Genomic DNA, 144,179 nt, shown 5'->3' with positions numbered 1-144,179 from the left:
CAATGGCTACAATATGTTTTGACTCCGCCCCATTGTTCCTATCACCTTTGATTCTAGCAATTTGATAATTTGTCTTTGAGAAGTAGATTAGAAGGTAGATATTATATGATCTTGTAAATCTAGAGATAATCGACACTTTGTATCACTTTATTGTTATTTCGAAGAACACGCTGACTTTTCTTAGAACAACATGAGATTCTTACCTGCAGGGTGTGGTTCCATGGTGTAATGTTTAGCACTCTGGACTTTGATTCCAGTAGTCAAACCCCAGTGGGGTATGACTATTAAGATAGACATTTTTTTAATGGTAAATGTTAAGATTAAAATTGCACCTGAATGATCCATCCATTTTGTTCTGCTTATCCCATTTAGAGTCACAGTTGGGTTGATACCTGTCATGGGTCCTGAATTATGTTTACAGCTATAATTTGGAAGAAAACTAGCCTTCTGGGGGGCAATTAGATCAAAACAGATTCCTATGTGTGTGGGTCCATGGTATAATGGTTAGCACACTGACCTGAGTTTAAATCGCAGTGGGACCTTTATTTCCTTCAGACAGATGTTTCATGTGGAAACTGAAACACATCTTGATCAAAAATAAGAACTGAAAGCAAGCTCTTTTGTGAAGCATTGGCAATCATGATGGTTCCAAGGAAACCTGGAACCGGGAGAAGATAAGTGAAAAACATGCCATTCCTTAAGTGTGTTATCAACACACTGTTTTGAGCCTTTGTTTTAGACTTCTCATAGTCTTGACCCCAGCTCTTCACAATGAATCTTGTAATACAAGATATATTTTATACTTTATATTGATCGTAATGAAAGGAACACATTTTTTCCCTGGAATTAGATCAGAAGATTGCACCAGGTTGTGACTCCATAATTAACACTCTGAACTTTGAATCCAGCAATCTTTGGCACATTCAAAGCCAAAATAGTTCGTTAGTTGTGCCTTTATTACATGTGATAACTGTACAATTACATCATATTGCAGGCCAAGACAAATTATCACACATTTAATATGTCCTGAACAGTTTAGCAAGTTTCTGTATTTGTTTATAGACGTATTTATAGACTTGGCTTTGCTCATTAGATCCCAGTTAGGACATCTAAAAGGTGATAAAAGCACGGATAGTTCACAGGCATGTACTGTAATAATGTGCAGAGCAAGCAATAACCACCTTTCAGTTTACAGTGGAGCATAGAAAATGGTTTTATGGTCACCATTATTGTTTCTGGTTTGAGCTGGAACCTTTTAAATATGCTTTATTTCAATTCCAAATGTGTGAGGCATGGTGGAGCACAGGGAGTGACACTTTAAACCTGATTAAAGCAGTACTGGTAAGTTACCTATTGGGCAAAGTGCACCTCAGCTCACATGAAGCTGAAACAGTAGATTATTTGGAGGGGAGGGGAGTGAACACACTATGATCTTAAAAATGCTATGAATGTAATATTTGTCTTTTAAAACATAATAATATTTGTGCAAAAATGAATGCTAATTTGTCTGATAGTTGCTGAAATATTTTATTATGGAAGAAAGTGGCTGTTCAAGCATTAGACCTGTTAGTGATATGCATACAGGTCTAAACTTAAGCATCTCTAAAGCCAAAGTGTTGTGCATAAATGCCAAGCCAGAGGCACCCATGACAGTGTACGGTGATCCCCTTGACAGCCTTGTCAAAAAGACATCACTGCAAGTCTTGGGAAGGAAAGGGGACAGGGAACATTTGCAACACTCCAGTCCATCTGAAAGTCAGAGCAATACTGTCTGAAAACAAATGCCAGACTCCATAAGAGTAGAGTCAAAACTTTTCTCCTTTACGGATTGGAATGCTGGCAGGGAGTAACAAACAAGATCAGAGTTTTTATAATCAGTGAAAATGATGCAACATCTTTTTGCTAGAAAAAAGAAATTCTCAAATAAAAAACTCTAGAAAAACATCACTACAATAACATCAAAAAGCCAGAATGGACAGGTACCACATAACAAAGATCACTCACAAACAAAGTGGCATTAAACTGTGATGACCAAGGTGAAGGACGAGAGTCCAGGAAAGCCCCAGACAGGCTGCCAGTGCCTCTCAACAGATGATGAGGACTAACTAGCATGTACCGTAAGGTGCTCCAGGTCGACAGTTTGACCTGAACAGCAGGCCAGACATCTCTAAATTGTTCAAAATTGTCGAAATTCAAAATTATCATTGCTTGGACATAGTTTCTCTCAGGTCCTGAAGTGCTGTTCAGCAATTGATCCCGACCTCAAAGTAGTCAAGAAAATGCATGGACAAATACTGTTTTCAACATTTTCTATCTCATAACTTCTGAGGAAATATGAAAGTTCTGGACTTTCCTTTAGTATAAAAACTTTCACTATTGTATTTAATTTATAATTAATAAATTATTATCATTATAGAAATGTGGGAGAATGGGAAGCTCTTGGGGAAGCATTTTAAAAAAGGCTATTTTTGGTATTGCACTTATTGTTTCATAGTTCCAAGATGCTGAAATCCCCATTAAACTGCCTGTATCCACTGGAAATTAAATTGTCGAATTATTTATTTGGAGCTAGTTTTTATAAAGGGCAGTGTTTATGATGCAGCCAGGCCAGCAAGACAGCTACTTATTCCCACTTAATCCACTGTGGATTTTTTTTTAATGTTTTTGGCAGTCTGGCTGAAGTGACCATGAATATTTCACAGCTGTATTACTGATACGTGGATGAAGAGAAGATTTCATTTCAATTCAGCATCCTGTGCATTGAGTAATAGTTGGAAATATTTTTATGTTTCCATGTCAGTGATAGCCATGGTCAGAGGCATTATGGTTTGTTTGTCTTGTTTTTCCTTCAGATCTGGCAAAAACATTCATTTGGGTTCAACATGATTAGATTTTAGTGGTCAGGGTTGCTGTGACCCACACAACACATTTTGGGCCGTAACTACATAATGTATGTTATTTTCAGCAAAAGATTTACGTTATATGGGTAACTTATATCAACAATGTCAGCTTCAATTTGTTAAAGCTGTTATACAATATTTTTTCATCCAGCCATCTGCCTGACCACCTCTATTGAGTTCTAAAGTTTGTGATCTGAAAGTCTGAGCCCACAGTTCAGTAATATAAAGTGGTAAAGTATTCACTATATCTATAGGTTTAGGAAGAAAGGGAGCTAAAATATAACTTTAGTTGTTTTTACTTGTCAGTAGTGTTAAAACCTCCCAACAACTGGTTCTCACTATATATGGTATTAGTACTGCTGCAACCCAGTAAACGTGTGCAGGGATATTGGATTGGATTGTTTTGGATATGCCTGCTTCTTGCAACATAAAGTGTTGCAAGAGGCAGGAATTGTGCTCAGTCATAAAGAATTCTGCACTGTTCTTCCGTGTGTACTTTCATTAGTATGTCCTGTACTGAGGCCATCTGAACAAACCACACATTCCTTGAACAGTACAGAATGATAAAAGCTGATTATTGTAAGAGTGATGATGAAAGTTCAGTCTTGGCTTTGGAGAACATTGGTTGGGAAAGGGAATTAAATACAAACGCAGCACTTGAGGCTGCTCTTTTAAAGTCAAATGGAAAAAATCAGCATTCCAACTTTCCCCCACAAACACACATGCTGATGTTTAGCAACTATAATGTTTACCACCTTATTGTGCTAGCTTGTTTACGCTGTATAAAGTGCACTAAGCAGAGGACTCCAGCTAAGGGGGATGGACAATGGGATTTTTTAAGCTGATGGTGGCAATAAATAAATCATCACGAGATGGATTTATCCTCTGTGGGCCATCAGTGCCTATATAAAAATAATGGAAATGCATCCAACAATAATTCTGTAATTCTCAGTAGGCAACAATTAACCTGAACCAAGGTGGTAAACCCACTGACTAACCAACAGTGCCTCATGGAGAGACTCACCAATAACATCCTTCCTATTTTTCTGCTGTTTTCAAAAACAAGATATGACTTTTTTTTAAACAAGTTATATGATACCAACAGTTTTCTCTGTTTGCATACTTCCCATACAGATTGCTGCTTACCTGGGACCTCTTTCACAAAGCAGGTTCAACAGATTCTGATTTGATTGACCCCCCCGAGATGAACAAGAATGGGTTTTTAGCTCAAGGATTCATCATGGCAACAAGTAAATAAAGAGTCAGAATAAGAATACTTTATTAATCACTAAGGAAATTATGTGGTCAGTTTCTCCAAGAGAGTAAGCACAGTAACTGACTAAATTAAATAATATAAAATGTGAAAATATTGCAAAGTTGCAAAATATAACAAAAAAGTTAATATTTACAAATAGCTCAATTATAAATATCCCAGTATAAAACCCAAATTAAATATATATGGTTGAAATTGATGTGCCCCCTTTTTTTAAACCTTTATTTCTCTGTAGACAATGTGCAAATATTAACGGTGTGCAACTGCTGCACTGTGTACTGTGCATTAGTTGTACAGAGAGTAGATTTTCTGTGTCATCTCTCAGAAAATCATTTGGGTAATCTCAGTCTCTCACTGAACGTGCTCCTGTGACTGGCCAGCACATGATGGGAGTATATGGGAGGCCTACTCCACCTTAAGAGAGTCCAGCTCCATCCTCACGTCATTACTGGCCTTGCAGATCAGTTTATTGAGTTTGTTGGCATCTGTGACCCTCAGCCTGCTGCCCCAGCATGCAACAGCACAGAGGATGGCGCTGGCCACAGAATCATAAAAAATCCTGAACATTTACCAACAGATGTTAAAAGATGTCAGCCACCTCAGAAAATAGAGACGACTCTGGCCCTTCCCGACTCCGGTGTTTTTCACACAGTCCAGTTTGTTGTCAGTGTGTACTTTAGGGTATTTATAGTCCTCCACAATGTCCACATCAACCCCTGGATTGATACAAGGGTCAGCGGTTTCCTAGTCCTCCGAAAGTCATTTCCTTGGTCTTTGTCACATTGAGCTGCAGATGATTCTGCTCACACCATGTGACAAAGGAGTCAACCACAGCCTGGTACTCATTACCCTCACTGATGCATCCAGAGTCATCAGAAAACTTCTGAAGATGGCAGGTCTCTGTGAAGTGGCTGAAGTCTGTGGTATAGAGGGTGAAGAGGAAAGGGGAGAGGACAGTCCCTTGTGGTGCCCCTGTGTTTCTGATCACCTTGTCAGACACAATGTTAAAGACACACGTATTGTGGTCTTCCTGTCAGGTAATCAACAATCCAAGACACGAGAGAGGCATCAACCTGCATCGCTGTCAGCTTATCACCCAGGAGGGTCGGCCTGATGGTACTGAATGAAAAGTCAAACATGACCCTCATTGTGCTCACCAGTTTATCCAGATGGGCGTAACTATGGTGATTTGAAGATTCAAACTTGACAATTTTAGATTTCAACATGTGGATCAGCAGAGTTACACCATAAAATGTTGTTAAGAGTACATTCAGACTTTTTGAACTGAAGTGAAAATTATTCTAGTGGTTGTCATCTCTGATAGATGACAGACTTCACTGTGTACTGTAGCACTGCACATGGTTGATATGACAATAAAGCCGCTAGACTTGACTGAATCTAAATATCTGATTATATTTAAAAAGGATTTTATATGTGCAAAGCCATTATGTTCTTTGCACATATAGTGTGTTCTTTGACGTCGACTGCATGAACGGGGAAATTCAGTCAGTCAGCTGGATCAGGTGCAGCAGGAGGGGAGAAACAGTTTTTGTGGATGTTAGGTTCTCAGTCTGTTACCCTGGTAACTGTTTTATGTTAGCTCTTTTAATGGAACATAAATTCCAGATTTTTCTCAGTCTTAATAAGCTCCTGCTTTTGAGAACACAGCCCTGGACTTATTCTGCATCCAGACATTTGTAGAAAAAATGATTAGACAAATTATTTCCATTGTATCACAAGTGAAATGTTCTAAACTTGCTAATGTTGTTGTTAATGTAATCCTAAGCACTACAGTAATCTAGTTGTGAGTGTGATCAAATGTAAGGATTTCAGTTACACTTTTTTAAACCAACTAAAATGTCAGTCTGTGGTAAAAAAACAACAACAGCCCATTTAGTTTTCATGCAGAGATCACCTTCATCCTTGCTAGCCTGTTAAACTGAAGGTTCTTTTTTTTTTTTTAGATGTACACTGACATCTAGTGGTTACAATGCAACAATACAACAATCCTGACAGCATGCAATAGACCCTGAAAGTTCTGCTCCGATGTTACATTAGAATGTTGCTAATGCAGTGGTGCATTTGCAATTTAAAATGTTATATAACTGCATAATGACACAAATAACACCTACAGTAACAAACTGGACTGTATCAACAACATATTGTAGTATAAAAATTGTATACAGTCTGCTAAATAGAGTTTTACTTGCAAACAGCTTTTCTACTCTGTACTTAAAAGCATTTCAAACTACAAGCCATATTCACTCATTCACACACGTTCCCTTAGCACTTAGTTACATACCTTCAGTCACTTTTTACCACCCACTCTAACCAACGAACCTGGGCCAATTTGGGGTTTAGTATCTTGCCCAAGAATAGTTTGATGTGCTGGCTGATTCAAACCACCAACCAGTTAACAACCCACTCTACCTCCTGAGTCACAGCTGCCAACAAATTTCAGCTTATTTACACGACAATCAATAAATTTTCCAATTACTTTTATTTTTTTATTTAACTTTACAAGACCAAACTGAAAAATCTTTGCACACATTGACACATCTGTGTGTGATTTACTCCCACATCCTCCACAGTACTACAAAAATATAAAATATTCAACTAAAATGTTATGATAGAAACCAAAAAACACTGACAGACTTTTGCTCGGAACAAACCAAAGTTACAGTTGACAAAATTTAAAACTTAAGAATCATACATATCGCTCAGCGGTACGTTTGGTGAGCCTTTTTAAACAAAGAGCACATACAGTCACAGATAACTAAAATGATGAGATTATGTTTAAACATAATGAGTATTCTTAGCTTTGGAACTTAAAATGGACTTTTTACCTGATCTAATGTTCTGAAATAGCCTAAATATCCTGTTAAATGAAAATGTGGCTTGAAAAATGGCAACTTGCCAAAATAACACCTATTAAACACTGACTTACAAAAGTTCTCTCTTCTTTCCATCGACATGTTTTACATCTGACAACAAAACAAAAATTAATCATTTGTCTCATGTGAGTGGATGATGTTGACAAAAAAAGAGATTTTATCTCTTCTGTGGGCTGAAATTGTACTTGAGCAAACCCTGCTTCACACCGGGATGTAATTGAAGTTAGCCCACCCTGAGAGGTGGAGCTACAAGGACAACGCCGTCACCTCTCACAAACAGCATGGGGATGTTTCTCTTGGTAGACTGAAACGAAACAAAGATTCACACTTAAAATATTTCACTACTTAAAATATTGTATACACATAGCTTCCAATAAATGTGTTTAACAACAAAGACTAAATATATTTTACTTAAAAATTAAAACATGCATTTGCTTTAATTAAATTTTTGTTGTTAAGATGATCCCTGTGATTTTCTCAGTAATGTTAACCCTTGTTAAAACAGAGCAGCGTTTTTTTGAGGCCATGATATAACAAATAGTCAGTGAAATATTATCCATTAAGTACTGTCTGTTATCTGAATGACACATTAACAGTTTTAAAAGATGAAACAGGTTCAACTCAGATCAATGCCACAATAGACCACCAGCACCTTAAACTAAAAGGGCAACGGGACTGGAAAGAAAATGATGTGGCACCTTGTAGAGTTCTTCATAAGTCTCCTCATCGATCTCTACTGTCGTCACAGTCTCCTCCACATCACCAAGGATCATGTTCAAGTGCTGATCGTAAGCCTGGGACAAACAAGAACAAATAAGAGTGCAAAGTAAAAGAGGACAAAAACACTCCAAAAGAAATTGAAGTGCTTGTTTTTAAAAAGTCTTCCGAGCAGCCAGGGTCACACCTGCAGCACTCAAACAACAAAAAAACAGCAACAACAACAAAACCCAGCACAAGACTCACATGAAGTCGGCCTCTGAGCTCGCGGTCATTCCTCATCTTGACGTAGATTCGCTCATCTAGACTGAGCCTGATCAGATCAAGTGGCTCCTCAACTGTGTTTGTAGTTGGTTGCTGCAGCACACAGAAAAAAATGACACATGTATTAGGACTGGGCGATATATCGATATATTTTTATACAAGATAAGAGATGTGACAATATCCTTTATATCGATATAGTCTATGTTACGTTATAATTATACTTGTGGAACCGCAAGTTTGCCTCTCTTTCATCCACTTTTGTCTCTATGCTGTATTACTCTGCCTCGCCTCTCTCCTTCACTGAACACAACTCCCCCTCCCCCATCGCTTCACCTGCAGGTAACGACAAGATGGACACGGCAGCTATCAAAGAGGAGCTGGTCGGTAAAAAGAAAACATTTGGAGATTACTATTTTAGTGCGGCAGTGTTACTCTCGTTAAAATGACATTAACGCCATAACTGTATTAACGCGGCAAATCTCCATTAACGAGTTACCGCAGGTCTCCCCGTGCGTGGGGCGTGTTGAGGCCGTGCAGCTAGCACTACTAGTATTTTCACCATTTCCAACAGCACCATAAAGTGCAAAATGAAGAGTGTGTGAGAAACTGTGTGCTGTATCCCAGACCGCGAAGTCTCCCAGCCTCCTGCCCCGAAACAAACTACCTTACAAAACTCGTATACCGTATTTTTCGGACTATAACCTATAAAGAAATCGACAGCGCGCCTTATGTATGAATTCTGGTTGTGCTTATTGACCGCAAACTGCTTTTATGTGGTACACGGCGCTCAGCAATCTGCCAAAAATGCTTTAGTACGACTTTGGTAAGCTACGAAGCCGCACTGCTTGATGGATTGTTGGAACATTACGGCTACCGTAGTCTGGAGCCTCGCGGAGTAACGCATACTGTGCTTCAACGTAAAATTACCGTATTGTGTGCATATAAGGACCACAAATGGCACCTGTAAGAGACATGGTTACGAAGCGGATTTCAAACTGAAGGTTGTCAGTCACGCAGTAGAAGTTGGGAACAGAGCAGCTGCGAAATCTGTCTGTCTTTGTTATTATGCTAAGCGTCTTTTAATTTACATTTTGACTGCACAATTGTGAGCGTTTTGTTATCCACAAAAACAACATTGTTTTATTTTATTTATGGAGAATTATAATTTAATAAATGCTGATAATTTATTTCTGAGTAATTTTTTCATGTACATCTACGCTGTATGTTAATAAAGATGTGAGATCTGGGACACAGCGTGACTAAGAACTCTTTTTGTTCTTTCTTTATGGCTTAAAAAAAAATATCGAGATATATATCGTATATCGCCATCCAGCTAAAGAATATCGAGATATGAGTTTTAGGCCATATCGCCCAACCCTAACATGTATGCTTGACATATCAACAGGATATTAACATTCAACTGCCTTAGAACATTTTCTGTGGGATCATCCCTGATTTGCTTAAAAATGTTACGGTCTAAAGTTTGGACATTTAATGATTGCTGTGTAATTTTAGCTACATGTATTTAAAACTTTAACTACATGTAAGTTACTTTTTTTTTTTTTAATGTTCTGTCCATCCACTTTTTTTTCTTCCGGACTTCAAAATCGGAGGCAATACTTGTACATGAATATCCAAAAATAAAACAATGTATAAAAATAAAAGCTGGAAACTTGCACTAGTCTTCCCTACCATATCTGTAATTTGGCCCAGGTCATCAAACATCAAAAAATGCCTGAGCACTGGCTAAATAGATATGAAAAAATGTAGTCCTATATTGGAGCACACACTAATAAAAAACAAACCAAAAAAATAAACTATATAACATTCGGAAACTGTCGCACTTCATAATAATGTAAAATGAAACGTGAAATATTTTCTAATATGGTCGAGCAGCAGGCACAGCTGAGATGCAATGACCTATTGCTTGTTCTGCCCACTCGCTTTCTTTGCAAACTCCTTATGCCCGAACCAAAAATAATGAATTTACTTTAATACAGATTAAAAACACAACAAATACCCCCATGTACAAGTCTCTTCTCAAGTTAGCATTTTCTGTGACAAGAATAATCGAGTGATTATCATTTCTAAATGACATAGACCAGAATTAAATGCAGACCTTTCGAGCAGTTTTGGTGTAAACACCCAAAATATTTAAGGCAAAGTGAAGAAACGTCGTGTTCCATGAGTTAACTGAGTTTTCAGTGAGTTGTTTAATGTTTAGCCCAAATAGCTGTGAACTGCAACCCAGACGCTACAGACCTAACTAACCCAACTTTAGACTAAAAACAGATAAAGAAAATTAAACGTGGACATACATTAGCGGTAATCCTGCGCTAACACGCTCTGCTCTGCCTAAAGAACAGTGGTGCAAATCCTACTGGCGGTAGCATTTACACGCTAGACATGCTAAATCAGCTAGCTTTTGACAGGCCCTTCCGCGCTTTTACCACATCAGTTATGAACAAAGTTACACAATAAGCTCGTTACATCAAGTACACGGGTAAACCTGTCTCCTCTTCACCCATGGGATAATTACATGCACGCTGTTAAAAGAACAACAGCAGAATTGAAGGCAGTTACACCAACCTGCTCAACTTCGTCCGCCATGATGTTTGAGTCTGCGTCGAATGACCGAACCAGTGCGGAGGTTGCCAGGTCTGCAAAAAACCGCGTTTTCACATAACACAAAGCACGCCTCCTGGATGAGACTATAAACATAACGATGGAAGAGGGATAGGGTTACATTACTTAATTATTTATGTTGTTACAGCTATAGGCAAGGTGGGGGTGAGATTACATCAGGGATCTGCTTGTTTTCAGTGGCGATGGACAGGTTTACAGTGGAGGTCAGGCAGGAAACCCTATTAACTACGATCTTTGCAGATAACTGTGATCTGTAGTGAGAGTAGGAAGCAGGAAGAGAGCCTGGAGAGGTGGAAGTATGCTCTTGAGATAAGTGGAAGGAAAGTTAGAATATGTAAATATGTAAATGAGAGGGCAAAGCTGCAAGGAGTTGCAAGGAGCAGAGATAGTAAAGGTAGATGAGTTTGCATACCTGGGGTTGACCAAGGAAAACATTGGATCAAGAGGTGAAGAATATAGTGCAAGCCAGGTTGAGCAGCATTTGTGACAGAAAGATATCAAGCAAGAGTGAAAGGGAAGTCTACAAGATGGTCGTGAGATTTGTTGCGATTGATGGTTTGGAGCTGGTGACAGAGCTGAAGATGGGAATGGATGGACAGGATTAGAAATGAGTATGTCAGAGGCTGAGGTGATGCAGTTTGGAAAGTTGGAGAGGTAAGACTGAGACGGTCTGGACATGTGATGAAGAGGGATAGTGGAAATGAAGTCAGTATGGAGCTGCCAGGAAGGAGATAAAGAGGGAGAACGCAGAGAAGCTTCATGGATGCAGTGGAGGATATGCAGAGGGTTGATGCGAAAGGGTAGGATGGTAGAGATAGGGAGAGATGAAGGCAGATGATCTGCTGTAGCAACCTCTAAAGTGAGTAAATAAAAGAAGGAGAAGAAGCAATATTTATTGTCTAACTTATTTTAAAATCCATGGTACACATTCAAAAATTAAATATTTTTTATTGTCATTGTCCTTGTAATTATAACTGTAAATTTGATTTATCCAAATAAATACAAATAAGCACTCATACGTGCAGGAGAGTGAAGTGCAAACCTGGCAACCCGAATGAGGACGCTAGCAGTTCCTCTGTCCTTTATATTGCCCGTCTGCTTTTCCAGACTTTTCCATCCCCCGCATCTCCGTACAGTGCAACGGCAGATCAGAGGTAGGTTATTAAACATAAACTATATATATATATTTGCATCATTTTTTTCCGTTTCTAATGGCTCATGTCTTTACGAAATTTCAACCTCACTGATGCGGCGTATTCTGTCTTGTTTTTCTGTTTTAGTAAATGCAACGCAACAAAAGTTTAAATGGTAAATGGACTGGTTCTTATATAGCGCTTTTCCACTCTTCTGAGCACTCAAAGCGCTTTACACAACTTGTGCATTCACCCATTCACACAACTGACATTCACACTCCGATGAATGCATCGGAGAGCAATTTCGGGTTAGTATCTTGCCCAAGGATATTTGGCATGCAGACTAGGGGAAGCCGGGAATCGAACCACCAACCTTCCGATCAGTAGATGACCTGCTCTACCACCTGAGCTACAGCCACAGCCACCCGACCTGTGTCAGACCTTCGCATTAACAGGTCAATGTGAGTTCATATTAAAACAAGCATCCAATACTTTAATATTACAGCTATAAGGCAAACAGTACAGGTTAAACCCACAATACCGTTGTTGTTGTTGTTGTTCTTCTTCTTCTTAAAGGAAACTATGCCCTATAACTCTGAATTTATCCAATTTATTAACTGACTTTAAAACCGCAAGTATCGCAGTTGAATTCAGAGAACTAAAGCTGCATTTACTGCATTAATTCAAGCAAGAAGGCATTCATTTCCGGACATTATTCATTTTTATAACTTTATTCCGTTATTGTCACACTGGGCAGGTGCCACGTGTAGAATGGGCAGCTGTCCCACTTTTTATCCAACTGCGCAGTGAGACCATTATTATTACTGTTGTTGTCATCGTCGTCATTGTTATTCTCTGTCCCACATGTTGAGATAATCTCCCAAATTTTGCTGTAGTTTGCAAAGGTCAGAAGTGCAGAACAGACACTTTTCTAATGCAAATGAAGAAAGTAAGGCTGAGATCATGACTGAAGTTTAGGCGAACAATGCTGCCTATGCTATACCCAACAAGGAAAGCTGTATATAGATATTGTTATATTCCCTCTGTGTGGCTCCAAAAGAAGTGTTCTATGTATATCTCTGACTGTAACCCCAGTAAAATACAGTAAAATCAAATGTATTTATATTTGCAACATATCCTTCACAAATTCCAGTGTCTTTGTTCCACATTAAGTTTGTTTGGATTTGGTCACACTTGCCACATGTGATTACAATTAACAGCATTTTACTTATACAGAAAATCTTTTTGTTTTACAAATAGTTAACTTTATTCACTCTTTCTCTTGTCTTGTTTTTCTTCTCTGGCTTTCCTCTTTTTTTTTCCTTTCTGTAAATCTGTGTGTGTGATTGACTGCGTGTGCACCTCCTCTCCCAGTTCAGTCCAGTGTTCCATACTGGGTTTGTGTGCAGGCTGAGGAGGCAGATCAAAGCAGTGCTGTTACCCATTCCACCCTCAGCTTCAGCGCGGCTGTGTGGTGGAAGAAGTCCCTGCTACAGATAAGCCAAACAACCTGTGTGGCCCAGTGCTAGGACCACTGACTGCACACAGTTTCATATTTGTAAATTTGTTAAAGTTTTGTGAGAAAGCAGGCAATATGTCTGTGCTTGTGTGGGTGAGGGTTTTTTTGCATGCTTGTTTTTTTGATCTGTCATGTCAAAACCAGATAAGGGTGTGTTTGCCATTAAACAGTTGGCAGCTGGTGGCCTAGAAACTGAAACTGGTGCCTAAACTCACAGTTGTTTTGTTTTGCTCACTTTCTGCTCGTCAAGGTCCTCTGTGTGTGTTACCTGCCAAAAGATGGCGCTAAACGATAGGAAGACAGAAGCTGACGTCATCAGTCGTTGAAGGTCAACAGATAAGCTGTGGGAAACTGTCACTGCAAATCAGTCCTGTTAACAGCTATAATAAACACGACAGTCAAAAAGGGTGATTTTAAGACATTTTCTCAGGTGAAACACTACAATAAGCTGCACCTGCTTTTACTGCATTGAAGTTTTTACTGATTTCAGTGGAGCACAGCTGAAATTAGCATAAAAAGTCAAAAGATTATGCAAGTGTCCTAAACTGTGTAATGATTTATCAGGTGTTTCAACTTTGTACAGATTTTTTGTTTGTAAATAGAAAGAAAATGATTTTTGTATTACATTTCAAATAATAAGAAGCACAGATCAAATGTTTTATACGCTTTGAACAATGTTTACTGTTCGGCTTTAAGCAAGGAAAATACAGAGTTGTTGTCTGAATGTGATACACACTGAATTAAAGTTATCATTTTTTCCACTTTAACATATTGTCATAAGTGTTTGTACTGTGAAGATTAACAGTGTTACAAGGTCATCTGCTGTAGACCTACTTTACTATATGTAGTCCAAAGAGTCTGCGTCTCAAGAGTGTTCCAGCAGACACAGAACCAGGGTCCAGTTTCGCAAAGCTATTTTTACCCAGTCTTAATTTTGTTATTGCACAAGTGTAGCTTACTCAAAGGTACATGATTTTAAGGCTAAACGAAATTAGTCATCTTCACGCCAGTTGAACTGAGCTGTATTTCCATGTAAACAACCAGTGTCACCTAGCCACCAGCTTTTCATGTTCCCATCAGTGACCGCTTCATCAAATGACTAAACATGCAACATATGATTGAGCCTCATTCTATACGGATCAGTTAAGCCCTGTCTACACTTAAGTCCATAAAACGGTGCTGAGTCTACAGTAGTAAGTGCTCTAATTGGTAGTTGCTTCAATCAAAGTTAAGACGTTTCATGGGAGTCCTGTCTGTCATCGCTTGCAGTTACCGGATCTTACTGACTTTCTATTAGCTATCAAAAAAAATCACATTTTACATTTAAGCCAGAAGATTTGTATTGTAGGCTGATTATTTCATATTCATGCTTTTCCTGTTGTGTAACAATGGCATTGTGTGTGTGTGTGTGTGTGTGTGTGTGTGTGTGTGTGTGTGTGTGTGTGTGTGTGGACAGTGAGAGTTCCTCTACTGGCCTGAAATGAGGTCAGTGATATCATATGTATTGTAGATTGATACAAAGGATGATATAATACCAAAATCGAAAGCAACAACCTGCAGCTGTTATAAAAAGGTCTGCATAGATCACACAGCATAAACACAAATACAACAAAAGGCTAAAAGCTCATAGTTGAAATAATTGTTTATAAAACACCTGTAATTTATTTTATGGTGGAGCTTAATTATAACTGAAATCAGTGAAAAACGAATCCTTTCATTTATAAGATGCCTCTCAAATCTGATTTGGATCGTCCATCTCCATCTTACCCTGTTCTTAGCATCCTCCTCTTACCGACCCTCTGTATGTCACTACATCTGTGGAATAAGCTCCAGCGCCCACCCCACCTCCACCCCAATAAGAAAAGAAAAAACTGAATTGGATAAGCGGTTAAGAAAATAGATGAATGGATAAAAGGTTGGCTGTATGAATAAGGCCTATTTTCTTCTCAAAATAAAGTGAATGCAGTGTCATTCGTAGCCACAGCAGGCCAGTGTTGGATCACAAAAATACTCTTTCTATTCAGTCTGAGCTTCCAATATAATATGTGAAAATAAAGTTGAGGAGAATAAAATCAGGAAAGACAGTGTCATATATGACATTGACCATTTTTTTTATATTGCATATGTGCATAACAAAGGGATTTTGTTTTTTTTAAATTGGCCTAAGGAAGTAAAATCAGCCTTAAGTCACTTATATGTTATAAATGCGTACTAATGGGCCAGTGAAAATTTTAAAAGTAATGATAAAGAGTGAAATGCAGCTCATTTGAGTGTTTAAACACTTAGAGTACGTGAGCCAGGGGAAAGCAGCACTATAGTTTAATTATCCTGGTTTATTCTTGATAAAACTCCAAGCTCTGGGCAGGCTAGTCAGTTGTCCATACCAGTTAGTTATTATGCATTTTTGGCTATAATATCTTTGTATTTTTCATTATTACATTTGTAAGTTCTGATTTCAATTCAGGTTAGTTTCATCTGATTTGTAGTGTTTTTTTTTCTCCTGTCAGTTTTGTAATGTTTGGCTTTTGTTTGTATTTGTTTTCAGTAATTTTATGATGCTCAAATGGTCATACAAGCGTTACAATAAACCAAAGCTTGTCTGTAGTGACAAATTTGACCTATTTTTCATGTCTCCTTGTTTTTGAAAGGGCGCCAAATAATTTTTGGGTTTTTTTTCTTTATAACAAACTCCACAAGAACTATGAAAACACACATCTAAATATCTGTCTAATTTTGTACATGGGAGCATTGTTGCTGCAGAGTGTTTGTTTTCTGATCGTGTAACATGTTTTGCACTGATTGTTTGAATAGAAAAGGAGACAAAGGCAGGGAGCTGGTATGAACCAAATGCAGCTGTCCAGTTTCATCATCCTGCAGTCATGTGCACACACACACACACACACACACACACACACACACACACACACACACACACACACACACACACACACACACACACACACACACACAGACAAAAAGCCTTAAACACTCACAGCAGATTCACACCTTGTCACCACCACTGCTCACTTCATTGTTTCATGAAGATTACTCACATTGACGCATTTACATGAACAACACCTCCATCTGGATGAGGACGTGCAGCTAAAGAAATATGACACCGGCTCTACTGCTTGCTGAGACTCGTATCTGTGTGTGTGGCTATATTCATATAGACTGTGATATTCTGACACTGACCCAATTAAGACAAATGTCAGCCGTGAAAACAACATTTTATGATTACTAAAGGATGGAGTAAGGCCTTTCTCCAATTATTTGGAGTAATTCTGATTAAAGTGCTGCCTGAATTTGTATCACGCAGTCAAATTTGCATCAGATTTAACATTTGATGTTTTTTAACATTGCGGGTTAATGAATCAAACATATGAATATGACAGGAGGTTAAAGGAATTTTTTTTTTTACATTAGACCTTATCTGACAAAAATGACTGATGGGAAATTATTACACATTCTGTGTCCTTTATTAAAGGACATCCAGTAACTTTGCAGCTGCACTAAACAACTTCTCATTCTTGCAACTCTAAGGTGGAAAAATGTTAATATGTCAATGAAAGGCACACATTGCACTGATGTCAAGCCTTCCAAAAAAGAAAGACGAAATAAGAAAACATGCCATTGTTTACTTTTTTATTCGCAAAGAGCTCATTACATGTGATTCTGTATGTTCTGTGTGTGTGACCACCACCATCACTTCATTTTGCTCAGGCTCGCTAAATCTAAAGCATTACAGTACACTTTGTTTTTGTGTATTTGGAGTGTAGTTGAATTTAGCTCAGATAATGCCACAACAACTGTGTTTAGCGGTTAGAAAAGTGTGCTTGTGTCTGAAAGAACTCCAATTTAAGACTAAAGATGTGCTCACAATCACCCATAACGTTTCCAAGCTTGTTTGAGCTCCAAGTCCAGTTTGTTGTCTGGTGTGATCCCTGTGTTCTTTGCCCAGTTCCAGTTAAGAGAACCACACTACTTAAAGAGGTGGCCCTGTATGCTTGTAGTGATACCAAATGACTCATCAGTTGTGCAATTAACATTTATAAAAGGACAACATGTCAGTGTTTCCCTATTTAAGCCACCAAAAACCATCAAATCATGAACTCTGTTGTGCTCTGCTGAAAGAGTGTAATAGCAAGCACAAGAGAGAGAAGTTGAGATCCTGAGCCAAACGGAAGCTCTTAGCTTTCTCAAGGTGCAGGGCATGCGCAGCCAGTGGGGAGTAGGGAAGGTGTACAGTCTTGCTTGTACAAGGTAGCCAATACCCTTGAAGTCCTGCTTCAAAGCTTTGACATCAACATTTTGGCAGTTGGTGTAAAGGCAAAGTGTCTGAGAATCTCAGGGCACTTGCATGATTTTTTGGTAGCATGATGTCAATCACAAAGTAGTCCCAGCCTTTACATAATTTACATAACTAACTTCAATATGTGTTCAATAACACCTGAAACCAACAACTGGGACTTTAAACACATCAGGAAAATTTAAGTGACTTGCAGGCACATTTTTCTATAGACTTCTTTATAACTGTATTTCTTTTTGCAACAAAAAGCCATACTGGCTGTTAGAAAGATTGCAGCTTGAAGGCACTTCCATGTTGGCATCACATTTCAGGCCCAACGACTAAAGTTTATGTAAGTCTGGACTCCACCAGTGGAGTTGCCCAGTGATGAACAGCTGATTTTTATTTTAGAACTTCCTGCGACCTCCGACCTCCGTGTTTGTTGATTACTGCCAAATTTACTTCACATCCTGATATCCTGGATGACGTTACATACCAGCTCATCTTTGCTCTAATTTAGAGCCAAGCCTTATGGTGGAAGGTTTGAGTCCAGACAAATGACATAATAAACATGGTGCTTAAAACATGGTGGTTTCAAACTACAGCATCCTATCAACAGGCTGCTCTCAATCTAAAAATAAGCACCAGCCAGGGCGATGTACACCAACATTTGTCCCTTGACTGGTGTTATTGTTTTGGTCATTCTGTCACAGTCTGTCGTCGTGCGTCATCTTCTTTTGGAAACCTCCAAATGTGACTGTGGCCTGGCCAAACATGAAGTCACTGTTTCACCATCTAAACATAAATGATTTCAGTTATATTTCTGCTGTATTTCAAGGTTCAAGTGATTATATAATCCTAAACAAATGAATCTCCCTGGAATATTGGGCATATGGCTTGGTAAAATCTCTTTAGGTGTTTTTCAGAGTGATCAAAGCAGTTTAGAAGTTATTTTTGTAAGTGGTTTTACAACAATTAGAATAAAAGGAGTGATGTTATTCACTGCTGTTGGCATCTTTTGCGATATTTTTCTGACTTTGAGGAAAATTAATTAAAAGGACTTTTGTTTTCCATCTTGGGGAACAGCTCAGTCAGCACGGCACCGACTTTTAAACAAAAATATTAATACTTTGCCAACTGGGAGAAGATTCCCTATATAATGTTTAGTTCATCTATTAATTGATTCCTCCCTTTATGAGTTCTTCTGTACTAACCTTGAGCCAAATGCTGAGTGGCCTAAAAGAGTAATTAGTTATTTATTACTGATTACTATAGCAATAGTTACTCTTTTGAACAGGAGCCATTGTATTATTCAGCAGCCATTTCATTATTTGAAGCTTCTGGCCTGTACGTGTCAAAGTGATTTGTCATTTAAAAAACTCTGTATTATTATTTGCATCTTTATTCTTTTAGCCACTACAGAAGAAATCTGCCCATTTTATGTTTATTTGATCTTTGATACTTTCAGAGGACTTGTAGAGCAAAACTGAACGAGTGCACCAGCTATTGGCTGGTCACTATATTCCGGTGCTTTATTAAATAATGTCTGTCCTTTAAAAAAAATACATTTATATTGCATGCAAGTATCTAAAAATACACTGTGTCAAGAAAAGGAAAGACCAAGAGATGAAAGTCGAAAAATGGAAGGAAGGAAGGGTATAGTAGAAGAATAATGAAATACTAAATATGAGTGATGAAAGTGCCTACCTGTTAGGTCAGCCTGACCCTAGAATAGCCCTGCAGTCATTAAAATGTCATTCAGAGCTTCACATTACAGCTGTGACTGACAGGCTGATTTATATAAACTTAATTATGGATGAAGACAAAGCCAATGGGGGAGACTGAAACACATGGATTTACTCGTGCACATGTATGCACTGGTGAAAAGAAATGCAAACACAGGCACACACACATGCACACACATTCAGCTTTGTCAGAGCAGTTTATCTTTTCTGTAGCTATTTCTAAGGGATCTATTTTAAACACAGGCTGAGAAGGAGCTGAGGACGGCAGGGCCTGCTGAGGACATTAACATCTAGTCTTCATTATTCATTCCATAATAGAAAAAAACCAGCAATGAATAACACTGCCTCTTGATGAGGGGCATCCTATCAGCAGCAGCAAATCATGCAGAAACAGTGTGAAAAGTAATTCAGGATGCTGTACATTTCCATGAATTTTTATTTAAACTAAATGTACTGCATATATTAACACATAAAGGAGGTTACTGCTTCCACGCTTTTGTGAAATGAGCCACATTAGAACATGGCTTACGGTAAATCCTGTGAACACTGTTGATATGTTCTTTATAAAAATGGCCAAAATACAATAAAATCAAGGTAAAGGTACAGCTGTGGTTCAGTTTAAGTTTCTTGGATTCTGGATTGATTGTTTTAGTCAACAAATTTTGATGTTAAATGTAGATAATTTTAGATTTATTATAAAATGGACTTCTGCGTATGAATGCTGCAATCATTCTCATTTAGCATTTACATATAGACAAGATAGGCAAAGGCTATAAATGTATCCAAAAGCATTAGAAATTTTGCAGAAACACTCTTAATTACTTGATCAGAAAAACAAACCAACTAGCTTGTGTTGCTTTCAAAGAAGAAGTGTCAGGACTTCTGGCATTTGTTTATTCCAAGAAGTTAAATTTAAATCTCAATTAGACTTTTCACCTGGATAAAAAAAAAGGATAATAAATAAATAATAAATGTGTGGCAAAGCAGAAGACACTGAAGACAGTGCCCTTTCAGCACATCAGACACTTTACAAGTGATAAAAGGAAATCTGAAAAACCGGAAATTTGATATTTTATTATATCTAAAAATTTGATCCAACCTAAAATGTGAAACTGAAACAGCTTGTTTCATATTTATCCTTTAGAAAAATTAATCATATCTTTAAAAAATACCCCCAACCCCACAGTCTTTAGTAGTCTTTATGACGGCATTCATCAAGTTTCAACAAAATTTGCATAACTGGTGACATTGTGGTGACTTTTAATAATTTTGGGGAGTAACATTGGCAGCAGAGATGCTGACAGGTTAACCAGCACAGCACAAGCTGTTCCTTACTTGTGCATAGCCAGTGGATAAAGGCCGGGCTAGGGCTGGGCTATATCATACCGTTCCCGGTAACGGGCAACGATAGGAAAATGAAATATCGCGATAGAATATGGGTAAAACGCGCATGCGCAGTGCCTATGTTTACATACGCACATGGCGGCGACGCAGAATGAGAAGGGCGAAAGTGGATCGTTGAATGAAACAGATGAACCAGAATTGGTTTGTAAAAATGCTGCAACTTGAGTGGTGTGGAACTGGTTTAGCTTTCGTCCATCAGATACACAACAAAGCACTATTTTTGGTAGAGCATGCTAGCGGGCCGTCGTTATTACCGTGTTGTTTGGAAAATACGGCACACTTAAAATCAATCCTTTGATTTTTCTGAAAATCGACAGTGCCCCTTATAATCCCGTGTGCTTTATGTATAAATTCTGGTTGTGTTTACTGACCTCGAAATGATTTTATGTCGTACACGGTGCTCGGAAATCTTTCAAATGTTTTAGTACGACTTTGCTAAGCTACGAACCCGCACAGCTTGATGGATTGTCGGAGCATTACGGCTATCGTAGGCAGGAGCCTCGCGGAGTGATACGTACTGTACTTCAACATAATATCACCGTATTGTGTGTGTATAACCTCTTTTTAAGTTTTGTGGATATTATACATGGTTATGCTGAGGACATGTCGGTCAATTAGCACTGGAAATGCCTTTTGGTTAAACTGTCAGCAAGGAATTTGCACTGTTACATTTTTATATAACTTTAATGCACATAAAAAACAGCTGCTTGTTTAAGTGAAAATACATTGATGGGGTTTTTTGCACTAATAAAGTTGTGGAGTTGTAAAGAATTTTGTCTAGTGTCAATTATATTGTCAGTTATATCATTATCGCAAATTTTCAAATGTATATCGTGATAAATATTTTTGGTCATATCGCCCTGCTCTAGGCCAGGCTACAGAAAAATGTCTGTCATGCAGAATGAAACAAGAAAAACACTGAATGAAAATGTGAGACATTGTATTAATATGTGGGATAGGAAATTAAAATGCAGTCCAGTCACATATTAACCTGGAAAGCACGATTAAAAAAACCCTCTATATTGACTTTGCATCTTCTTCTCAGACCAACTTTTTAGCAGAGGACACTGAGACCTCTCCGGAGTACTTCTTACATTGCACAGTGCTAACACAGAGTTCTTATCTTTATTACTTATTTAAGTCCTTGACATGACACAGTGATTTAACTAACACAGATTGTGTGCTTCTTCCACACAGGGGAGAGCTGTTTCACAGGCTCCAAATATAAAAGAAAAAAGAAATCCACCTGTGCATTTTTTAAATGTTTGTGCTACCTGTTGTTGTACCAACATTATTTGCTGATTTACAGTCAATCGTATTTTCTGCGCATGCAAATGTTAAACTTCACAACATGTATAAAGATATAATTATTACTTCTGCCACAGATACTGGGATGGATCCTGCGATCAGATCTTGAACCTGACTATAATCCAGCTACTTTCCAGGTACCTCTCCAGGCAAGATGCATAAAAGTAACATCTGTCTAAGTAAAATATAGTAAGTAAGTAAGATGTATATGTAAATATAGCCCAGATGTAGTCATGTTTGTTGTGAATGCTTTCCTTTTTTTCTTGTTGGTTTCAGGTTTTCTTGTACAGTTTCCTGCACTAGAATACATTCTAGTTTCTTTGGTGAAACTCTATGGAACGCCAGGACTGCCATAATGAATTAATTAAATACACCATTAAATAATTAATTAAATGTGTCAATAATTAATTAAAATTGGAATTAATTAATTAAATAAATAGTTATGACACATGTAATTAATTAATTATTGACACATTTAATTAATTATTTATGTATTTCACATTTTAATTAATTATTGACACATTTAATTAATTATTGACACATTTAATTAATTATTTAATGATATATTTATTTATTTCATTTTGGCAGTCCTGGCGCCTGGCTCTCGTCATGAAATAATTTTATCTGTCAGCCTCACCCATCAAACTCAGGGGGCGGGGTTAACGCTGCCCATGCAGCTTCTCTAACATTTGATTGGTTGCCGTGCAAAGTAAGTCAAAACAGGTCGATCCTAGATAATCGATTGCTTGTGTAGACGTGGGGCAGCCAGTTATCCCAGAATGCAGATCAAATCACAGGCCGTTTTTCTGTCACCAGCTACACTTTTAACAGTGTTTTAGCCGCGAATGTCGCGCCGTATGTCTGGTCAGGTTGTCAACATAGAACATGTTTGCAAAAGTGCTCAGATGTTTTCAGAGATTTCACTAGCTCTGCTAACAGTTAGCATGCAGAGCGCACCGAGGGGGTACATTAACCGGTTTGTTTACATATTCCACTCTCCGTGTTCCACATGTTGCATTCGCAGATTCTCATTTTCACCGAACATCGTCTCTTTCCGCCTGGTCTTGTGTCTCTGTGCTTCTGTAACATAAAGAACGAGCTGACATTTTTCTCACGAAACCAGCGATCAGCTCAGCAGACCCTCAGTTTACCTGCATGCATCCTCCTCCTCATCTGTCAGCTGTTTAACACCTGCTGCTAGTTCAAGAAACACGCCTACGTTACCTGGTGATAGTCACAGTTTAACTGCACAAGATAAGTAAATATAGTATTTTCCCCGAGCGCAGAGCTGCTGGAGCTTGTTTCCTTACAGAGCACTTTATAGGCGAACAGCTTCATCAGCGGCTGATGTCCAATCACCAGCACACAGCTTTCAAACCTCAGCTGAGTTTTAGCTCTCAGTGGTTAAACGCTGGACTTCATTCACTCAGGTTCTGTCTGTCGGGTCACGTTTACTTCGCTGTTTTATTTACAACTGAGCAAATCGGTTTGGCTGAGGTTAAAGTTACGTTTCATAACTGCATAGTTTCACAGACGTTTAATGGTTCACTGGCACATGTGTTAGACTGAACTATCATCTAAATATCATCTGTTTTTTAATAGTTATTCAACTGTATTCTAAGCACCAGCTGTCTGTTAGAATGTGATTTTTTTTTCTCTCTCTGTTGGCAGAGGTATAAAAATGCGCAGGAAAATCTGACGTGCAGGGCGAACTTCACCGACGATATTTAGGGAGGAATAAACACACATCAAACATAAATGAACCATTTGCCTGTCTCCATAATTGAGAGCATTTTCTCTTCTTATGTCAACACTCTCTCTCTCTCTCTCTCTCTCTCTTTTTTTTTTTTTTTTTTTTTTTTTTTTTTTGCTTTTTCGGTCATGTTATGTTTACCTGTCAAAGGCTTGTTACAAACTATGAAACACATTGTGCAGACTTCTGGATGTTAGAAGAAAACGAATACTGCTCATGAATGAGACTAAAGGCAGGAAGGTGTCCTTTAAAACTAAACATGTTAATAGGACCTCCCTGTTTATATCATAGTTTATGATATAGCACGTGTATTTCAGTAATAGCCTGCTGAGGCCACTATACGTGCTGGCCTCATATCAAATGTGAAGGCAGACTGAGTCTATGTTTGACGTTTGTTTATATCTAATCTTCCTTTTCAAACATTTAAACAGCAGCGAGTCTGCAGCTGAGGGAATACAAATTCAAATTGTCGGAACAGGTTTGCTCGTTTCTTGGATTCATTTGGTGATTTATTAAATGTATAACTGTGTGGTGGGGCGTGGTCTGCGGTGCCGTGCAGGGAGGGCGGACGCACCTGCACGGCATCCTTAATCACGCCCGCCTAGTTAAAAACACGGGGACTGAGGGGTTTGGGGGTGTTGTGGTGTGGTGAGATGTAAATAAAGATGACTCTGAACGTTGCTCCGTGGTCCCGCCGTGTCTTATTCACGCCACATTGGTGCCGAAACCCAGGAGGCAGCACGGCGGGTCCATATCGGAGCCAGGGAATGGAGGAGCTGGCCCAGAGGGTGGCCGAAATGGCGGCCGCCCAGCGGGAGCAGGCGGCGGAGGTGCGTCGCCAGCAGGAAGAGCTGCAGGACCAGTCCGAGCGGCACCTGGAAAGGATTGGGGAGCTGGCGGCGCTGCTCTGGGCCTGGGCGCCACCCCCACAGGTGTGTCCCGAGGACAGTGAAGCGGTGGAGGAGCCGCGTGAGGCACCTCAGCAGCCGGAGGTGGCAGACGAGGCGCGCGGGGATCTGCGCCTGCCGGAGGAGGGGGAACAGCCAGGTGAAGGGCTGCTCCTGCCGGGAGTGGTGGATGAGCCGCTCCAACCGGAGGCGGCAGACGAGGTGCGCGAGGGTCTGCGCCGGTTGGAGAAAGAGGAGCTGCACGAGGGGCTGCTCGAGCCGGGAGTGGCGGCGGAGGGAGCAGTAGTGACGGAGGAGTCGCGCTATGGGCTGCTCCAGCAGGGAGCGACAGCGGTGACGGAGGGGCCGCGCAAGGAGCTGGAGGTCCCAGTGCCAGGGGAGCTTGCTTGAGTGGAACTGGCGAGCGAGGCGGGCGCCACGCTTGAGATCGCCGTGCTCGCCAGACCGGCCTCACCACCACCAGAGGCCTGTACACGCCACACCTCTGCCCAGCCACCTGTGAGCTGGGGCTCACGCTTGTGCCGGCCGCGCCGGGTGCACCTGTCACGTGTCCGACTTCCGAACCAGCTTTGCCTGCGCCGCTGGATTCGCGGGCGGCCGCCTGAACTCGCACCTCCCCGTCGCTTGGCCGGGGCCTGGGGGTGCCAGCTGTCCGGGCTGATTCCCTCTCCCACTGGCGGTGGGGGAGTAGGTTCGGCCGGATGGCTCCCCGGCCTCAATCGGGCGATGGGGGTATGTGGTGGGGCGTGGTCTGCGGTGCCGTGGTCTGCGGTGCCGTGCAGGGAGGGCGGACGCACCTGCACGGCATCCTTAATCACGCTCGCCTAGTTAAAAACACGGGGACTGAGGGGTTTGGGGGTGTTGTGGTGTGGTGAGATGTAAATAAAGATGACTCTGAACGTTGTTCCGTGGTCCCGCCGTGTCTTATTCACGCCACAAACTGTTATTCTAATCTGCTGCTGAGTCTCTTACACTTTTCTTTATGCTGTATATTTTCACGTCTCTGGAATAGTTGGCAGTTAGATAGTCAGCTGGGAAACTTTGTGTTAACTCATGGAGCTGAGGATATCGTGGACATGCTGACCTCGCTGCGTGGTGTACAGAGCGAGGTCAGCATGATTAATATTCACAATAAAAATATTAGCCGAACATCATGAAGTCTGTATGTGTTTCATAGTGTCGAACAACCTTTGTACAGTTAAAGCCAGCAGTTACTACATGACGGAAACACCAACGTTATCTCTTTTATGTGTTTATACACAGGTCACGCTGATTACTGAACAAAAACCCAAAGATCAGATGTTAAACAGATTTATTTGCTCTCTCTCCTCCTTAAACATGTTTTTAATGTTAGTTATAATTCAGAATTGGCGACTGAAACACGTAGGACACATAAGAACATCAGGAAATAAAACACCGATAAATATAACCTCAGTAAAAGAAGTCAGCGGGGGTTACTACAGCTGTGTACCGGGGCCTGCGCTTTGTCGGTGGGATTGCTTGCGAGGCGAGCGGGTCTATCCCACGCTTTGCCGTGAGACTGGGACGACATCTCCGAAATCATCGAAACACTTTTGCAAAGAGGCTGTATCTTGACAAACCGACCAGACACATGAAGATTAAACCACTACATTCTCGGCTAAAAAAATATTAAAACGGTATTTGGTAACACACAAACAGGGTTTTTCAAAGCTCAGTTCTGTTAGCTTCCACATGCCGGTTGTGTGCTAGAAACAATGGCCACCAGGCCAAAGCAATGGTTTTGACTCGATCAGCGTTAACCCCGCCCCCTGAGTTTGATGGGTGAGGCTGACAGATAAAATTATTTCATGATGAGAGCCAGGCGTCAGGACTGCCAAAATGAAATAAATAAATATATCATTAAATAATTAATTAAATGTGTCAATAATTAATTAAATGTGTCAATAATTAATTAAAATGTGAAATACATAAATAATTAATTAAATATGTCAATAATTAATTAATTAAATGTGTCAATAATTAATTAAAACGTGAAATACATAAATAATTAATTAAATGTGTCAATAATTAATTAATTACATATATCATAACTATTTATTTAATTAATTAATTCCAATTTTAATTAATTATTGCCACATTTAATTAATTATTTAATGGTGTATTTAATTAATTCATTATGGCAGTCCTGGCGTTCCATAAAACTCTACGTGTCCAGTTGCTTTCCATGACACTAACTCATTATGGAGAAGGGAATTACAGCAATCTGGGCTGCGACCCACTGCCGGCTATTTGGAGCAGCGTGAATTAGAACAGGCAGAAACGATAGCTATCTAGCATGAGGGAAGGCTGCTCTCATCTCCTATATGCTACTAAGGACGAATAAAAGGAAATCAAAGTAAAGCTGAGAAGATGGGAAAGGAAAATGGTGCATGTGTCAGAGAAAGGCTATGTCAGGCAGCTTATATTAAAGGCCTTTCGCCAGAGGGATATTATTTACATTTGAGAGAAAAACGAAAAATTGCTCTATGAACAATACCTTGAAATCACCTTTTGTAAGTATTTCTGCATGTACTGATGTGATAAAATATTAGCATAAAAACAAATAAAGGAACCTTTCTTTCTGTTTAAGGTTAGAGGTTTTCATTATTTTTTATTTATTTATTTATTTATTGTGTCCCGTTTGGATCTTTAGCCATCAGAATTGTTGTCTTAAGGCCAAGAAAGGTTTTCATTATTAACATGTAAGTTTTTTTAAGTGGTAGAAGACTGGACACACACACATGTGTATCCAGTGGACTACTGTGAGAGAGAAAGTGATCTGGATCTACAGCAAGGTTTAATGGTTTCTTTCTTCGCCCATCCTTTACTCCTTCTGGGAATGAAAACAAATCATTAGTTTTCACTTCTACAAATGTTGAGGAGTTACATATATATATATATATATATATATATATATATATATATATATATATATATATATACATATATATATATATATATATATATATATATACACACACACATACAATGAAAAAAAGGGATTGGCCAGCTCTTGGATTTATGTAAGCATCTTGTGTGTATTTAACACAATTGCCTCTTGGTTTAAAGTTAAGTGTAACTATATAGTGTAGAAACTGCATAATTTGCAGAGTGGGTAGATTAAATTGTTCATATAATGTTCGAGTGAAGTAAGTCAATAATATAGCAATGTTAAATCTTGCGACACTGCACGGGATTTCCGTCTTGCACGCTTTGGATCGTGGTTTGAGGAAGGCATCCATCTCAGTCAAGTCGAACAGCCACCTCTGCTTTTTTTGGTAAACCGAAAGAAGTAAATTGGGTGGTTGTTACATTAAAAAAGTCTACCTTGTAATTTGAACACAAAATTTTCATGTTTCTATCTTGAACGTAATTAAATCATGTAGGATCTGTACAAAATTCAACAACTTAATTTGTTCTTGTTGAGATGACCTGCTACAATCTAGTAAGAGTGGTTAGTTGCTGGACTCATGAAATTAACAAGATCACATGAGATTTCAAATTCAAATTCAAATTTTATTTGTCACGTACACAGTCATACACAGTACGATATGTAGTGAAATGCTTGGACAACTGCTCGTGACCTAAAGAGAACAAAAAAGGAAAAGGCTATGAATAAGATAGGAAATAAATATGAAAAATTAAAAAGGGTAAATTTAACTAGGAAGGAATAAAATATAAATTAAGGTTAAAAATGAAATAACTGTACAACACAAATTAGAATGAAGGGTAAATTTAACTGGGAAGAATAAGATAAAGATAAATATATAAATTAAAGTTGAAAATAAAATAACTGTACAACAAAATACACAATACACAATATAGAACTATATAAGAATGTATGAAGAAATCTAAATATAAATAAATATATACACAATAACAGCAGCTGTACAAGTATTAACCGGAAATGAAGAATATAGTGACCAGTGTTGTGCAAAACCAAAGTCCAGAAAGTCCAGTGTGTGTGTAAGAACTGTATGTGTGGGTCAGTACTGTGTGGTGGTGTGATTGAGAGACCGTATCGCCTGCGGGAAGAAGCTCCTCCTCAGTCTCTCTGTGTTGGTCTTCAGGGAGCGGAATCGCTTTCCTGACCTCAGCAGAGAGAACAGTCTGTTGTTGGGATGGCTGAGGTCCTTCACGATCTTCCTGGCCTTGGTCCAGCACCGCCTGCTGTAGATTGAGTGCAGGTCAGGGAGCTCGGAGCGGATGGTGCGCTCAGCTGACCGGACAACCCTCTGTAGAGCTCGTCTGTCCTGCATGGTGCTGTTCCCGAACCAGGTTAAGATGTTTCCCGCCAGGATGCTCTCTATGGTGCACGAGTAAAAGTTCCTGAGCACCTTGGAGGGCAGTTGGAAGTTTCTCAAGCGTCTGAGGTGGTAGAGACGCTGTCGGGCCTTTTTCACCACGGTGTTGATGTGACAGGACCATGACAGGTCCTGCGTGATGTGAACTCCGAGGTATTTGAAGCTGTCCACTCTCTCCACTGGGCACTCGTTGATGACGGGGGTCTGGTAGTTCCTCTCCTGCTTAGTGCTGAAGTCCACTATCAGCTCCTTTGTCTTACTGACGTTTAGAAGGAGGTTGTTCCTCTGGCACCAGTTCTCCAGATTCCTAATCTCCTTCAGGTAGGCCGTCTCGTTGTTATCAGAGATCAGGCCCACCACGACGGTGTCGTCAGCAAACTTGATGATGGTGGTGGAGCTGGTAGTGGCCACGCAGTCATATGTGTACAAAGAGTACAGCAGGGGGCTCAGAACACACCCCAGGGGGGCTCCAGTGCTGAGAGTGGTGGAGGCTGAGACATGTCCGCCCATCCTTACTGCCTGTGGTCTGCCAGTTAGGAAGTTGGAGATCCACTGACACATAGATGAGCTGAGTCCCAGATGCTCCAGCTTGGTGGTGAGTGTGGAGGGAATTATGGTGTTAAATGCAGAGCTGTAGTCTATGAAGAGCATTTTAACATAATTCCCCCTTCTAGTGTCCAAGTGAGTGAGTGATGTGTGGAGGAGATGAGAGATGGCATCATCTGTGGAACGATTTGGACGGTAAGCGAACTGTAGTGGGTCCAGTGTGTCTGGTAGTGAAGAAATGATGAAGTCTCTGACCAGGCGTTCAAAGCACTTCATCACTACTGAGGTGAGGGCTACAGGGCGATAGTCATTGAGAGAAGCAGGGTGGGGTTTCTTCGGGACAGGAACAATGATGGACTCTTTGAAGCATGTGGGGATCACCGACTGAGATAAAGAGATGTTGAATATCTCAGTGAACACAGGAGCTAGCTGGTATGCGCAGTCTCTTAGGATACGACCTGGGATGCCGTCTGGTCCTGCTGCTTTCCTGGTGTTCACTCTCTTGAAGGCTCTCCTTACTTCATGCTCGGAGATGACGAGCACGTTTCCGGTGCTGGCAGTATCTTCCTGTCTGCAGCCGTTAGCGCCGCTAACACTAGCATTGTTGGAGACCTTAGCTGCAGCCTCGAAGCGAGCATAGAAAGTGTTCAGCTCGTCTGCCAGAGTCACGGCCGCGTTCGTCATACCGGTTGTTGGTGCTTTATAGTCCGTTATTGTCCTTAGTCCCCGCCACAGGCTCCTAGAGTCACTCTGTTGGAGTTGTGACTCTAGTTTCCTCCCGTAGCGCTGCTTCGCCTCTTTCACCGCCCTCCGCACGTTATATGACGCGGCTTTGTACGGGTCCATGTCCCCCGTCATGAGTCCCGTGTTGTAGGCAGCGGTGCGGGATCTCAGAGCGTCGCGGATGGTTTTATCCACCCACGGCTTCTGGTTGGGAAACGTTGTGATAGTCTTTGTCTCCACGGTATCATCCGCTAGTTTCCCGATGAATCCCACAACCGCTTCCGTAAACACGTTGACGTCATTGTCGGAGCTGTTTCTGAACATGCCCCAGTCTGCGTCATCGAGTGCGTCCTGTAACCGATTGATCCGTCCAGCGCGCGACCTTCCTCTGAACCGGAACTTCCTGTTTCAGCCTTTGTTTGTATTTTGGCATGAGGAAGATGGCGGCGTGATCAGATTTGCCAAACGGGGGGCGGGATTGTGCCTTGTAGCCGTCCTTGACCGTAGTGTAGCAGTGGTCCAGTGTCCTTTCACCCCTGGTGGGGCAGGTGATGTGTTGATAAAAGTTCGGCGCTGCGCGTTTGAGGTTGGCGCTATTAAAGTCCCCCGCAGTCCCGAATGTCTCTCTGGAACTTTATCCTGGCCCTGAGGTCGTCAAGCTTGTTCTCCAGTGACTGGACGTTGGCGAGCAGGATGCTAGGCAGAGGTGTGCGGTGTGCACGAGCTCTCAGCCTGTTCCTGACGCCGGCTCGCTTCCCTCTAGGCCGCCGCCGATTTCAAACTGCAGGAAAATCACTAGAACGTCTTGATGCATTCTCAGTCATCCAGGAAAGTAAATCTCCAAAAGTTGATTCTGTTCATCTGGGCGTAGAATTTTGTGGGATGAGTGACGAAATGTTTCTCCCACAAAACGCTACGTCCGGATGAACAGAATCAACTTTTGGAGAAAATCACTAGAGTTATAAGAGGCAGACAACTACACACACACAACGTGTATGCTATTGCTTTTTATTGTGGTTTAACCTGTCAAGGACAAAAACGTACAGAAAATTCTGCATCAAGACTTGAAATCATAGCTTTCGTACTTTTGTCATCCCTGGATTGGTGACATAGTGGTTAGTGCTGTTGCCTCACAGTAGGACGGTCCTGGGTTCAAATCCACAATGATTTCTCTCTGGGTATTCTGGTGTCCTCCCACAGTTAAAAGTCATGCAGTTACTAGAGTTAGCTTAGGTTGATTGGTGATTCTAAATTCACCATAAATGTTAATGCAAATGGTTGTTTGTCTCTATGTGATTAACTGGTGAGCTGTCCAGTGTGTACCATGCCTCGTAACCTAGCCCCCTGCAACCAGGATAAAGATAGGAGGATGTTAGTTGTTGTAGACCCATTCAACTTTCATGTTAACCAGACTCTAGACTTTGTTGAACATTATGTAATATGAAGTCAACATGTAGTATTTAAGTGATCAAGTAGTACTGTGGTAAAGGTTATTGAATAGTGTTGAAATAAAATGACAAAATTGTGAAGGATTAAAGTATTCCAAGAGCTCAACTTAGCTATATATCTACACATATATACATACAGTATATACATACATATACACACACACACACACACACACATATATATATATTAGGGGTGCAACGATACACAAAATTCACGGTTCGGTTCGGTTCGATACTTTGGTGTCACGGTTCGATATTTTTTCGATACAAAAAAATGTTCATGCATTTTTAATTTGTCATTTATTAAAATTATAAATATATATTTTAACTCAAAAGTACAGTTTTTAAATTTAACCCTAACCCTTGTGCGTGTTTTTTATTTTGACAGCGAATGCGCACCTGCGGACCACTTATGTGCAGCCCTGGTTATTTAGCTCATCATATTGCAGCCACAGAAATTCTTTTGTCCATGAAACCATAAAGCTGCACTTTCTTTTTGCCTTATAGTCTGATTTGTCATAACTTCTCCGTTTTGTGGTAAGCTTTTCTTTGGCTGTCACTTCTTCACCCTGACCTGTCTTATTTGGCTCAGCAGAACTGAAATGCTTTTACACACGCACTCACATAAGCTCAGCGATTCTCTGCGCGATCAACCTCTCACATGTTTAAGCTGCGGGAGATTTCACTTGTCATGTTTGCATAGTAAGCTAACGATTGATAAGACGATGTCAGAGGAATTGGTGCACAAATTATCATCACTCACAGATCAGTGCTGTCGCTCTCCATACACAGTTCGCACGATTGCAAAGTGAAAGCAAAAAAACAAGCGCAAATTCAAACGCGACTTCAATATGTCACATATTGACAGTGGCTCACCGATGCCAATGACATAATTACCCAGCTACATTTCTGAAAGAATGCAAAAGCATTGACATATATTTTTCGTACAATAGCCCGACGGGCAGGGAAGAGATAGATTTTGGTAGCCCGACTGAAAAAATCGCTAGCTCCGGGACGTCGGGCTAGCGATATTGCAAGCCCTGTATCTGATTGAGGAATCACTCATCTTTGGAAAAGAGAGTTTATTACAGAGAAATGTCTCTTTCCAAAATAAAAGCTATACTATCCGCTTCTTCTGGGCTATATTCTCAGCAGCATAAGGAGAATCATGTGCTAACAGCTGTCTAAATGACTCGGCTAAAGTTAGTAGCATGCTTGTTGTTTTTGTCTTTGCACTAGGATGATGTCGGCGTAAATGTGCAGTCATATTCGTTGTGTTCCCACTAGTGCTTTCAGGTTAATCTCGTTGAAATGACCTTAATGCCACAACACGACAAATCTCCGTTAACGAGCTACCGCCGATCGCTCCGTGCATGGGGCTAGACGGCCAACACGTTAACGAGCTAACTGCGCTAACACACTAGTTCACACCAATGTAATTGAGCATTGCATGGCACATCCAACTTACTGTTTTACTTTAGTCCATGACTCGCTTACCTTCAGGGTCATATGTCACATGAAAACCAAAATAATTCCAAACGCCAGATCTGAATGAGGTTCAATTTGCTTGTTGCAAGCAGAGCTTAACTTCTGTCTCGCTAGCTTGCCCTGCGCTCTTCCTTCTGACTATGCTGTCTGTGTTGAGCGCTCAGTGGATCTGCGCTGGACAGTGCAGCCTAGGCGGAGTAGTCGAACACAGATTCACTGAGCGCTCAACACAGACAGCATCGTCAGAAGGAAAATTGATAAAATAAATTACAAATGTTGTATTGTTCGATACATATGCGTACCGAACCGAAAGCACTGTATCGAACGGTTCAATATCGATACGAATATCGTTGCACCCCTAATATATATATATATATATATCTACACATATATACATACATATACACACACACACACATATATATATACATATACATATATATACATATATATACATATATATATGTGTGTGTGTGTGTGTGTGTGTGTGTGTGTGTATATATTTAAATTTGGGTCTACACAAGTCACTTTCCATCACGTTATAGCAGTAAGTTAATTATGTTTGTTAGTAAGTCACTAGCTCCTCCTCCTCCAACAATGTCAACACCAAGCACTAAGAGGAGTGCACCAAAACACCACAAATAAGTAAGTCAGAGGGTGAAAATTATTTTATTCCACCGGACACACACACACACACACACACACACACACACACACATATAGAAAGGAGGGTCAGAAACAATGAGGAGATTGTCCGTAATAACAAATGGTTCATTAATTCATAAATCAGAGTGTCAGCCTTGGTGGACCAACTCCTCACAGCAGAGAGCAGGAGCTGTGTGTTATTAGCCAGGAGGATGGCACAATGAAAACTAATGGGCACAAGCGCTATGTCTCCTTGGAGCACTGACTCTGCTAACACATTCATTCATCACCGAGCTTCAACCAGACAAACAATGGAGAAATAATAGAGAAAAACCTTATTTATAAATCACTTACATCTTTAGATACATAGATATTTATCTTTGTATATTTCCTGAACAGCATATGTTAATTTCTCTGTAGCTTATTGAATCAAATAATTTGGACGAGCTGCCCATTAATACCAAGTATTTAATAGTAAAAAACACATATTTCTTTTAATAATAGGAACCTTACTGATACAAAAAATAAAGCAGAGCTCTGACCCTTAATCAGTTATAATCAGTTGTATTGGCTTGATTATGGGTCTCCTCAGGATTGTGTGTACAGACTGTTCTTGATTAACATCTCCTTCACCCTTCAGATTTTAATCTTTAGTGCATTAATCTGAGTAAACTCAAGTAATTTTCAGCAATGCTGCTCCAGCTTTAACCTCAGCAGTGGTGTATTTAGACAAAATAACTAAAAACCTTTTATTCCTCAAGAAAAGTAACAAATAAAAACAAATTACAAATCACTGGTACACTGAGATGTAGGGACAATCTCTACTTCTACTATAGTGAAGTTATTGTGTTTGGCCAAGGGTTTTTGTGTGGGATGATTTACACATAAAGTCAAGACACACATAGAGTCAACTTCTCAAAATCCATCGGATGATCATGATTCCCATGATGCCTAGAAGATAAACTTTTTCAACCTTCTCTTTAGAGGAGAGGGCTTGAAAAAAGCGAGTGAGATGGAAGGACTTAACTGTTAGTTCTGAAGTTATGTAACTGTAATTAGATTTCAGCAGTTGCATTGTTTCATTAGTTACTAAGGGTAAATAACAATATTAATGCATGAAAACAGTTTCCAGTGCAACTGTGCTCACGTGCATAACACAAAGTGAGAAAGTAGGGCTGGATCATTTCACCTTGAACCATCCCTTAGTCATGTTGCTATAGTCTCCAACTGCTGTGGACCTTCCCATGATGCACTGAATAATTTTCCTCCACTCTTTCCTCCTTTCACTAAACTTTGCAGAAGTGCTTGCTCACTGAAAATCATCTGATAGTTTTCCTACTCTCGCTGTCTTTGTGAGGTCTTTACCTTACAATATACAGCACCTTGAGACGACTGTTGTTGTGAACTGGTGATATATAAGCAATATGGAATTGCACAGTGTTTGTTTGTATTTGATTTTCATCTGACAGCATCGATATATCAAATTACTCATGACAGCAGCAATATCTATGAAGTCATCTGTGTATAAACTGACACATCATTTATCTCACAGCCTGTTAGCTAGTGCACACTTTTTTTGCAAACAAACAACGCAGACAAACACTGATCCAGAGTACGCATTCATCAATTTCTTTCACAGGTCCCTAATTACAACTGAGACGGTGACTGCTAAGCACCAAAGAAGCTGCACATGACTGTGCTAGATGCACGTGATGAATATATTAAAAACACGTTTGACAGCAGCAGCAATAGTTTTTTGTGCACTGGAGTCTGGTGAGAGACAGTGAGAGGATCATTTATAATGCAGCTTGTTATTTGGCATGCATGTAATCTTCATATATCATGTATAATGGAAGTTAGTGTAGACATCCTCCTTTATGTATTTGCCCTTTGCCTGTCCTGCCAAAAAAAATTCTCATTACATTTTAAGCAGAACAGACCTGTGTAAAGAAGAAGAGCTGGCACTCTTTTATGCTTTTTACTCATTTCTGTCTATTGAAAATTTGCCAAGAATGTGCAACGATAGGGGCTATTAAATAGGTGTAGCAACACTGAAATATTATTCAAGCTTTTTGGACAATTACAACTGAGTGCTGTTATCCAAAAACCTTTCATTTTTATGCCTTGAGTAAAGAAAATTGAGCTGAGGATGGCATTATCTGCTCCATCACAATATTAGCTCAATCATCTAATGGGTTTGGATACAAATGCACTGCTGCACTTTGAGGAAGTCTGCTAAACTGTAATGAATAGAGCAGTGAATTTACACCATGCAGCAATACATGTTATTGAATATTTTCCACATTTAAAGACTCCCTTAATTGATTGATTATTGCAAAGGAGGGATTAAACAAGAAAGAGGAGCTCAAATAATATTTTTTTCTTTATTAATCTTCATAATACAAATGCATACTCACTGTATTGTTATCACAGAGGTGACAGAAAGAGCGTTTGAGTGATGACAAAAGAGGAAATCGAAGAGAAAATGGATGACTCTACTGTTGTAAACTTGCAAAAGCAGCACAATTTTCATTAAGTGTGTTCATAGATTCACAGTTTCCACAGTGTGAATAATAATGAGTTCACGTCCAACACCACTAAAAGGTTTCCTCTCATCTAAAATATCTGAAGTTTCACCAGAGAAATTAACACAAATGACTATGGTGACTTTTTGACCTTCCCTCCTCTTTAGCCTCCTGACCCAGAAGTCATTTTGAAGTTTCTTTTCCAAGGCTTCAATGGCTTTTGGAGATTTCAAAAGTATCTTTCCTTATGTGGATTTGTAGACAATGCTTTTCTACCTTCTCTGTAATTTTGCAGAATAAATAATTATAATAATAACCAGACTTCCCTTTTTTGCCTCCAGAACTCATTCTTCAAGGTGTAGATTTAAAAACTCAGATTTTTATTTTCATTCATACTGAGATGATAGCATGTTGCTGCGGATTTGCTGACTCCACATCCATAATGCAAACCTCCCATTCCACCACATCCCAAAGATGTTCTATTGGATTGAGATCTGATGACTGTGAGGGTCATTTAAGTACAGTGAATTAATTGTCATGTTCAAGAAACGAGTCTGAGATGATTTTGAGCTTTGTGACAGGGTGCATTATACTGCTGGAAGAAACAATAAGCAAATGGGCACACTCTGACCAAAGTGGATGGGCATGGTCAGGAACAATACTCAGATGTCTTTAAATGATGCTCAGCTGGCACTAGAGGACCCAAAGTGTGCCAGGAAAATGTTCCCTTCACCATTTCACCACCAGCAGCTTGAACTGTTGATACAAGACAGGATGGTTTCATGCTTTCATTCTGATTCTACCGTCCAAATGTTGCAGCAGAAATGTAGACGCATCAGACCATGTAACATCCTTTCCAGTCTTCTCTTATCCAGTTTCGGTGACCCTCTGTGAATTACAGACTCAGTTTCCTGTTCTTAGCTGAAAGGAGTAGCAGCCAGCGTGGTCTTCTGTTGCTGTACTCATGTGCAAGGTTTAGTGTGTTTAACAGGTCAAAGATGTTCTTCTCTACTTTGTTGTATAGTGTTACTTGAGTTTGGCTCCTAATTAGCTCAACGAGTCTGGCTGTTCTCTGACCTCTGGCATCAACATATACTTTTTCTTTTTTTCAGCCAACTCTATGCAAACCCTAGAAATTGTTGTGCAGCGAAATCTTAGAAAATTAACAATTTCTGAAATACTCAGCCCATCCATCCACCCTGTTTAAAGTGGTTAAAGAGTTCTCAATTTGTCCTCATACAGTGGTTATGAAGAGGAGCATGGGATATACATTAGATTTGTTCCAGGCTGTACTGTTAGGGCATTTTAAAATCGGAAGTGGCCAACAAAGGAACTGAAGATATTACTCTTAATGTGTTGGTTTCTTTTTCAAAAGTTCTCAGTGAAAACTGACACATTTGACTTCAATTTTTAACCTTTTGCCTCCTCAGAGAGTTGCTTTGCCTCCCTCTTGACTCAAATAAATGTGAAGTAGCAGATAATTAAGTACATATTGGACTATTTACAAATGTTGTCTCTCAATAAATACACACCTTATAATCAGGCTTTCACTGATTCTGTTCTGAGATATTTTTTTTCTTAAAATTCTTTGTAAATATATCTGTGACATTTAACACTCCACAAATATGCATCCTACTTTTAAAAAATATTTATTGCCCGACTGATATCGGATCTTTGAGGCTGACGCTGATATTTACAATTGACAGTTTAAAATGTCAGGTAATGATAAATTGCCACTTACTGATACGTTTTGCTGTGCTTCATGCACAGGAATGAGAAGAGAAATGGACAGAGGAGGAAAGAGGACAGAAATAAGTGGAATGAGTGCTAGAAATGTAGCGCTGTGCTACAACAGGGAAGTTTTATAGCTGCATCACAAATCAGCTACATCGCTGAAGTCCACTGGAGAGCAAGCTATGCAAAAATAATGGCCAGTGTATAAAGAGAAGAAAAAGCACTGATTGCTTAGTGTGGCACAAAAAATGAGTTATGCAGCAGTTTATTGTTGCATGTTGATAAGAAAAATGTTTAATAAGACTTTAATAAGTCTAAAAGAAGAAAATGATGGGGAGAGGAAAAATGGAAGGAAGAGAAAGAGAGGGTTGGGAACCTAAAACAAAATTGTTAACACACTATTCGAGTAGTTTAAATGTGACTGAAGAATTTAATGACAGTTGTATGAGTGGGTCACGCAAATCGCTGGTTATATTGTCTCTTCAATCATCAGTGGTGTGATTATATTAGAGATGACAATGGCGAGATGATAAACCACTTTAATCTGTTTTACTTAGCCTTTAGCAGGGAATAAGAACAAGCTGCAGGGTTTTAGATTTACATGCACACAGACACACACACACACGCACTTCAAAGAGGAGCTGTGCATAGGTGCGTTGGTGTATTGTCAAGGCAGAAGATTGAAGTTGACTGATCCTATTAGGTTTTACTGTTGATGCACACACGCTTCAACAGACATCTGAAAAAGCTGCATACACATGCACACAGAGACGCGCACATACAACTGAGCAGCACATTAACAAATTGTCTTGCACACACTCAGACAACACACACCATTCGCAATGTGACTCAGCTGTGTCATATTCACAGTTGAGAGGGAACAGAGCGAGGAGTGCAGAACTAAAGAACGCCTGTCAGGTTTATTTCTGTCTCCGGCTGGCTCTTGCCTGTGTTACCAACGGAGCTTCATGCTCTGATCTGCTGCTGCCCCACTTCCTGGTCCCCTTGTCTACTCTTGAGTACAATGGCAAAAATAAAAACATAAACAACCTTCAAGTGTTGCAGCATGCATATCGTCCTTCACAGGAACTGTGCACAAATTCAAAACCTGCAACAACAGTGAACACCAACTATTTGTCCTGCTTCGACTGAGAACTGGCGCTGCATATCATTATGGCTAATGATTATTTTAGGACTCCTTGCAAGATGGGAGAAGCACTTTGAACAAATAAACCAACTATCTGTGCTGCTTAGAATACTTTTATTACTTTTATGGATCAAGTCAGAAAGCTGGTTCGAACAAGTAAATTAAAACTTACGCACAAAAATATTAGGTTTACTAACGCACTGTTAGAAAATAATATAAAAACTGATTAACATGTTGATTTATTTTGCCTTAACCCTTTCAAGACCAGCGTATTTTATTTGATACAGGTGTTTTGTGAGTTTTTGAGACTTCTACATCATCAGCGTGACTTTTTTTACCCTCAAAAAATGATATAAATTGCATGACACATGACTAAATAATAAAAAAGGCTTATGTAGCAAATGTGATACAAATTAAAACTCATATATATATGCAGATTAAAATGTGATGTGATTAATATATTTATTTAAAGATTTCTGGCAGTTATTTCATGCTTGAGGTTTTAAAGGGTTAAAGAGACCTGGTTACATGTAAAAGTAGAATAGGAGGCAGTTCCCAGCTTGGATTTTGGAGGCTTAAAACATTCCTTATTGATAAACCATATAGTAAGTTTTAGAAAGTATTTAGTGCTCAGTGTTAGAAGTACTTGGTTGTTCGAGGCAAAATAAAAATGAGTGGCTTCAGGGATTTTTTTGTTTGTTTTCTTGTTCGTTTGTTTTTTGTTGAGCTTCCAGTGAGCACTGTTGGGGCCATAACTCCATTTCACCAGATTACTTCACAGATTTCCGATGGAGAAATGAGAAGTATGATCAGAAGAGTTGTCCAAGAGCTAAGACCCACTTGTGGAGAGCTACAAAAAGACCTGGTAACAATTGACAATTGAACTACTATGACCTGTATGCACACTCACCATTAAAGACTCCATTGCTGAAGAGTTAAGTTATAGATCACCACCCCATTCATTTAAATAAGGGGCTTCAAAATAACTTCACAGTTAACCTCGTGGAGGCATTTCCAGGACGGCAGGTTATACAAGGTTATTATAACATCAAAACTAAACAGAACTAAAACTGTGTGTTTAAAACACATAGTTAAAATTAAAGTAGAATTTGACTCAAAAAAACAAAATAAAAATGTAATATTTTTTGTTTGTACAAATCGATGTTTGTTGCAAAGTCAAAAACGAACTAAAGACCAAATAAGACACAAATCCTCTAAATTATTATTATTATTTTTTATTTTTTTGCCATCTACTTCTGAAAATATTAAAGAGTCCAAAGGATAAATTGGAGAAACAAGTGACAGAAATCCTTGCCCTGTATGGAAATGAGCCTCCACAAACTAAAATTAACATCTTCATCCTCTAATCTGTTATCAAACTGTTCTCCCACTAGGAGCTCAGTCTGAGTGGAGTTTTTTTTCTCCTCCTCTTACCTCATGTTATGTATTTTCGTTGTTTTTTTTCCTATCAGCCTACCTTTCTGACATGTCTCCCCAATGTGATGTTTGTGTAAAGTTGGTCAGAAGATTCCTTTGTAAGTGCGCATGCGCCATTAGCGTGCTGCCTGCTGTAACCCGAATTTCCTTCGGGATTAATAAAGTATTCTGATTCTGATTCTGAATTATCACCGTCTTCCCTACCTTAAGTGAGCCAATCAGCCACCAACCAATGTGCTTTTAATTTCAGTGCTCTTTTGTCAGTCTGTCTCTCATTCTTCCATCCTGCCTCCTCCCCCATTTCCACCTCACTCTGGTCACTCAGAGCCCATCCAATTCTCCATCTCCATCTTCATCACCACCGGGGATTCTTTTCTGCAACGATGAGTCATTGGAGACTAATTGCCAAATAGATCAATGAATTTTTGTATCACAATAAAGCGTGTTCAGTTCTTCCAAATAATCTCTCCTTTTTGAAATGCTTGGGCACCATCATTATTTAATAAAAAAATAATAATAAAAAAAAACAGAAGACAAGCATGAATTTAACTCTGAAAGCAAGGGTTTGCTGGAATGTGGCAGTACAGTGATTTTCCAATCACTCATTACAAAAGGCAAATGGTGTGTGTGAGTTGTTTGCTGTTACACAGAAAAACCGTTAGAGTGTGACAGTTGCCAGTCTGAAAGGGAAACAGAGCCAGGGACAGTTGCACTTTTCACCAGAGTTGGCTCAGAACACATTGTTCATCACCAAGTCTGTGCAATGATGTCATCCCCACAATGGGCAGCCAGAAAAACGTTCTTTACACTCTTCTCACACTGACTCCAATCTGTCTTTCTGCTGTGAGACTTGGACAGGATATCCGTTTGTGTGTGTGTGTGTGTGTGTGTGTGTGTGTGTGTGTGTGTGTGTGTGTGTGTGTGTGTGTGTGTTGACCTGTAAAATCTGTATGTATTTAAGGGTTTTTCTACTTTCTCTACTGCTTTTGAATCTTGGACAATGTGGATCGCGTCAGAAAGTCTGGTCATTTTGTCCTCAAGGTTTTCAAATGAGCTTTGTTATTAGGATCATGGTTAAAGTTAAAAATGTGACTGTGGTGGATTACGTGTTAGGGACTGTATTATATCACAGAGGGACCCTACAAGTATAGAAGTGTGAGTGTGTCACAGTCTGTGCAGTCATTGTGTGTGTGTGTGTGTGTGTGTGTGTGTGTGTGTGTGTGTGTGTGTGTGTGTGTGTGTGTGTGTGTGTGTGTGTCACTTTGCCAGGATTGGCACTCAAATTGGCCAGAGGAATCAACTAGTAATGAGATCTCACTTTTGGCATTCCTTTCTGCTGCAATGTCGTCAGCAGACACAAAAAAGACACCCAGTTAGAAAAAATATGACCATTGCACCAAAAGCAAAGTTCGTGTGGGCCAAAAAAAATATTGTGTGTATCTGTGTGTGTCTCTGTTTGTGTATAATAATGGTCTTTTCTTGATATTAAAGATAAAGCATCAAGTGAGTTAAACTTCGGGAACACTGGAACATATTGTTAATAATCTGTTTCAGCTGCTTGGTATTACTGAAATTAACTAGAGGTGCACTAGAGGGAACATCTCTTTCACAGAAGGCATATTTTTTCCACCACATCTTTTATGTATTTATTTATTTACTTAAAAAATTGGTGGCATGAGAGGACACCAGGAAGCTACATTGTCAACTCACTCAGGATGGCACATCAGTATGTACCATTTCCACATGGTTTCTTGTGTCTCAAGAGCAGGGAGGACATTCCAGTTACTCTGGGAGAGCTGGACAGGGTGGTAGAGGGTCCTTAACCCATTAACAGGACTCTTATCTGCTCCTTTGTGCAAGGATGAGTGGGATGAGCACTCCCAGAGCACCACAAAATGACCTCCAGCAAGCTACTTGTGTGAATGTCTCTGATCAAACAATCAGAAAGTGACCAGCAGTGATTTGCATTTACTATAGAATACCAGAATTGGCAGGTCCATCACTGGTGCCCTCTGCTTTACACAGATCAGAGCAGGTTTGCTCTAAGCACATGTGAAAGATGTGAAAGTGTCTGGAGAAGTTGTAGAGATATCGAGATTTTGCTGCTCTTCTGTTCAGCTTCACCAGTTTAAATGGTGGGTCTGGGGAGGCATATTGATAGAGGGATCCACAGATCTCTACAGACTTGGCAATGACACCCTGACTCATATTAGTGATTGGTATAAATCCTTGGACCTAATGTCAGGCTCTACAGGGTAGTGCAGTGGGTCCTAGGTTCCTCCTGGACCACCACAATGCCCAGTCTCATGTGACCAGAGTATGCAGGCAGTTCCTAGAGGATGAAGGAATAAATACCATTGACTGGCCCTCACTTGACGTATCCACTAGAACACCTCTAGAAAATTATTTTGCGATCCATCCAGTGCTGTTGTGCAGGAGTTCAGGGTTGCCCTGGTCTGGATCTGGGAATCCCCAAGAAAACCATCCATTGTCTTATTAGGAGCATGCCCCAATGTTGTCAGACATGCATACAAGCATGTGGGTGTCATCCAAACTACTGAGTACCATTGTGAGTCGCTATAATAACATTTTGCCAAATTGGACTAGCCTGCCACATCATTAAACATATTAAATGTAAATCAAATATTATAAAAATGTTATTCTAAATTAAATACAATGTAAAACATCAGAAAATAGTTCACACAACAAAACTGAGAGATGGTATTTCTTCATAAAATAATGAGGGGAATGGCTACAAAAGATGACCTCAGTTTATTGAGGTTATCTTATTGTTTTTGTAATAAAACAATTAACATGTGTCCTGCAGTTATAGTTGAAGCTGAAGAATTTCACAATTGAGTTAAGAAGTCTAGAATACATCTGGCAGATGTTGAATGAAACAAAACACAGTACTCTGAAACAGCAGCTGCTTAGTATGTGCTTTATTATCTGAGACGACACGGTGCTGAGAGTAAGTTTCAACAAAACTAGTTGAAAGTCATTAAGTTGGCATTAGTAATAATTTGGATCTCATTTCCAACAGTGAAAGCAATGAAATGACATCCTGAAATGCAGTGTGACTGCAGGTTGTTGAGCGCTTTTATGTTACTGCTGCTGACTGTAACCAGTGAACCAGCTGAAGGGTCTCCAGGGCTTTTTATTTTTTATTTTTTTTTCAGACTGTTAATGACTTAAAAAGCAGAATTACTATTTATGCTTTGGTTTGGTTTGGCCAGCCATTTGGCTGGTTAGATGAAGAAAAAAAGCACAACATCACACTTAAAGCACTCCAGTTATCACTGATAAACTGCTTATATGAATTAATATGATGAAATGATATCACAAGGAAAGGCTGTGCACTGAGAGATTGCTGAGAGATCACAAACGTATGTGCCTTTCAACATGGAGACTTTGAATGTGCCTCTTAAAACCTCTCTCTTTGTAACTCTTTTAACCTTTTCAGAACATTTTGCCAAATAATTCAGTTCACTTAGTATCTAAAGACTTTAATTTATGCAAATTCCAAAGAGTTACACCTTTAATGTTTGTGTTGCTTTTTTCCATGCATTCCACAGCTTGTTATTCACTCCTGTAAAATGATAGCTTATCACAATGTGTATGAACAGGGAGGCCTGACAATGTGAGATAAGGGGAGATATGGGTCAAAATACAAAACTTTTAGGACCAAAACCTTTGCTATGTTTTATAATCAAAAACAGCTCAGTCAAAATGTTTAAATCAAATGTGAACCTCTTCAGTAAAGAAGTTCCAGACAAATCTCTCTCTCTCTCTCTCTCTCTCTCTCTATATATATATATATATATATATATATATTAGGGGTGCAATGATACACAAAATTCACGGTTCGGTTCGGTTCGATACTTTGGTGTCACGGTTCGATATTTTTTCGATACAAAAAAATGTTCATGCATTTTTAATTTGTCATTTATTAAAATTATAAATATATATTTTAACTCAAAAGTACAGTTTTTAAATTTAACCCTAACCCTTGTGCGTGTTTTTTATTTTGACAGCGAATGCGCACCTGCGGACCACTTATGTGCACCCCTGGTTATTTAGCTTGTCATATTGCAGCCACAGAAATTATTTTGTCCATGAAACCATAAAGCTGCACTTTCTTTTTGCCTTATAGTCTGATTTGTCATAACTTCTCCGTTTTGTGGTAAGCTTTTCTTTGGCTGTCACTTCTTCACCCTGACCTGTCTTATTTGGCTCAGCAGAACTAAAATATATATCTGTCTGTGAAGGTTCTCAATCATCCAGGTCATCGTAGTGAAATATAAATCCTGCTGCTTTTACACACGCACTCACATAAGCTCAGCGATTCTCTGCGCAATCAACCTCTCACATGTTTAAGCTTGCTGCGCGAGATTTCACTTGTCATGTTTGCATAGTAAGCTAACGATTAATAAGACGATGTCAGAGGAATTGGTGCACAAATTATCATCACTCACAGATCAGTGCTGTCGCTCTCTATACACAGTTCGCACGATTGCAAAGTGAAAGCAAAAAACAAGCGCAAATTCAAACCCAATTTCAATATGTCACATATTGACAGTGGCTCACAGATGCCAATGACATAATTACCCAGCTACATTTCTGAAAGAATGCAAAAGCATTGACATATATTTTTCCTTCCTACAATAGCCCGACGGACAGGGCAGAGATAGATTTTGGTAGCCCGACTGAAAAAAATCGTTAGCTCCAGGACGTCGGGCTAGCGATATTGCAAGCCCTGTATCTGATTGAGGAATCACTCATCTTTGGAAAAGAGAGTTTATTACAGAGAAATGTCTCTTTCCAAAATAAAAGCTATACTATCCGCTTCTTCTGGGCTATATTCTCAGCAGCATAAGGAGAATCATGTGCTAACAGCTGTCTAAATGACTCGGCTAAAGTTAGTAGCATGCTTGTTGTTTTGGTCTTTACACTAGGATGATGTCGGCGTAAATGTGCAGTCATATTCGTTGTGTTCCCACTAGTGCTTTCAGGTTAATCTCGTTGAAATGACCTTAACGCCACAACACGGCAAATCTCCGTTAACGAGCTACCGCCGATCGCCCCGTGTGTGGGGCTAGACGGCCAACACGTTAACGAGCTAACTGCGCTAACACACTAGCTCCCACCCATGTAATTGAGCATTGCATGGCACATCCAACATACTGTTTTACTTTAGTCCATGACTCGCTTACCTTCAGGGTCATACGTCACATGAAAACCAAAATAATTCCAAACGCCAGATCTGAATGAGGGTGGGGAGGTCCATGTGTCTTGCTAGCTTGCCCTGCGCTCTTCCTTCTGACTATGCTGTCTGTGTTGAGCGCTCAGTGGATCTGCGCTCGACAGTGCAGCCTAGGCGGAGTAGTCGAACGCAGATTCACTGAGCGCTCAACACAGACAGCATCGTCGGAAGGAAAGTTGATAAAATAAATTACAAATGTTGTATTGTTCGATACATATGCGTACCGAACCGAAAGCACTGTATCGAACGGTTCAATATCGATACGAATATCGTTGCACCCCTAATGTATATATATATATATATATATATATATATATATATATATATATATATATATATATGGAGACGGAGCAATACTGGAAGAGCATATGGGAGAAGGACGCAACCCATAACGGCAATGCTCAGTGGCTAGTGGATCTGAGGGCAGACCACAGCGACCTCCCTGAACAGGGTCCAGTAACCATCACAGTGGCAGATATCCAAGAAAGGGTCTCCAGTATGAAGAGTTGGACAGCACCATGGTTCACGCCTACTGGCTGAAGAAGCTGACTGCACTCCACGAGCGTCTGGCAGCACAAATGAACCAGCTGCTAGTTAACGAGAGACACCCGGAATGGCTAACTGAAGGCCGGACGGTCCTGATCCCCAAGGACCCCAAGAAGGGACCGGTCCCCTCCAACTACCGACCAATAACCTGCCTTAGTACTACATGGAAGCTCCTGTCAGGCATCATATCGGCTAAGATGAACAGGCACATGGGTCAATACATGAGCGGGACACAGAAAGGAATTGGCAAGAATACCAGAGGCGCAAAACACCAGCTACTGGTAGACAGAACAGTCAGCCGAGACTGCAAGACCAGACTGACCAACCTGTGCACTGCCTGGATTGATTACAAGAAGGCCTATGACTCAATGCCCCACAGCTGGATACTGGAATGCCTAGAATTGTACAAGATCAATGGGACCCTAAGAGCCTTCATCAGGAACTCAATGGGGATGTGGCGTACAACACTAGAGGCCAACTCCAAGCCCATAGCACAAGTCACCATCAAGTGCGGGATCTACCAAGGAGATGCTCTGTCCCCACTGCTGTTCTGCATAGGCCTGAACCCCCTCAGTGAGATCATTAACAAAACTGGCTACGGATACCGACTACGAACGGAGCAGTTGTCAGCCACCTCCTGTACATGGATGACATCAAGCTGTATGCCAAGAGTGAACGAGACATCGATTCACTGATCCACACTACCAGGCTATACAGCAATGACATTGGAATGTCGTTCGGACTGGAGAAGTGTAGTTGGATGGTAACAAAGAGAGGGAAGGTAGTCAGAACTGAGGGGATTGAACTACCAGAAGGCAACATTGCAGACATAGAGGACAGTTACAAGTACCTGGGGATCCCGCAGGCGAATGGGAACCATGAAGAGGCCACTAGAAAAGCTGCAACCACCAAGTACCTGCAGAGGGTCAGGCAAGTCCTGAGGAGTCAGCTGAATGGTAAGAACAAGATCCGGGCCATCAACACGTACGCCCTGCCCGTGATCAGGTACCCTGCTGGGGTAATAGGCTGGCCAAAGGAGGAGATAGAAGCCACTGACATAAAGACAAGAAAGCTCCTTACCATGCATGGAGGGTTTCACCCCAAGTCCAGCACCCTGAGGCTATACGCTAAGCGGAAGGAAGGGGGCCGGGGACTGGTGAGTGTCAGCACCACAGTCCAGGATGAGACAACGAACATCCAAGAATACATTGGGAAGATGGCCCCAACTGACCGAGTGCTCAGTGAATACCTCAGGCAGCAGAAACCCAAGAAAGAGGAGGTAGACGAGGAACCATCATGGAAGGACAGGGCCCTGCACGGTATGTACCACCGGCAGATAGAGGAGGTGGCTGATATCCAGAAATCCTACCAGTGGCTGGACAAAGCTGGACTGAGAGACAGCACAGAGGCACTAATCATGGCAGCACAAGAACAAGCTCTGAGTACAAGATCCATAGAGGCTGGGGTCTATCACACCAGGCAAGACCCCAGGTGCAGGCTGTGTAAAGATGCCCCAGAGACAATCCAGCACATAACAGCAGGGTGCAAGATGCTAGCAGGCAAGGCATACATGGAACGCCATAACCAAGTGGCCGGCATAGTGTACAGGAACATCTGTGCCGAGTATAACCTGGAAGTCCCGAGGTCAAAATGGGAGATGCCCCCAAGGGTGGTGGAGAATGACCGAGCTAAGATCCTGTGGGACTTCCAGATACAGACGGACAAAATGGTGGTGGCTAACCAACCGGACATAGTGGTGGTAGACAAACAGAAGAAGACGGCCGTAGTGATCGATGTAGCGGTTCCGAATGACAGCAATATCAGGAAGAAGGAACACGAGAAGCTGGAGAAATACCAAGGGCTCAGAGAAGAGCTCGAGAGGATGTGGAGGGTGAAGGTAACGGTGGTCCCCGTGGTAATCGGAGCACTAGGTGCGGTGACTCCCAAGCTAGGCGAGTGGCTCCAGCAGATCCCGGGAATAACATCGGAGATCTCTGTCCAGAAGAGCGCAGTCCTGGGAACAGCTAAGATACTGCGCAGGACCCTCAAGCTCCCAGGCCTCTGGTAGAGGACCCGAGCTTGAAGGATAAACCGCCCGCAGGGGCGTGCTGGGTGTTTATTATATATATATATATATATATATATATATATATTTACACACACATATATATATATATATATAAAGTGTGCTCATCCACTGAACCTGTTCTGAGTCTCACATTCAGAAACACAAAAAGTTTTTCCCACAGTGATCAACAAAGTACATCACATTATAATTCTGTGACTCATGGTTCACAAACAGCATAAAAATCTTTTCCTCTGATTAAGTCATGTATAAATATGTGACTCATTACACCCAGCTCTCAAACCTTTTTCATTGCTTTCTAGTGCCAGGCACGTCTATTTCTGTGCAAGCCTGCCGTGTACAACATACGGTGGGAGTGTGCACAGGAAGCAGCTGTTAGAATGAGGATGAGAACCTTAAATGCCTGCACGCACGCACGCACGCACGCACGCACACACACACACACACACACACACACACACACACACAGAAACAAACATGCACACCAGTAACCGGAGCTGGTGACAGCTTGGCCCCTCATTTGGCTATTTTAGTCGACAGACACTCAGAAGCTTTGTTTGGCTGTGTATCAGATACAGAAATATTTTTGCAGGACTGAATTAATTTTGATTTTCATAAACACATTATGAACATCATATGCAAAATTTTTATTCTTTATTTGGTTTATCAATTAAATTGAAGAGTCAATTTACTTGTTCATTTTTTTTTAAAGAAAATTTATTTTGAAGTCATGTAAATTTTAAAGCAAAGTAACAGAAGTTCATGCATAAATATTTCTTTTAGGGCCCTCAGTAGATTACAGGCACATATATCAAAGCAGAAAGAATTACTGTTAGATAGATAGAAAAGAAATATTTTCTACTACAACTTTTAATTTCTATTTTGCACATAATTCTCAGTTTTACATTTTCCTTTACAATGCACTTCAATAGTTACTGTTTATTTGCGGCATGTGCACGATAGTTAAGGATCTGCATTTCTATTACTACTGTTTTGAATGTACCAAATATTTAAAAATGATATACTTAGTTTTATTTATTGTAGATTCTGCAATTTCTCTACTTATTATGACTGTGTGACACCTGTTTCCTTAACTAGGACCGACAAAATCATTCTTATTACATGTATACATATAAAAATACAAATACATAAATAATAAATTAATTAATAAAAAAAATGTTGCTGGACGCTTAAAGTCATTCTGGTGCATCATATGGAATTTAACACATACTCAACAACAGGCATTAGATAAATAAATTGAAAAAGTGAAAGACTGCAAGCTTGCACTTGTGCAAATCATTTCAATGATTTTTTTAATCATAAAAGGTATCTGATATTGTACAACAGATCAATGGGACAGCAGTGCAGAGGCTTCAGAACTTGTCTTTGAATGCTCTAATTTTAAAGATTTCTTCAACTTCTACATTGCAAACAATGATGGTGGATAGACTTTTTTTTTCAAAATGATAAACAAATATGATTTAAAACAGCATTTACACTGCTTCTTGGGTGTAACTGTCCATTTAAAGTGACAAATCACATTAGAACCCCTCTTCCTTTGTACTCCAAACCCAAACAGTGAAAAGTGCAACAGCAAAGCACAGACTCTTGCATGCACGATGCCTTCTTTCTGCATGTGGCTGCTGAGTATTACACCGGCTGGTTGTTGAATTTATGTGCAAGGAATTTAATTCCACAAGTGGCAATGCATTCCTGCACCTGTAAAATGAAATTATTTGCTCAGATTTTTCTTTTTTCTTGTGACACTCTTGACATAAGTGTATTTCCATATGTCTACATTAATTCTATGCTGTGTAAATACAATATAGGTATTGCGTTGCTAATAAACGTAAAAACTCAACTTTTGGTGAATTTACATTTTCTTGGGAAACACTAACTTTGCCAGGTACAATCAGACACAGATTTTGGACAATTCCCTCACTTACTGAAATTGTTTACAGTAGTATGCACATTTAAGGCACTTCAAATTTCTATCATGTAACATTTAAATCTGAACTCAGGACACCCAGCAAGATTACTCCAATAAACTATCCTGAGCAACAGGGACAGCTGTGAGAACAAGGAGTCCTGTTGATGATGTGGCTTTGGAAGAGTCTTGGTCTGAACATCACGGTGCCACTCTGGGATTACATGAACAGACAGAAAACACTGAATCAGATTTAACAGCCACAGACCTTAATTAAAATGTAAGCAAGTATACAGAAGATAAAATGGACTGAAGTGTCTTCTCTTTTTAATTTACAAATAGATATGTTTAAACTTTTCACAGAATCCTCACTTCAGTGTCCAAATTGCTTGTGCCTTATTAGAATCATAACACATCCACTCACATATTCACAGACTCAGAGACTGAAATAGTTACCCACACATGCACAGACACGCAGGCGATCACGCCTATTGCTTCGTATGTACGTGAGCCACCACAAGTGATCTAAGCACATGTTGTCATCTAATAAATTTAGGTAGCATTTGAATGAAAACATGCCTATATATAAACAATAAACTCAGGCACATATATGTGGGGTCACCTATGTATTACTGGCTGACTCAGACCAAAGGCCTGTTTGTGTTGTGCAAGTATGTGTGTGTGATGACAGAAACCATAGAGACACTAAAAAAGAAGTGGACACCTGTTCTCTGGATAGCACTGGGAGAAATTCCACTCCACAGTCACAGCGCATGTTTGTGTGTGTGTGTGTGTTAGAAACAAGTATGGTGACACCGTACTTTTCCTGTCTCACGTGGACTAGATGCCCATCACTTCGTTTATGACCCTTCCCTTTTTAAAGGCCAGTATGGAGCCAGAGGGGCTTCAGCAGGGGATTAAAGTCAAAGTCCTTGCACTCTTCACACCAGCAGCTCACCCACTGACCAACTTATCTGGAAGGGTGTGGATATTTCCGTAAAGATCCATCGTGGCTATAAAGGCTGAGGAACACTGATGATCATTTGGAAAGATTCACTTTACAAGTTTGAAGTCTTTAAGATTTGAGCTGAAACCTTAGGAAGCTGAATCCATTAAGATTCACTTCAGCCTTTTTTAAGCGTTAAGTTAACTCGCTAGAATTTTCACGTGACGAAATTTTTTTTCAAGACTTTTTGGCATCTTAAGCCAATTGACCAAAACTGAAGCTAGAAATAACGACATCACCTGCAAGAGTAGATTATTATACGGGCAATAAAAGTGAATACGTTGGAAATTCACCATGAGTAGCAGTGGGATCGCTACAGTTTCATCCCGGGATCCACAGGCTTTCAAACGGACTGTAAAGAAGATAAAATGTGCTGCTATGGTGGCCAATTTGGCTAAAAGTTGGCAGGGATGGGCTAAAGAACATGCTGGCAAGCAAGAAGCCATGCCAAGTGGCTGGATGCCTTCATCTGTGGAGGAGGAAGATAAAAAAGAACGCAACCATGTTGTTAAACTTACAGTTACCCCACGTGTAATCTTAGCAGATCCCAGTGACAATAGTGAGAATAAGATCAGAACCTGCTCTGTAAACAAGACCGTTCAGCCAAAACGCAGCGAGTGCAGCAGCAGCGATGTAGTTAATGCCATTCGTGGCAAGATGGAGTCAGGTCCTGAGGAGACCAAGCCATTCATGGGCAACGAATCACCAACACGGCGGCGGCAGATGAGGGCACTACAAAGTGGAGAAGGAGGCGGGAGGATACAGAACAGGAAACTAAAGCTCCAGGAGAAGAAGTTGGGGTCAAGAAGCAGCAGCGTGGACACAGATGACAGCGGGTTGGGAGAGGAAAATGGGCTCAGCGACAACAATGAATCTAAAACCGAAAATGGCGAGCTCCAGTCTAAAAAGCAGACCAACAGGCCAAAGGTAGAGTGGCTAATAACAAAGATCTTTAACGATACGTTTAAACAATATCAATATAGTTTTAAAAAAACTGTTAGAAATGTATTCAGGTTTAAAGGTAGATCAATCAACATTTTGATCACATTGACAAATCCATAGAGATTTATCCAAAATTTTAGGTTTTTCTTTAACCCTTAAAACATTCTTCTTCTTACTATTTTGGTTTTATAAAGTGTTGTTTCATCTTTCAATCATTTTAAAAAATATATTTATAGCATGGTTTACGGGAGGAGGAATAAGTGCAAAATAAGTGCAAAATACTAAAATAAAAGAAAAGTAATTGTTGGACTAGCATGACGTGAAACACATTAACATGAATGATAACATAAGTCAGAGACAATTGGATATTTACATAATATCTAACCACAACATCTTTATAAGAGGTTTCTTCAAAATATCTTTAGATACACTTGCATTAGATTTAACTGTCACGTTTCCCTGTACCCAACATTGATATTGTTATTTAAAAAATTTCAAATAATAAGTCAAATAAAAGAGAAGAAAAGCTATTCAGGGATACTTTTTCTTAGTTATTATTATAAAGTGTAGAAAGACACGTGAAAGCACACTGATAGCAGAAAAGCTCCACAACTCTTTATTTTAGAGGTTATTTGTAACTGTCACTGAATGTTTTGGTAATGACAGCCTTACAAAAGAGGCGGAGTATTTTGCAGAGTTTTTGACAAGTCGGCTTTTTACAACTATATTAAATGTCCCCCAGTCAAAGACACAAAGGAGAATAAATTCCCCTAAAATAGAACAAGTCACACAGTGTGAATAAACAAGATTAAGCAGAAGTGCCTTTGATGTCACCTGAAGAAATCCAACTCCCTCATGGACACCAAACATCATAACAGTTACATAACTGCAATACTGAAATCTCTCCCATAAAAGGCAAAGGCTTTTTTAGTGGCCCTCTAGACATGTTAAAGGGGTTGCCAGAGAGCAAGTCCAGATCATAAAACACATGCTGGAATGCAGTGCAGTGGAATATATGTAAATAAATATAGTTACACCCTGACCTTCAGGTGGAACAGTCAGCGAGAGGAAAACAGGGTGAAGGGAGAGAGGTCAATGAAGGACATGAATTCGAGGTAATATGAGACACTGAGAGAGACAGTGCAATTATAATCAAAATATGAAGAAAAATGGTTTCTGAAATTATTTTTGTTTTATTGCTGTGTATTTTTGCTTTGTGTTGTTCAAAAATCCTGTTAAAGCATCAAAGGTGTGCATTATCAAGTTAAACGAGACTTAAGGAATACAGAGAAAAAAGTGATGGGCATACCAAAAAGGTAACACTGCTATTCATAAATCTTTTATCTGCTAGTAAAAAGGCAAAAGAGAAGCTAAAAGAATGTAGAACTGTTGAAAATGGCTGTGTGTGCCGACAGCAAACAACACCTATCAAATTAAACCAGTTTACATGACCCATGATTTATCTGCAAACATATATTAGCATAAAAAGTAACAATAGTAGTAGCACTTTAGTAATAAATGCTAACTAACTTCAGCATATCAGGCGTTAAATGAAAATGAAGTAACCTATCAAAGAAACTAAATTCAGAAAATATTATATGCATGCGTTATTGAATTTCACCGACGCTGCAATTTAAAAGCTAATGGTTAAATATTTCCCTCTAAAATAAACGCGAGTTAAAGTATGCCATTTGCAGTTAATGAAAAAAAAATTGTAAATAAGTGTTTACCACTGCTCAAATCCATGCCAACACTGTTTTATTAGCATAGAGTAAAAACAAATGTTACAAATTCAGATCAGTTCAATTCACAACACGTTAAAGTCTAAGGTGAGACATTAATAGAAAGAAAAATAAGGAATAGCAGCATTATCATCTTGAAAGTTCACAGAGTTTTGTGGAAGGTCCCTCCGTGACACATCTCAAGATTTCATAGATCAAATACCAAAGAGATCTGATGACACTCTTCCGAAGCTCTGGAAAGCTAAGACACATACCAGGGGAATCGGGGTGGAGTGGGGAACTGTGGGGGTGGAAAAAGTTTTTCTGAAAAAAATATACTAAAGAAAGATTAGGACACCCTCTCCTTTGGTTTATATAAGGTTCTCATTTCCAAGTACTCATTTATTTACATCCATGCTTCTTTTTTTGCACATGTGCAGTCTCACTGTATTTATCGACAGACTAGGGATCAATTTCACCAACTAAAACATAGTTTTTAAAAGGACTAAGGGTTAATAACTCTACAGATTCCTATAGTGATGAAATACACTGCAGGTTTTTCTTTTGCTTTAAGCTCACCCAGCGCTAAATGAACAATACACAAATGTTTTGACGACCTATGTACTCCTCTTTAATAAATTTCAAAAGACATGTGTTGCTTTGCGCTTTTGTTTCCTTGAAAAGGTTTCAATGGATTTTTCAGTTTTGATTTTAACCTTTCTACAGATTAAAATTGCCACCACGGGTGACATCAGAAGTCGCTGGCAACAGTGGTCCGAACAGCACATTGAAGGCCAGAAGCTCAATCCCTTCAGTGAGGAATTTGACTATGAGTATGCTATGGCCCAGCGCCTCCACAAGGGTGACTCTGGCTATGGACGACCCAAAGAAGGCTCCAAGACAGCAGAGAGGGGAGACAGGGCCCAGAAACACATCTACAGGGAGATGGAGGAGATGGTCTGGATTATAAGAGACATGGGCTTCAAGGATAAAGAGGGTAGAACAATCATAACTTTTGGCCGTCTCTTTGACCGCTACGTGAAAATCTCGGACAAAGTGGTGGGCATTCTGCTTCGCTGCCGCAAACACAAGATGCTGGACTTTGAGGGGGAGATGGTGTGGAAGGGGCAGGATGATGATGTCATTATTACGCTAAAGGATTGAAAAAATATTATGCGTATGCAAACGTACCTATAAATCTCATACATCAGAGCTCCAGTAGAAACAACTACTCATTCTGAGCATGCAATGTCATGTACGTAAGGAAAATGTATCTTTATAATGTTTAAAAATTAAACATGCATACATATCTAATGTTTCATACACACACACACAGACACACACGCTAGAGTCATTAGTTCTTCTCATATACCTGACAGATTATGGGGTGAAGGGAAGCTATCTTTAGCTTGCAAACCATGCTCAACTTGCTAACTATGCTACATGCTAGAAGCCTTAAGAATCCATCGCAATGTCAGTCATGGTAGAAGGCTTTACTGAGTCTCCAACTAAACAAACAAGGACTTTGAGTTAATTTCATCTAATAATTCATGACAGAATTGACAAGGGAAGTTTATGTTCGTTTAGCTAATTTTGCTAAAAACATGCAAGCAGTGGTAGCAACTTACTAGTCTTGTTTATTGTTTGTTTGTTTTCTTAAATAGTTAAAAAGTACTTTAATGAGACCAATGTCTGCGTTTCCTTAGTTTGTTTTTATTTGTTTTGTTTTTCGTCTTCTTTGGAATGACAGTTTAAGACTAAATAGTTAAATTAAGCTAAGATAACATTTATTTTTATGTAGGAATATGTGACATCTTTAGAAATAGAAATAATGGATATAAATGTACCTTAAACCTCAGTTTTCAACTAAAGTACTTAAAAGCACACTACACCAGTCTTTCTTACAGGACTACAACCATGTTTACTCTGGACCATGCTCACTTTTAAAGATTTAATCTCCAGTAAAATGTTTGGTCAAAATGGCTTTCTTATTTGGTTGACATACACAACAAAAATTAATTGCAAAATAATGTAATTATATTTAGAAAAGGGAAAATGACAATAAAAAGAAGCTTACATGCAGTAATGTGAATAATGTGAATGAGTTTGAAAAACTTCTGCATGTTAAGTTTGTGTAAGGCGAGATTTTTTTGAAATAAATCATTTTAGAGCAAACATTTAAATGTTAAAATGGGATCATCTCATATTAAAATTAAATGAAAGAGGTGCTTTAAATGTCAAATGTTTGCTTCTTTCAAAGTGAAAGCGTGGATGTTCTTTATATATGTATTACAAAAACTGTAAGCATTTGTATAATGTGTACAGTTTTTTAGTTAGTTTTTAGTTAATTAGTTTATTTTCAGTATTGTTGTGGTCAGAGTGGTGACACATGCTATGTGGAAGCAAACAAAGAATAAAAATTAAATGCTGCTTTTGTTTTTCTATATATATACTCAAACTGTGTTGCATACTAAGCTTATTTCAGTTTGTTTACTGACTGTGGTGTTGCATTAGGTCACTCTAGCTGACAAGGCTAGTATGTCATTGTTGAGTTGTGTGTTGTATGTTTCTGACAAAAACCTTTTTGCTTGCGTGAAAACAACAGTCTGCAGAGCATAAGCTTTAAGATAAAAGATATATGTTTTACATCAAACTAAAATAATATTTAAAAAATAAATAAACCCAGGCAAACTGGTTAACTGCACTTGAACATCAAATGCAATATCCTACATGATCACCTTAACCCAAGGAGAGAAATTAAATGTTGCATTTAAAGTGGTTATGTTGCGCACAACGGCGCTTTTACAGGGAGTGCAGAATTATTAGGCAAGTTGTATTTTTGAGGAATAATTTTATCATTGAACAACAACCATGTTCTCAATGAACCCAAAAAACTCATTAATATCAAAGCTGAATGTTTTTGGAAGTAGTTTTTAGTTTGTTTTTAGTTTTAGCTATTTTAGGGGGATATCTGTGTGTGCAGGTGACTATTACTGTGCATAATTATTAGGCAACTTAACAAAAAACAAATATATACCCATTTCAATTATTTATTTTTACCAGTGAAACCAATATAACATCTTCACATTCACAAATATACATTTCTGACATTCAAAAACAAAACAAGAACAAATCAGCGACCAATATAGCCACCTTTCTTTGCAAGGACACTCAAAAGCCTGCCATCCATGGATTCTGTCAGTGTTTTGATCTGTTCACCATCAACATTGCGTGCAGCAGCAACCACAGCCTCCCAGACACTGTTCAGAGAGGTGTACTGTTTTCCCTCCTTGTAAATCTCACATTTGATGATGGACCACAGGTTCTCAATGGGGTTCAGATCAGGTGAACAAGGTGGCCATGTCATTAGTTTTTCTTCTTTTATACCCTTTCTTGCCAGCCACGCTGTGGAGTACTTGGACGCGTGTGATGGAGCATTGTCCTGCATGAAAATCATGTTTTTCTTGAAGGATGCATGTACCACTGCTTGAATGGTAAATGGCCTGTATTTATATAGCACTTTACTACTCCCTAAGGACCCCAAAGCGCTTTACATATCCAGTCATCCACCCATTCACACACACATTCACACAGTGGTGATGGCAAGTTACATTGTAGCCACAGCCACCCTGGGGCGCACTGACAGAGGCGAGGCTGCCGGACACTGGCGCCACCGGGCCCTCTGACCACCACCAGTAGGCTACGGGTGAAGTGTCTTGCCCAAGGACACAACGACCGAGACTGTCCGAGCCGGGGCTCGAACCAGCAACCTTCCGATTACAAGGCGAACTCCCAACTCTTGAGCCACAATCGCCCTAGAAGAAGGTGTCTTCCAGAAACTGGCAGTAGGACTGGGAGTTGAGCTTGACTCCATCCTCAACCCAAAAAGGCCCCACAAGCTCATCTTTGATGATACCAGCCCAAACCAGTACTCCACCTCCACCTTGCTGGCGTCTGAGTCGGACTGGAGCTCTCTGCCCTTTACCAATCCAGCCACGGGCCCATCCATCTGGCCCATCAAGACTCACTCTCATTTCATCAGTCCATAAAACCTTAGAAAAACCAGTCTTGAGATATTTCTTGGCCCAGTCTTGACGTTTCAGCTTGTGTGTCTTGTTCAGTGGTGGTCGTCTTTCAGCCTTTCTTACCTTGGCCATGTCTCTGAGTATTGCACACCTTGTGCTTTTGGGCACTCCAGTGATGTTGCAGCTCTGAAATATGGCCAAACTGGTGGCAAGTGGCATCTTGGCAGCTGCACGCTTGACTTTTCTCAGTTCATGGGCAGTTATTTTGCGCCTTGGTTTTTCCACACACTTCTTGCGACCCTGTTGACTATTTTGAATGAAACGCTTGATTGTTCGATGATCACGCTTCAGAAGCTTTGCAATTTTGAGACTGCTGCATCCCTCTGCAAGATATCTCACTATTTTTGACTTTTCTGAGCCTGTCAAGTCCTTCTTTTGACCCATTTTGCCAAAGGAAAGGACGTTGCCTAATAATTATGCACACCTGATATAGGGTGTTGATGTCATTAGACCACACCCCTTCTCATTACAGCGATGCACATCACCTAATATGCTTAATTGGTAGTAGGCTTTCGAGCCTATACAGCTTGGAGTAAGACAACATGCATGGAGAGAAGGAAGTGGACAAAATACTCATTTGCCTAATAATTCTGCACTCCCTGTATATGTGCATTTACCTTCTATAATTTCATCAGGAACTGAACAATTATTTAACATTTAGAAGTTATTTATACAAAATTTTGTTCTTGTAAGTAAGAACTTGAATGTCTACGTGTTGAAGAGTTATCTAAGGTATCTAAATGAACTTTTATTACCACTTAGTCAGACATACACATTGCATGCACAATCACCTGTCAAAACTGATAATAACTTATCAAAAAGGTTCCTTACTTTCTCTTGGGAAACATTTTGGGGTTTTGCAATACAAAACAGACACATTCTCTTGCATCGGACTTTCAGAGTGAAATAAAATGACACACGCTTTTTGGTACCGAACCAAACAGGCTAGTCACCACAGCAGCCTTAATACTGAATACAAGCTGGAGGCCAGATGATATTTTCTTTTTAGGATGTTTTTGATATATAGAAAGTTGTATGGCATCAAATGCTACAGATATAGTTATACTATAGACTACCACTGTTACACAGGAAAATAAATTAATAAAACATGACAATACTTGGCAGGCTTATAACCTTGTGTCAGTATTGACATTTATAACATGTGTGAGTTTATAACTGCTACAAAAGTTACAAAAGTTCCTTTTGTAGAAGTTCATGGCAAAGCCCACACTTGCTGATTTTGTAGTGAGACAATTTTAAGCCCCTCTGGACTTTGGTTTTGAAGTGCTCACTTTATAATTGTTTTTTCATAGCCTTGTCTTGATTGAAAAATACTTATCCAGTCTTTAAGTCTAACATCATTAGCTGTGTCTGGGCCCAAACTCCGCTGCAGGTCCATAAGCCAAACGATCACAGCGGCATCACTGAGAGTTAAGTGTCTAAATTCTTTCATCTGTAATAAAATGATCAGTGTGGCTGCTCTACCAGGTGTAACAATTAAGTTAAACATCCAGGCATCCATGAAAACGGAATTTATTAAACTGAACGCAGTTAGAAGTTAGCAAGGAGTTAGCTCGCTAGTTTCCATCTAAATATAATATAGCCTGTCCTGACAGAGAGGTTTCTGAAACAAATTAAGACGTACAGCTCTGCTATCACTTCCGACATAAATGAAGACAGGAAAGTAAATAGCAGTGGCGTTTGTAGGGTTACTTTAGTTTGGCTAGCTGATATATAATGATGTGCTACGTGATCGCTAGTGACACAGCTATGTTAGCATAATATAAACAGTGAAGGTGGAGGATGAACGCTAATTTCTTTCCACTCAATAAAAGTTGCTGTGAGGATTCTCGATGGTCAGGGAGAAATGTAATCGCATGGCACGATGCTGTAAACGGACCGAACTTAAGTCAGGAGAACAACTGAGATAATTCATCCACAATCCGAGGTTATTCATTAATATACTGCTGCATGAGCTGGGCTGTAGTTGCGTCGTAAGGTTTTAAAAACCGAGCTTTAAAATAAATAGCGGTAATAAAAACCGAGAGAGGGCGACAGTGATCACTGACTGTTTTTAGGGGCTTTTTGAGAATAAACAGAACCAGATACATTCAGAACCAGAGAGACATTCGGGACTGCAATCTCCTCTGCTTCACCGAGACATGGCTGAACCCAGCGGTGCCGGACCACGCCATTCAGCCGGCCGAGTTCTTCTCGGTTCACCGCATGGACAGGACACGGGACTCGGGGAAGTCAAGGGGAGGCGGCGTGTGTTTAATGGTGAACAACAACTGGTGCAACAGTGCGAACGTTGTTCCTCTCACACGCTCCTGCACACCAAATCTGGAACTACTGTCCATCATGTGTCGTCCTTTTTATCTACCTCGGGAATTTACATCGGTCATTGTAAGTGCCGTTTATATTCCACCACAAGCGGACACGGTCACCGCCTTATGCGAGCTGCATGAGGCACTCACACAGCACCAGACACAACACCGGGACGCTGCGCTTATTGTGACGGGGGACTTTAATAGCGCCAACCTCAAACGCGCAGCGCCGAACTTTTATCAACACATCACCTGCCACACCAGGGGTGAAAGGACACTGGACCACTGCTACACTACGGTCAAGGACGGCTACAAGGCACAATCCCGCCCCCCGTTTGGCAAATCTGATCACGCCGCCATCTTCCTCATGCCAAAATACAAACAAAGGCTGAAACAGGAAGTTCCGGTTCAGAGGAAGGTCGCGCGCTGGACGGATCAATCGGTGGCCGCGTTACAGGACGCACTCGATGACGCAGACTGGGGCATGTTCAGAAACAGCTCCGACGATGACGTCAACGTGTTTACGGAAGCGGTTGTGGGATTCATCGGGAAACTAGCGGATGATACCGTGGAGACAAAGACTATCACAACGTTTCCCAACCAGAAGCCGTGGGTGGATAAAACCATCCGCGACGCTCTGAGATCCCGCACCGCTGCCTACAACACGGGACTCATGACGGGGGACATGGACCCGTACAAAGCCGCGTCATATAATGTGCGGAGGGCGGTGAAAGAGGCGAAGCAGCGCTACGGGAGGAAACTAGAGTCACAACTCCAACAGAGTGACTCTAGGAGCCTGTGGCGGGGACTAAGGACAATAACGGACTATAAAGCACCAACAACCGGTATGACGAACGCGGCCGTGACTCTGGCAGACGAGCTGAACACTTTCTATGCTCGCTTCGAGGCTGCAGCTAAGGTCTCCAACAATGCTAGTGTTAGCGGCGCTAACGGCTGCAGACAGGAAGATACTGCCAGCACCGGAAACGTGCTCGTCATCTCCGAGCATGAAGTAAGGAGAGCCTTCAAAAGAGTGAACACCAGGAAAGCAGCAGGACCAGACGGCATCCCAGGTCGTATCCTAAGAGACTGCGCATACCAGCTAGCTCCTGTGTTCACTGAGATATTCAACATCTCTTTATCTCAGTCGGTGATCCCCACATGCTTCAAAGAGTCCATCATTGTTCCTGTCCCGAAGAAACCCCACCCTGCTTCTCTCAATGACTATCGCCCTGTAGCCCTCACCTCAGTAGTGATGAAGTGCTTTGAACGCCTGGTCAGAGACTTCATCATTTCTTCACTACCAGACACACTGGACCCACTACAGTTCGCTTACCGTCCAAATCGTTCCACAGACGATGCCATCTCTCATCTCCTCCACACATCACTCACTCACTTGGACACTAGAAGGGGGAATTATGTTAAAATGCTCTTCATAGACTACAGCTCTGCATTTAACACCATAATTCCCTCCACACTCACCACCAAGCTGGAGCATCTGGGACTCAGCTCATCTATGTGTCAGTGGATCTCCAACTTCCTAACTGGCAGACCACAGGCAGTAAGGATGGGCGGACATGTCTCAGCCTCCACCACTCTCAGCACTGGAGCCCCCCAGGGGTGTGTTCTGAGCCCCCTGCTGTACTCTTTGTACACATATGACTGTGTGGCCACTACCAGCTCCACCACCATCATCAAGTTTGCTGACGACACCGTCGTGGTGGGCCTGATCTCTGATAACAACGAGACGGCCTACCTGAAGGAGATTAGGAATCTGGAGAACTGGTGCCAGAGGAACAACCTCCTTCTAAACGTCAGTAAGACAAAGGAGCTGATAGTGGACTTCAGCACTAAGCAGGAGAGGAACTACCAGACCCCCGTCATCAACGAGTGCCCAGTGGAGAGAGTGGACAGCTTCAAATACCTCGGAGTTCACATCACGCAGGACCTGTCATGGTCCTGTCACATCAACACCGTGGTGAAAAAGGCCCGACATCGTCTCTACCACCTCAGACGCTTGAGAGACTTCCAACTGCCCTCCAAGGTGCTCAGGAACTTTTACTCGTGCACCATAGAGAGCATCCTGGCGGGAAACATCTTAACCTGGTTCGGGAACAGCACCATGCAGGACAGACGAGCTCTACAGAGGGTTGTGCGGTCAGCTGAGCGCACCATCCGCTCCGAGCTCCCTGACCTGCACTCAATCTACAGCAGGCGGTGCTGGACCAAGGCCAGGAAGATCGTGAAGGACCTCAGCCATCCCAACAACAGACTGTTCTCTCTGTTGAGGTCAGGAAAGCGATTCCGCTCCCTGAAGACCAACACAGAGAGACTGAGGAGGAGCTTCTTCCCGCAGGCGATACGGTCTCTCAATCACACCACCACACAGTACTGACCCACACATACAGTTCTTACACACACACTGGACTTTCTGGACTTTGGTTTTGCACAACACTGGTCACTATATTCTTCATTTCCGGTTAATGCTTGTACAGCTGCTGTTATTGTGTATATATTTATTTATATTTAGATTTCTTCATACATTCTTATATAGTTCTATATTGTGTATTGTGTATTTTGTTGTACAGTTATTTAATTTTCAACTTTAATTTATATATTTATCTTTATCTTATTCTTCCCAGTTAAATTTACCCTTCATTCTAATTTGTGTTGTACAGTTATTTCATTTTTAACCTTAATTTATATTTTATTCCTTCCTAGTTAAATTTACCCTTTTTAATTTTTCATATTTATTTCCTATCTTATTCATAGCCTTTTCCTTTTTTGTTTTCTTTAGGTCACGAGCAGTTGTCCAAGCATTTCACTACATATCGTACTGTGTATGACTGTGTACATGACAAATAAAATTTGAATTTATTTATTTATTTATTTATACAAAGCATTAAAACATGTTAAAAACACAAAGATTGGGCCCAGAAGCAGGATTCATCACGTCATCACTTAAAGACCAGATAGTCTGTGATGTTACATGACTGTTTGGTCATCCTACTTAGGCTTTCTAACAAGTTTGTGTTTTTTGATATTATTTTGTTATTAATTGAAACAAAATGAAACAAAATTCACTTTTAGTAAGAGTACGAAATGGTCAGTTCCCCATGAGGAAGTTACCAATCTTACCAGTGAATACACTCATTTAACATATATCCATTAAATAGGTTTTATAAGTCTGTGCACATAGACTGAACTTTATATTACTTCCAAATCACAACTATTTAATAACAAAGGTTGATAAAAAAAACAACAACACAGATATTTACTATAAAAATATAGTCTATATTATTTGCTCTGAAAGAGAGAGCCTTAGATTACCATTTGCAAAGCAATCTCTATTTGCTTACTTTATTTATAGTTCACAGTCTTTTCCTAACATAACTTTGTCAATATGAGGCAGGAAAGGATATCCCATGGAAGACAGAAAAGCAGAAATGAGGTAGTAAAAAAGAGAATTGGGGGCATTTAAACCAAAATTACTTACAAAAACCAAAAAGTTAATGGAAGCAAAAAGTAACACAAGGAGACAAGTCGAAATTAATTTTTTTGTAATTTTGATCGAGAAGCAGTCCCTGAATCTGTTACATTACACAACAGTGATGTGAGAGGAGGTGCCAGAGTAAGTCGAAGGAGCGTCTTGTTCAACGGCCAGTTCCTTCCTGTACAGAATCAATGTTTTACTCATATGAAACATGTTGTTTTTGTTTGGATCTGTAATTTCCCGCATGGACAGAATGATTTATGTCTCAATTTACATTTGCACCATCAGAGGCCCCCTGCTGGTTCATCCCATTTTAGTGTGTGAGTTTAATTTCCTGTCTTTGCAATGCAAGTCACACTTACTGTACACTTGCATGCACAAACGTGTGTCTGTGTCTTTTTCTTTCTGTCACTCTGCGCATGTGCATGCAAGTCATGCCTTTGCGTGTGTGTGCGAGGGTGCCTGCCTAGAATGACCTGCCTTCCTGTCACGCAACTGCTTTGTGTGTGCATTACAGAGAGAAAGAGACTGCAAGAGAGAGAAAAAAGGAAAGAGAGACATTAATATAAGCTGATCAGTTTGTTCACCAGGGAGTCTGGACATCTGCCAGGGACAGGGAACGACAGGGAAAATAGTGATAGAGGAAATACGAGATTAAAAGACACAATGAAAGAGTAAAAAAGGAAACAAGTTAGAAAATATAGTAGATGTAAGTAAAAGATGAGAACTAGAGAAAAAGAGAATATATATATATGGAGAGACAGACAGACTAAAGCTTCAGACTTGGTCATCCTTAGCGACTCTATCTAGCAAAATGAATCCTTCCTCCCTTCTGTTTTATCTCCAACTCATTCTCATCTCATTCTCCTCGTCTACATTTTACTTATTTTTTTCTTCTCTTGTGTCTTTCTCTGTATTTCTGTTTTCCCTTCTCAAGTCTTCACAGAAAATCTTCCCAGGAGCTTTAGTTGATGATCAGTCTACAGTGATGATAACAGAGCACCAATAATTCCTAACTGCACACACACACCCACACACACATTGCATTTACAGGTAGAGATCTACATAGTCACCACCACCCCCAAAAAATACATAAAATAAATAAATAAATAAATAAATACATTGCCTTCCTGATGTAGCACATATGATACAAATTTAAAGTCAAATATGCAAATTCTTTTTTTTTCATCAGATGGGTGACTAAACACTTAATTTTTTAAAGAAATCTGAATTTTCTGGCAATTATTTTATGGTTCAGGCTTTAAGGGAAGTAAAAGCATGGAAACCTACATGAGGCCCTAACCTTCAAAATAAAGTGTTTTCGAAGAGGGACAGGAGCAAAATCACACAGGCAGAGAGGCAGAAAGGAACCAAGAACTTGCAGTTACTAAAAACCTAAGCATTAATGTCACTCAGCACAGAGAAAGATAACTAATAACTAATAATAAAATCATATACATTGACAAGAACCAACACCACCAAGTTCAAGGTCACTGTGGATTTATGTTTTATAAAATAGTTATCAATAAAGTCACGATGAATGGCTAAAAGGGCTCCATAAAGGCACAGAATGTCAAATAGAGTGACATAAACCAACAACAGGTGAAATAATGATTACTGATGTTGAATGATGCAGATTACTTATCAAATGACATATAGGTTACAATTAAGTGCTTAGTCTGTGACCTCGAAGTGTCTTTTGTTGTAAAGCTGTAGTCCTCTGTCCATCCAAACCAGACTCTCACCCTTATGTAGCTTGTCAGTGTTATGTTGCTTATGGGCTAACTGTGCCCCCTTCTGAAAAATAAAAATTCAAGTATAATTCAAAAGTACTTCTTAGCTGGTATGACAAGTATGTGTCTGATTGTCTCCCTTTGAGTGGATGTGACATTCCTTTTCCAGGATTTTGATGTATTTGTTTTTTTCTTTCTAACAGGGATGATGTGCATTAATAAACATTGCAGTAAATGTCCCAGAGTTAACCATAGGCTTGTTTTCTTCTGTAGCGCTTGGCCAGATCTTAAAAAGGCTGTTTAAAAATAAAGCAATATAATATCGACATTGTACAAATAATCAATAAGCAATGTTTTGTAAGCATAGAACGTCTTTCTGCTGCTTTTTATATGACCACCTTAAATTAAACAAATAGATAAAAAAAAAACCAGATAAAGCATTTAATGATGGAGTTAAACTATTTTATTGACAGCTGGAATAGAATAACAATACACCAAATTGTGCATTTACTCAACAATATAACGGTTTCCCAAAGAATCTGCAAATATATGTGTTTTAAATGACAGCGCAGTGACTAAAACTAAAGTTACAACATTTTGTCACTCTTCTGATAACATTCAGGACTTCAAGTCAGTAAAACATGAGCAACAAATGGAAAGCAATGCATATGGACTTTTGCAGCTTTTTTGTACTTTAATGCTAACGATTGTTAATGCTATTCTACTGGAATAAAGTAAATAAAAAAAAAATGCAATATACTTACAAATCAGTATTTCAAATATTTAAACAGATTGGCAATTCTTAAAATATGGCGTTTAAACAGATACCTGGCAAAATACCTTACTGTTACTGCTGTTAATGTTCTAGTAGCAAAAATTGCAAGTGCAACAATAAAGACAATGAAGAAAGAAAATGGATAGGTTTATTTATCTAATGAAAGTGTAGCTGACAAAAACAATTTTTCCCTGGATAAATGCTCGTCACTAAGGAAAACTTTTCCAGTAACATTGCTTCCAGACGTTGCCCATATTACATGTCCTTGAAAACATAAGAAGGCCTGTAAAACTGTTTTATACTACGCATCTTAAAACCAAAACATCGCCTTCCCTTATTATGTTAGGGGTCTTGGGAATATGTATGGTTTAGACAATTCTCATATGCCTTTAGAAGACATCACCACATGATTTAAAGAATAGAATTTAAGGCTGTGAATTTTTTTAATATGATGGCTTTGTATCACTGAGGAAATAAAACAACCATGTTTGCAAAACAGTGAGTTAAGACTTGTGTAGAACTGAATGACTGAGATATAATCTAGAAAGATGAGAGCTAAATCTACACCAAACAGTCATAAAATAAAAACAGTAACAACAAAATAGAACAAAAAAAAAAGCAAAACAAAACCAAAAGAAAAGAAAAAAACAAAGTTATGATTTCTCATGGCACTTTGATTCTCACTTGGTTCACCGAACTGTGTAATGTATTAAGTCATGGTAATATGAAATGCTTTGAACGCGATAATCTACCAGATGGTGTGTGAGGGAAAACATTTATGAGGGTTAGTTTTGGGCTGTGAGGCAGTTGGGGGCTCTAAGAAGGAAAGAAATAAAGCTTGTGGATCGCTGTCTCTGCAGCACAGCGGACTGGAGGAGATGTGCTGCTTTTGGGATCCACCAGCCACTGTTTCATAATAGCCACAGAGGAGCAGCATCTTCCCTTTCATCCACCCACTCATCCACCTCTTCCCTGTGAGAGAACATAATTTGATATGTCGAGAAACATACACACTGTCACTCTAAAGAAAACGATTCAAGGAGTGCTTGCTTTCTTTCTAATGAGTAAAATCTCATGTACTTCAGAGGGGAAAGATATGGCTGATTTTAGCAGATAACAGAAATTTTTTTCTTTTCTTCTTCAAAGGTAAATCTTTCCAGTGTCACTTTTAGGTTGATCTGCAAAAACAGACACAGACTTAACCCATTGTACACCAAGGTTAGCTCGGTGTTTTATTGACTACTACATGAAAAAGTAGTTCTCCAGTTTACACATATTGAAGCTATTTGCTGACATTTAAACACAAACTACATAATCTCTGTCAAAATGGGGCAAAACATTAACTATCTTTTGGCCTATTTTAATTTACAATTTAAGTAAGAGATATTTGTCATTATTAAGGATGTTTTGTTTACCTCAAAATTTTGGAGGATTCCCCTGAGGTCATAAACCCTAGGCATATACGTTTTATCACTACAACTTGGTGTTGGGCCTAAAAGACTTTTGGCATAGTGGTCATTTATCGCTGACACAGCACACTTAACCACACCAGACTAGCATTCTGTGCTGAGTCTTTAGAAAGTATGCATTTTTCTGACAGTCCAAAATATCCCCAAATGAATTGTATTATTGAATGTACTTAATATTCAGTGCCACAAGCTGTGCTTGTACATTATATCATCACTAATCTTATCAGCTGCTTAGCAGCAGAAAGTCTGGCCTGCCAGGAAGCATAATATTCATATTTGACTATTTTATTTTAAAGAATGTGATTTTTTTTAAGAATTTGATTTTCAACTGTCTCGACATATCTGCTCTTCATTGATTTATTTTTAAAGTTAATATAAATAAAGACCGAAGGAGCACATGACTCATCTTAATATACTACTGTTTGCTATAACCAGGTGAATGGCAGTTTATAATGTGTAAAAGCCAGCAGCAGCCAAAGGAGCAGGTATGTAAAAATTACACCCTAAAAAATATGAGCAAAAACACACAAGAAGCTTAATACATGTAACAAAATCGTTCCCCTACAGTTTTCTTCATTTCTTGGGCATTGGTCCCAAATGGCACCATGTATACAATCAAGTACCACTAATATATAAAAAGTAAGGTCTGGTTTTGCAGAATTACAACCTTAACAGTGTAAAAGGACCTCGGCAAGATAGGATTAGTGGGGGCTTTTTGTTTTGTTTAAACACCTCATTTGAAACATAAAAGTAAAACGAGGTGCATCCAAACATCAACAGATAAACAACAGCACAGTTTAGAAAATATGTTTTGATAAGAAATGGGTCAAAATGGTTGAATCTATCCTGTAAAATATGTTTTTATTGTTTTATTATTAGTAGTTTTTTTGCTCAATTTGTTCATTTGTTCAGTATATCAGAAATTCATTAAGAACATATGCACAGATTTCTATTTCCATAGATGACACTAAAGTTGTTTTAAATAATGGATTGAAATGTCTTTTTCTCTCTTTTCTTGCCCTGCGTTGATCACTTAGTGTGCCAATTCTCATTCCTTAGCCCTGGCAAAAATGTGTATTGTGTGTTTAAGGCCTCTACTTACATTACAATTGATAGAAGTACACAATTAACATCCAAGTGGCAGACACAATCAAAACATGGAGGAATGCAAAAACATACATTTTTGGTCCTGAACATGTCAACAATAACATTAACAGACTTCATCAGGTCAATCATTTGCCTTCAAAATTACACAGTGTCACTGACTAACTCAAAGTGATGAAGGCGAATCATTGCATGAGAAAATTTACACAATGATTATTAACAGTTACTCTTAATCCTGGTAAGAAGGCTGGCATATAAACTGTCTCTCAGACACTTACAGAATTATTATTATTATTATTAACAATATTATTATTAATATTAATATTATTCGAATAATAAATCATACCCCAAATTCACACAAATGACTGCATCTGTAGACGTCATAAAAACCCCATTATTTCCTGCATGCATCGCACACTACTGCTGTCATGTTTCTCCACTGGAGAGGGGAAATTTTGGGAAACTTGTTTAAAGTTTAATATGGTACAGTTAACAATTGTCTCTTTGATAAATGCTTTATAAACATCTGTTCCTTTATGTTGCACAGGGAGCGGCTGCAGGTTAGAGATAGAGAGGTGGGAAACTTCAGTGATGTTTTTTTACATCACTCCTGGCTGCCATTAGATAAATCTAAATCATTTGGATGCATGTATCCTGCTTATGGCTTGGTGAACGACTGAATCCCAGTTTTGTGAAACTGGCTTTCATTGAATCAAAACTGGGAAAACAACCCATTACCCATCAAATATCTAATCTAATCTCTGTTTTGGCACAAAAAGCACTAATACAAACACATTCCTTGAGTGAAAGTAAGGGGAGTTCATTATTTTATATCTAATTATATATTAATTTTATATATTTGTATATATGTATGTATGGTACATACAGAGTTCTAACACTTTTTTACAGATATAAGACACTACATGACAGTTTTGTTGAAAAAACATTGAAAAAAATAAAATGACATTTTTCTGGAAGTGATTTTCAGTTTCTGCATTCAATGTCATTTGTCTGCACATGCAACAAATGGACACGTTAAGACATTTTTTTTCAAAGTAAAAGTTTGGAATTGCACATTTAAAAAAAAAAGTCCCTTTATGCCTCATGATGAATTCAATTGTTTTGTTTTCAATGATGAATCTTACCACAGCGAAAATCACTACTTACTCATGTCATTTTTCTGTCAAGTAACAGACAAATACAGTGAGTGGATGCTTTCTGATTATTGCTTTACAGAATTTTGTTAAACAGTTTGGAACTAAATGCAGCATTAATATCCCTGCAAGACTGCTACTGGCAAAAGAGAGGCAATTTTAGAGGCCCCTTTTTAGAGTAAAATTGCTCCAAATTGGGTGATTTGATTAAATTAAAAGCAGATTTAATAAAAATTTGGTTCTGAAATTTTCATTCAAAGTAAAAAAAACCCAAAAACAATAAATTAATTAATGAAATAAACTGGCTTAAAATCTTCATATTAGAATGTTTTATTAATTTAGAAAAAAAAAACAATTAGTCACCTTTATCATTATCTAAATACATTTGCTACATATTTTGACCCCCACTATCATTGGATCTTAACCCAATGTACTGTATTTCACTAGTCTTCCTGCTGTGTAGCATGTAGTTCATGCTTAGTCTTATCAAGTTGTTTGTTAATTAGAAGTTTAAATTAGTCATGCGAATGCTACCAGCTAATGCTACAATCTTACAGTAACTAACAAGAATATCACTTCCCTCTTTCAGAGCTTTGACATTAACCACCTCAGCCATGATAAGTTAACTTTGGCTCACTCCAGAAGACACTAACAATATTTACACATAAAAAGACATTAAGAATCATAAAGTGCCCCAATGAAATACATATGCTTTTGCGTTTCAATAAACTATGAATTTCTCTACAGTGTGCACATTGTGTTTCCTTTAATTCCACCTATTTTTGTGTCCTTTTCTGAAGTCCACAAAACCTGACGCCAGTCCACTCAGATCCTTTGTTTGGATGATGCAAAGTACATTTCATGCTTCCTTCCTCTCTTTCCTTTTTTCCTCTGTACTGAGTGGTAGCATGGCTAATCACCAGGTGCCTTGACGTTCTGTGGATTAGGACTGTAATTTAGAATAAAGGGGGTGATTCTCTGCACAGCCTGAATGTTGCTGTCAGATGTTATAAGTGGTTGTTTTTGTGCCTCCCTCATAATGGCACATGCCGCAAGGTAATTGAAGAAAAGGAAGAAGAAGACACTTGCTGGTAAAAATTGGCACAGTATAAACTGTTATTAGAGAACTGTTAGCCAACGCTTTAAAAATAGCGGGGAGGAATCTATTTCTACAGTATTAGCTAAAAAGAAACTACACTTAAACTGGGATGTACAGCAATGTGTTAAGTCAGTGACGTCAGATTGCTATTGCATTTGCTTGTTGTTTGTCAGTGCTACAGCTCAGATACAAAACTACCTCCTGTATTCCATGTGAATGTGGAATGTGAAAACTATATTAAACTAAATAAGAGTAAAACACCTTCAACATGAGCCCATTAAACCCTGGTTGTTTCTTGCCAGGCGGATGTAGACGGTGTCCTCATAAAGGTTAACATAATTTAATCATGCTAAGATCATGCATTTATGGTTATTTGGTTTGAATTCTAATTCTAATCTAATACGATATAATGCATGCATAAAATCCAATTTAGTGTGGTTGTGAAACTATCAAACTAGCATTTTCATAACGATATTCAAGAGGAAGGAGTCAAATGTTTTCACATATCACACCGCCTGAAGTGATTCAGGTTGGTGGACTTTGATTACATCTGGTGCCATACTCTGGAAATCTCTAATTGAACATAATCGGTGTGCTGTTGATTCAAGAAACACCCAGCTATTTTTTTTAAACCCAAAGGATACATGTTTTTATGTGCTTGATTCCAAACACAACAGTAACTGATGTGATTGAAAAGCACCTTCCAAAAATGGTGACAAAACAATCTGCAAAATCAGCTAATACCAAGATTCATTGCAATTTAAAAAGTACATGCTTTGGGGTTATAATGAGACACGTTTTTTTTTTAAACTCATAATGTGGTAGTTCTTCTTCTAAGCCATATAAATTCACTCTTTGACCACTTTATACCTTGTATTCCAGGTAAATGTAGTTAACAGGAGAGAAAGCCAGGACTAGCCCTGACCCACAAAATCAGTTCCAAATCTTCATCCTTCCAGTAGATGATGGGGGTTTCATTCATATTTCTACCTCTCAGATTCTCTACATTTTACCAAATAAAGTGAACAATGATGGGCCAAACGTGTGACACAAGAAATGTAATACAGGTCAAGTGCTAAAAACCAGGTAATGTCTTGGTCAGTTACAACACTTAACTTTATATATTCTTTGAAAGCCTCTCAAGTTGCTATGCACACATTCATTCGCCATCAATGCTCCCTCAAAATGAGATGGTGGTTTGTCAAACAATTTGAGGACAGTCTCACTTTCTCCTAGGACTCGTGGGTAGACAATAACACTCAGAAGCTGCCCAGCCCCTTAATGAAGACACAGAAAGACAACAAGCAGTCCTGGGATGGGGAATTGAATGTAGGCTGTAAAGAAGGGCTGTAGCTGAAGCGAGCTGAGCCTGGAGTCTATCGTGGTCCCAATAGGATGTAATCAATGTCGGCAACCAAACCCTTCTTTGAAGTATCCTCATTAAGAAGGTTTTTGTTTTTTCTTTATAGAGCTCTGAAGAGAAAAAAAAATTCCGGGGGGCGGTCGGTTGCAACAACAAAAGAAATGTACTTCCCATGAGTCTCGGGAAATAGTCTGATACAATATCAAAGAATTATAACACATTTCCAATGAGAACCAGCATGACCAACTGGTTTGTAAATTGATTTCCAAATTAGGGAAGTGATTCATTCCCCAGTGTAGCTGGGCCTGTCGAAGTAGCCTTGAGTGAGATACTTTACATCTACCTGCTCCAGGGACAGCACTGCCTGGCTGACCCAGGTGCAGCAATGCAGGGTTTACAAAAACTCTGTACTTGGTTGAAGCAATGGAAACTTAGCCGCAACATCAAAACTATACATTTCTGCGTGAGTCTTATGATCGCTCACAACAGGGCCCAATGGTGCTCTCCAATGACATCTGGGATGAATGGCGGATGAGCGGTGCCATTGTTGGATCCACCATGGAGGAGGTAGGGAAAAGCTTGTACCAGCCGATAACCATTGTGCTGAGGTCCAGCTCCTCCAGTAGGATTCGAGCTACACCCATGAAGCATTTGCGGTCCATCCGTCCATAGTTGCCCCAAACAATAACCTGTGGAAGAGAGTCGTAATATAGAGTTAGAAGGTAAGACTCTAAAATATACTAAAATATATTCCTATAATAAAAACCAGAATGTTTATTTCCTGCATTTGTAATTACATATAGACTCAGGAAGGGATAGAATGCATGTTTACAGAGCCTACTTCAAGACTGAAAACAAAATAAAGGAATAAGGTTAATAAGTTGCCTTGCTCATCTGTACTAAACCCATCAGTCTTGATAGTTATTCTCTCTGGTACAGCAGCAGAGAGAAGAGTTAGGTGTCAATAAAACTAAATAAAGAGGTGCTGTGCACGAGAGAGAGGGATGATGGTAGTGTTTGGAATCCTGTGTGTGTTTGTACTTTTGTTGTCCTCTGCCTCCTGACATCCTGATAACATCAGGACTCATCTCAGACCACCCAGCAGCTTGTCAAGGAGTGGACAAAATAATCAATATCCTTCAGCAAATGTGTCCACTCATGTTTTGGTCTTGTGTGTCTGTACATCCCAGCACACTGATTTCCTTGATATATGTTAGTGTGTGTCTGCAAGTGATTTCCACAGAGACTCAATGGTCAAATCTATTTCAACCTAGTCTTCTGCTTTTCAAAGAAGGATAATCTATTTCTTTTTCTGATTTTTCTTCAAAAAAGATCTTAACCTTAACCTCTACAAATTAGGAAAGAGACATTGGTAATGGGAGAAGTGAGAGTTAAAACAGCAGAAACCAGTTGTTTGTTAGCTATGGAGGATGACATCTGCAGTGTCCAAGATCCAAAGTTTGCACTCTCTAGGAATAAGAGAAATGCTCGGAGAACAAGGCAGAATCAGTGCTAGATCTCACTAATGTTTCTGGGCCCGAATGGGAGCAAATCCCTCCAGTGGGAAGCTTTCTTAGGCAGCGTAAACAGAAAGATTAATACCCATTATTTTGGAATAACCACTAAGTTTAATAACTGTTTGAGGGTCGTGTCAGAAGAGATTAGGTTAAGACAGGCTGAATTTGAACACTGATGCCAGGTTGACGTTGATCTATAAGCAATGGCACTGGACAGAATTACCTCACCTTGTTAAGTAAGGGTATGTTACAATAAATATTTACATGTCTGTGGTCTAGCATATAAAAGTCACATATAACCTAGTGAGATTATTCCAAATAGCCAGCATGTCATTTTCTAATCCGCTGACAGTTTGACAGCAGAACCTCCCCCTAGTTTGAAGAGACAGCTTAATAATAAATGATTGAAAAGAGTCAGATAAAAGACACATACTGGAAACATACACAAAGTAAACCCTGGATCTGTTTTTAATAATAATCAAAGAAAGAAGAAAATAACTGTAGTATAAATTTAGGAATTCAGTAACAGCTGCCACTCATTTTTGTTGTTTTGTTGTTTATTGACACCGAGTAAAACATCATCTGCCTTTAACGACTTCATTTCAGATTCCAAAATGCTTGTTGTGTTGCATCCTCTGCTTCCGGTTGTATTCTGTGTTATTTTACTTTGTGCCTTGTTGTGAACATTAGTTCATCGTGGCTTTCTGTGCTGTGCATCACCTCATTGTTTCCCTTTTACATTACTGTCTTGAGTCTATTCCCCCTCAGCCTTCTTCCTTGTAATACCCTCATGTTTCTGAGTCTCCCTGGTTGTTTTCTCCTCCTGACTATATCTTTTCTTGAGCTCATTGCTTTCAATTTTTTTCACCATGTTGGACTCATCTACCTCACTGTGCAGTGTTTTATATTAGTATCACTGTAAATAAATAAAGCACAATTTCATTCTGTCACCCACGCAGGCCCTTGGTGTTCACTTCAAGTTATTTTTGGCAGTGTGACAAATGAAGTCTCATTTTAGTTAATTAACAAATCATTATAAAGTGATCATGCAGGGTGGTACTCTATTTAACAACTTTTATGCCCACCCCCTAACCATGAATTTGGTGAATCATTACACACTTTGTCGTCATGCGCCATATAAAATCTTAATTTACCCCTTATAGCCATGCCTCATTTATAAAATGTTCAGAATGGGGACATGGGAGAATGTTTTTTTTATGATGTCAAAATAAAAGTTGACAAACAGCTGTTAGTTAGATTTCGCACTTGATATGTTTTGGAAAGGCTGGAAAAATAGCTGAAAAAGCTGAGAGTTGGTTTTGGGCACAAGTAGTAAGTTTCTCAGTGACTTTTCAGTGTAGACTTAAGCAGCTTTTTGCTTTGCTAGATCAGTAAGTGACAAATTGAAAAGTGCTGCTGATTTCAGCGATTTTCATTATCCAGTGTGAATGAGTTTGATGAAACTCGAAGGACAGCGACATGACAGCAGCTAATTAAGAGGGAGGCGTTTAGTGGCTAATTACACAGTGACGGGAGCAGCAGAGCAGCCAGAGCAAGAGCTGCAAGTCTCTCCACTGAACACTATACTATTTTTACCTGCTGATTATTGATGGGAAAAAAATACATAAAAGGGTAATATTCTGGCAGTTGAGACGCCAGAAAAAATGCTCTAAAATAACAGAAATGTATCATTGCATTAACTCACATCAACTTTCTGTAATTAAAATGTAGTTTTTAGCTTTAAGTTACATGAGCTCTTGTGTATTTTTTGTCTGTTTTATGTTAAATAGCGGTATTTACTTGTTAAAACAGTTACCTAATAATATAGCCAAACACTGCTATAATATAAATACCCAGGCCAAAAATGACAGAATATTATTGTTATTAGTTGGAATTTTTTTCAAAATCGTGTACATTTAATCCCTATTAAATGTTAGGAAAAAGATATACTATGCATAAATAGAATTGAAAACACTTTTATAAAAACTATTAAGTGGATTTATCATAACAGCAATGGCCTGGTCTTTACATGTAATTTTACATACATGTATAACTCTTGAATATTTAGTAAATCTGTGCTCCCACAAATACTTATAATAGATTTGACTTTTTAAAAAGGTATTGACATTTTTTTTATGCTAGATGCATTTTCTGATGAAATCCCAAAAGGATTTGTGTCTTACCTTTTTTTTAAATTTCAGAAAGTGTTATTACATGTAAATTATACTGTTAATTTCCATTTAATTAACAATCCTATCATGTAAGAAGAGTGTACTGGATATTAATGGATATTATATTACAGAATGATGAAAATGTGAACTCTGAAACACCAATGACATATTTAATTCCTGTTTAATATTCAATTCTGTTTACAAATAGACCTTTACAATAAAAACCAATTGCTCTTCTTTCAACATTTTTGATGACAAAACTTGAAATTATGTGTTACATTTTAGACAAATGAAAGTGCTCTGTGCCAAATAGCTTTTAGGGAGCCACGCAACCAAAACAAAACAAAAAACAAAAATATCTATCAATTAAACTTAGGGCACCTGAAACTTAGAATCACACATAACAAAACCCTTGTAAAAATAGTGTGAAAAATAAAGTCACAATTTTATGTAAAAAACAAAACAAAACGCATTTTCTTTAAAAAAAAAATCCAAATTTTGGATCTATTCACAGTTACAGGTTTTTCACAATATTGTAGATTAGACACGTAAATTCACAGCTTATTTTTTGTATTCGTCAGGAATCCTTTTGCTGCGCATTAAGCTTTGTTGTTAACTTGTTGACAAATCAAAGTGATCTGTACCAATGATTGTTCCACAGTTGACAGTCATTGGAAGCCATGAGGGTGTTTTAGGTGTAAGGACACTGCAAGCTGATGCTCTCATACAGAATTCATGTTTCTTTAATAGATATATTTTCTTCACAAAGATGACACAAAATGTCTATGGATGCTAACTTTCGAAGCACCTCCAACTTTGGCCCACTGTACTTCTTATTTAGCACTTTCATAAAATATTGAATGGTTCCATGATATGATTAGCCTGCAATAGAATCAGCATTCTCTGTATTTTCTGCTGATGCCCAAATTGAATGTTCTGTGTAACGAACTGCATGGCACGTCAAGTTAGGTGTATCTTACCTGGACCACTTTCCCCTGTGGACTCTCAGAGAAGACCAGGACCTGGTTGTAGAGAGGATCCAGAGATTTTCTCACTGATTTCGTCTTCTTCTTGGCCACACAGATTCCATTCTCCAGAAGATAAACTTTAATGTAGGCTGCTAGAATGACAGCAAACACATAGATTTGACTGATTAATTTCTAGTTTTTCAGTATATGATAAAAAAATATGCTCATCTTGTTGAGACTAAAAGATCTTCCAACACACTGTCTGGGCATTTGTCACATACAGTGTGTTTTGAACAGATGCTATAAAATAATGACTAACAAATAATGGTGTGCAATATGACATAAAGTACAATTCTGTTAAAAGTGCTGTTTTGATATGTAGAACTAAGCAGGATAAACAGCTAAATTTCCCTTTGTTTAAAGTGGCCCAAAAAAAGGTGAACTACCTTGGTCACTTTATTACTGAGCAAATGAATGATGATGATGACATATAGAGACAACGGTGTAAGCTCTATGTGCAGGCAAATACTATTGCACGCAAATTCAGCTTTTGTTCACTTCCAGTTAAAGTGGCTTTGTTAAAGCATATTGTACACTGCTATATACTGCCCCCCTTGTGGTCATCCTACAAACAATGTAGCATGCAGAAGCTGCATGTTGCATATAATGATGCGATGAGAATCCTTTGCAGGATACCTAGAAGGGGTAGTGCCAGCCAGATGTTTGCAGCTGTGGGTGTTTGGACTTTTAAAGCACTTTTAAGAAAGTTAATGTTCAATTTTAGAGAACGACTGGATGGTTCGAGTAACAGTATAATTTTAGCACTCGCAGATCCGACAGTGAGTGGTTCCCGTTACTCATCCAGTCTGAGAAAGCACTGGTTGAAGTGTTTGTGTATTTATTGATTTCTTTTAAGTAATTGTGTTTTAGGTATATTACGGTTTTATATTTTTACAAATGTTTTATATGTTATATATTTATTTATATATATAAATATATATATATATATATTTATATATATAAATATATATATATATATTTTTTTAAAGTTGATACCTTGTGTTTTGGGGAGGGGGAGGGCTTGTGTGTGTGTGTCTCTGTCTTGTTTCTATGGACATGAAGTCTGCCAATAAAGATTGAATTGAATTGAATTGAATACTCCTTATAATGTACAAATGGAATTTGGAGGCTGAACTGAGATGAACCAAACAGTTAATCGTGTCAGTACTGAATTGTGAATGAAGCTGTAATGTTGTATAATCACATCAACAAGCCTAAGATGAAAGCACAACACATGAATGTGTAACCCTCGAATGTTCTAAGATACCTGTGGTGATGCTCCCATCTAACCTTGCAAAATACAGGCTAGGGAACAAGCTTATTGTTCAAAATTTTGCTGTTCACAGTGACCAGAAAGTAAGGAGAAAGTTCCAATCATCTGTATATTTTGAAAAGAAAAATGATAAAAACTGAAAACTATGATTTATGATCATTCATGATCACTTGACCAGCTGTCAGAATAAAAGCATCTACTACTGTTTGTACAGGTTTAAAGAAGAAATATTGGCTAATAATAACATATGGTTTCGCTAACAGCATTCTAATGTAAGTTTACAGTACTGGAGCTTACACACAGGTCACAGCTTTCTGTCTAGTGTGCTGATAACAGGATAGAAATAATTCAGACACTGGCTCACTAAAATCTGCAGGCAAAACCTCACTTGTCTTTACACTGTACACGGAGTTCCTTTTATCTCTATACCTCCCTTGTCATGACCATGTTTTTCTTTCAGTTACAATATAGTGGTCTATGCTGATTTGTTTGCTTTCCTCTGTTTATTTTCCTATTCTCTTTTATCTCTCCTTCATAGTTTTTTTCCCAGATACTTTTTGTTCCATTTCGGTGAAGGTGTTTAGCTCTTATCCAGTTGGAATTGATGCCTGCTTTAGTATTGTGCAGCGGCGAGGCGCTACAATCAAAGTCAACAATATGATCATTCTGACCAGAGGAGGCATTTAATACTGGACTGTATCTATGGATTAAAATCTGAAGTCAGAGCATCAAGATGCACATTTCACTACTGCATGAGCAAAGACAAATGCAGTTTTTACTTATTTAGTGCATCGCCTGCTTCTGCTCCATTCCCCCCTTCACTCGTCTATTTTTTATATTGTCAAGCACAAAAAGTATGTTTTTGGAAGCTATATCCCATTAGTATTAAATATGCCCTACAGGCTGTTGTGTATGTGAAACTATTTGCTGGCTTGTAAAGCATTCATGTGGAGTACAAACAGAAGTAAAGCAGCTTTATAAATGTTAAATTTCGACTCAAAACACCTCACGTTATGGTATAAATGGTATTCTCTGAAAAACAGAGCTCAAAGACTGATCACAGACAAACCTGGAGGTCCCTTTGAACCTGGTTTCATGGTGAGGCCTCTGGCCTGGACGACCTCCACCTCCAGTCCCCCATTCCGCTCCATCAGTCCAATCTCTACATCACCTGATTGGGTGAAAAAATGAGATTAAAGGAGGTGAATATTAGCCCAACAATTAGTAAATAGTTTTAGAAGAAGATACTAAAATGGATGTGAGACATAATCGTGTAAGATCACTTGGTAACTTCAAGTCAGTTGCTAGACATGTCCAAACTATCCATCATGTATAAAAATGTACATCCTGCACTGGTTTGTCAAATGCCTTTTACACATTGTGACCATGGCCGTGTCATATTATGAAGGTGATTCTGAATGAGAAGCCAGTCACACTGTATGAGCAATCACAGAAGGATCCTTTGACTTATGTCCTATTTTACTTTGCATGGGACCATATCCTACTAAATTAATATCTGACTGCATCAAATAAGTGAAACTAGAGTACAAGACCGTAGTTTCACTTATTGTTTTCTCAAACACTCTCTAGACCTCAGTTCAGTTTGACTTCTTTGCACAACCAGAGAACCAGAGAAATGGCTCTGGTTGACCATTAGAAAGAATAAAAGTACTTGACACATTAGCATTCCTTTTCAGACCCAGAACCCAAATCCATTTTTTATATACGATCCAACTTCCAAACCAAATCTTGGAGCCAAGGAAAAGACGGTCCCAAAGCAAGTTCAGTTTACTGTAAGAGCAAAATACTGCATCACATAGAGCACACTTCTCTCTGTCCAAACGTTCTGCATATTATGTTTTCTGTAGCAATAAACCCAACCAACAATAAAAATCATGGTAAGTTACTTATTAATAGAGTAATAATATAAAGGCTTAATATAAAAACTATTTAGAGATTCTGAAATATCTTGTTGGTCTCCCAACATCAAGCTCCTTGAATTATGTTAAGCAAAATGGTGTGAACTTCAATACAAGCATCTCTGAAGCTTTCTTTTTAATAAGTCATGGTTTTGGTTCAGTCTTAACACTATAATTTATCCCAGTCAGCTGGCTCCTCACAGAAAAAAGCCATAAAGACAGTAAAACATGTAAGAGACAAAGCTTTTACTGCTAAATAAGTAAATATATCATTCATATGTACTCTCTAATCATAGCTCTGTCTGCGTTTTCTTCCAATAATGATCTGCATTTTTTATATTAAAATTGCGTGCACATTGCAATAATTTCTCTCATTAGAAGTAACTTTGGAATAAAAGTTTTAACTAAATGTCCCCAAAATGACAAATGTATTCCTTTGAAAGTGACACAGCTCAGATGAAAGCCAAGTTATTCTGGGTTCTCTGACATTATATAATGTTGGACCAGGCAGCAGGTTTGGAGTGGAGCTGGTCCAGTCAGTGTCACTGTTGTTGGGCCAAGGACACTGTCTGGCTGCCAGTGAGGAAACTGACCCACTTACAGTAAATCACTGCTGTAGAGGACAGACTTCATGCAATATATCCAGTATATACAGCCTGGAAATGAATAAGTGAAGTGCTGGAGATGATGAGAAAAACAGTAAGACTGCTGATTTGTGAGGCACTTTCTTTGCCAATGTAAAATGATTTTAAGGAACCATTTGGTTCAGTTTTATGAGTATAAAGCTTTTTTTTTTTCTTTTTAATTTTCTGACCCAGCCTGTATATCAAAAATGGAAAACACATTTTTATTCTACAGAAACAGAAATGTAAGAAATTGAATTGGCTGTAGCAAAATAATTAAAACTCCAGTCTTCTCTTACCCATGGATGTTGTCGCCAGTGTCTGTCGCCCAACAAACTGGGCTGGTCCCATCCCATCCAGGAAGTCACTGAACTGAGCATCGGATGCCAGACACATGCCACTGTAGTTAAGACTGCAGAGGGAACAAAAAAGCAGGCAGACAAAGACACGGATGGTTAAACATGACCAGACAGTGCTTAATGCAGTTCAATTAGCAGAAGAAAGTGAGTGACTGAAAGATAATGAGACAATGGAAGAGAGGAGTAACAGAATAGGGACAAAAGCAATCCAGAGGAATAACGAGATAGGGACTGAAAAAAAGAAAGAAAGAAAGAAAGAAAAGGCTGATAACCGAATACCATTTATCACTCCCCTTTCAGGTTAGTTAAACTCACAAAATTTTAATTGGCTTCCTGAAACTAGGCTCAGATGTTGGCTCTAGAGTTTGACCCCATGTGTCCTTATTTTGTGTGGTTTTTATGTGTATACAAATCGGCTCAAAGTGCTTTGGTGGCAAACAGCCAGGTAGTAAATATGTGTGTGAGTGTGTGGGTTTATTTGTTCTATGAGCAATAGACGACAGCACTTTTCTTCCATTGCTCTACGAGTCTAACATGATGTGTAAATAAAAACATACCAATGCACTCTCAAAAGTAGGAGCATAGTAAAAGTCAGTTTTCGTCCCTACAGTTTAAGTCTACACAGATATACCCCTCAAGGCTAAAAGCTGGACCTCCACTGTGTACCAAAAACATCCCAGGCAGCAGTGATGTGTCATGATTTATACATTTTAATGGCCTAATCACTGTGACTTTCACCTTGTAGTTAGTTAACACAATAAAAAGGACACCTTTCAGCTATCTTGTATTTTTAAAAAAACATTAATATAGTTCACTAACAGAATAACTTCTTTAGCTAAATTCAGTGTTGTGGATATATTATTTGAATATCTGAATATATTTGATAAGTAATCAGTCTACTAAAGAAACAACATTATGTAATGCTGAAGAACCAACATGAGTCATGAGTAAATTATTACTTTCAACCCTGTCTGAGCTACCAGCTTATTTTCATAGAGGTTATCCTTGCTTCTATGAAAGGACTGAGACAGTGACCTCTGTCTCTGTGCTGGGGGTCAGGGTCAGGGATTTACTTCCTCCTCTCTTCATTTCTTTTGCTGCTTGTTCCAGGACAAAGCTCTCTTTTCATGGACTTTCGTGTCTTTGTACAAGTTGATGGTTTTGCCACAGTAGAGAATAGCCTGCATACATCACTGTTTGCAGTGTTTTCATTTACAGCTGTAATGTACTTCTCACTCACTGCAGCATGTCGCTGCTCAGTGGTGAGCCACGTGATCACAGGAAAACTAAACACAGCAGAGAAGGGAGGAGGAGGTGGAGCACAGTGTGCCTGCATGACAGGAGAAGTGTTTATGCTGGTATCGATCCAATACCAATACCAGCGATGGTATCGGTACTATCGATATTTAGATCGCTCTACCCACCTCTACCATGATGACAAACTGCTGTACCTCTAAAGGGCCATTTATGCAGAAAGTGAATAGCAGTAATGTGGCATCTATACAGGGTACAGTAATTTTAACAAATGACAAGGAGAAAAACACAATGGTGACATTGGAGTAGACAGGTCCCTGGTTAAACTTTTCCAACTTAGAGTTAAGCGACTGAAGAAATTTCCAATGAAAGCAAAGTGACTGGACCACACTGGACCACCTAGAAATGGCATTACACCCTCAGGAACTGGAAGCGCCTTGTGCAGATTTCTGTGTTGATTTTAATTCCAGAGGAAGTTTGGAGCTCTCCAGTTACTGAGTCAGTTGAGTGTTGGTGACTTTTACGCACTATGCCCCTCAACACTTGACAATCCAACTCTGTCGCTTGTAAAACACTGGCCAAAAGTTGGGACACACTGCAAACTTTTGCCTGGCACTATATTTGTAGTAAAATGCATGCATGCATTTTTGAAGAATTCATTTAAATCTGTAGGAACTTGGTATGTTTAAAAAGAGGCCTATGAGGCAGGCAGTGTTTGTATGCCTTTGAATGACACTGTACATGATGTAAAAGGTCACACAGACATACTGTATATATATTGTATCTGTATCTGAGGTGTGAGTGACAATTGTGAGGGTAACACAACCTTGAAGCATGCATAAAATTGAACAATGAACTTTTCGTAACTTGGACGGTGGCAATAATTTAATTTAACGACAAATGTGCAATGTGACTACTGGTTCTGTAGAGAATTTATTCATTACTCAAAAAACATTTAAGAGAGTGGGGAAAGTAGTATATGTCACATAATTCACCATTCTCTAACAGCCACTTGGAGCCAGTGGCAGTCAACCCATTCTGTCGTTTAGTTACGAGGACATGTTGGTTCTAAATAAAGTCATTAGCCATGTTCCCAACCAGAGACTGAGCAAAGAAAGACAGGAAAGATTAACTACACACATCCCTCTCTCACTGTCATTTCTTTTCCTTTCACCTCTCCTCCTTCTCTCCAGAGCTCTCATTAGTCTCTTTCTTTCCTCCTTTTTCTCAGATTATGAAGTTTGCAGCTGTTTCGAGCCCCACGAGATAACATTCTCTCCTTGTCTCTACTTTTATCTCTTTTCCATACCCCTCTCTTCTTCTTCTTCCCCTCTTTAACCTACATGTTTTTCCACCTTGCCTTCACTTTGATATTTTATCATACTTTATGGTTGCTCAATTTTAAATTATCCCCACTCTCACAAGAGTGCTTGGGTGCACATATAAGGAACAAATCATTATATATTTTTTTAAACTAGACACTCAATGCTGACTTTGTCTTCAGTTATTAGATTGTTCGAGCAACGTCATACAAAAGCACAAAGTCTAACCTTTAATACTAACTGCAAACCAAGTATGCAAATGCTTCATTACAAAATAATTTAGAAGTCGTTCAGTGCAATAAAGGAAAGCAATTATTTAAATTAGTAATTTACATTCAGGTGGCAGCATATAATAAGTAATGACATGTCAATTTTAGGGGATGAAAGATAATCCCAAACTCTCATTTGCATCTCGTTACTTTATCTTTTCCCCTGTGTTGTTTGTATACATCCCATGGACGCTTGGGATCTGGGAAGTTTGGACACCAGATCAGGATCTTGAGCTTTTTGTTGTGTAACTTCAAGTCATTCTTGGACAGCTTATGTGGTGCATTGTCCTTCTTGGAGAAATTGCATCTGAAAAAAAATATTTAAGTGGGTTTTAAGTAACATGCACAAATACCAGGAGGTTTCCAAACAGAACCTTGCATTATCATGTAATGATCAACATTATTCACTTCGAGTGTCAGTGGTTTTATGTGGTAGCATGCTGGTCTATGTATATCACAGCATGTTTTTTTTTCTTCTTTTGTTTTGTTTCTGTGACCATAATGCATGAATGTAATATGCAAAGTATTAAAGTGCTGCATATATGCAATTAACATAATACATCAATTAATATGTTTGTATACTGAAGAAATTACATTCCTAATGAGGTAAAAACCTTTGTATATGTGTATCATGAGTACGCATGCAAAGATATTAGTCAAACAACATTAGCTGAGTGGGTATTACTGGGTGATAAATTCCTGAGCTTTAGATTATGTTAGTGTGTGGGGCACATCTGGGGATTACACTGCTGTTTCGCAGAAATATGACGTTCAATGCAAACCGCAAGTGGGAAACCGATGGGAACTTTGCATAAATATAAGATCTCATACTACTCAGTTTTTTGTAATGCACTGGAATTTAGAACAACAACAACCTTTCATTAAAGTTAAATAAATATGGAAATATATTTGCAGATTTTACAAATATATTGGTAAAAAAAAATCTGTCTTTCTGTTGTTAAAATATCATTTGAACAGAACTACATTTATGTTTTCTGTCATCATTGTCATAAGCTCCACACATACTGCACTAAAATTTAAAGCGTCACAGTGCAGCTGAAGCACTGCTTTGCACCGCTGACAAAGGATTGGTTGTCAGGAGTACATTATAATTTTACAACATGAACCCAGTAAAATGTCAACATGTTTTTTCCTGGATATTTTTTAAAATGATGTCTCCTTTTAGAAAGAGTCACAGTTGTGTGTCTCTCTTACACAAAGACACGCATTTCCATTTACCTCAGTTTCCACAGTGAATGTGTGCGTGCATTGGATCCTGAATGGCTCCCACCATAAATCAATAAGCTCATAAGTGTGACTGGATGGTGTTAGCTAACAAAGTGCTTATTCATGACTGTGCATAGAGAATGATGGAGCTTTTCAATCAGCAGACTGAGCCAGACAGCTGACGTAAAGACTGAAATACAGACAGGAAGATGAGCAGTGGTTTGCTGCGGATGATTTAAATGATGCAGTGAGTCAACTGTTGCCAGCTTAATGAGTCAACTGTTGTTCCCTTTAATGTTTTGTTGCTTGCAGCATGGTGCATGCACAGATTTTAAAGGCCCCTTCTGTTTCTGGTTTTATATAATTTTTAATGTGCTTTTAATATATAAAAAAAAGAACTGAAAGAAAAAACTAAATGAGACAATCATGGAGAATAGAGCTGAACATACTGGAACACCAGTTAGTTACACAATCTATGTGATCTGGTATCTTTTGAACATTGATAGCATTGATTTCCCCAATGTATTTTCCATGTGGGTTATGTTTACAAGAATTATTTTTCATTAACACAAATATGTACAAATTATGTTCATTTCAGTTTGAAAAAGACAATGATCAGTCACAGGATTTAAGATAGAAATATATCTTCCTTGTTCTTGTGTAGAATTAGGGATGTCAAGCATATTGACATTGTTTTGGAAATCTTAAAATGGGAGATAATATAAAGTAAAAACGTATTACTATGGAGCTTGTCTGTTTATCTATATTAAACCAAATAACAAAATACAGAGAAGGTAAAATTCTTTAGATTTCTGTCACAACATACACCTTTTTATCTTGCACAAAATAATCAATATTGAACATTAAAAAAAAACACTTGAACTTACCTCAATATGACGACACTTACACTAAATGGAAAAAAGTCCTGGGCGACCTGAGTTGTTCTGAGCTATTGTGTAAGTTATCTTTTGTTTACATTTGTCATATCAACCATGTATAGTATGAACAAAGATGGTAATGGAGCCTGGTGAGTCTGCAAGGCACAGCACTTTGGGACCATGAAGAACATTCTGGGTGTTTTCATAGGATAACAAATTTTATCTAATATTAACCATGTTTCATGTCACATTTGTCAGGGAACTGGGTCTGTGACCCATTATTTTTGAGGGTTTTTTTTTAATTGTTTTTGCAAAACAATTCAAATACATTTTGGTGGTGCATGTCGACATTTTTATGTCGGACAATCACTTCAATAGAAATACATATCAGCAATGTCTGTGACCCAGGTGGCATTGCTTTTTAAACTATTTTTAAATTAATAGTGTGTGGTATAAGTGGTAAAAGGCAGAGCTCCATTTAGGTAAGCTAGACAACATATGACGTGATGCGATGTGTGCTGTGTTTTCAGCTAAAGTGAAGAGCAGTAAAGACTGCAGAGTTTGAATAAGCTAAATCAAAGAGCCTCGTGTGAACACAGATTTTCTTGCACTCTTTCTCCTTCTAAAACTCTCTTTGTCATTTTTTTTTTTTTATCTGTGCCTGTAATGCCTTCATTAATTTTTTTTTTACCTCACAGTTATTAAGGCTTCACTGTGGACTTCTAGGAAACAATCAATTAGGTTGTCTTCTTCTTCTTTTCATATAGTTGTGTATGTTGGCTCTGACTGACATCTTCTGTTTGATTTATTCATCATTAAAAAAGGATTTGCTTCTGCTACTAAAGAATAAATAAGCTAGCATCATTAAAATCTAGCTAATGAATTCGTTTTTTTTCCCATACTATGCAAAGTAATCCATGTTTTTAAGCAGAAGCTCATAAACAACGTATTTGCATATTCCAAATATAAATGGAATATTAATATGCACACAAACACACTCAATGATGCAATCATCCTCTCGTTATTTTCGTCCCTCCTCTGTTCCTCTGTAAACCCTCCCAGCCTACATCAGTCTGTCTGACTTGTCTTGTTATGTAACAGTAGGAATTCAAGCTGGTAGCCAGGTTGGCAGTTATCTGCATGTGTCCGTGTGTGTGTGTATGAGCGTGTTCAGTAGTACTACACTATTACTGCTGATGTCATAGGTGCTCTGTATGCTCTCTCTCTCTCTCTCTCTCTCTCTCTCTCTCTCTCCCCCTGTGCATCAAAGACATTGCTGATGTTTTTCCTGTATGACAGGTAATAGAAACACAGCAACACGAGGAAGAAAATAACCTGAAAACACAAAGGCGTGACAGCATCTTCTGATTGCAAAACCTCAACCAAAGGAATCAAATCTCTGAAATTCCAATACACTAAAATATATTCCTTTTTTCATTTTAAGTTTGAATGAACTGAATTTGAATCCTTGCAAAAATGTGCTATTTTCAAAATAGTCTCAGTAGTTTTACTGATATAGTTTAAAGTGCAAATAGATTGTCCAACATCCAAAATGAATTCAGAAGAAAGAAGAAGAGAAATAACGAGTTAACATAAACCAGTGACACACTCCAGGGCCTGATCAACCCTGGTAGGGCCTCCTTGGATGCGGGTGTCTAGTGATAATGGCCGAAACACCCGATGAATCCAAGGTCCACTACTGACTATGTGTCCCAAACTGGTAAAGTGTCTGGGCTGCCTTTCCTCATAACAGCCATCCCTCAAGATTTTCTCCATTTAAAGCAATGCATTATCAGGGACTGTAACACCTAGTCCTTTTTACTGAAACAAAAATCCAATCTACAGCCTAAAGTTTACGGGAAATTGTTCCTAAACAACTAAAATAAAGAAAGCCAAGTAACAGCAACAAAAACTACCATCGAAGGAGGGTAAAACAAAAAGAAAAACAGCTGTAAAAACATATTGCAGAGGACCTAACGTAATAAGTTTGTAGCAGGCTTTTTGTAATTTTACCAAAATGTGGATTTTTTGTGTTGGCTTTTGTTTAGTTTAGTTTTTTCAGACTCAGAATGCTGTATTTGTGGTTAAAATGGTATTTAATTAAAGCAGTATTTGTTACTTACTTCCCTTCGGAGCCATAGCTGTTCATGCTGTCTTCTATGGACTCGTGGCTAGCCTGGCGAACAGTTCGACTGGGCATCTCCACAGCCAGCCCCGTCTCTGTGCTCCTCTGGATAGCTCCCTTCAACTTCCTGCCATCTGTATCCACTGCAAGTAAGCAAACACACAAAAATAAAACCTGAATTCAGCTACATGTGAATAGAGTACAGTGTTGTGTATGTCTGCTAGCTTTAAAATTCTTACAGTTGTTTTAGTTTATACAATCCCTTGTTTCGAAATGTCTACAGTGTTGCTAATGCCGTTACTACGTAAGGATGTTCAGTTTTAGTACAGATTGATATTTACCCTTTTCTTGCAGTAAATCAGCTTCTAATTAAAAATTGACAAAAAGTCACTAAAATAAATAACCTTCAACTATTATACATCTCATCACATAAGCTGAGTACAATAAAACACTCAAATCAACTTTAAAGTAAGCGAGTGACTGCATGCGACTGGCATTTGTTGTGGCAGGATTTTCCTCTAGTTTCCGTTTTTAATATTTCATTTGTAGTTTGGAAAATATAAACAGGAGAGGATGTCAGGTTTGTTTGTGTCCCGCTGTGACCTCATCAGTGTCACACGAAAGACGACCAGAGAGATGAGAAATTTAACAAGGCCAAGGACAAAAGCACTCGATTACTCCTTAAAGCAGGGACATACATCTTGTTGCAAAGTAGCCCACAAAATCGATGTGTGGAGCACTTTATGGGACCACTCTCTGGCTTCAAGGTGTCCTGTGTGTGTGTTTGTGTGTTGATGGTGTTCATGTTGGTTTAGTTCATAATGAAGTGTTTTAGCAGGAGGTCTTTCGACCTTGTTTTTAGAACAGGACAGGAAAGATGTTTTCCTTTTAATGGTCAGGACACCCGCAAGGAAAACACACTAAGACAACACACATTCACCACAGTCGCTCGAATACATCAGCCTAAAACACATTCTAGACCATGCCACATTAATTTTGTGAAGCTGAGTGTTTTTCAAATAAATGCCAAACGTGATTAAATAACTGAATAAAGGGTAAAATCCCCCAAATGAAATACATGTCAACAAAAAGGCACCCACAGTCACACACTCTCACACACAACTACATGGGCACAGTACTGTGAAAGTTAGTTCTGCAATTATTAAAGAGCGACCTAGAATGGTGCTATTTCTATCGTGTTCAAGTGGGACGGGACGCTGGCAGATTTGGGTTACTTGCTTCTTCTTGCTGTCTGGTTTCGTATGATCAGTTATCTCCTGTGTTGGTCCACAGATGCACTGTCATCCATTAATACCAAAGTCAGTATAGCGTGCAGTCCAGAAAACCAGTGAAGGTAAAAATTCAAGGCAGTGAAAGAAATTTTTAAGAAAAATAAAACATAGTACTGGTAGACAGAAGAAAGCTTTAATACTGTTCCACTTACTTAGCATAATTCATGTTGCTTTTAAGTTTTTGATGTGTAAGATCCCTTTTTTTCCTGCATTCACACAGCACTTCCTAGAATTTTGCTGTTTCCATATAACCATTTTGGATTTGATACTGACATCCAACAACTGTTTAGAGAAAAAGAAACGTAATATGTTCTTTGCATGACTAAACATGGGACATTGATTTTTCCTACTATCTAATTAAGATGTATCTACATGTTAAACAAGCATATTTTCAGAAACTAGACGATGTTACTTGGGAACTTAAACTCTACTCCAGACGACAAACAGGTCACAGACAGTCTTTAAAAGGTTTGACTGAATCAGTCATTGTCACACATCCCTTTCAGAATAATTTCTATCTTAAGTCTATGGCTGATTCCTGGGTTCGTTCCTTGTATAAAAGTTGAAAAAGTCTTGAGTGTGGTATGGTGGCTAAAGGAAAAAGTGCAACTACAGAGAACTGGGTAACACTTTGAAAATGCTGCTCCAAAACCTCACACCTGACATACAGTAAGCCAGGAATTTGATACCAATACCATGCTTTACACAGCACAAACTTCTATTAACCGATGAACCAAATTTCTAGTGCCACCAATTGCCTAAAAGCTACACAAATTGAACACAATTCTCAGTAACTAAAGTTACAGCAACTGAACCTGATTCTTAGCCAAACTGATCAAACTATACCCGAACCAAAGCAAACAAACAGGACAGCCGAGTGTGGACCAAGGCCAGTTCACATATAGCCCTGTGGACTGAGTGCAACAATGTGTAGCAGCAATAATCCTTCAATATCATAAACATATACAGGCACAAGTCAGTAATATGCATCTGCTGCAATTCATATCTCAAGCATTTATGTAATGTTTCCATTCAGAGAGATTTATATTATAATACAAGCTTAAAGCTCCAAGGTTATAAAGATAATGAGCGACAGAAAATTGGGTCAGAATGCAGATGTAATGCGTGTGACATGGTGAGCAACCTGAATATCCACATAAAAACCTTTAGAGTTGTAAAATAAGTTTCCTAATCCTAATCTTACCCGGCATCTGGATTTACGAGCAAACAAATCTGCTTTACTCCCAATCCTCCTGCCAAACTATTGTGGTAACAAGAGTCACAAGTCTTGCCAGTCTTTACTAGTATCTCCTTAACATTAAAAGGCCTTTATGAAGTTTCAGACTTCTAGCAAAATATTGCTGAATAGTTTATGGTTGCAATGCCTTTCAAATGCTGTGTAACACAAACAATTTGTATTATTTGCTGTTCGCACAACTTTGCTAACTGCTAATGTTCAACACAGGTCCTCATTGTGTTTTATAGTAGATAGAGCAATAAGAGTATTTGAATGTTAGTCTGCTAATATTTGCTGGCTGAGCAGTGTTACATTTGCTGACTTTACTTGTATTTGTCACGGTCCTGGGTCTCCTGACCCAGCGTTTTTAGTTCTTTGTGATTTTTGTATTATTGTACTTGTGTGTGATTTATTCTATGGCTTCTAGTTTTGATCCCTTGCCCTTCATGTCTCTCTGTGTCCCCTCTGTTCTGTGTAATTGTGTGTCTTTGCATGTTTGAGTTTCTTGTTTTCTGTCACTCTGCATTGTGCATTATGTTCTCATGGTTGGTTTTTTGTTACTCTCTCTAGTCTAGTCTCTTGTGTTCCCAGCTGAGTATTTCCCTGTGTATTTTGGTTCTTAGACCTCTGCCTTATGGTTTATGTCTCTGTATTTCTTAGTTGCTGTCTCCACTGTGTCAAGTTCGCGTCTCTGTGTGATACTTCCTGTTTTACTTTGATGGTCCGTGTCTCATGTGAATGCGTCCTGCTTTGCTTGTCTCGTCAGTCCTGATTTCTCCCAGCTGTGCCCTCCTTCTGTGTCTCATTCCCCTCGTTACTTCCCAGTGTATTTAAACCCTGTGTTTCTCTGAGTCAGTGTCGCGTCGTCCCTCATGCTGTGTGGATCTCCCTGTGTGTCTCTCTGTGAGTTTTCCAAGTTCCCAGTTTAGATTAGTTTGTATGTTTTTTTTTTTTTTTTCCCTGCCAGCAAATAAAGCTGAGTTTTGAGTTCACCTCCCTGAGTCTGTGAGTCCTGCACTTTGGGTCCAACTCCTGCCTGCCGCACAGCGATTCATGACAGTATTGCTATGTTTTAGCTAGGCAGCTTTACTCACAACAAGTGCTTTTAACCAAATCTACCTGTCGTTTCTGGAAAATAAGTCCTTTCCATTAGTTCACTTCTGGCTAAATCTTCTTATTGGACAGTGGCACTCTTTGTAAGATATTGACGGCTAAGCAAAGACATTCACTTTGCTTGTGTTTGAATTTGTGTTCTAAAAAGATTCTAACAAAAAAATAGGGCAAGAAGCAACTCCTGCCACTTAGCAGCCATCTTGTAAAATGAAAATGAAAAAAGTAACTCAAGTTCTCTTAGTTTGTCGTAGAAAAGGTTTAGGAAGGTTTTTTGTCTCTTTTTCTGTACAAGTTTGAATTCTGTTTTACATGAGCATATTTATAGAGCTTTATTCATGACAAGTCTCGTGTTAATTCATGTTATAGATCATTAAGCCAAGAAAAACAGTTACAATGAACAAGTTTTCTTTGTCTTTCTCATCTCTTAATTTACTGCTTTACTGCTTATTATTTACATGAACAGTGATGCACAAGTCAATGAGGAAGTGATTTGGGCACAGCTTGTGTCACCAGCAGTGACACGGATATGGTTGCCATGGACACAGATGCCATTACTATGGAGACTGCAGTCAAACCAGAGACAGCGGTGAGGATGTTCTGTGAGCATTTTAACACAGGGGCATATTATTAGCTTGCTTCAGTGTTTGTGTGCATGTTTCCATTATGTTGTGTTATGTAGACACAAAACTTGTGGAAACAACTTCTACTTGAGAACAAAATTCTGTTGGTAGAAATTCTTTGTTTTTAGGATAAAAACTTGGTTAAAGAAAATATTAGCTTTGGTTTGAGGTTAACATTATGGGCTAAATATGGTTATGCTTAAAGTGAGTCTACCGAAAATGCATTTAAGTTCATGTTAGGTCCTCTGAAGTAATGGAAACTAGATCGTGTGTGTGTGTGTGTAGCCTCCTGTCACCTCTTGTCACGGGTGGTGTATTGAGGTGGAGTAGAGTTACATAACTAATACAACAGGTGGGTAATGGCCGGAGACACATCTACCACTCTGGTTTGCTGCAACCCTTTTCATGCCACTGATGGGATATTATCTCTGTTCACTTCAATCCAATTGAACATGCTTTATCTGCAGCAGAGTGAAAGGCAATCTTGCCAGGCAATCAAGATAAAAGATTAAAATTTAGAGGACTGACAGTTTTTTTTTTATTTGCAGCATTTCTCCACTGATTTGTCCCCAACACTTTGCACAAAACATTAGGCCTGCGATGTTTTCTCCTTTCTCCTGCCTGCCCGCATCTTTGCATCTTTCAGTGCTTTCAGTGAAGTCACATCAGTTACTGCATGCTAACAAGTCATAAAAATGACAGAAAACCTTGCTACATATATACAGGCAACACCACCAGTCAAGACTAAACATGGCCTGTAACTGAACGACAGGAAACTTTTAGCTGTATGCAGTTTTTCCTATTTTTTGACAATCAGTCCAGCGACCAAAACTCACTCACAGGTCTATGCTGTCTGTGTTGAGCGCTCAGTGGATCTGCGCTCGACAGTGCAGACAGCATCGTCAGAAGGAAAATTGATAAAATAAATTACAAATGTTGTATTGTTCGATACATATGCATACCGAACCGAAAGCACTGTATCGAACGGTTCAATATCGATACAAATATCGTTGCACCCCTAATATACACATATACATATTGTCTAAAAATGTGTTTGTTTTGATTCAATTCAGATATAATCACCCTGAAATACAAATGTTTACTGATATGACGATGACAGATGTTGGTCAGCCAGCATCTGCTTAGAAAGCCAAGCCCGGCCACTTTTCCTTCTGAGACCAGCTGCTGTTGTTTATTTGTTTCCAGATGCCTCGGGTCTTAAGTCTGGTGCAGTCATTTGAAATCTGGAAGCTCACTGCAAAGGTTCCTTCTGTCAACTTGAATTCTCTCCTTTCTTTCACTGCATCCCCAACCCTGGTCCAAGTGCAAGTGACCTGTCCTTCCTGTCACCTTAAAAAGTTTTTAAAGTAATCAAATGTCTGAAAAAAGTAAATCTTTGTAAAAGTGAAGAATTAATATCAGAATTGGGTATTATTCCCCTCAGACATGATAAGGTTTACCTAATGCTCTTGAAAGGTGAATACCATTTCCCCACTATCCTAAATGTCATCTCTATATAAATATCAGCAAGGGCATTTCTCCCAGTCTTTTCTCCTCTCTGTTCTCCACCTCTGAAAGAGGGGGAAAAAAGAATAAAAATAAAATCTCACTCCAATCTAAAATAGCCTCCTGCATTTCTGGTGAATGTAGTTCACAGCGTGTGATGAAGTGTGCCTGCTGTGATGTAGCACAAAAAGTGTCTGAGGTGACGCACAAAAGTTGTGATGTAGCAATCAGTGAGCCAGGACTCATTAGTTTGTCTCCCAGCAGAGAGATATTAATGAAAGCAGAGCAGATACAAAAATAGTCGCTCTCCATTCAGACAACTTATCTGACCAACATACAGACAGGGAGACTTGTAGACAAGGTAGGTCATACCTTGTGGCCTAACTCACTCAATAGGCAGATATTTCTGCAGTGAATTGGGATCTGCCTTAACATAAATCTCCCAAAATTGATTTCAGACTTTTACTGGTAAAATGTCTAAAAATGACAAAATAAGTATTTGCTTGTGTTGTGCAAATATGTGTGAATGTTTATGATAGAGTGTAAGTTAGTTTAAGGCACTTTGACAGCAGTAGCGAGAATCCCATATACAAATAATATTCATGAATATATGTCAAATATGTCCTTAATTAAGACAAATATGACATGAAAGGAGCAGCTGTGTTAGAGGTGGGTTGCAATGTGGCTTGCAGATACTGTAGACAGCAGTCTCAGGCAGCTTAAAGCAGCTTAAATAGCATGCTCTATAGAAGTTTTGCACTTGCAAAGTCACCAGCATTATGAATCATTAATGTATCTAAAGTACTTAAGAAAACTGTTTTTTAAAAAATCACTTCATGATTCACAACTTAGGAGACACTGCCAAATATAATCTTGGCAGTGTGGTCAAATTTTCTATGTACAGCTACAGACAACATCTCTCCAACTTTCCAAACAGCATCACAAATACATCCCCTTCTTGCACAGTGGGGTGTTATCATGTCAAAGCCCTGTCAGTGTTACTGCCATAGAGTGAACTGTAGCATCATATAACTTCCCTCTTTTCTCAGGAAGGACCTTTTTTTCTGAGAAACCCTTTATAAAGTTTAAAAACTCAACTTCACACACTTCTGAGGCAGTGTTTGCCTCCTGTGCCGTGCTGAGAGATTGTGATGTATCCATTTGCTCACCCACCCTTCTGTACTTCCACAGTGAGTTTGCCTCTCTAGGCCACATTTTGTGTGTGTGTGTTGGGGGGGGGGAAGTGAATTTTAACTTAACCTAATTTCTCACATAGGGAAGAAGAAGCAGAAATCTAAAACTGCTATTGGGAATACTTTATAGAAGTCCTCCTCCTAAATTGTACTGTACATATTATAGCCAATTTAAAAGCAGACTCCCTGCTTATTTTAGTTCTGCAGATAAATTTTTTTTAGCAATTATCTATATGTAATTTGTCAATCAGGTTATTGTTTCCATTCTTCATAACATGACATATGCAAAAATGTGTTAATGCATACTTTGTTGGAAAAGGGACAGTCATCGCTGCATGTCTGAACCTCTGTGGATGAATCAGTGGTTAAATGAAACTAAATGGATGTACAGCAATATCCAGTGAGTGAAATTACTTTGTCACCAGTAGACTATTCATTACAGAAAGAGATGATTTGGCATAAGGTGCCTGTCAGATTGAGAGGATTCTGGGAGGCGCTGAGAGAGTTGCATTTATTTAAAAAATGACTTTCCTGGTAGCGGTACTACAGACGATGACGAGCGATGACTAAGGCTGGAGATGAAAAAGAAGCTGCCTTTTCAAAGCTTTGGCACCACATATGATGGGCAAAGCAGAACACTGAACGCTGGAAGAAGGAGTCAGCGCTAATTACTTTATTGGTAGATAAGCATTTTTTTAACCTTCCTAGAAATTGAGGGTTTTGCTGAGTGTGCTATACTATTTTTGAACACTGGGGAGTACTGTCACAGTCTTATGTGTTTGGCCAGGAGATACCCCAGTTTGAATGCCTTGCTCAAAGATATTAGGATAGATTAACTGACAAACAATGTTTCAGACTGATTATAGTATCAGGATAGTTTTGCTCAGCTGCAGGAGTTTATTGGCACAGCTGCTGCCCGTGAATTAATCAGTTTCTTCTCATTTAAGCAGCAGTGTGATGGCACCTGGGTCCCTTGTACACATGCCTCTACCACAGTGATTGGTGCTCCCTGTTTACAGGCTATCTAACCTAACACCAAGATACATGACTGTTTGGTAAGATGGTCTTTGTACAGTTAGTGTATGTGCATAAAAAAGTAAAGCTGCCTCACTAACACAAGATCGTGTTTGTAGTTAGAGGACACTCGCAGTAACAGTCTTGTTACACTAGTTTGCACATGAAACGGAACAAGATGGGGTGATAAAGTGGTAGCCACCCCTCATCTCACTTTAAACGAGGATGTGACTGAGGCCAAAGATTATCTGACATCAAACTAGACATCCATCAGATCATGCATGTAGTCACAGCTGAGAGGTATTTAATTAGTATGAGCAGGCACTACTAATTAAGTGTACCATACGTACTTATTTCTGCATTTCCCATATAAAGTTGTATTATTAGCTACAGTATGTAAGTACAGATTCTCACAGTATGTACAGTAGTATGTGGTTGTAAAGTGTGTCTCAGTTTTTCAAAATAAAAATAAAACTTGTACACTCAACAAAGTAGGGAATTTTTTTATATTCATATTAGCAATTTAAGCAGAAGATAGATGTAATGTGGAGGTGCAAGGTGAATTTAAGGGAGTGACTGAGTGAGTATATTCGCAGGCTTTTATGGTGTTCGTTGGGCCTCATTAGCTGACCATCCTCCCAGGTCAGCCCAGTCTATTGATGTTGGCCAGGGGAGCATGTTGATCATGCATCATGCAATCTCTGTTTTAGCATATATACTGTATATTTAAATCAATACTGTATACAACAACAGCTCTCAGAGAGCACTAATTGGTAATATGGAAATCCATATTGACAGAGATTTTAAGATCTAGAGTGGTTTTGTGAAACTTTATGATGTCATTGTGACTTTGTAGGGCATCATATTGGAAACATAAAAAGTGCATTTTGCTGTTCTCACCAAGCCCTCTAATATGACATATTACTTGATACCTTGATTACTTGATTCTTAAAAAAAAATTTCAATGTCATCATTGACCTTGAGTGCTAACAATGTTAGTCAAGGTCAAATGCTTAGCCAAACTAGGTACTCATGTTCCCCGAGGCCTAGTATATTGCTGTGAAGTTTGAAGACGCTCCATGAAAAACTGTGGGTAATATAACATTTTTACAGATTTTCAGATTTGATGTGATCTTTACCCGATTTTCAAGAAGATTAAATCAGCTCACATTTATATTGGTGCCATCACACAAAACCTGAAAATTATATATTGAAAACTGTGCACACTAGACTGCTAACAAACTCCTTTCAGAGGGAGAAATATAGGTGCAGTTAAGGAGAATGAAATCAAAGCTTTCTCTTCTATGTACATGCCTTATCTGTTATCTCCTCTCAGGTGAAATGAAATGTCCCTGTGACCTGTGAAAAAGTTATTGATGAGCTGCCAGTATTCTGATTAACCCTTTATATTGATTGAAAATCTCAGTTACAAAGATCTTCATTTGTCGTTGGTTCATTAGTGAACTTGCTGCACTCTGGTTGACCTCCTCCTCCTCCAACATGATGAAAAGCCATATCGTTTTTGCAAGACTTGCCGAATACCTGTTTGGTCATTTATGAGCTGCCAAATATGCTAATCTATGGATTCTACAAGATTTACAGTGGTACACTTTGGCACCAAAAAATCAGCAATAAATTGTTTTGTGTTAACTTTTACTTAACCAGGAGATTTTTTTTAATTTTATTTTTCCAATAATGTCCTGTGCCTCTAGGTTATGTAAGCTACATGGTGTAATCATCTGTATCAGACTTGGTCTAGCACATCTCCCAGCATCCAGTTACTGTATCTTTTTTTCTTGTTTCCTTAAATCACTTTTAATAAGTGCCCAACACTTATGGCTACGAGCAAACCTCAAGCCGTGCTTTTTAGAAATAAGTTGGCATTTGTCATCAGCCGTTAAATGTGACAATATTGTGAAACAGGTCAGGCCATCTTGGTAAGTTATTCTGTCTCATGTACAGTACACACTTCTCAAGTGGTTTTGCTACTGTTAACAGAGTTAAACCAAAGGAGCTGCCTGGGTAAGGCAATCAGAAGCAGGAAGTATTCTCACATCGGCAGCTTCAGAAGTCACATGGGCATTGTACTAGTTAGCATTTTCACTAGTGAATAATTCTTTTAAGCTTTAAACTCAGTCATGATTCACTACTCATTCACTCGCTCATGTATATTTATGCAGCTTTTTGTTCCATGAACTGTGCATGCATTTCAAAGGAAGCTGAAAATTTGAAGTTCTATACTATTGTGCATAAGAAAACAGCAGGGACAGTATCAAATACCATTTAATGTCTACACTAAATTTTTATATTGGCATGCACAAAGTAGTACCAAACACAGTGTATGTTGTATTTAATAAAGGAAAGTATTGACTTTTAATTAAGGGGATTATTACGAAGTTATAAGGTCACGTAATCAACAAAGTAATACAATTCATGCTGTCATGAGCAATTTGATTATATTTGTTGTTAAGATCTTCTAATGTGGGCGAACATCATATACTACAAACACTTAATAATAATAATAGTGGATTGCATTTATATAGCGCTTTCGGAGCCCTCAAAGCACTGTACAATTCCACCATTCATTCACTCTCACATTCACACACTACAGTTGTAGCCACAGCTGCCCTGGGGCAGACTGACAGAGGCGATGCTGCCATATCGCGCCATTGGCCCCTCTGGCCAACACCAGTAGGCGGTAGGTGAAGTGTCTTGCCCAAGGACACAACGACCGAGACTGTCCGAGCCAGGGCTTGAACCGGCAACCTTCCGGTTACAAGACGAACTGCCAACTCTTTGAGCCACGATCGTGCACTCAAAACGCTTTATATAACATGCCTCATTGAATCATTCATACCAGAACTTTTTTCTATGCTTTTTCTACCCAAGTGCTTCCTGTCTAACATTCACACACATTCCAGAAAGAAACTTGGCGTTCAGTATGTTGCCCAAGGATACTTTAGCATGCAAACTGGAGCAACCAGGGATCGAACCATCTACCAGTGTATAACCTGCTCTACCTCCTGAGCTACAGCCAGCCCAAATCCCTCTGTAAGACCAGCTAAACACTCACTGGATAAAAATACTAACAGAACCTCATTGAATCATTTCTTTCCATCCCTGTGGCTTCTGAGAAAAAGTGCTCAGTCTAGTGACATCAAGGAAGATATGAGGACACTGACGTCAGCATACGTATGCATTATTTACTTGAATACCACTTCCACACAAATCTAAGATTCTCATTGCTCTGATTTGAACATACTGGATGACTGTTTCTCATCTATAAAACATTTATTGTGTTAGAAGAACAAGCGATGTTATATTCAGCAAAAGGCTAGTTATTTTCCGATAGAAAGACAAAGAGAGACAGGAAGAAAAAATAATGTAAAGAGGCAGGGCCTCTTGGAAGAAGAAAAATATCTGTCAAGATGGCGAGTTACAAAAGAGAAGCCCAAATTAAAAAGAACAAGACAGAGTTTGAGTGGCAGGATCGAGAGCTACAGAAAAGATAGAGATAAAATGAAGGGTTGGCAGCATCGATGAAATGTGATAATGAAAGGGAGAAAAAAAGAAAGATGATTTATTTCTGCTCCTCCATACTGTAAGTACTCTGCCACTGAAGCAATTTAACAAAGTGATAAACAGCTTTCCAGAGAATTACACAACTCATATTTATCCTCGTTGTCTGACAGACCCCATACACTTAACTCTTTTTTTTACTCTTTGATACAAGCCAAAGCAGCTAAAGGAAGTTTATAAGACACTCACATGATAGAAAGAAATGTAAAATACTCAGTTTTTAATTATTTTTTACAATTTTATGTAATGCAAAGCATGTTTGATCACCATTAAAACTTTTTTTCAATATTTACATAATTTTGTGTAAAATGCAAAGAACGGCAGAGTTTGTTATTTTATGAAATCCCTATGGTGGTAAAAACTGATATGGAAAAGATATATATAAATCTTATAAAGTTTGTATCTGTCTTGTGTGAAACTTGTATGAAAAGCATACAAGAGTGAAAACAGATATAAGATCCCTTGAAAAATCATATAATGAAACTTGTATGTTTTGGATACTTACTAAAACAATATATGAAAGTAATGAGAAAGTGGCCACTTTCATGAGTAAATCATGTAAGCCTTATATGATTTACTCATGAAAGTTTTTACTATTTCTTTTCCATATGGGAAGATTCATCCATTCGTTTTTGTCTGCTCTTACAGTTCCGGGTCATTGGGGGCGGAGCCTATGCCAGCTATGATAGGGTGAGAGTTTATCATAAAATATGTTTTTTTAATTACAGTTCTGTTGTTTTTACAAAACAAGCCCTATGAATGAAAACAAGTCCCATCCATTGGCCCCTTAATGCAGTGAGGTCAACCTGTACCCTTACCGGGAAAACAGCCTCAAAGTATAATATTTCCACCTCCACGTGTGACTGTGGAGGTAGATAGTATTCACTTAATCCAAACACTGCTGGTTGAGTTAATGCCAAAGAGTTTGATTTTGATTTCATGTGACCACAGAACTTTATCCCAAACCATCTCTGTATCATTTGCCTGTACATGTTCCCTATGCTTGCAAGCATAGGGGACCTTGGGCGCCATTACCGGTGTAGTGTGTTACCAATGGTGACACACTACACACGAACAAGGCTCCTCCTGTGTAGTTTTGGGCTGATCCACAACCCCTTCTCATGATCATCCTCACCCCATGAGGCAAGATCTTGCATAGAGCTCCAGACTTAGAGCATTTGATGGTCATTTTATAGTTCTTCCATTTCCAAATATTCGCACCAACAGTTGTCACGTTCTCACTAAGCTCCTTGCTGATGGCCTCGTAGCCTATTTAACCCTTGTATAGGTCTATAATTTTGTTTCTGACATCATTTGACTTTGGTTGTGCCCATGGTGATGGAGAGGTTGGACTGGAAGAAACTGATTCTGTGGACAGGTGTGCTTCATACACATGGTAAATGGACTGGTTCACACGCATTCATGCATTGGAGAGCAACTTGGAGTTAGTTTCTTGCCAAGGATATTTGGCATGTAGACTGGAGCAGACAGGTATCGAACCACCAACCTTCTGATTAGTAGGTGACCTGCTCCACCACCCAAGACTTCAGGAGGATCAGGAGGATCTGTAATTTAATGACTGATTAATTGCAATCTGTGTGCCATGTGGGCACAGACTGGATTCTTGCCCACTGGAGCCAGAATTCAAATACTTATTTCACTCAATTGCAGGCAAACAAATTCATAACTATTTACTTTTTGGGTTTTTTATTATTTTTTTTTTTATGAAAATACTTTGTCCTATCAGCGTTTTTTCATCTAGTACATCTGTTTTGACTCTAACCTGATAGTTTTTTTTTATTTTTTTAACGGATCAAAAAGGAAAAAAATCTCGCAGTTTACTACATGCAAAACTTTGCAGTCTTGTAGCCACTGTACTAGTGTTAACATCAGCATCCCAACATGTTCTGACTGTTACTCTAATGATTAGCAGTTTAAAGATTTTTGACTTGCAAAGTTACCATAAGGCAAAACATGCAGTAAGTACCATTGGAGTTTAGTGTATTAGCATCCCAGCATTTGCTAATTGGTAGAAAAGTGGATGTTCAGTGCTAAAGACTGTACTGGACCTGAGGTACAGTACAATGCAGAACAATACATGTTCAGAAACCAAAAAATATTGTCCTCATTAAGATAAAAAGTTAAAAAGACAACTTTTTAAGTTTAAAAAACTGATTAGTTTCAGGTAATCAAACAGGTCCCTGTACAATCTGAAAAGGAAGCATAATAAAGTCAGATATGGTGTAGGATTATCTTATCAGACTAGTGTCTGAACCAGTATAACATTTCTATCCAGCACATTATCAGTGATAATATCTTGATCAAATCAATGGCAGTGCAAGAACCCTTTTTCTACTTACAAGCGATGACTGGACAGTTTTCTTGTGTTGCTGCAGGGAGAATAAATCACTTTAAGGAGCACCAATTTTGTTGGTCCTTTCAATGAAATAAATTTAACATGATTTTGGCTAGTTCTTTGATAAAGGACTCACACGTGCACACAAAAAGCCCTTGTGTAAGCACTCACTCTCACATCCACACAAGAGAGTCCTCTAACCTCTATTACAGCTGGCACTATGGTGATTTGTTCCCGCCAAGGTCTATATTAGAACCGCAGGGCAGTGAAGAGGAATAACTGGTCCAGAATGGAAGCAGAGGCTCCAACAAGCACTTTTTTTAAAAGCAAGAAAATGCCTGAGCAAGGACTTTTGAAAATAGACTCTGAAGAATCAAGTATAACAATGAAATTAGAAAGAAATGGTCCAAAGTTGAGTTAGATCTATATTAGAATTATTTTATACGGACACTAGAGGTCATTTTTAAGGAAACCTTCTCCAAAATATTATAAAGTATTTTACACATCATAACTTAGAGTTGACCTGAAAAAGCACATTTCCTTTTTTACAAGTAGTAACAATCCCAAAACTTATTTTCAAAGTATATTTTCTTGTACCAGCTAATCCAAGCTCACTCTGATATTCTAACAGCTGTTACAGTTTTAAAATTTCATAACGCCAGATGACAAATTGTCTTGTTTTTAATGGATTATTGATAATCTACTGTGTGCACCCCTGGTTTGTCTAAAAATAAAAAAGGACCCAGTAAATAAGGATGTATAGAAAAAGACAGGTTGCATATGTTATCATTAAACAAAAAGCCTAACATCTGTGTTACTTTCTTTTCTTTAGTTAGTCCTCTATCACAGTAAAATGAATTATCTTTCAACATTTTGACAGAAATGTGGATAAAAAAGAATTATGGATACTTTTTGTTCTGATAAACTAGCGAAATATCACTACAAAAGTCTTCGTGTCCTTAAGGTGCTGTTGGAGATAAAATTCTTGGTGGTAAACTGATTCTTGGGGGATTGTAAATGGCGATTAATAGATGTTAAAATATAATTAATTAATTTTGAAATGAATGCTTTCAATTATATGAAAAGAGACCACAAATCCCCAGAGCTGCAAACAGAATTTGGAACACTACTGAGAAAATATCCATGAGCATATCTTTGTACAGTGATGGACTATTTTCTACTCACAAAATCTCTCCCAATGAGAGGACATCATATTAGATTCAGTGCATGTTACATACATCTTTACAGCAACTCCTAATATTCATTACAGAAACATGTTCCATAGAAAATTCAGTTAGAGCCAGTGAACATCTTTACACTCAGTTACTTAGTGTAGATGCAACACTTCTGCAAGAACAGAGACAAAAAGCGTTGGATAATCTGAGCTTAGTCGATCCAATAATAGCATCAGATAATTTTCTAAGCTTTTCGCTATGTAGCTTGAGTTTATTAGCATTATGATACCAAACAAACGGATTGTAAATGTTACTGCTAAAATTCTGAGACATCAGTAGGTGGAGCACATGTTTATCTTCATGCGGTTTCATGAAAAGGGCTCTTTCGCGAGCATTTCAAATTTAAGAAATTCGAGTAAAACTAAATGAAAGCGGTGGCTGTGATATATTTTCTCTTAAGTGTTCACAAATTAAAGCATCAGAAGGGGGAGGTCATGAGGAGGGGAGGTGGGGTGGTTGTGCTGCTAGCTGTAGCCTTAATTTAAATTTATCAGATACGAGAGTGGCAATAAATCTCATCTAGCACTCAAATAAGAACATTTGCCAAATGTTATGGCCTTGACCACTGTCACCCACCCATCTGCTTAACCTCTTCTGTGTTTTCATGATATGTAGATCCTGCTGTGCAGTCCTTGAACCATGATTGGACCCAAGTGCCAATTAGTCTGCTTCCAGGATTCATTCGACCCTGATTGGAAAGGCAACCCATCCAGCTCACCAATCAGCAAACTCACCTTGTTGCTGACATCTAATTTAAGGGAAGCACTGATGTCATTCGGGCAGTGCTGTGATATAATGTGAGCAGCCTGCCTCTGAGTCTCCTGTAGTTCACTGTGTATTCGTCTTTACTGTGCAGATTCTGTTTGGTAGTAATTTGAAGTGAGTTAACACTATGCAGATGTAGTTCAAAGCTGTTTAACTGGTTGTTTTTCTAAAGAGTTTGTTTCATTGAATCATATTACTGCCAATTTATTCAGATTTCAGGACCCTTGTTTTTACTTTTGCAGTTTTGTCTCTTCTTTTTAGTAGCCATTACCATTTTATTGTTCTTCGCTTTACAGTGTTATGTTTCCTTTAGCCGAGCTAAGAAAGGACAAGGACTGAAACTTTTTCTATGAGGACAGAAAAAGTGCATGTTTTCTCAAAAATTATGAATTTTCAGATATCAATTGTTGTCCTCCCTTAAAAAGCTGCTTAAGTGTATACACAAGAGCTGTTTTATTTGCCAGAAAAAGGACATAGTGTAAAATATATTTTGCTGACACATTTAATGTATTTGTCTTCCAAAAATCTCTTTGGAAATATGATAATAACACAGAAAACACAACAAAATACAGCTGTAGTGAAAAAAAATATACAGATGTTGGACTAATTTAGTTTCTAATTCAAATTCAGTTTTATTTATATATATATCGCCAAATCATAACAACAGTCATGTCATTGTGCTTCATTGTGAGGTAGACACCCTACAATAATAAAGGGAAAACACCAAGCATCAGTAAGCAAGCACTTGGCAAAGGTGGAAAGGAAAAACCCCTTTTTAACAGGAAGAAACCTCTGACAAACCCGGCTCATTTGCTGTAACCAGTTAGGGGTAAGGAAGGGAAACAAGGGTATGGGAAATCAAGATTTCCACTCACTAAGATGCTTTAAAATAATAAATCTGTCATTAATTCCTTTTCTTTTTCTACAATATATTGAATTATTTGAGTGAGAGGTTTTATTTAGACCCAGAATGGGTCTAAGCACTGACTGTGGTGTCTGCAACATCTCGCAAAAATGATGTTCAAGCAACAAAAATAAAATCCAAGTTGCTATAACTCATAGCTAGTTTTTGACAGCACGGAAGATGGGCATAATGTCAGAAAACAGAGAGGTGAAGAGTCAGGTCACTGCACAGGAAGAAAGGACTGCCAAAAGAGGAAAAGGAGCGGGAAAAAATTATGACAGGTGAGAGCAGGAGGTGAAGGAGACAGCAGAAAATTAGAGGCAATGATGGCTGAAAAGAGGTGAGGGAAGACAATGAAACATGATGATAAAAGAGAAGAACGAAAGGAAGAAGAGTCCAAAAACAAATTGGACAAAGGGGGAAACTATGAAGTAGGAAAAGTTTTTTTTTTACTTAATATTTCTATTTAACTCATTAAAGGTTCTAGTAATCACAGCAGTTTACCAGGAGCCTGAGCAGGAAGTGGTGATTTTAACCTGTCATGAGAGACAATGGGAGGTGGCTGTCAAAGCTCGTCGGATCAACACATTCAAATTGCCTCTTGGTGGCTTCCTGTCATTACCACACAAAGCACGGCTGTTAACAGGCTGTGGCATTAAGAATGAAATCTCACTCTCATTCATTATGTAACGGTATGTTTGGAGAGGAATCGCAGAGGCTGTCTCGTCTGGCTTTGTCTCCACTTGAAACCCACGTCAACTTGACTTCCTGCTCTCAGGCTGTCACAATGCAGCCTGTCAAGACAGTCAGGCATCATTCAGACCTTCATTTCATTTCTGTACTCATCTTACGTATTTTTTTTTCTACCTTTCCCTAATTCTTTGGCTTTCTTGTTATTTTTAGTCCTTGCTTGGATCCCTGCATCTCGTCCTAGTGTCTGAGTCCAGCCCCTATTTGGAACTATGTCAGTCTGAAATCTGAAGGGGTATTTAAAAGGAGATCAGTTATTTTAAGCACCCCCAGTGAGTTAGTTGCCAGTGTAAATGGTGTCTGGAAAGCACAAATTCTACAATAGGGTCCAGCATAGAAATCGATTTATTTCATCAATTATCTAGTATCACTGAAAGCAAGAACGCTTCAGAGTGCCAGATGGTTCTAGCTCGCTGTCAGCAAGTAATCCATTCATTTGCAGGCCTGCTACACCAAGAGAATGCTTTTTGCAATAGATATAAGCCGCAATATCTGATAGCTAGTCGCTCATGTTTTATTAGAACCTCATGAGTTGCTGACTGCTTTAAAGGTCTGCTGCATTCACATCTCATTTGCCTAACATACTGCTGAATGAGGAATCGGGCAGCTGTTTAAACTACATTTTATGCTACAATTCGCAGAATGCATGCAAATACAGAGCTGCTCTTGGCCAGATGCACTGATATGACAAAATCTTTTACATTTCTACACAACTAAGTTTCCATTTACACTTGGGATAATTTTAATCACTGGGTGAATTAAATTAAAAGATTTTTTATTTTGGGTGTGATTTTTACAAAGGTTGAACTGTGCAGGTGGATAACTTAGTAGTAGCAGGACACATTTTCAGTGAACCCATTGCTAGCAAATTCAGTATCAACACTATGCATCTGCACACGTAACAAATGCTTGACTTGATCTGAGCTTGTGCTTATGTCACACAGATTGAATATGAGTGCTGTTAGGTCTTTTGGAGTCCATTAAAACACAAAATAACAAACAAAAAATGTTTTTGTTTTTGAATGGATGTTGGTTTCTGTTTGGATCTACACAACCAGACAATACTGCCAGTAACACAACATAAGGAAGCAAGAAGGACACACAAAGGATGCGGAGTAAGAGCTGGTAAATGGCTGAAACAGGAAACCTTTGCCAATAATGCAACACATGCGCACAGTAAGGGGCTCTGTTCTGTGGTGGTTGGCATAGCTATTCGTTATTATAGTAAAGATGGTGGTGTGTGCTTTTTCTTTTATTTTCAATTAGAATTGCATTTGTTTTGTGCTTTGGATGCTGATCGTGATGTGAAAATAAAGAAACCATAATGCTGTGCAGCTGAGTAGTACTAGCGTGAGCTGTAGGAAAAAACTTACCATCCTTTTTAAGCTTTTTTCCCCCTTTTTTATTTAATATTTAAAAAAAAATTTCACTCAGACTGAACTGGTGATCCGAGGTCCCCTTTACTGCCCAAATAATTACTCTTAGGCATTTCATTAATGTCTTTCAAGCAGTAACAATCGTCTCTAAAAGGACCTTGCCATTTCCTTGATTTCCATTTTGCTTTGTGTTCAATCTGAATAAGGCTTCAAAGAAATTCAAACTGTCTTCTACAAAGCAGTGAGCGACATTCGGCACAGAGAATTTGCCAACATTAGATCTTCGTCTCCTCGCAGCTCTTTCATTCCCATTGGTGTGAAAAGAGACGAGCTGCTGGTTTGTTAAAGAGGATGTCATATTGCATTATAATCTCCGGGTAAGAAATTCATCAAACCTTCCCCTGCCATGTGGCGCTGCTGACGTGCTTTTGTACCCCGTGGAGAAAAACACTGTGTTAAAGCAACAACTCGATCTCTGTTCCCGCATCAGACTAAAACACACCTAAGAACACACTCCCTGCTGCCATATTGCTCAGTATAACAAATGAACACCTGCAGCCTTTTCCTCCCTCCCTCCAGCCCCTCCTCCTTGCCCTCCCTATAGAATAGACCTCCTTTCCTGGCAGTCCATTTTTTTTACTCTTGACTTTTCTGGGTCGTCTCTCTAGCTTAGAAGCACACCAGAGACCTCTCTGCTTTTTCTGTTCTTCTCCTCAGTTCTTCCGCTACTAATTCATATCTTTGGCATCTTTCTTTCAGTTATTTTCATAAAGAACACTACTGCACAGACTTTGCCTTATTTTGACTTGGAAATATTTTGCTCTTTTCCTTAATCTCTCCACTGCCTTCTCTTCATACACTTGGCCTCTGTGTGACTTCACAGCAGAACAGAAGAGGAAAACGAGTTGTTATTCAATGAAGGGGAGCAGGGGAAGGAGGAAAAGAAAAAAACAAGAGATGCAAGAAGGAAGAGAGCATGAAAGATTTAACTTCTTTTTAAAGCAAGAAGGGAAAAGGAGACCTATTGTGCTATTGTACTTTTTTTCAGTCTTACCTTCTTCGTCCCTCCTCATGCTCTTCTTTTCACCTTTACCACTTTTGTCCTATTCCTCCGTATCTATCGCCAGCTGATGTTTGACTGATATCCTCTTTCTTCATGTCATTTTTCCATCCTGCTTCTTTTCTTTACTCGCTCCACTTATGCTCATCATACATAAGTCCCAACTCCCTTCCTCTCAATTTCCCTTCATGTCATTCTGCTCACTCTCTCTCTCCTGATTTGCAGAAGGCTAATGTCCCAGATCCTCCTTTTAGAAGTGACATCTCGTCTAGCTGCTTTATGAAGCCATAATACCTGATGCACATTCGTACTTCACACACACACACATTTAACACTTTCATTTCTAACTAAAAGGTAGTTCTTTTAATGTTTCTATAGGAAATCTGGATTCTGCAGTTTAAATAAATAGACACTAACACGTGTCCTCGCAGAGGAGCAGTCCAAGTGTAAACCTGTACATAATCCTGCTGTTGATCTTCAGATTTCATCCTAAATTAGCTAAGTAAGGGATAAAATCACCACTTTGGAAGATTTTCCTAATTTCCTTCTCCTTATGAGAACATTTTGTTCCCACAAGCAAAGAATTACTGCAGCACACACACTCACACAATGAAATATAAAGTCAATTAATCTCCCAGTACAGCAGCACCAGGAGCGCCTGTTCTGTTTCTATTAGAGTTTTTTTTTTCTCTATCTGATTAATGGCAGGATTAGAGTGAACGAGAACAAGTCTGAGAGGAAAAAAAGTGTTCTCCCTAAAACACTTAAACATTATTGTTTTCATTTTCATTTTACATTCAAAGAAAAAGAGAACTTGTCTCTGCTGGTTGTATTTTTTGTACACAGCATTTTTTTTTTTTTAAATCAGATAGACAAAAAAAATCTAGTTTTGGACTCTGGAAAATAAAACTGGACCGCATTCATATAGTATTGTCCTAGCCTTATTTACTACTTAAAGTACTTGCAGCTGTTAATTGGACAAGCAGGGCTAGTACAATGAAATTTGCAGGATCAATCAGGGGCTGAACAACACAACAGTGTAGAGAACACAATAACATGCAATTTCAAATAAGATAAAATGGCTCAACTTGGGGAATGGCAAAATACAATACAGTATCACACAATGTATTATAGAATAAGAAAAACGTGCAATAGCACCAGACTAGTGACCTCATAGGTCGTCTATATAAAGTAGATCACTCAGAAACACCAGCCACAGCTATGGATATTTAGATGATGTTTACTTTATACAGATGATTTCTAAAAATCCACAAATGTAATTTAAATAATTTACTGACAATAAGACTAATATTTTTTACTTACAATTTAAGGACCTTACATTGATTTTTTTTTACTGATTGTGTTTCTCTGTATCTTTCACACATTACCAGTGTGCGTCTCTGGGTTTTGGACCCTGTCCCGTGCTGATGGATAGGATGTTGTGTTATATGAGATCATATTTGCAACTGACACAAATTAAAGCTTGTTGGAAAATAAATAAATAAATAAGCTGAGACACATCACTCATCCAATAAAGTAAAGATATGAGGCTTTCCATTTCAATTCAACCATCTCACAAGTTCTTTAGGCTCAATTGTTCAGCTTTTTGCATGAAGCATTTTTCATGGAATAATATCGAGTGCTGCTATGAATGCCTTTACTTTTACTTTCCAGTGATGATACTTATCCCACTTATGGTAGACACTCAGGTGCAGTTTTGTAGGAAGATTTGACAAAAACATATCATAGAAGAGGCACAACAATTAGTTTCTGCATCCACTGAAGGGGGAATCAGCTCAGAATAAAATGCAGCAACGCATACTGAGAAGCTTTCATTAATTACATCGCTAAATTGGAGCATTTCTCACTATGTTATCACTCTCGTCACTTTCCTTTAAAAAGCACAGCTGAGTGCAACAAGAGGACATTCGGCAGCAAAGTGTGTAAAGTCAGAACCAGAAGGAGAAAATAAGAAAGTGGCATTTGCGCTTTACGGCATAAAGTTACTTCTGGAATAAACTCCATTACTGTGAGATTCACTGTTCCCTGGGACGTTGGTTCAAACAGATGATAGGGGAAAAAATGCATGCACTGATGACTGGCTTTCATATTTGACATTAACGTAATCCTGGAGAATCAACTCAGCTGTCAGTCTGTCACCTAAATGGTGAAACCTGACACCTGAATTGCTAATAACACATGCATGGCCTACATAAGGCTGTGTGTCATCAGCTGGGGCATGTACTGTAAGCATGAATTCATTTATTGTTGTTTATTTTTTAACTATCAGGGAGTACATAAACTCTATTTACATGAATCACAGCTCATTTCCCACTTATTTGGTCAATTAAAAGGCTTACAATTAAGGATCAGTCGTCCTTTTTTTTTACCAACCTACAACTGTTCTGCTTTTCCCAATTATGTGGTGGCTGTTTCATTTTAACGGGGACCTATTATTATGGAGTTGAAAATAATCCTTATTTATCTTATACTGGGTTGTAGTGTGGCCCCTGAGTTGGTTTGCCAGTCTGGAGGTGCTTTAGCTCATTTCCTGTTAAGACCACTTTCTTTTAAAGCTGTTTTTTCTCCTGAGTGAGCAGAAAAAACTGTCTCAAACAGAACATTTAGAAAAGTGTGAATCCAGGGATTACTTGTACATACCCTGAGCTCAGTACTTAAACCTTCCCCATGTTTACACCACCATTTTATCAGTATATTGTATATGTCCGTCTTCTATTTGTTCAGCTACTCCTTTTAGGGGTTTGCACACCTTCCATTTCTCTCAGAATCCTCCTCTGTCACACCAACCCTCCAAATGTCCTTCTCAGTGGTTGTCCTATTCTCCTGCCTGGCAGCTCCATATTCAACATCCTTTGTGCAACATATCCACTATTTCTCCTCTGCACAGGTCCAAGTCAACGTGCCCTAGACTCGCCCCTCTAAAATATGCTCATTTCTAATCCTGTCCATTCTTATCAGTCACAAGAAAAATCTCCAGCTGTGCCTCCTGTCTTCCTGTTAGTGCCACCGTCTCCAAACTGTAAGTCATAGCAGGTCTCACTACCATCTTGTAAATTTCCCGGTTATTCCTGCTGCGATCCTTCTGGAACAAATCACTCCTGATACTCATCTCTACCCTCGTCACCCTGTCTACACTCTCTTTTTCACCTCTCTTGTGCACTGTCTACTGCTTTAGGTGGTGAACTCCAGGTACTTAAACGCAGTCACCCTTACTACCTGTTTTCCTTTCAGTTTCACTGCTACATCTGTCTCCCTCTCACTCATACACATATTCTGTCTTGCATTATTCACCTTTACTCCTCTTCTCTTGAGTGCATACCTCCACTTTTCCAGGCTCTCTTTCACCTTCTCCCTACTCTCACTGCAGATCACACTGTGATCCTAGTCCACAGAAACTCCTGCTTGACCTCATTTATCAACCTGTCCATCAACACTGCAAACACGAAGATGCTCAGAGCCAGTCCCAAATGTAATCCCACCCCTCCCTCCTCTGACCCATCTGTCACTCCTACTACACACACCTCACCACTGTCGCACTGTCCTCATGACCTGCTACAGCCTCACATACTTATCTGTAATTCCTGACTTCCTCATAAAATGCCACTCTTCCTCTCTCTTATGCTTTTTGTAGATCCACAAAGACACAGTGTAGCTCCATCTGACCTTCTGCATATTTCCCTATCAGCATTCTCAAAGCAAACATCATCATCGCTGCTCCTTCCTGGCATGAAGCCATGCTGCTGCCCACTGATTGTCACCTTAATCATGTGATGTAATTTTGAGGTTTCCATATTGTGTCACCTCTATTTGACAGTAAAAGGTAAATATTATATCTGTCATATGTAATACTTATTCAGAGCTCAATCTAATCCCAATATAATAAATTACATTTTTAATATTACACACAGGATAAACATTACTGACCAAATACAGAGTGCAAATATACTCCAAAACAAGGCAGCGGTGTGCTGTCAGTGACCAAGCTAAGCAAACAAACAAGCAGGACACAGGTCAATTTGCAGAAGTGTTAAGAAATACTTCCATGAATAAAATGGATGTGTTTTAGCTATAAAACACACTCAAGCCAAGCAATTTCTTCTCCTCATCTGACCGTCAAAACAAGTAGTTGTGATGGCTTCTAAAATCCTACAATTGCTTTTAGCAGTTCTTTTAAAGTAAATTTAAATCCAGCACATCAGTGAGATGTACCCTTGCAGATAGGGCTACTGTCTTGCCTTGCTTCTACTTTTTCACCTGTTCTTTCTTATTGTTGTTAGAACAGTACTCTCCTTCCTGTGCTGTCAGAGAAGCATATTTGAATTGAGCTGAAATGAAGCGAGAGAGAGAGGACAAATGAAACAAAGAGAGCAAGGGAAGGGGAAAAAGGAAGGGGAAGGGAAACAAGAAGTCAAGCGATTAAAAGGCAATTTAAGGTGGAAAGACAGAGCTAACCTGCAAACAGGATTTCAAAACTGCAGAGTGAAAATGGCTCAGGGAGGGAGTGAAGGCTTGAGAGAGCATGTGAGAGAGACAATGAGACAGAAAACGGGAGAGAGAGAATTAACCTGCAATCAGGCCTCTATTTAGCTGCAGTCAGCCACAATCAGCAGCCATATTAGCATTTAATTAGATGGAGAGCCACAAACCACGGCCTGTCGCTTCGCTCTGATTACCTCACACACTGCTTTCATGTTCCTATGTGTGCGCGCTTGTATCTTGAGGCTTACCTGCGTATTTGCTCATACAGCATACCTACGATCACAAATGCCTGTACATATAAATTTGTTTGTCTAGACATGGGAATACGTCTATTTGTCAATGCATGAGTGCTCATAGAAGAGCGTGCTTGTGCTGGTAAGAGACTGAGCTTTCCCGTGCAGTGCTTACACCATGAAATGACTGCTTGAGTATTAGTTTTGATTCATCCTGAATACCATTCTACATGTACAATGAGATTGTGGGTGCTCCACACCAACTGTGCCTGAATAAAATATAAAAAGTAGACAGCAGGAATAAATAACAAACAGGAGAAAGATAAACAATCAAGAGGAATATATACAAAAAAATAGGAGAAAGACAGACATTAGAGAACAAAAAATAGTTGCAAAGTTCTTAAAAGTAGTGCAAAGAAAAGTCTGAATAGAGTCCCTATGTCAGAGGCCTGAGTCATGGGGTTACTCATACCATGGCTCAGATTGGTGAGGTGGGTGGGATGTGGGGGGATAGTGTTTGTTAACAATCTGAATGCCCCAGGGGAAGAACCTGTTTGTGATCCTGGAGGTGTGGGACCTGATTGACCAGAGGGCAGCTGGTCAAACGGGTGGTGGGCGGGGTGTAAGGGTTCACCTGTGATTTTGGCACTGGTTTTCCTGACACACGAGGATTTGGCTATGGCCTCATGAGGTAGCAGAGGGCAGCCAATTATTTTTTTTGGGTGGTGTTAGTTACCCTCTGCGTAGCCTTCCTGTTCTCAGTTGTGGCCCCTGCATACCAAACACCCAGGCAGCAGGAGAGCACGCTCTCCACTGAGGAGGGGAAGAAGGCCAGCAGCAGCTTCCGGTCCAGGTTATTCTTCCTCAGCACACGGAGGAAGTACAGCCACTGCTGGTCCTTCTCCAGGGTGTTGGTGTTGTGGGTCCAGGTGAAGTCAACAGAGATAACCACACTAATGTGTGTGTGTCTGTGTGCTCTTGAGCAGGCGCAGGTGTACACAATATTTCTAAAAACAGTCCTCTAAGCGCTGGTTTGGTTAGACACAGCTGCTGCATGTGTTGGTTTGAAAACTGCTATGATTTACTATGTAAATAATTATAACAGGTGGTCTCAGCCAATAATGGCTCATGTTCCAACTATTCCAATACTTCTAACTGTCTTTAAAATAAGAAAAATGCAGACTGCTGCCGTTTGGGCCTTTTATCTCTCCTGTATGATTTAGAAATGTCTGTGACACAAGAGCAGCATTTACACTTTTAAATTCACAGTTAAAATGTCCTTAAGGATGAACATTTTATACACATCTCTGTATATGGGCCAGCCTGTTATTTGATCTCACAGCTTTTAGATCTATGGCTATCTCTGCAATGTGTAGGTTTCCGCAAAAACAATAAAAAGCACTTCTGCATGTGTGTGGACAACATTAATAAGAGTTTGTCATAAAATGTAACTCTAAAAGTTATTGGTTTTAGAGTTACATTTTAACAAATAGACCAAGTCTTCAAAACAGAGTAACACATAAATAATTTAAGACTTGTTTTAATTTTGATCTTCTGTGTTTTAAGAATGATATGCACCAAACTTGTGTAGATTTTCAAAATCATTTGGCAATATATACTGTATGAACATATGGGATACATTTTAACATGACTTTTCTTAATAGTGTGGTAAAAACATGCATTATAACCAAACAAAGGTAATTTCATAAAGGTAATCAAGTCAATCAAACAGCCACAACAAGTGGATTGTAAGGAAGGTGTTTGTGTGTTTTTCACTGTTGTTTTCATGTTAACTGTGTGGAATTTGTTTTTTTTCAATTACAATGAAAAGTTTCTTATAAATTTTTTTATACATGAACATTGTGTTCCCCATTTACATTCTTTATACCAAAAATAAAAACCCTGGTGAAGCCAATTTACCAGGATTTTTTATATATATATATCTCTCTTTAGATGGATTAAAAGCACTTTTGCCCTTTATGTCAATTCGTTTCCACATATGTTGTTAACCTTGATACGATGCGTGGTTTCCTTTGGAAAGACAGTCATAACACAGTTTATCCACCACAGCTCATTGTCCTCCAATGTTACTTAACAAACAAACAACAGGAAACAGAAAAAAATGCATACTCTGCCAAATAATCCAGTATGAATTGGGCTCTAGAAAAGATATTAGTAATGCAGTTTTCTAGGCAGGATTAATACGACAGTGAATCAGAGGTTACGTAGTTTGCAATAATACCAGTTCAGGAGCAAAATACATTACATCATCTAATGCATCCAGTTTGAGGAATTACTTTATCCTACCAGCAATCTCATCAATGAAAGTGGATATAAGTGTGCATAGGCTTTGCTGTCTTTCTCCCTCTGCATAGTTGCAATGACAATCTGAACAATGAGAACCTGACAATGAAACCACAGAGGCATGAACGTACAGTATATGTGGTATACAGCGCAGAGACAAACATATGCAACACATGATATACCACAGCGCCACGCTCAGTCATAGACACACATACAGAGATGTAATGTCGATATCACTGGTAAAGATTTTCACTTCTTTTTATGCACTTAACATATCTGCTCTTCAAAGTGTTAGAATAGTAGAAAATGCACATTATCTACCCACAGTTCTGCTAAAAGTCCAACACAGTAATACCAGCTTACTCTCATACCTGACAGAATGCTTAAACTGACAATGACAACCAAAGCCACAAGAGTCTCTGCAGACATGACATATCCATATTTATAACTTTAGCGCCTCTAGTGGGGCAGATATAGACAGACAGTCTCAGAGCATGATTGCTTTTATTTTTAGTTGTTGTTCACTTTGTTTCAGTAAAATATTGATAGATAATAGTTCCTATTAAAGTAATATATTACTATCTTTGTGGTTGTAGTGCTAGGCACTGCTCTCTTATGTGGTATTTTTAAATGACCTCCATCCACTATAAAAAAATGACTGATAAAATATTGAATATTAAAAATTGAAAAAAAAAGGAAAAAACTACCTATTAGGTTTTAGATCAATGAACCCATGCTGAAAGGAGATTGTCCTTCAAGTTCTGGCAGGTTTTACATAACTCACTGCCTAACAGACACAAATAATGTATCTTGGAGGCCTGTGTTTTATGAATTAATCCATCAGTCATGTTGATGTCCTTTGCAGGTTTGCGCATATGTGTGTGTGTTTCATTACCACTTACCTCCATCATCCTCATCAAAGGAGTTCATGCAGGGGAAGTAGATAGCGAGGGCCTCAAAGGACGCTGACAGGCTGATGCGGCTCTGCGACCTCTCCATGTAGAGGCCCGTCGTCGGGCCCGGGTCGGCCGGCTTGGCCAAGCGCGGCTGGGCATTTTTCACGCGGAGTACGGCTCGCGGCGTCTTGGATGGTTGTCAGCTGCCCCCCACGGCAGATCCACTTCACTCCAAAAAGAACAGTCAAATGAGAGCCCCAAGGCACTCACACCGACTTGAATCGGTGCAGAAAGTTACTTGCACTGACTGGTGGCACAAGTTGACATGAAATAAAGTTTTTGCTGTTCGTCTTTCTCTGTATGTGAAATTAATGTCCTCTGGTGCAAAAACATGATAGAAATCTGAAATGTGGAAAGATATACGTCAAGGTTGCTCACTTTTGATCAGGTAAATAATTTCAAAGAATAATTATGGATCTATCTGTGACCGTGTGCTCCAGGGTTAGGTCTCTCTTTTCCTGTCATCTCTCCTCTAGTTATTGGCTTCTGGTTTGTTGATCCTCATGTGCATTGTCCTTTTCATGTCTCTCATGTCGTCAGAAGTCAAAATGAGAGTCAGGTGGAACTACTGACGGCACCCGATCTCACCTGCACCGTTAAAACGAGATCTTGCTCTTTGATTCACAGCAAAACTCCCTAAACTCTGCACTCTGCATGCCAGTCTAACATCCTCCTGTTTGTGCATTCAAAGCTCGAATTTCTTCCTTAGATCCCAGTGTAGAAAGGAAGATGTGGATGTGAGGAGACACTGATGGTGGAGGTGGTGCTGACGCCCAGCAACGTGTTGCTTTACGACTGAATCAAAGCTTTTGGTTCCTGTCGCTCAGCACTGTTAATTCCTTCCTCTTTGTACAGAGCAAAAGCATTTCTTTCAGACAGAGAAACTGACCACGAGATGCCAGGAGCTGTTCCCAGTCTGCTTCATTTCCAAGCCCAGAACATCAGTTGTAGCAGCAATTGCAAGTGAGGGCAATCTGTTGCTTCTGCTCTGCTTTCAACTGTATTACAATTGATGTTCTGCCGTAAATGTTCTTAATTGTTTTCTGTCAGCAGTTGTCGACTTCGTCCTCCTCCGTCAGTCCTGTGCCGCTCTGATGCCGTGCCGATGCTCCACTGACTGTCTGCTCCAGAGACGGGAGAGGACAGAGAGAGAGAGTAAAAGAGATGTGTGAGCGAAAGAGAGAGAGAGACTGCACTGTTAAACAGCTTGTGTCTGACTGGACTCATTCACTGGCAAGCTGCATGGAGAGGGAGATGGAGCGGGGGGAATTGGAGGGGGAGGGAGGATGGATGAGAGGGGAAAGCAGAAACGGGGGGGAGAGACAGAGAGCAAGAAGGCAGGAAAAAGGCGGTGGGAGAGGGGACAGAGTGCAGACTGTTGCCTGCAGCCCAACCAATCAAAATGTGGATGAGGGAATATGGGTGTGGCTTGGGGATTGTCGAGGAGATGTAGGGCAGTACAAGTGCACATCGTCTCTCACTCGTTCTCCTTATGTTTCAGTAACCATTAACCTTTTTTTTTGAGAAAATATCACAAATGCATAAAAGAAGCCAGCAGTCACTTTTACAATGGTAAAAAAAATACATCTTTCTTTAATTTCCATACTGAAAGATGAAGCTGAGGTATGATATTATTTAGGATCTCAACCCTCCTAAAGTAATCCACAAAAACACAACTTCAAAATGGGTCAGTGGTTGTACTTTTATTTTCCCTTAGTGTTTTCATATCCGGAGAAACCCTTAGGCATTTCTATCTAACCAGCTGGACACACTAATAAGATTTAATTAAGCTTAATATGGATGTTGCTTTCAATCTATTGATCAAAAACATAATTTAGAAAAAAAATTATAAATATAATGTTTAATGTGCACTGTGGTCAAAAAAAATAAGATGCAACTATGAAAACTGCTGTTTATGGTATTTCTTGGAAATTAATTTGATGTTAAAGAAGTTGTAAACTGTTGCACATAAAATAGTCACAAAAACGCAAATGACTGCCCTGCTTTTTATTTACACTCAGCACAACTGAGTAAGAGTAAGAGTTTTTTTGATATTGTGTAACCAAGTAGGCTATATTATCTAAACCTAGCCATGCAGTTTTCATTAGTTACTGTGACTAACTTGTCATGAAGAAGTTGACTATGCAACACTTTAAACCTCTGGGGATCACTTTCAATCACACGACAATTGCATAGGTCAACTATTGGGAGGCAACCTGTCTCCAAACAAAAATCGCGATTCAGGACTCACAGCAATCACTCTCACCCAAGGTTTGGCTATAATTGCTAATGCTAATAATTGCTGATTTATAAACACAGACAGATTCCCAGATTTGCATCAGAAGGCAACAGCTTGCAGTCTTCACTGATTTATCAGTTATTAGCTTATTATCACAAATGGATTGCAGGATTGAATTGATGAGCAACTTGACTCCATTCGATCACAAACAGGCCACACTGAGAGGAAACTGATTCCATCTTATAGCCGTTTTACTGCATCTCGAGACACCAAAGTTGTTTTGAACACAACAACTTACTATGTCTTATTTCAAAGACAATGCCAATGAGCTGCACTGCAATAGTCACAAAAATGTGGTCATAGTGCAGTCTCAGTCTCTAACCACTGTTTTGCCCGAGTGTGACTGTACCATATATGCCGGACCCTAAACATATAATTTTTTATAACCTCAACTGAACCACATAGTTTTATTACCGAAACCTAATCAAACAGGTTGGGTTTTGTTTTGGGTTTTTTTGATACAGGTGCCCAAACCTAAACGTGTAGCAGTGGCGTTTTCATAAAGTAAGCCAGACAGATCATAGAACAGATGGGTATTCTGTATTTTGACAGTTTCCTGGATGTTGATGAACTCTGTCTGGATATCTTCACCATTCTGCAATGCTTCCTGGCTCGAGAATTGTTGAAAATGACTATAGTGATAATAAAAACAATATATTTACCGTTTCATGACAAGGACTCAAAAGAAAGGAACTGTTTAAGAGCTGTAAAAGAAGCAAAACCACACTAAACACCTCAGTACTGTGTATTAATAGCCTCCTTTGGGCGACTGTTATTATTTTGCAGAAAAATGTTTCCTGTCACTATTATGTGGATCAGTATGACTGCTGCAGATTGTAAAAGCTAAGCTAACTTTAAAAACATTAGAATCATATTCTGTAATATTTGTTTGTATGACAGGTTTGTAGTTTTTCCCAGAAGGACTTCGTACAGCTAAAAAACAAAAAAGAAAATAATAACAACAACAAAAAAAACCTATTCCGAAATACATGAAGGTCCACACACAGCACAGCATGTTCTATGTGCTTTGGACAAATTTAAAAGGGAACTTTGCACAAACTAAATGTATGGAGAAACTACAAGAATGTATCATGCAATGGCAAAAGTATGCAACTATGTACTTTCTGGGCATATACATACTTTTTTTAAATTTCAGAATGGGTTATTGTTTCTATGCTTCTAATAGGCTAATGTTAATATAAGATTGGAGTAATATCTCTGCAAGTTGGTCTTGACAGTGCTTAATTAAATTCTATTTCCCTTCTTGCATTTTCATGTGTATACGACTGGAAAATCCCAGTTCCAAAAAACACATGCACACCTGTGTATGTGTGATGTGCTATTTTTTATTTTGAAATTACAACTGTTAACAGTTAACTGAGTTATCTATAGGGACTGAAAATAATTATCAAAATTTAATGCTGTTTTTTACATTTTTTCTGTAGAGATCTCTAGACAGTGCTTTCACAAGCTTCCTTATTGTGGCTATCCTGTTAGCATAGATTTCATTGCTGTTGTCCTCCACATTTTATTTATTACATTAGTTTGCCAATATGTCAATAAGACATGCAATCTGTCCAGCTGAAGTCACCTGAAGAATCAATTGCACTGACAATAAATGTTTAATGTGAACAATTTAAATATTGGTTTTTTTCTCCACATGTAAATTAAAATTGGACAGGCTACAATTGACAGACATGTCTAAAACACTAATGAAATGAGCCCTTTCGGAGCTTGTAGAGTTTTTAAACGAATCCATTCAAAGGAGACAGGGACAAAAACCAATCTAAAGATATTGGATACTAAAGTGCAACCTATGGGAGGGAAAAATACATTGCACTTAATGATGCTACAAATAAAGAGTTTATTGTGGAAAAACAGCAACAAGAATGTTTTTCACGTAGCATGAAGTAAAAAGACAGCATGAAGCTCCAATATAAAGGTGAGCATTCACATCTGCCAGGCGAAAATTGAAATGGACAGGTCAGTCGATATCAACCAGATCCAAACCCCTTGTATGGGCTTTCTTTTTTTAAATCTTTTTTTTTATTTTTGTTCCTCTCGCTGTGTTTTCTTCCTGCTTTTGTCCTTGTTTTATTCCTCCTTCTTTTTCATCTGTCCCTTCACTCTGCCCGTCTTTGTCTCCATACTGTGCACCTTTTCCCTCTTCCTGTGCAGCAGAAAGACAAAGGAAGGAGGCAATAGGATGTGAAATCCATGTTGCTTCACAGAGCTCCATTCATCTCTGTGCTCCTATAGTTAAAAGCCATAGGGGACACACACCCATAATGAAAACAAACAACACACTGCAGTGACTGAGTCACACAAGTACACAACTCCACAAAGGCAAAATGTGGTGAGTCATCTTTTTTATGTGTAGAAACATAAAAAACTGAAACGATACACAGATGTGCACACAAACACGAATACAGTACATACACACATGCAGCCAGTGGCTGGCAGAAATGATCAAGTTGTTTATGCAAAAGACACCAGAGTTCATTCCACAATGTCAGTCAGACAAATGACTGGTCAGAGAACAAGGGTCACTAATTTATTACACCACATTCATGAAAATGTCAGAAGTGGCAACTCTGATCCGAACAGCTCCTGTAAACACACTGATTAAAGGAAAAACACCTACTTTCTGGAGAGTAAACTATTTGCTAAAAGTGAATTTCATGCAGTCGGTAAATCTTGGCCGAGTAGATAAACAAACATTACAGTGTCCCGAGTCAACTTATATGTTTTTAGTAAATGTTTGTAGGTCTTTCCAAATAAGGATGATGATTCTTCGCTCATTTTTTTGTACTTTAATCAAATTCTATTCTTTGATATATACTTTGATATACTCTTCTTATTCTTCATTGACCTTATTCTTTTGCCAGTGTTTTCTCTAAACATCTATTTCTCAATTTATGATTTCAATAGCAAATAGGCATGCTTCATTTTTCGTATTTATGATCCATCTTTATATCTTTTCAATTCATTCATTCTGTATGGCAAACCTTGGTAAATTACATTTCTGTGATTCATTTAAATACCATCCTCCCTTTTTTTTTTTCAGGGAAATTCCTGCAAATACAAATGTAACAAGGCCAGCTCCAAAAAAATAAAACATCTGCCCACACTTTTTAGCCTTTTCACAGAGCTGAAAGTGTGCCTCTTTATTAAATCCTGACCATTGTTTTTATAAGTCAACAAACAAACAAACGGTTTTGCACTGGTGCAGGCTGTGGAGGCTGGCCTGGAGTAGGGAAAGAATAGATTTGACTGAAGTCCTGAAACTGTCATGTGGCTATCTGAAGATAGTATGTTGTATTACTTAATTGGATATCATAAAGCATAAACAATCTGTCATGGTCCAGGTGAGTTGGCTGTAGTTCACGCCTTTGGGCGGAGCATTGTCATTGCATCTGCTTGCTCACCTGGCAGTGATCAAGAGCTGTCAACAGACAGTATTTAGGACCAGTGTCCTCATCCAATACCTAATCTCTGTTAGTAACAGGTCTCTCTTTGCGCCTTACTTTTCATCCCTACAATTACTTACCTCTTCTTCCTTGTGCCCTCAGTAGTTCCTGGATTCCATCATGCCCACCACCAACAGCTTGCACCTCTAACTGGACGCTGGCCACCTCTGCTTCCGGTTCTCTGGATCTCACGTCACCTGCCTGCCTTCACTGCTCTGGATCACTGGACACTCACCCGGCCAACAGTATTTTCCCCCCGAAGCTCCCCTCCACTCCGCCTGCCAAGTAAGAGATCAGTTTGAGAATTGCCACTACCTCGTTAGCCTTCTCCCTGCCATGCCTTTAATAATATCTCCTCTCCCTCTGTTCACAGTGCCGCCCGTTCGAGACCTCCATTCTTAAGTAGATTCCCCTTGAGCCTTAGTTGAGCCCTCCATGTCGAGGCACCTTTCCTTGTATCATTGTTTCCTTGTATCATTGAGAACTGTACCCGGCCACCTGTGACTGAATCTGCTCATGAGTCTGCGTCCACACTCTGGTCTCCGGGCCCCAGTGTGACACAATCTACTGATTCTGAGGGGATCCAGTGGGAGGCACTCTTTGATTTTTAGCTGCTGATGTCATAATACTGTTGGTCAGTTTGTGTGAACTTATTTTCACATTAGGAAAAGCTGGCATGTGCAGTTTTGCATTGTAACTCTCTCCAAATTCAACTTGTTTATTTTAACTTAAATTTAACTTTGTTTATTTAGCCAAGACATGCCAGAAAAATAGAGAGTCAAATTACTGTGGTAAGTGATCATAAACAACCTCACCAACCCTGTATTAAACTTTTTTTTTCACTGCATTTTTTCAGGTCTTCATTCATGTTTTCATTCTCATCAGTCACTTCTCACTTTATAAAGGCCTCTTTACTGTAAGATGTCTCTGTCCTTGTGTGCTCTGCTGAGTGTATTGTGTCCAGTGAAGTGCACTGGTATCATGTTGACAAGCACTCGGCAGCTCGCTGTGAGCATGCTGTCCAAGCACGCCTTATCACAGGAGCATTGACCTTTTACTACGAGTACCTGCCTCAGCGTCTGTGCCCGCCTTTTTCATGTCAGTGCCTGTCTCTCTGCCTCCCTGCCTTTTCCCTCCATCTGCTCCTCTGTCAGACCCTCTGCCTTCCTTTCTGCATTTCTATTTGTTTGCAGCTATCATCAGCTGTGTTTACTTGTATCACTTTGAGTTAAGATGTATATACATGCAAATAGCTTTACTATTCTTAGTATTATTATGTTTTTTTTAAATATCACTATCTTGTCTAAAACAGATTATCAAATTATCTGAGAAGACCAAGTTAAAGAAACATTTATAAAAAGAATGACTCAATTTGATTTCAGCTGGACTTTGCTATAATGAAATAATCAAAGATCAGGCTACATCCAGACATATTTTATTCTGGGGGATTTTTGGCTTTTCTATGAGTTTTTGCCTTCCGTCCACACACAAACAGCATTTTGGATCACTGAAAACTGAGTTTTAAAATTTAACTTCTGCCAGGGTGAAGATTTAACTGCATTTAGTCTCACAACATCAAAGGTATGGGCAGTTATGGTACATGAACTGATTCATATACAGAGCATTTCTAGCCTGTTTCAGTACTCAGGGTGGTTTAAGGCGTCATCTCTATCTGTTGCTTTGGCATGCTCTTGTGAACGAGATCATCCATCCATCCATCCATTTTCCTCCGCTTTGTCCGGGGCCGGGTCGCGGGGGCAGCAGCCTAAGCAAAGAGGCCCAGACCTCCCTCTCCCCAGCCACCTCCTCCAGCTTATCCGGGGGAATACCAAGGCGTTCCCAGGCCAGCCGAGAGATATAATCTCTCCAGCGTGTCCTGGGTCTGCCCCGGGGCCTCCTCCCGGTGGGACATGCCTGGAACACCTCACCCAGGAGGCGCCCAGGGGGCATCCTTGTCAGATGCCCGAACCACCTCAGCTGGCTCCTTTCGATGTGGAGCAGCAGCTGCTCTACTCTGAGCCCCTCCCGGATGGCCGAACTTCTCACCCTATCTCTAAGGGAGAGGCCAGCCACCCTTCGGAGGAAGCTCATTTCTGCCGCTTGTATCCGCGATCTCGTTCTTTCGGTCACTACCCACAGCTCGTGGCCATAGGTGAGGGTAGGGACGTAGATCGACCGGTAAATTGAGAGCTTCGCTTTTACACTCAGCTCCCTCTTCACCACGACGGACCGGTGCAGCGTCCGCATTACTGCAGCTGCAGCCCCAATCCGTCCGTCGATCTCCGGCTCCCTTCTCCCATCACTCGCAAACAAGACCCCGAGATACTTGAACTCCTCCACTTGGGGCAGGAACTCATCCCCGACCCGGAGTGGGCACTCCACCCTTTTTTCCGGCTGAGAACCATGGCCTCAGATTTGGAGGTGCTGATCCTCATTCCCGCTGCTTCACACTCGGCTGCGAACCGTTCCAGTGCGAGCTGGAGGCCCTCACCCGATGAAGCCAACAGAACCACATCATCTGCAAAAATCAGAGATGAGATTCTGAGGCCACCAAAGCGAAAGCCCTCTGCCACTTGGCTGCGCCTAGAAATTCTGTCCATAAAAATTATGAACAGAACCGGAGACAAAGGGCAGCCCTGGCGGAGCCCATCACCCACCGGGAACGAGTCCGACTTATTGGCAGCAATGCGAACCAAGCTCTTGCAACGGTTGTATAGGGATCGAATGCAATGGGCCAGACACCCCATATTCCCGCAACACCTCCCACAGGACACCCCGAGGGACACGGTCGAATGCCTTCTCTAAGTCCCAAATGTCCAAATGAACGAGATCATTGTTTGCATTTTCATATAGATTCAGATCATTTTCAAAAACTAACTTGGAAAATCCCAGTTTTAAAAATTACCATTGTATGTGTGGATGTAACCATTTTTTGTTAAATAATAAAATTGTAAAATGTATTATTTAAAAAAAAAACGTGTTAATATCTTGGAACTAGAGAAGCGCACAGTCAAAGACCATGTCCTGAGCAAAAAATCCAAAACCTGGTTTGTTGTTAATAAATTTATCCACACTTCCCTTCTGTCAGAAATATTCTCTGTCCACCTTTGATACATATATACAACATAAACATTAGAATTTTTCATTTCTTTTCCATAGGCACCAGTACTGGTCAGATTTCTCAATTTCTACTCTGGTTAAGAAAGAACATACAAAAGTACTAAAGATACCATGGGCCAATGAAAAGACTTCATAATCCACCCTGACTGAACCTTGACCTGGACAATGTGATCTTATTAGGGCATGAAGGTCACATCCATCCCCACTGCTTGGCTGCATGCCCGACCCAACCAGGACGTTGCCAAGGCAACTGCGAGTTGCAGCAACCACGTCAGGATCAGCTGACAGTGATGTGAGATGACAAGACCACCCTGAGAGGAAGAGAGACTGAATGAAAAAGGGAAAATCTTTAAACAAAAAATTGAGCAGATGATGACAATACCTATCGGCGTATATTCATAATGTCATGCTGCAAGATGAGAGAAAAGCTGATGGGAAAAGATGGAACTGGAGGGAGAGAGAGACAGGAGACGAGAGATGAAAAATCACAGGAAGGGTCTTGTTATTGTTCTAATTGGTTATTTTAAAAGTGCTCCATAATAATACTTTCTCAGTGGATATTAACACTGAAATGTTTAAAAGTTATGCAAACCAGGATTAAAACCCTTCTATTCTTTTTATGATTTTGTTCGTTTCTCTGTCACACATTCACATTTAGGTATCTTGCTCCACATGTAAACGCAAGATTATACCAAGTTTCCCTCATTTTACTGACTAACTTTTACTGATTAAGCTTGGGAATATCATCATCAGGAATGCTTCTTTACATTACGGGAATTAACAGTTAAACAGGACAGGACGTTTGCGGGTGGTACTTTGGAGAATTGTACCATGAGACATGCAACAAACATATGAAAACAGGAACTTCCAAAACTTGGACTTGCTGCAGAGTTGAACCCAATAATTTCAGTGGTTAAACGAGCAGCTGCTGCAAGAAATTCACAGATGAGTCACAGATGCGAACGCTGATGTTTTTTTCTTTTTTTGTCCCCATGGAAATTCTCCAGTTTTACTTTAATTTAAAGCTTTGTAAATTTGGTTCTCAAACCTGCCTTTTGAGAACCTGTGAAATGGTTCTCAAAAGGCATCTGGTCAGTGGGAACGAGAATGCCTCGTGGCAGTTCAGAAAACATTCTTGAAATTTAATCTATTGATCCATGTTCAAGGACACAAATACAACTACTTCTAGTTTTAAAGGGCACAAATGCCCATCTTAAGAGAATCGCAGCTTTTTCCCGTGTTCATGGGTGGCATACAAGTGAAGTCAACGATTGGTTTGTCTAGTCCTAAGTTATGAAGTCTAATACTGATTGCTTTTGTCTTTGCCTTTGTACTGTTTTGAAACTGGATTTGAAGCACAAAGGGCTTATCTGACTGGGAAATTGAGATTAGTCCACCCTAGGATCATAGCACTAAAAGCAATGGTGGAGGTCTTAAACAGTAGGAAAAACTGTAAAACGTATGAAAATACAATTAAAAGTCAAAAATCTACATCCTCCTTCCCATTTTTTAAAGCTGTCCAGTGGGCCAGATTGGGGGTTTTTCTCGGTCCACCCTGATTTAAGGCATCAGTCACGCAGGCCTGTCAGCAGTCATCTGGCAACCAATAAACGCAAAAGAAAAATATGTAATCCCTGGCTGGTTGCTAATGGGTTTTGGCTGTTGCTGTTGAATTGATTGCTAAAGACCCATTAATTCCTAGAGACCAGCCAATAACCCCCTGGTAACCAACTACTATAGTCCATGTTCAGTTGGCGAATGGTTGTTGCTCGTCACTAGCAAGAAATTGGTCACAAAGAGGTACAGTGCTGCACTGAAAACCTCTTTACAATTGCACTGGTCACCAGTAGTTTGTATGTAAGAATTCATGACCAACTCACAGAGCAATAGTAAAAGTCAAGCCTTTTGAAAATGTGTTGATTGCACTGGTATGGGAATGCTTAGAATTTAAAGGGAAACAGGCTCCATTTCCACTTTGAGTGAGATTTTTCCAAATTTAAAAAAAGCTTGGAGAGTAAATGGCAAGTATTTGTAGACGGGTTGCACCTTCCGAATCAGAATCAGAATCAGAATCAGAAAGGGGTTTATTGCCAAATGTTGAGCAGGTTTACAACATTAGGAAATTGCTGCGGTGCTTCAGTGCAAACATAGTGTCATAAATAGCACTTAAATAGACATGAAAAAATAAAAGTAGGGATAAGAATTAAAAGTGCTACGTAGAAAGATATGTGCATGAGATATACATGAGATATATACATGAGAATAAGAATTAAGAGTGCTACGTTGAAAGATATATACATGAGTGCAGATGGTGATCAGTGCCAATCATGGAATGATGCAGTGAACACAGCGTAGGGTCATGTGTTAGTGGCGGGAACAGTCATAAGGTTGTTGTTCATGTGTCCAACAGCAGAGGGGAAGAAACTGTTCTTATGGCCAGAGGTTCTGGTGCGAATGGACCGGAGCCTCCTGCCTGAGGGGAGCAGGTCAAACAGACTGTGTCCAGGGTGAGAAGGGTCAGCTGAGATCCGAGCTGCACGCCGCAATGTCCTGGAGGTGTACAGGTCCTGCAGAGATGGGAGTCTGCAGCCAATCACCTTCTCAGCAGAGCGCACAACACGCTGCAGTCTCTGTTTGTCCCTGATAGTGGCTCCAGCGTACCACACGGTGATGGAGGAGGTGAGGATGGACTCGATGATTGCGGTGTAGAATTGCATCATCGTCCGTGTTGGCAGGTTGAATTTCTTCAGCTGCCTCAGGAAGTACATCCTCTGCTGGGCTTTCTTGATGACGGAGGTGATGGTGGGCTCCCACTTCAGGTCCTGGGTGATGGTGGTACCCAGGAAGCGGAATGAGTCCACAGAGGTGATGGGGGTGTCAGTCAGGATGATGGGGGGGAGTGGGGCTGTGTGCTTCCTGAAGTCCACAATAATCTCCACTGTCTTCTGGGCATTCAGCACCAGGTTGTTGTGGCTGCACCAGGACACCAGACGTTCAACCTCCCTCCTGTAGGCAGACTCATCCCCGTCCGAGATGAGTCCAATAACGGTGGTGTCATCTGCAAACTTGATTAGCTTGACAGACTGGTGGGTGGAGGTGCAGCAGTTGGTGTACAGGGAGAAGAGCAGAGGAGAAAGAACACAGCCCTGAGGGGAGCCGGTGCTGATGGTCCGGGAGTCCGAGACATTCTTTCCCAGCCTCACATGCTGCTTCCTGTCCGTCAGGAAGTCAGTGATCCACCGGCAGATGGGATCAGGCACATTCATCTGGGAAAGCTTGTCTCGGAGATGGTCTGGAAGGATGGTGTTGAAGGCAGAGCTGAAGTCCACAAACAGGATCCTGGCGTAGGTTCCTGGGGAGTCCAGATGCTGCAGGATGAAGTGTAGGGCCATGTTGATGGCGTCGTCTACAGACCTGTTGGCTCTATATGCAAACTGCAGGGGGTCCAGGAGGGGGGCCGTGAGGGTCCTGAGATGGGAGAGAACTAGGCGCTCAAATGACTTCATGACCACAGATGTCAGAGCCACGGGTCTGTAGTCATTTAGTCCAGTGATTCTAGGTTTCTTTCCATGCACACTTTGGACAGCAGCAGAAATTTGCTAGCAACCAAAGCAATCACAAGGAGGTTTTTGGACCATCAACCTCTTTGTCATCAATTACACCTAATGACAGCCAGCAACCTGTAGCAACCACTTGCCAACCGGCTGGAAAATATACGTCTTTTCTGCAACCAGCCAGTCACCGGGTAAATTCTGGTTCCTAGGCCTGTGCGACTGAGACCGTCTCTGCCTCCTCAAATGTGTTCCCAACTCTGCCAAAACTCACTAAATATCTTCGAAATTGGTCGCAAGACAACTTCAACTCTTTTGTCTTATTCAAAAACATCATCAACAGCAATCATCACTACATTCTTCCGCAGTGCATTTTTTGAGGACAATTTTTTGTTTTGTTTTTTTTGCAAAAACACATTTAGTGTGTTTATACATTAACAAACAATTTTGCATCTGAAAAATTGAGAATTTTGTGTAAAAGCATTATAAATATAAATTGTTTTTTAACTATTTTATTTTTGCTTTTGTGAAAACACATAATGTTTGACCTGTTAACACTGCTTTGCAACATACATATCTTGTTGGCCTACAAAAAGACACACAGTCACCTTCAGGTCCAGTAGTTAGACCTAGGGCATACCGTAGTGGAGACTTTACCTGTATGGACAGGAATGGACTTTGACTGTGCCCCTTCTTTTAAAGTTTATGGATTAAAAGAACAACATGTGAGCTATGAGAATCTGGGTGACACACACACACACACACACACACACACACACATGCACTGACGTCAGTCTGTCGGTCTTGCTGTGTCCCTGGGGTTCATCCACGAAGAGACAGAAGGCCTCGCAGTGAGCGGTAAAGACCTCCACTGAGCTGCTGCCGTGAGCGTGTGTGTCTTTGTGTGTGTCTGTGATAATGAGAATTCACGAGTGTGAGACAAAGATCCGCAGAAGGCTGTGTTTATCCTTCTCTTCCTGTCACACCATGCTTGTCTGTGTGTGTGTGTGTGTGTGTGTGTGTGTGTGTGTGTGTGTGTGTGTGTGTGTGTGTTCATGCGCAGGCAAAGGGAAGAGAGATAAAGATGTTACATAACCGTGTCATGATGGATCACCAGGTAATACTCTGTTCATGTGTGCGTACCTTTGTTATTGTAAGCTCAAAGGGGGGCAAATACATCTACATGCTCAGAAAGTAAAACCACACTACTGTCCTCCATTACATCAGAAAGCCCAGGCTTCAGTTTTACAGGCATTTATTTTAATCTCAGGATTTTTCAGTATTTCCTCATGACGTTAAAAACAATAGGCTGAAACACTTATTCTGGTGTATTTATTTTGTTAGCATGAAAGGTTTTGGATAATCATCAACATAATCAGTATTATGTTGATCAGTAATCTGTATGTTGATTATGATCCTCTTCACCTTTTACTAAATGTCCACTTTTAATAAATAAGCAAGAGCATAAATGCAAATAAATAATTTTAAACCAAATTACTCCTTTGAAAACACACTCTTTGTGAGATGAGAATTGAGAACTTAACTCTAACAGTCCTCTCTCTGTCCACCGTATTCTCCATCTATTCCATGCACGTTTTTTCTTTTTCCTTGAAGCTGTTTCCAAAAGAAAGTCAGTCCCCATCGACTCATCTGTTAAAATAACTAACATTATAATTTAAAATAGCATCTTTACAAACTGGTGCAAAACTCTTTATAGAGTTTCCCCCTTTAGTAGGTCAAAAGAGTGTAATTTAGGGTATGGACACTTTGATAGACAGGCTGCTGGAGCCAATCAGCATCTGCAAGCCTTCACCTCTGCTTATTGGAGTCAACTCTTTAAATTGATTTTCTTTGTGAAGTAAAGTTCTGCTATTTTGTAAGCATTGCACCCATTCAGTTTATGGGTGCAGATCGCTAACCATGCTAGTGTTATCTGATCATTTAGCACTCCATCCTCCAAATATGGTAAATTTGTCTTTGCCAACTCTAATAATGAAATTCATCTCTTGTATTGTTTGGAGTAGAACTTATTCCTGCTGATGTTAATCCAGTACCGTTGTGTAAGAGCAGCAAGAATCTCATTCTTTTATATGATGAATAAAAAAATAACCTGCGTGTACAAGATAATAAACTGCTCCTACAATTTTTATTTAATAAACTAATTGTTCCCACAACATCGCTCAATAGATTTAAAATAACTTTTGTGTCCACAACTGCATATTCATCAAGTCGATAATTAAATACAGTATTGCCAGTATTGTCGATACTGATACTTTTATCCTTTAAAGGCAGCTTATGTAGTGGAAAGCAGTGTGTCATGATTTATGAGATTAACAATCATCAATTTGTAAATTCTGAACATATTTTAATGACCACTAAACTGTGACTTTTTAAGTTTTTACTGTATTTCGAAACAGTGTGTTTTGGGGACCTAGAATGTAAATGTGCCTGTCTCTAAATCACTTTGGGTCAGCTTCTGCTGTTTAAATGTTTTGTAGGCTATTGTTAGAGATTTACAGTTAACAAACAAATAAAATCGATGCGACTGTCATCACAGACAGTTTTCATAGTGCATGTTTGAGGGTTTTTTTTCCATTTCTAAAACAATAAATAAATAAAATTAACACAATTCAGTGGGCTACATACTGAATTTATTATTAATATCAATGCTGGCACTGGTATCAATACTATTGATATTTGGATCAATCTGACCCCCTCTATTCTACACACACACACAGAGAGACAATGATAAACCAGAGAGAAAATGAGAGAATATGACTGAGTTATGGAGAATCTGTAAATTGTGTTATCACTGCATCTTTGATGGAGCATTGAACCATGGGAGCTGAGCAGCTTTGTACCAGCATGTGATGTGTGCAGCTGTTTGTCGCGTGTGTGTGTGTCCCAGTGGGTGTGCAAAAATAGAGGTGACACTGATTTGTCTTTGAGGATAAGGCATTCCTTCCCACATGGCTGTATCTTTATTTCTCATCCCTCGTCTCTAACCTTTACATTTCCTGTTTTTAATCTCTCCTTCTTCCTCTCCTTTTTTCCTTTCCCCTTCCTCTCTCCCACCTACATATTCTTACCTTTTCTTCCACTAATATCTTTGTGACTCTTGTCTTCCTCATTCCATCTTATCCCTCATCACAATAAAAGTGATGTGTTCAATCTCACAAAAACATGAGATGGGTAATTTGGCTATGAGTCCAAACAAAATGGCCCCTCCTGGGTGTGATGTACCTCCCTGTGAAACCGGAGATTGACGCAGGAGTTAGCAACAGCAGGATGGCAAATCAATTGTTAATCAGTCCGGGCGGGGAGGCCGTTGTGGGTAATGGGAAAGGCAAAGGGTGGGGATTGTTCAGAAGCGTGTGATTACTGTATTGATTTAGTTCAAGGGAAGGAAGAGAAATTAGAGTTTTTAATGGATGATGGAGATTATGTTGTAGCTACTGGTAATTGACTGTTCACTTGGGGCAGCATCCCATCATTATCCAGGCAAATTTATCACTTTGGCTCAGCACACACAGTGCCTTGAAAAATCATCTGCCACCTTCCTGATTACTTAGTTTTTACATATTTGTCAGATTTCAACTTTTAAGGCCGTTAGCGTAATTTTAATATCAGACAAAGAAAATCAGAGTAAATAAGTAATCCTGTTTTAAATGATGATTTTATTGATTATGAACACACACACACCCCTCCCCCAGATATATCTAAACCCTACTTGGCTGTAAAAAAGTAATTGCCCTACAAACCTAATAACTGCTTGTGGCACCCTCAGCAATAAGAACTGCAATCAAGGTGTTTGTGATAACTGGCAATGGGTATTTTAGATTGATGTGGAGGAATTTTGGCCCACTCTTTGCAGATTGTTATTAATTCAGCCATATTTGAGGGTTTTCAAGCATGGATGAACTTTATTTTAAAGCAATTCTAAACCATCACAATCTAATTTGAGTCTGAACTTTGACCTAACCACTGGAAGTTTTGATTTTTTTGTGTTTTGGGTAATTTCCTGCTGCATGATCAAAGTGCACTTGAGCTTCAGGACACAAACTGATGGCCGGACATTCTCCTTCGGGATTTTCTGGTAGAGGGCAGAATTCCTGGTTCCACCAATTACAGCAAGTCATTCAGTGTGCTGAAACCGTAAAGCAGCCCCAGACCATCCCACTACCACCACCATGTTTGACTGCTGGTATGATGTTCTTTTTATGAAATGCTGGTGTTAGTTTTAACAGGGCCTGAACTTTCTTGAAAGTTTAGGCAGTAGCCGCATTGATACCAATATGTAAAGCACCAAAAGTTTTTGAAGCCGTATGTCTTAATCCAGATGTTCTCTGAGCAGCCCTTGTTAGCCTCCATGAGGCTTAAAAGGGCTGCCAAAGTAATCTGCATTTAATAAGACTGTTGTGTTTTTAACATGTTTCAATGCTTTGTATCTTGTTCGATTTAATGTCAACAATCCCCTAAAAACAGTCAGTGATCACTGTCAGCTTCTCACGGTTTTTATTACCGCTAATCAGTTTAAAGCTCAGTTTTTAAACCCTTACGATGTAACTAGCCCAGCCCATGCAGCAGCAGTATATTAATGACTAACCTTGTATTGTGGATGGATTATCTCGGTGGTTCTCCTGACTGACGCTTGGTCCGTTTACAGCATTGGGCCCCAGCCCCCGGGCCTCGGACCAGTACCGGTCCGTGAGTCGTTTGGTACCGGGCCGCGAGAGTTGAGGCTCAGGTGTGAAATGTATAGTTTTCAGGGGTTTTATCGGTTTTCAGCGTTATTTTGTTATCGTTTTTATCGTTTACTCGGTTTTCCTGGGTCTTTTCACGTGTGTTATGAATAAATTTTCTTTTTTTCGGTACCGGTACTAGTTTTATTTTGTTGTATTTATCCGCGACACCTTAAAGGCCAGTCCATGAAAATATTGTCGGGCATAAACCGGTCCGTGGCGCAAAAAAGGTTGGAGACCGCTGGTTTACAGGATCCTACCATGCGATTGCATTTGCCCCTAACCATTGGAAACCCTCATATTAACTTTTATCAAGTGGAAAAAAGTCCTCCCTACGTTAGCATTCGTCCTCCAGCTTTACTGTTTATGTTATGCTAACATGGCTTGTCGCACTAGCGATCACGTAGCACTTCATTACATACCAGCTAGCCCAACTTCAGTAACCCTACAAACGTCACTGCTGTTTACATTCCTGTCGTCATTTATGTTGGAAGTGATAGCAGAGCTGTACATTTTCATTTGATAAATTGATAGATTGAAGCTAGCGAGGTAAATCCCTGCTAACTTCTAACTCAGTTAAATGTCATAAATTCCATTTTCATGGATGCCTGGATGTTAAACTTAATTGTTACACCTGGCAGAGCAGCCACACTGATCATTTTATTACAGATGAACAAATTTAGTCAGTTTTTAAACTCTGAGTAATGCTGCAGTGATCATTTGACTTTTGCAGCAGAGTTTGGGCCCAGACATGGCTAATAACATCAGACTCAAAGACGGATAGTGCTGGTCTACCAATTCGTAACCAGGTCACTAATAGGCAAGTTAATTAATACGCTTGCTACACTTTAAAAAACAACACAGGTTAGCTGAACGAAAGCACCTATACTACCGACAACCAATACACGTCATCGTCCCAGAATGCATTGTGTGCGAAAAAACATGGCTGCTCCGACGGATCCAAAATAGTTTTAAACAACAAAGATTTAATAAATAACAAAAATTTTTAGTTATTCTAAAGTATGTTTTTAGTGGAGATAATTTGTTTTTTTGGTTTTTTTGGGTTTTTTTTTTGTTTTTGTTTTTTTGCCTGTCCCATTTGGTTCTTTAGCCATCAGAATTGTTGTCTGAAGACCAACAAGGATACCCAATGGATTTACTTTGCCAAATGGATCATCGTGGCATTGCCGTATTGGTCCATTTGGTCGATCTTTGTTTTTATTATTTATTATATTTTATTTTCAGATGTTACAGACGGGACAGACATGAGTGAGGGATAGGAAAGGGAGAAAGAAAGAGGAAGGAAAGGAAAAACAGAAGGGGAGAGGGACAGTGAGAAAGGGGGGGAGAAAAAAAATAAAAATCTCCTGGATCACCTGTTGAGAGAAGAATAGAAAACAAGCAGAAAAAAAAACCAAAGCAACATACTAAACACAACACCATCGCATTAATCTAGCTAAGTGTAAACAGCAGTAAATACTAAATATTCAATGTTGTTGTGCAGCACGCAGGACAGATGTGCTTCGAAGTAGCAGCCAAGAAAGGTGTAATTTGGGTCTACGAGCAGTGAACACCCGTGTGCATACCTGTGTGGATCCGCGCGCTTGCATTCCAAAGGTTTCTCCATGTAATGATCTGCTAGGGAGTGTGTGGGGGCCACAGCCCCGTCCTCCGGGGTGTGAAGCGGGTATGGAGGAGATCAAAACTCCAGACATCCAGAGGCCCCCAGAACACAAGAGACCATGGAAGACCAACAGAGGGGCAGCCGCGCCACTGTTCCAGTAAGAGCTGAGGAGAGTCCCCGATGAGGGCTCACTCAGCAGCCGCGGAGCAGAAGCCAGGGGGAGTTGCAGTGACGCGCCCATGAGCTCCGCCGGCCCCCAGCTGTGCCTGAGTGACCAAGCCCCAGGCCGAGAGGCCGGGGGCACCCAACCTCCGAAGGGGCCCAAGCGAGCCCTAGGCTCCAGGCCCCGATAAGCAGCCGCCAAGGAGTGAGCCGGTGTGTACCTGGACGCCCACCCCCAGACACAAAGAACCACCAACGCACCGACACCTGAGGGAGTCCGCCACTGGCAGGGGAAGTGGTGGTGGGCGGAGATAGGCCTAGTGGAGATAATTTGTAACATATTTAGAGTAACTTGTCATAATAGTCGGGGTTCCCTTTAACATGTTTTGGGGTTTTTTTCAACATTCTTTGCATTGTATTCAACTTCAGCACTTTCTCAGTGTTTTTTCTATTTGCTGGTATTATGGTGACCACTCAGGGCCTCTATAAAGTAGGTTTGAATAGCTTGTTCCCTTAATAAATGAAATCACAGTTTTAGAACTAAATTTGTTTTTACTTGGGTTACCTTACTACTATTAAAATTTGTTTGATGATCTGAAACATTTAGATGTAATTGTAAAAGAAAAAAAACCCCTGGGAAACCAGGAAGGGGTCAAATGCTTTTATGTGTGCGATATACAGCAAAAATTGTTGCAGATGAAAATTCTTAGGAGCTGAGTTGATCCATTGGTCCAGGCTAGCTGTTAGATTTGATGCCTGCTTAAATTTTCCCCTCAGGTTTCCAATGACTTTCCTCTAGTGACAACCTGAATTGCTCATTCATTCTGTTGAATAAATTAACATCTACTAGCAACATTTGGAAAATTTAGATATTTGTAGGTTCCAAGTTGATGAGTTTTCCTCTAGCACTAGCCTGTAGTCATTCTCCAGGTGTCAATTAATGCTGTTTCATGAAAGCCACTTCTGTGCATCATTTATGCACAACATGTCCTTTGGCAGTGGAGCTTGACTTGAAGGGTTATGCCATAGTGAGGTCTGTCTCACAACTTGTCATTTTTCACCATGCAGGGTAATTGTTGTGAAGCACTATATTTTACCCTAAACCAACGTCTTTGTTATTATTAGTGCCTAAATATAACCACCAAGTAAAAGTTAAAGTAGAAAGTGAGTACAAGAATCAACAAATCAGAAAATGAACAAGAAATCCCACCCAGATGCCATCAACAGTCTTCAGGATGACAAAACTGTGGTGTATTACACAGGCTGTGGACATCTTTAAAATGAGAAAGTTAACTCTCGCTGGCAAATTCTCCCTGCGCAACACAAACTGATGCACAAGAGCAAATTGTCTGCAAAGGAAAGAGACATGTGGCATCTAAGAAAAATGGAGCTAGTTGTATTTCATCCCAGAATGAAACACAATGCTAATACTTCAATGAGCTCACCTGCTTTTAGTGAACTAGCGCAATGATCATTAGATTGCCTGTTAAACACAATCACATCCATCTCAGGATGATTCTTCTGACTCTTTTGACTTGAATTTTGAGACTTTTCTTCCACTCTCCTCATCGGGTCAGATGATGGCAAACTGTTGCCTCAGAGAAATGCAAGTATTGTTCTCTATGTACTATCTGATGCATTTTGTTTAATGTATGCACTTTAGCTATCAATTCCAAAATGCAATGTGCTGTTTACACAGTAAAAATATACACAGAGCTTACCTGGCGATATGGCTATCAGTGATTATTCAAAATCATAATCATTAATAAATGGGCCAAATTTCAATCTACTGCTACAGAGTTAACTAATGACTTAGCATCATATGGGGAACAATTAAAAAATAATCCTTAAGCTATCATCTGCTGAACCAGTCTCTTGGGGCAACAGCTAACATTTTCAAGGTTGAATTGATAATATATTCTGTTGTTGCATTGCGGCTATGAGTTTGTTTCCTTTCCATCGGTCAGTGTCTGATTAATGAACTTTTTCCCCAAGTGGCTCATGAGATATGAAATCTTTGTTACGGTGTCAAGATTGCATTTCAATCAAATGTGTTTCTCTTTTGCTCTCCACATGGACTGTTTGTAGGGAACCAAAGTCACCATGATCACAATTTACAAAACCTGCTTGAACTACAAATAGACTACAATCAGAAACCCAAAGAAACTGTCTGATACTCAAAATCCACTATCAAGTCCCCAAAAGTAAAAAGGTAGCACCAGCATAAAACATCAGGAAAACAGCTGACAAAGTTCAGTCTCACCAATATGTAATATAATTTGGCAATGCTAATGTTTCGGCCATGTAGCACTCTGACCAAAATCAACTGGTGAAACCTTATTTATCAACTGTTTCTCTTGAGTTTTGTGTGGAGTTCATTTGGGTGAATGTACTTGGAAAGCACATTTTCTTGAGAGACTGAATTACTAGAAATCCTGTCCCTTTTGAGCTTTCCTCACTATTGAAGTCTCACACCATATATTTATTAAAGGGATAATCTAAACAAAACAAAAAAAAAAGCCCTTCATCATCTGTATGCCCAGTGACAAAGGAAAGTGAGATCACTGGCCCCTGGAGGACTCTAGATGTCATCTCTGACCAAGGATGTCAAGTGCCATTTGCCATCATCCTCTGTTTTTTTGGTTATGTAGCTGTGTTTGCAGGCCAAATGTGTATGGCACAGTTCCATGCTGGCCAGATGTTGCAGCAGCTGGGCACAGTCCATCCTATCAAAGGTCCTGGACATGTCAGCCAGCAGCACCCTCACCATTGTTTGCTGTCGCCAGTAACCAGAGTAGTGACCCTTCAGCACCTCTAATGTGTTTATTTGTTAAACTCAAACACATCTTTGTTGTGTAGCCATGTTTGTGCCTTAATAGAGAATATATGAGATGGTTTACGTGGGTATTTGACTGCCCATGTCAGTGGGTGTACATGTGTATTTGGAAATGTTAGTAAATAGTTCTGGTCTTCCTTTCTGCGCACAGAATACCAATCAGACATTCTCAAGAGACTGCAGGTTCAATTCCTCCTTCCAGCCTTTTATCTACTCCATCACTCACTGTGTGTACCTGTGTGTGTGTGTTTTCCGAGGTATGTTAATAACGATATTGTGTCTCTGCAAGTGTATGTATGCATCCAAAGGCAAGGGAAAAAGAAGAATAGCAGGATAAAGAGTAAATGGAAGAAAACAGTGCAAGTGAAAAACAGAACGGTAAAGAAAGACTTGAGTAGGAACGTGAGATAGCAAAAAGAAGAGTTGCTTCTAAAGAGTAATGGGTTCTCACATTTCCATTAAGAGTTGTTTTTCAAGCCATCCAAAAATTGCCTTTATGGTTTCTTCTATAGATCGACCCAAACTGAAAATCTTGTAAAATAATTTAGTGATGCTGTGTGACTCAAACTGAAATCTTTAGAGTATGAGTGCAGCATTGCAAACACATACAGTTTTAGATTAGTTTACCAAGTTAAGGTTAGCAGTGCTACAGCAGCAGTCCTTTTTACCTGCAGGTTAACATTTGGATATTTGTGCAGCACAGTGATTACATGCCAGTTTTCTCTGACACAACCAACACAGAAGCACCGATTTTCTACATCAAAATACTGCAGAACTGTGCTGGTTAGCGCTGGTTAGCACAGCTGTCACCTATCTTACTTTTCACCTTTCACAACTAACAATCACAGGGAGACATGCCGCCAATGTTCTAGTGATGCAGAACTGCTGACTGCTGTTATGGTTCAATTTAAACAAATGAATAATTCATTTAAATGACCAGTATTTCCAACACTGACTACTGATTTAATCATCTAGTCAACTATTTGCAGACACACGCAAAGTTTTTCATCAATAATATGTGAAATGGTCAGTTGAATTTGTACACTGAATAAAAAGTACATCATGTTCAGGGTTTGTACATACATGCTGAATCTCTGCCTCTGTGTATGTAATTATTTCACAAAATGTCAAAGAACTACATTTGGCGAGAGCAGCCGGTTCCCTCTGTGAATAACTAATGCCATCACCACTCACCACGGGTGCTGCTCAGCTAGGCTCTTACACAAACACATAAGCTGCACTGACTGTAGAAAAAGGTGCAATACTGCCTAAAAACTTAATGTAAGACAACAGCACAAACAGACGATGTAATTCATTCCTGTCATCAGCAGATGAAATTTAGTTTAGTTTATCCAGTTTGAAACCAAAACAAAGTAATCAGCCCACATACTTAAGTATAAACTTCATTAAAGTGTTGACTTTAATTAACAACAAAAATCAGAGATTTTGCTGATGAGACATAGACTGAAATGTTAAGTTAGCGAGTAGCCTACTACTGTTACAGTAACATTTTATTAGCATAAGCATTTAATATTAGCCATTGCAAACAATGGCCACTTTCCAAACACAATAGTAGTTTTTTCTGTACCATGCCTCCTTCTTCTTCAACAAGTAAAAAAAAACCTAGAACATTGCCAATAATATGTAATTTTTTGCAGTTCCTCACGATCTTCGTGTATTTGACATTCTGCATTTCTATTGGTTGCGCAAATGTTCATCACACTGTGCCACAGACACGAGTACTATGGCACAGAATTATACTCGCTAAGTAATGCAATAAATACACATGCTCAGTAACACATTTACACAAATGGACTTTGCACTACTACACATCCATCTGAAACTGATGTCTATCTTTTATCAACAATGTGCGATCCACACACCTGGCTTTGTATTTCCAGCATCTTGTTAGCATAGTTGTTAACCTCTGCCTGTGTCTCTTGTTCTGTGACCAGTCCCATGAAAATGAAAAGCTACACCTGATTTAAATGTGGCCATTCTCAGCACCAAGGTAATTTTCTCTATATTCCTGAACAATTTTCAGCACCATTACTATTTTTACATTGCTCACTGAAAGGCCTCTCATATGCCCTTGCACTGTAGCTCTGAAGGAGAATGCTGGATGTCCTCCAGTGTGTCAAAAAGACGACCTCAACTTGTTTTTCATTTTTGGAAAAAGAACAAAGTTGCAGGGAGTTTAATGTAGCGAGTGCAAAGATTGTGTTAATGTGACAAGAAACATCTGGATTTTCAATGCAGTGAGCTAGCATGCTGGCACCGGCCACAACTTCTATCACTTCCACCAATGACACTTAGGACATTATAGCAGAACACTGCTATAATATACTATAATGTACTGTACAGCCTCACCATGCAAAACTTATAAAGGGTAACATGAAACAATTGAACACAAACTTTTTCTTGGTGGGAAATCAAATAAATGTAAACCATGTTAATATATTAATATATACAATTAATATATTAATTGTAACAAAACTGTTTTGGCCGTTTTGTGCTTTTGCTACTACATTGTACATTCTAATTCCGTTGTTTTCATTCTAATTCTGTTTTTTGTTTTAAACTTCCATTGTTTTCATTCAAATTCTGTTGTTTTGGTTCAAATTCTGTTCTGTTCATTCTAATTCCGTTGTTTTCATTCCAACTCTGTTCTGTACATTCTAATTCTGTTGTTTTAATTTAAACTCTGTTCTGTTCATTCTAATTCTGTTGTTTTCATTCAAATTCCATTGTTTTGATTCAAATTCTGTTCTGTTCATTCTAATTCTGTTGTTTTCATTCAAACTCTGTTCTGTACATTCTAATTCTGTTGTTTTAATTTAAATTCTGTTCTGTTCATTCTAATTCTGTTGTTTTCATTCAAATTCCATTGTTTTGATTCAAATTCTGTTCTGTACATTCTATTTCTGGTGTTTTCATTCAAACTCTTTTCTGTACATTCTAATTCTGTTGTTTTCATTCAAATTCCATTGTTTTGATTCAAATTCTGTTCTGTACATTCTAATTCTGTTGTTTTCATTCAAACTCTGTTCTGTTCATTCTAATTCTGTTGTTTTCATTCAAATTCCGTTGTTTTCATTCAAACTCTGTTCTGTACATTCAAATTCTGTTGTTTTCATTCAAATTCCATTGTTTTCATTCAAATTCTGTTGTTTTCATTCAAATTCCATTGTTTTCATTCAAATTCTGTTCTGTTCATTCTAATTCTGTTGTTTTCATTCTAATTCCGTTGTTTTCATTCAAACTCTGTTCTGTACATTCAAATTCTGTGTTTTCATTCAAATTCCATTGTTTTCATTCAAACTCTGTTCTGTACATTCTAATTCTGTTGTTTTCATTCAAACTCTGTTCTGTACATTCTAATTCTGTTGTTTTAATTTAAATTCTGTTCTGTTCATTCTAATTCTGTTGTTTTCATTCAAATTCCATTGTTTTGATTCAAATTCTGTTCTGTACATTCTATTTCTGTTGTTTTCATTCAAACTCTTTTCTGTACATTCTAATTCTGTTGTTTTCATTCAAATTCCATTGTTTTGATTCAAATTCTGTTCTGTACATTCTAATTCTGTTGTTTTCATTCAAACTCTGTTCTGTTCATTCTAATTCTGTTGTTTTCATTCAAATTCCATTGTTTTGATTCAAATTCTGTTCTGTACATTCTAATTCTGTTGTTTTCATTCAAATTCCATTGTTTTCATTCAAATTCTGTTGTTTTCATTCAAATTCCATTGTTTTCATTCAAATTCTGTTCTGTTCATTCTAATTCTGTTGTTTTCATTCAAATTCCATTGTTTTCATTCAAATTCTGTTCTGTACATTCTAATTCCGTTGTTTTCATTCTAATTCTGTTGTTTGTTTTAAACTTCCATTGTTTTCATTCAAATTCTGTTGTTTTCATTCAAATTCCATTGTTTTGGTTCAAATTCTGTTCTGTACATTCTAATTCCGTTGTTTTCATTCTAATTCTGTTTTTTGTTTTAAACTTCCATTGTTTTCATTCTAATTCCATTGTTTTCATTCAAATTCTGTTCTGTTCATTCTAATTCTGTTGTTTTCATTCAAATTCCATTGTTTTCATTCAAATTCTGTTCTGTACATTCTAATTCCATTGTTTTCATTCAAACTCTGTTCTGTACATTCAAATTCTGTTGTTTTCATTCAAATTCCATTGTTTTGATTCAAATTCTGTTCTGTACATTCTATTTCTGTTGTTTTCATTCAAACTCTTTTCTGTACATTCTAATTCTGTTGTTTTCATTCAAATTCCATTGTTTTCATTCAAATTCTGTTCTGTACATTCTAATTCTGTTGTTTTCATTCAAACTCTGTTCTGTTCATTCTAATTCTGTTGTTTTCATTCAAATTCCATTGTTTTGATTCAAATTCTGTTCTGTACATTCTAATTCCGTTGTTTTCATTCTAATTCTGTTGTTTGTTTTAAACTTCCATTGTTTTCATTCAAATTCTGTTGTTTTCATTCAAATTCCATTGTTTTGGTTCAAATTCTGTTCTGTACATTCTAATTCCGTTGTTTTCATTCTAATTCTGTTGTTTGTTTTAAACTTCCTTTGTTTTCATTCTAATTCCATTGTTTTCATTCAAATTCTGTTCTGTTCATTCTAATTCTGTTGTTTTCATTCAAATTCCATTGTTTTCATTCAAATTCTGTTCTGTACATTCTAATTCCGTTGTTTTCATTCAAACTCTGTTCTGTACATTCAAATTCTGTTGTTTTCATTCAAATTCCATTGTTTTCATTCTAATTCTGTTGTTTTCATTCAAATTCCATTGTTTTGGTTCAAATTCTGTTCTGTACATTCTAATTCCGTTGTTTTCATTCAAACTCTGTTCTGTACATTCAAATTCTGTTGTTTTCATTCAAATTCCATTGTTTTCATTCAAATTCTGTTCTGTTCATTCTAATTCTGTTGTTTTCATTCTAATTCCGTTGTTTTCATTCAAACTCTGTTCTGTACATTCAAATTCTGTGTTTTCATTCAAATTCCATTGTTTTCATTCAAATTCTGTTCTGTACATTCTAATTCTGTTGTTTTCATTCAAACTCTGTTCTGTACATTGTAATTCTGTTGTTTTAATTTAAATTCTGTTCTGTTCATTCTAATTCTGTTGTTTTCATTCAAATTCCATTGTTTTGATTCAAATTCTGTTCTGTACATTCTATTTCTGTTGTTTTCATTCAAACTCTTTTCTGTACATTCTAATTCTGTTGTTTTCATTCAAATTCCATTGTTTTGATTCAAATTCTGTTCTGTACATTCTAATTCTGTTGTTTTCATTCAAACTCTGTTCTGGGCCCTGTTTCAGGAAGCCGGTTTAGAAAACTCAGAGTGAAAAACGATACGCAGGGTTGAGTAACCCCGAACTGTCCAACTCGGAATATTCGGTTTCAGAAAGGCTGATAACAATTAGTTCAGTCAACGCGGAGTTGCTTTAACCCCAAGTGAAGCGCGCGGACGAGGATACATAAAGCCCTGATAAGCGGAGCACAGATTAAGCGAGTCACCATGGAGACGGA

At 39.1% G+C, this 144,179-nt stretch overlaps 3 protein-coding genes and 1 long non-coding RNA gene across 5 annotated transcripts; 2 read left to right on the top strand and 2 right to left on the bottom strand.

Moving 5' to 3' along the window:
* Positions 1-6,654: 6,654 nt before the first annotated feature.
* On the bottom strand, positions 6,655-10,722 carry lsm3 (LSM3 homolog, U6 small nuclear RNA and mRNA degradation associated). The gene is made up of 4 exons (XM_085457257.1): positions 10,638-10,722; positions 8,031-8,141; positions 7,766-7,861; positions 6,655-7,371 (listed from the first exon to the last, which is right to left on the bottom strand). Exons 1-4 carry the CDS (start codon positions 10,656-10,658, stop codon positions 7,291-7,293), a joined length of 309 nt encoding a protein of 102 aa, XP_085313383.1. The 5' UTR covers positions 10,659-10,722; the 3' UTR covers positions 6,655-7,290.
* A 1,016-nt stretch (positions 10,723-11,738) lies between these two features.
* LOC146710017 (uncharacterized) lies at positions 11,739-14,113 on the top strand. Its single transcript, XR_014920519.1, has 2 exons — positions 11,739-11,848; positions 11,975-14,113. It is a non-coding gene; the product is annotated as an uncharacterized LOC146710017 (long non-coding RNA).
* A 37,364-nt stretch (positions 14,114-51,477) lies between these two features.
* abraa (actin binding Rho activating protein a) lies at positions 51,478-56,691 on the top strand. The gene is made up of 2 exons (XM_085457255.1): positions 51,478-52,525; positions 54,988-56,691. Exons 1-2 carry the CDS (start codon positions 51,893-51,895, stop codon positions 55,423-55,425), a joined length of 1,071 nt encoding a protein of 356 aa, XP_085313381.1. The 5' UTR covers positions 51,478-51,892; the 3' UTR covers positions 55,426-56,691.
* Positions 56,692-66,347: 9,656 nt separating this feature from the next.
* Positions 66,348-118,054, bottom strand: rims4 (regulating synaptic membrane exocytosis 4). 2 transcript variants are annotated; one of them, XM_085457253.1, is made up of 6 exons: positions 116,768-118,054; positions 88,827-88,971; positions 81,694-81,806; positions 79,922-80,023; positions 77,532-77,671; positions 66,348-73,552 (listed from the first exon to the last, which is right to left on the bottom strand). In XM_085457253.1, exons 1-6 carry the CDS (start codon positions 116,862-116,864, stop codon positions 73,334-73,336), a joined length of 816 nt encoding a protein of 271 aa, XP_085313379.1. In that variant the 5' UTR covers positions 116,865-118,054; the 3' UTR covers positions 66,348-73,333. The 2 variants fall into 2 exon arrangements, with proteins under 2 accessions (XP_085313379.1, XP_085313380.1); XM_085457254.1 differs by lacking the exon at positions 116,768-118,054 and adding an exon at positions 108,823-109,227.
* Between the last annotated feature and the right edge of the window lie 26,125 nt (positions 118,055-144,179).

The sequence above is a fragment of the Copadichromis virginalis genome, linkage group LG5, assembly GCF_057382275.1.
Source record: "Copadichromis virginalis isolate Kocher_CV1m ecotype Utaka linkage group LG5, C_Virginalis_male_GT1.1, whole genome shotgun sequence".
Taxonomy (NCBI): Eukaryota; Metazoa; Chordata; class Actinopteri; order Cichliformes; family Cichlidae; genus Copadichromis; species Copadichromis virginalis.
This window is presented reverse-complemented; position numbering and strand designations above follow the sequence as displayed.

Excerpts from the sequence above, each read along its gene's own strand:
- lsm3 (XM_085457257.1), bottom strand. The coding sequence starts at position 10,658 with ATGGCGGACGAAGTTGAGCAG. Across the intron at positions 8,142-10,637 it reads TGGCGGACGAAGTTGAGCAG|CAACCAACTACAAACACAGT; the intron begins GTTGGTGTAACT and ends TGTGTGCTGCAG. Across the intron at positions 7,862-8,030 it reads AGCTCAGAGGCCGACTTCAT|GCTTACGATCAGCACTTGAA; the intron begins GTGAGTCTTGTG and ends TGTTTGTCCCAG.
- abraa (XM_085457255.1), top strand. The coding sequence starts at position 51,893 with ATGAGTAGCAGTGGGATCGCTACAGTTTCATCCCGGGATCCACAGGCT. Across the intron at positions 52,526-54,987 it reads AGCAGACCAACAGGCCAAAG|ATTAAAATTGCCACCACGGG; the intron begins GTAGAGTGGCTA and ends ACCTTTCTACAG.
- rims4 (XM_085457253.1), bottom strand. The coding sequence starts at position 116,864 with ATGGAGAGGTCGCAGAGCCGCATCAGCCTGTCAGCGTCCTTTGAGGCC. Across the intron at positions 80,024-81,693 it reads ACTGGCGACAACATCCATGG|GTGATGTAGAGATTGGACTG; the intron begins GTAAGAGAAGAC and ends TCACCCAATCAG. Across the intron at positions 73,553-77,531 it reads CACAGGGGAAAGTGGTCCAG|GTTATTGTTTGGGGCAACTA; the intron begins GTAAGATACACC and ends TCTCTTCCACAG.